Source organism: Capricornis sumatraensis, chromosome 3, assembly GCF_032405125.1.
Source record: "Capricornis sumatraensis isolate serow.1 chromosome 3, serow.2, whole genome shotgun sequence".
Taxonomy (NCBI): domain Eukaryota; kingdom Metazoa; phylum Chordata; class Mammalia; order Artiodactyla; family Bovidae; genus Capricornis; species Capricornis sumatraensis.
Genome location: NC_091071.1, coordinates 166,304,921 through 166,426,225, shown reverse-complemented (window position 1 = coordinate 166,426,225; position 121,305 = coordinate 166,304,921). Strand labels below are relative to the sequence as shown.

Here is a 121,305-nt window from a genome sequence, read left to right as displayed (position 1 = left end):
CCCGCTCTGGCCTTCAAAGCCAACCTGCTCAGTTTAACAGCTGGTCCTTGCTTCTCTTTCTTTCTACTCATGCCAACGTGCTTCTTATTGTGAAAGCCATCATCAGTTAGTGCTTCACAGATTGGGTTGAAAAGAAGCTGGCCTTCTGATGGGAGCACTTTAACATCTGTCCTCGTCCACTGTCAAAAGCTGGCTGCTACTTCCATGCGAAGAGGATGAGTTTGCTTTTTCATGTTTTATGTTGGAATCAGGGTTAACTGAGAATTGCTGGTGAGAGATCACATAAGAACTGGCTCCTCCTTTATCTAAAAGTATCATGTGAGGCACTTGGCAGCCTCAAGAGTTTGCCTTATTTCATTTCTCTCATCACTGGCACACCTTTCTGCTCCTGGCAGGAAAAAAAAATAGGTCAAAGGTTCTGAAAAGCTCTTGGCATTTGGGGCTCAACAGGGGAAGAGCGTTTTCAAAACCGTGCTGGAAATGCCAGCTCTGGAGAGATTTGACAGCCAGTTTGAAAGCTTCAGGCAGTTTGGATAAGCATCTGGACTTTGGGTACATTTCTCAGCCTGCTCTGTGATCCCTTTGAAGTTTATCCAACTTGAATAAACCATCCAGAAAGCTGGAGCCAGTAAAAAGGCTTTCTCTGGAAGTCCCCATGGATGTGCCCTATTGCTTTCTCACAAGGTAGGCATCCCATCAGGATCAAGAGATCTGAAAAGCAGAAAAGGAAGAAATCTGAGATAGAATGTTTCTATAATATTCATCTCTCTTTTTTTCTTCTTCTTCTGAGCCTTTTTACAAATGGAGAAGGAGGCAGCAGACGGATCACCAAAGTCCCAGTGGACTTGGAGGCCTATGAACTCAGATCTTATTGTGGCTTGCCCATGATTCCTTTGCACTGATATAACCTCTTTCTGAAGGCCTAGGGCTAAAGATGTACAAAAACCCACTCCACGTGCTAGATTAACAAAGAATAACAAAAGATGCTATGTGCAGTCCAGGAGGGCGGATGAGAAGGCCCTCCATCCATACAGGAAGGAATTTCCCTGTCATTTCCTGAAGAAGCACTCCCTGCTTCCCTGGGCCAGGGGCTGCCACCTTATCTTTTCCTCCTGTTTGCCCAGACTTTTCTAATCATGGAATTACTGGAGTGGCAAGAAGAGAGTGTGCTTGCTTGGAAGAGCTGTCAGGCAGATAGATGAACGTACCTCAGCACCAAGTGGCATTTCTCAAGGTGCATCCTGGATAGGGCTTTGGGTCACACCCCAAAGGGTGGGTGGGGGTACCAGACACCCATCTCTTTTAGGGAAGAAAATAGGGAGTGGCCTTTATGAGCTGGAAAGAGGTCTTCAAACTGCTTTTGGTTCATTCATGAGAAGGGGTTGAGCAATGCCCTCTCTCTGACTTGGAGAAGTGTGCCGTGAAGGATAGAACACGTGGTTCAGAGGACCAAAGGATGACTCAGAAGTATCGGAGAGGAGAGCTGAGCTGGGGACCCTCTCTACAGCAGGATTCCACAGCTTTACTGGTTGACCACAGGCAATGAAGGAGATGCCCCCTTTTGATCCCGGGACCAAATGATAAGAAGAAGATGACAGAGATGCAGCTGCAGCCCCAGAGAAACCCCAGCGGCACTGAGATTGCAGATAGTTTTATTTCTTTATTTATTGATAAAAAAATATTAATAGCAATTAAAAAATCCCAAACATTCACAACCCGTCCAGAGTCCTATAAAGTTTGAGTCATTTGTTCCCAGTGGAGTTCTTCATCTGATGGAAATGGTGATTTCAGCCGAAAGGCCCCTTCATGTTTTTCATGGGCGGGTACTGTTGCTCCATCGGCATGGCCCCAAAGCAGTCAGAGGGGTTACAGTGGCCGGTCTTGCCCGGTGGGCCCATGGGGCCTGGGGGACCAGGGATGCCAGGAATGCCTTGCTGGCCCATCGGCCCAGTCGCGCCCATCTTGCCATAGCCTGGAGGACCCTGGGGACCTAAGGCAGGAAGGAGTCAGAGAAGGGGGATCAGGAAACCCAGGTCATAAGAAAAGAAGAAATATCAGTCATGGTAAATAATAGGAATACCTTACATCTGATGACTATTTCTCCAGCTACACCATATTTTCATGAAGACTTGATCTGATCCTGACATTAACTGGACAGTGACAATAATACCACTGGCTAATTTTATTCAGAGTTTCCACCTGCCAAGCAGAAGCCAAGTGCTTTCTCCGCATTATTCATTGAATCGTCGCAACGATTCCATGAGAAAGAAGCTATGATCTCATTTTGGAGATGAGGACACAGGCTCAGAGAGGTCACACACCTGCCATGTGGTGAAGCTACACCTCAGAACAAGGCTGTCAAACTTCAGTCATTTCTCTTAGGCTCGTCGAGGTAATCTAGCCAGTAAGATGATGAGCGGGACCTAAGCTTGCATTCCCTGGCCCCACCACATCCAACTCTCTTCCACTCTGTCATGCTCGCCCAGGTTAGGACTTGAGAACAGGCACGGGATCTCCCACCTAATCCTCAACACTCCTGCCCCACCAACACACACACACATACACACCCATGCCCTAGTAGAGTCTCATACTCAGTGTCATTACTATAGATGTTGGTTGATAGGCCTATGGTTATTTGAGACGCTACACAACTATGTTATGGAAAGAACATTAAGAAAGGAGCTCTCAGCTGTTCCAGATTCACAGTCTCCAAGACTGACTTTTCCTACCTGGGGGGCCGGGGAGACCAATTTCTCCTGCGATGCCAACACCAATGTCTCCCTTTTCACCTTTAGTACCAGGCAATCCTGAAACAAAAGAAATAAGACGTCCCATCCTGGAGTAGAAAAATGATCTACCTGGGTCAGATTATTTGAAACACACATATACGCGCAAATGCTATATTCACAACGGACCTCGTGCAATGCTTCTGTGTGCCCCCGAGAACTAGGCGTGTAACCGGAGGGCAGACCTACCTCTCATCCCAGGCAAGCCCTGCCGTCCTTCTCTGCCAATCTGACCGGGGAGTCCCGGTGACCCCGGGGAGCCTGGCCGGCCTGGGGGACCGTCCTTCCCTGGGGGCCCTGGTCGTCCTGGAGCTGCTACCATCTCCATGGGAAACCGCATCCTGGAGGTGTAGTAAGCCATCCTCTCTGTAAGAAAGGGCAGGGACAGGTCACAGGGCACCCTGGGGACTCAGAACGACAGGCTGCTGGCGGAGAGTCCAAGACAGCCTTTCTTCAGAGGGACGTCAGAGTAAGGAACACACAGGTGGGTCTCCCCCACATTGCTCTCCACAGTGATCTTCCTGAAGCCCAGGTCTGATTCCAGCATCTCTCTTCTCCAGCAGCCTTCATTAATCCATCACCAGCTTCAGAATAAAGTCCAGGCTCCTTGCTTGGCATTCAAGGTCTGCTTCCCAAGCAAGATGCCTAGCCCCCTTCTGGAAGGGCCCATGTTTTCCCCAGTCCCTGGCTTATTGATGTTGGATGAACCGATCGACAGGGAAAAAAAGCTGAAAATGAAACCATGCCAGCCATCTTAAGGCTGCTGCATGCCCCTCTATTTAGAGCTCACTCTCTGCAGACTCATTTGATATCAATTTTCTTGTCTGTCTCCTCTGCTTCAGTGGGGGCTTGGGGCGGGGGGCAGGAGGGAATCATTTTGTCTCTGAACAGAGCAGGTGAGAGGAAAGGCTGAAGTCTAACTGAACAGATGCCCGTAAGTGGGGGAGTGAGGTAAGTAGTAGGGTGCATACTTTAAGGGAAAGGAGGCTGGGGTGGGGTGGAGAAGCAGCTGGGAAGGGCAAACAGCACCCACTGCCAGCCAGTTCAGCTGCCAATTACCATCAAACATTTTAATGATCTCTTGTCTGATGAACCTCTTGATTTCATCATAATTCACCATGTCTCCCTGAGGAAAGAGAAGAAACCTGCCTCAATCACACTTTCAAGTCTGGGGCTCATCTCTCCTGGGAATAGATTTCATGGGAATAAAGGATGGGGGGCGCTGGGGAACAAAGGTCCCAGAAGCCTCCCATAGACTCTGAAGCCAATGTCCTAACCCCCCTAAAGTGGGAGAAAACATTTTGTGCCTCTTCCCAGGGAAAGGGTCTCCACCCTCTCCACTCTCCCACACAGTTAAGAACCACCCATACGGGGGGTCATGCTCTTCTTCTGTAGAGCATAGTAGGAGCTTCTAAAACGGTGTGCGCTCTACCTCGCACACCTGCTCTGTGGGACCAGAGCCCCTGGTGGCCAGCCTCCTCCTTACCATGGAGCCAGGCACCCCGGGCAGTCCGGGACTCCCCGCAGGCCCCGGAGATCCAGGGTGGCCTCTCTCTCCTGCAGGGCCCGGCGGCCCCACGGGTCCCATGGAGCCACTCTTGCCGGGCCCGCCAGGCATGCCAGCTCTTCCCTTCTCTCCTGCCTGGCCCTTCTGTCCTGAAGGTCCCGGGTCACCCTAGGAGGACAGGAAGTCACACAGTCCAGCATTGCCAAGTGCTGTCAAGTTTCTCTCACGGGGTCTCAGTGGTCTGCCCCCGGCCTCAGTGCCGCACCCCGCCCCCAGCATCTCCCTCTGGACCACAGCATCTTGACAGGCTGCCCCGTGTCTGCTCTGCCCACAAAGCAGTCCTTTTAAAGGATGGTTTTCATGTTCTTACTCCCTGCTGAGAAATTTCCATGTCTCCCAGTTGCCCTCAGCATAAAGGTTCAGTTCCTCAGCCAGGCATTCCACGCCATCATGATGGGGTCCCAACTACATCTTCTCCAGCCTCGTTTTCCTGCCCGTGTGCTTCCAGCCACACCTTGCTGGTTATAGTTCTGACTCAGCCATGTGTCTTAGTCCCTCCTGCCTGGAATGCCTTCCCTCTCTCCAGTGTCCTCCCACTCGGCTATAAGGTCCCTGTTCCCTGTGCGGCCTCTCTGGCGCCCCAGGCTGAGTGGATTGCTCCCTCCCTCAGATTCCATAGCATTGCATCTAAAACCCAACAGGCTCCAGTGTAAGTGTGACTGGACTAAGTGGGCACCGGGCCCAAGGCTAGGACAGAGGGCCTGGCAGGTGAGTAAAGCCAAGTGGATGCTCGCAGAATGAATGCATGAATCGATCAGGAGTGAATGGACATGAGGGTTCCATTCTTCCCACCATAGCTAAGAACCTTGGAACAGCCCCACGTGAGAAGTCTTCAGAGACGAGGTTGCTCCAGGTTCTGCCCACTTCTCTTCCCTGCCCACTAGCCTTGCTGTGTCTCCTCTCCACGGCTAAAGTCAGAGCTTCGGGCTGGGCTTCATCAACTCATGAGCTGCTCCTCTCAAACCCAGCCAGTGCCCAACTCACCTTTGGACCTGGGGGTCCATAGAGTCCCTGTTTTCCAGGGGGTCCCTAGAAGAAAGCAGAAGTCAGGGGTGAAGTCTGGGCAGCATCTCCAAACCATCCAGGGGAAACAGGTGTCATGAAAGGACCCTACTGGGTTCTGTGCGAGAAAGGATGAGAACCTCCCTGCCAAGAGCATGGACAGCAGGAAGGGAGAATTATGTTTCCAGGATGTGGCCTCATATGATTGTGTTAGATGGGTTCCTTGTCACAGACAGAGAGAGGTGAGAAGTCAGAATGAAAGGGAGTGCCTGGCAAGAGCTGGTCCCCAGGAGATGTTTATTTGGACTATATTATTATCATTGGCTTTTTTTGACCAGGTATATGGTTTAAAAAAAAGGAAGAGTGAAAGCAAGGCTCACTCTCATCCTTCTTCCTAGTCCCCAGCTCCTCTCCTGTGATAACAAGGGCACCAGTTGCCTGTATATCCGTCCAGAGACGGTCTGTACATACAGGGAGCATCTACCGAGTGAATGAAGAGGGGTCAGGGCAAAGCCAGGAGCTAAAAGAAGCATCCCCGAGAGAAAATGAGAAGCCCAGCACAATGGTACCTCTTTGCCAGCTGCGCCATCCATGCCGGGTTCACCCTGGGGAGCAGAGAGCAATGGAGCTTGTGATGAGCCCCAACCCAGCTTGGCATTTCATGCCTCACCTTGCCCACTAGGCGTGGCCAGCCCCCATTCCACCTGGGAGCCACAATCCTCCCCACCTCCCCCGGACACTCTAGGCACAGGCTGTGGACACTCAGACTCCATGCCATGCTCCAGCCTGGCCCCGGCCACCCCCCAACTGAGCTCTGGGAGGGAAGAGCAGATTGCACCTGCCCTGTTTTTGGCTTGAGATCCTGGCATCTCGCACATTTCCTGGCTCTGAGTGTATGTTCAGTGTTTGCTGAATGAAGGTTGTGAACCTGTGAACCTCTGACCTTGATGAAGTCCCAGAGTTTGGCCAGGGCAGCCTGTGTCAACTCCTTCCCCAAGACAGGAGAGGATGCCCCCTGGGACCTGCTCACTTCTAGTGAAACACTGGGGAAGAGCAATCTATGCTTGCATGGCAGCTGGCAGATTCGTCAGGGGACTCTGGAGGTTCTTAGCCTACAGGCAGGAGGGATGGAGGACTGATGGGACCTGCCTGCCCAGGGCCCATGGCAAGAATCAGAGGAGTGGGTGGCAAGACTCGAGCCTCTTGGCAGACTGGCTGGAGTCATCCACTCCGTTCCAGGGCACTAGCCCCAGGGGCATTGCTCTTGCCTCCCCAGAAGGAAGTCCGCTTGGGTAGAAAGCACCCCAGCCTGCAGGCTAGGAGACCTGGGTCCCTGCCTCAGTCCCCTGGGAGATTTTTCATCCCTGAGCCTGGCAGTCAGTTCCACCTGATGTGGTCTACCTGTCTGGAACCTCTGAAAGAGGGAGTATCGCAGAGTGGCTCCGGACCCAAGTTATGGAGTCAGGCAGCCTCTTAATACTTAATAGCTGTGTGGCTCTGGGCACCCTACTCAACCTTGCTAAGCCTTGGTTCCTTCATCTGTAAAACGGGGACAATCAGACCTACTAAATAGGGTTGCAACTAATAGGGTTGCAGTACAGACTGAATGACAACATGTCAGGCATGTAGGTCACCATTCAGCCCAGCGTCAGGGATCAGTGTATCACAGCTCTGGGTATACACACTAACGGACACTAAGGCGTGGTTTCAGAGTTGCTGAGAGAGTTCCAGCAGTAACACTGTGTTTGGGTGCCTGACGTTTACAGGTTTTCTCTGCGACCAACAAGCTCCCCTGGGGAGGGGACAGGGACAGCTTGTCCTTTATTCCAAATAGGATGCGATCCTTGGGCACAAGCTCCAAGCTGCCATTGTGGTGCTGAATACCCCTCCCTTCCCAGAGACCCCTGAGGTGCAGGCCTGTGTGCAACTGACAAAGTCCACTGGCCCTTTTCCCCCAGGGCTGAGCCCTGAGAGGTGGGGTCTTACCGGGGGACCAGGGTGTCCAGGGGGGCCAGGTTGGCCTGGAAGACCTAAAAGGCCCCTTTCTCCAGTGGCTCCACGGTCTCCTTTCGGGCCCTAGAGAAAAAGATGGAGATGGAGGGAGGGAAGAGTGAACCCCACAGAGCCAGAGGCAGACACTGAGCTCAAGGGACCCTGGCCCCCAATTCCAAGGCCTCAGAGCGGGAGGTGGCACTGCCTGATCTTGGGGAAGGACCCTGGGGTAGCCTCCGGGCCTCTCCGAAGGTCTTCACCCCAAGCCAGTTAGGGAGATTGACTGGAGGCAGGAGAGGCTTACAAGAGGGAAGGAGGGGGGATGGGGACACGCAGGGACAAACACCGGGGAGGGAGGGATGCGAGGAGGAGCACAGCACTCACCACCGCAGAGATTCCAGCTGGACCTGGCTGGCCTGGAGGCCCTGGCGGCCCCTAAAGGGAGACGAAGTCAGTGGGTTGGAAAGAGGCTCGGGCAACGAGGCCCCGGGAGGTGGTGAGGGACCAACTGCAGGAACAAGCCCTGAACTTGGTTATGGAAGCTCCATCCTCTTCCCTGAGCCTTTCTTCCCTCGACTCTTGCATTTGATCTGTGCCTGGGGATCCCTGGGCACACAAGATGCTCACACCTGCTGCTTGCCAAGTGGTACAACTGGGGCCTGCACAGAGGGGATGATCTGGGAGCCAGAGCCAAGCGCAAGGGAGTGAAGTACGTGGCACCTGGGCCTGGATGTCTTCTGAGGACCCCCACCCTGCCGCCTTCCTTCTGTTCTGTTGGGGGGAGCAGAGACGAGGAGCTTGTCTCTGTGCGGAGGCAGGTGAAGGACAGGGGCTCAGCTCCAACCCCAACATCCTCGCAGATAAGCCCCAAGCTCCCTGGTCCCCTGCCGCTCACCTATCACTGGGGGGTGACGAACCTCAACTGCATAGGAGGGCTCCCACCTGCCCCATCTCTCCACATCCTGCCCTGGAGGCCCAGCTCACACGTCACCTCCCTGGTCAGAGCGACACTTCCTCTGAACCCAGGGGGGCACATGGGTCTCTCTCGGAGCACCTCCCTCTGTACTCACAGATGGAAAGTTCTGGAGGCATGGACTCTGTTCTACTCATCTGAAGCCTCCCAGGGCAGGAGTGGCCAGCCCTCAGCAGGGGGCTGAGCTGGATGGATGGAGGTGGGAAGAGGAGCCCTGCACACCCCAGCCCCCCAGTGAGTCTCCACAATTCAGAGTGTGTGATTCTTTCTTTCATCTCTGATGTGGAGCCAGGGCAGACAGGGTTAGACCTGGGGTCCCCAATGCAAGGTCTCTGGACCCCTTGAGAGCCATAAAAACAGTGATGAGGCCCCAGGAGTTCTTGTTGTGGGGTCCTGATCTATTTTTAACATTTCCAAAAGCCTTCAGTGTATTCCCTTCTCTCTGGAACCCCACCAGCTCAGAGCCGTCACACTGATCAAAGGCACCCATTGGCAGTCATCTGCGTTACAGATGCGTCAAGGAGAAGGGAAAGCCATTATTTCATAAACCTCCTCTCCAAGTCACCCTTTGTCAGTAAACACACCACCCACTCACCCGGCTGCCCAAGCCAAACAGGAGTCATCCTCAATCCCGCGCCTGCCGCCTCCTGCCCCTTTGCCATCTGGGTCATTAGCAAGCCCTCTCCCCCAAACACTTGCGGGATGGGCCCACTGCCACCCGCTCCACCGCTACCCTCCGTCCTCTGACATCTCTCCTTCCACTTGCATGTCCTCCCCCTCCTGCCCTGAGGTCCTCCACCATCTGCGCCACAACCTCTCCCAGCTCAGCCTTCCCATCCCCACTCACGCCCTCCTCACACTCCACTCCCCCGTGCCCTGCCTGTCTCAGGCTCTCTGCAGCAGCTACACCCCTGACTGGACACTCCTCCCCCAGTCGGCTCGATAGCCGGCTCCTGCATGTTATTTGGGCCCCTGCTTAGAGACCACTTCTCCAGGGAAGTTGCCTCCCCGCCCTCCCCAGGACATCACATCGCCGTCTGGTCTCTCCGCACTCATCAACATGTTGTGGAAGTTCTGGGATCGGGGGACCTCTCTACCTCACTCGTCGCTGTAGCCCAGGGCTTGGAACAGTGCCTGGCATGAAGCAGGTGCTCAATAATTATTTGTTGAATAACCGAATGATCTTTGTTTGATAAGCAAACTCGAATGTGCCCAGAAAATACGAAAATGGCACAGAGCCGGGGAACTGCTGGATGGGGTGAGCCCAGAGCCCCTCTGGCTCTGTATGGCTGATGCTGCTCCTGCAGCCAGTTCTTTCAGGTCATCATCAGCTTGCCCACCACCCCCGCCACCCAGCCCAATGCAGTCCAAACCCTTAGAGAGACAGAGACTAAAACAGGTCAACTCACAACATGGCCAGGGGGGCCGGGTCTTCCCTGGGGTCCCATGGTACCAGGCTCACCCTGCAGGAGCCAGAGAGAGGGAGAGATGATGCAGACACAGACGCACACACGTGGGCTGTTAGGCAGGAGAGGGCTGAGCAGAGCAGACGGGACACACCGACGGCCAGAGGAACCTCGCTGAGCCCTGGCCTCTAGGTCTAAGCCCTAGGGGACCAGCCCTACCCATGAGTACGGCTGGAGGGGGAAGCAGAGACCAGGCCTTTGTAGGTTAGTGACCCAGCAGCCCATAGAGGGAGGAGCCAGTTATAAGCCTTAAGAGGGGAAGGTCAAGATGTGCAGAGTTGGGGAAAACCTCCCCTAGAAGCCCAAGCAGAGGAGGTGGCCACCTTGCCAGGGAGGAGGGAGGGAGGAAGGGGCAGCATTCAGGACTCAGCAGAACCCAGGGCTGTCTAAAGGCAGCACGTGTAGACCCCAGGCCCTTACCTCTGCTCCGGGCCGGCCACTGCTGCCCGGGGGGCCTGGCTTTCCACAGTCACCCTGGAGGAGAGACAGGCAGCTGGGGCTCACCAGATCGCCACTTGGCTCTGCCACCCCAACGGACTCCACATCAGAGGGGTCCTGCCACATGCCAGTGGCCCCCTGATGCCCTTAAGCTGGCAGATGGCAAAGCCCTGACCCGGTGTGCCAGGCACCAGTGGACTCAGAAGGCCTGGATGCTGGAATGGTGTCTCAGTCAAGGGTCAGGTAGCCTGTCCACTCTAGCTAGGCTGACCCATCTGCCTGGGGTCAAGCCTTCAGAAGAGCCTAGAAAACCTGGTGGGCGGAAGTCACCAGGTCCTTACCTTCAGTCCTGGGAGGCCAGGATGGCCAGGTTTTCCCTTGAAGCCCTGGAAGTAAAAGCAGGAGCTGCCACGTCCCTCGCCTCAAGTAGAGGCCACTTCTCACTCTTCTCCCCCAGGGTCAAACAAGTCAAACCCACCCAAAGTCGTAACTCAGTCCCCAGGGGACGTGGATGCGAGCTGCCCTGCCCACCAAGGCACCTGCCCAGCCTTGGAACCTCCCAATTCCCAGCCCCTCCCTGCAGCTCAGCTTACCGGGGGTCCCATAAGTCCAGGAGGGCCAGCAGGACCGGGGTCCCCCTAGGGAAAGAGACCAGGGGCACGGAGACAGGAGCTTTGTCCAGCTTGCACCCACTCGTTCACCACTGTCTCCCCCTTTTTTCAGCCCCTCCCCCAGCTCTCCCAGGGTGGAGGGTTTGTCACATGGGGCTTGGCCTCCGACTTGGCTGTGCACCCTGAGTTGAATCCTGGCCCCTCTCTGAACCTGTTTTCCTTCTTTTGGGCACAGAAGGCAGTTGACCTTGATGTTCTGCCCTTTGCCATGGCCCCCTCCTTTTCAGACACCCCAGTAAAACCAGGCACAAGGAGCCAGGGCTGCCCAGGTCCTTCCACGTCTGCAGCCTGTTCTTTCTGAGGCCCAGCCTAGTTTCTTAGTTGATTGAGCTTCTGGGTATAAATTTACTGCCTTTGCTGTGCCCTGCTAGCACATCCAACCTGGTTAAGGCCTACTGGGAGAATGGAGAAACCGTGGGGCTCTGGGCCTTCAGAGAAGTGGGGTGTGGTGAGAGGCAGACTGAGGGAAGGGGGGCACCTCCTGAAAGCCGTGTGGGGGATGCGATTCAACTCCCTTCATCAGGGTTCCCTTGGTGTTGGCTCTTGGGGAAGGAAGGAGAAGGAAGGGGGTGCCCTCCTGGGCCCATGTCTCACCCTCAAGCCAGGTTTGCCGTCCTTCCCATCCAGACCATCCAGACCGGCGGGGCCCTGGACACGAGGAAAAGGCGCTTCTGCATGTTTTGCTGCAGCCCTCGGAGGCGGGAGCCTGACCAGCCCTGCCTCCCTCTCCACCCCATCCACCGCTCATCCCACTCCCACCCCTAACATACACACACACACACACACACACACACACACACACACCCCATCGGTCAGGCTATGACACACTTACCTGAATCCCGGGAGATCCTGGTGGTCCAGGGGGACCAGGCAGACCTGATGGGCCTCGAATCCCTTCACTGCCCTGGAAACGAGCCCCCCAACAAAGTCAGCAGGACCTTGTCCCTCTCCCTCCCCTGGACACACCAGCAGGAGAAGGGACCCTGGGCCACAGGGGCTGGTGGCTACTGGAAGTCAGGACAGCTGGCTTCAAATCCCAGTTCAGTTCTGGTCTAACTGATATCCCACATACCACTTGCCCAGGAAGATCTGTCTTCATCTGTAGAACATCCCCTTTCTGCCTGCTCAGCCCAGCACCTTCCCCAGGGCTGACCGGGGACTGGCCTGGCAGGTGCTCGGTAATGCAGGCTGGGCCTCTGGTCCTCCAGATGGAACAAGGGTGGCTCCTGTCCCCAAGGAGCTCACAGTCCAGTGAGAGTCACAGACCCACGACAACCAAGGGCAGTGCAACAGTCCCTGTGCTCTGCGCGTCAGGGGCCCTGGGCGTTCAGAACAGAGTGCAGCTCACTCTGCTGGGAGTACGGGGGGGGAGGTGCGGCGGTGGTGCGGTCAGGGAAAGTGTCACAGAGGAGTCCGCAGGCACTGGGCTCTGAAGGGCGGCTGGGATCTGGGCAGATGGAGAGGGGGAAAGGATGTGCCACTGGGGACTTCAGAGAAGGATAGAGGTTTGGAGGGGGAGACATGCCTGGTCTAGCCAGGGTGTCTGAGGAGCCTGTATGGTGCGGGGTGGGGGTGGCTGGAAGAGTTAGACTGGGGGAGGATGCTGAACCCTATACTAGACTTTATCAAATGGACTAGTGGCTTTCAAACTACTTCTCAGAGTCTGGGGGCTCCTGGAGGACTCTGGAGGAGTTGGGGGCACAAAGTGGAGACCCAGGGTTGGGACTCCAGACCCCTACCCCTTGCTTAGCCAGAGCAGCTCCACTTGCATATTTGTTTATTAAGATTTTTTAAAATATGGACCATTTTTAAAGTCTTTATTGAATTTGTTACAATGTTGCTTCTGCTTTATTTATTTATTTATTTTTTTTTGGGCCCAAGGCACGTAGGATCTTAGCTCTGCCACCAGGAATCGAACCCACACCCCCTGTGTCGGAAGGCGAAGTCTTAACCATTGGACTGCCGGGCAAGTCTGCTTTATAGATTGAGCATTCACATGAGATTCTGTGTGGCAAAAAGCCCTGTGATGGTGGTTTAGTCGCTAAGTCGTGTCCAATTCTTGTGGCCCCCCCATGGACTGCAGCCTGCCGGGCTCCTCTGTCCATGAGACTCTCCAGGCAAAAATACTGGAGAGGGCTGCCGTTTCCTTCTCCGGGGGATCTTTCCCACCCAGGAATTGAACGCAGGCTTCCTGCATTGCAGGCAGATTCTTTATCAACTGAGCTATGAGGGAAAAGTCTTGGGGACTACAAAATAAAGCCCGAAAAACACCGCTACAGGCACTGGGGCGCCACTGACAGTTCAGAGCAGGGGAAAAGGTGGGAGCTAACGAGTGAATTAGAATGTTTATCGGAGAAGGGAGGGCGAGGCAGGCAGCAAAGTAGGGGAAGTGGCAGCATTTCCCCAGGGGGAGGAGGCTGGCTGCCCTGGAGCAGTCAGCGGTTGTGGGGCTCGCCAAGGGGAAGGGCTCCCGCCAGAGACCCCACGGGAGGGGTCGGGGGAGAGAGCTTCGGGTGGTACTGCAATGCCACCAGCTACCAGGAGGGGTCAGCACAACCCCAGGAAACGGCGGCTCCTCAGGGAGTCAAGCTGGAGAACCGCTGGCCAGAGGTTGGGGAGTCAGCAATGACTGGCCTAAGGAGAGCAGGCAGCCCTGGATACAGAGCCAGCGCAGAAGACTCTGGCAGGGGCCGCCACCCAGGTGAAGGGAGGTGGCACCCGCCACTGCCTCAACCATGGCTGATCGGGGAGGCAGCAAGGGTGTGGGGCTGGGTATCGGGGGACAAATCTTAGCTCTTTTGCTATCTTGCTGTGTGTCCTGGAATGCTGGCGGCATTCCAGGGCCTTCCAGCATTCTCTAGGCCTCATTTCTTCACCTGAACAGTGAGAACCTAGACCAAGGTGGCCCCTTCTGGAGTCCTTTCCCGCTTTCAGAGGAAAGAGGCTCCCCACGAGGCTACAGACCTCCTGCCCCTCCCTCTGGGCCGTGATCCTCCCACCCCAAGCTCACAGGTTGATTACGATTACGGGCCTCCTGACACCTCCTGACACTACCCGCCTGTCACATCTGGAGAAGCCCAGAGGGCGGGCTGAGTCAGGGACGTCAGCCTCCAGACCAAAGCAGCGGTGGTTTAGATGCTAAGTTGTGTCCGATTCTTGCAACCCCATGGACTGTAGCCTGCCAGACTCTTCTGTCCGTGGGATTCTCCATGGCAAGAATACTGGAGTGGGTTGCCATTTCCTTCTCCAGAGGACCTTCCCGACCCAGGGATGAAACCCAGGTCCTCCTGCATTGCAGGCAGGTTCTTTACCCGCTTAGCTACGAGGGGAGCCCTAAAGACCAAAACCAAAAGCAGAGCCACACCCAGGGATGGCCGGTGCGGGCACTCCCCGACTGCTGCTCCTTCCCCCCCTTGTCACCAGGTCACAGGCCATGCCTGCCCTCTTTGGCCCTTGGGGACACCCTGAGCCTGGCTCCCCAGGAGCCCCATTCCCCTTTCCTTCTGTTGTCAGACCCAGAAGGCAAATGCCCAGAGCTCCTCTCACTGCCGGGCGGGGGGTTCCCAGGCTTGGATGTGCTTCTCTCAACTCCTTGCCCTGCCCTGGAGGAGCTGCAAGCTGGCCCGGGCCACCCTGTCACATTCTACTGGGCCACCTCTCACCACACCCCTCTGCCTTTTCCCCAGCCACCCTCTCCCACTGGGAGAGGTGCAGAGATTGGTGGCACAGAGGCCAGCAGGCATCCTGGACCCAGCAGACCCACTGGTCTGCTCCAGCTCTGTTGCCCTATAGAAGTTGCTGGGCCCATTCTCGAGTCTCTCTGCCCATCCCTGCTGTAACCGAGTCAGTCCTTGACTTTCTGAAGGCCTGATACTAGGGGTGGGAGGGTGGGAGGGGGCAGACGGGCTAGGAGCTGCATGGCTCAGATCTGTGAGTGTGGCCAACTTGGGGGTCCTGCTCACCTTCTCTGCTGGGGGGCCGGGTGGGCCAGGTGCTCCAGCCTTGCCTGGGAATCCAGGGGGACCCTAAACCAACAAAGGAGCAGGCAGGGATGAACTCAGGGCTGGAAAAGAGCTCCGCTTCCTTCTTCCTCTTGGATGTCCTTCGCGTTGTGTTAATGTGATGTGTTTTTTTTTTACTTCCGGGCTGCTGGGGCCCACCCAGGAGGCCTTGCTCTCCAGGTCTCTGTTCCTGGAATCAGGCCTGACCACCCAGGCCGTTCCTCCTTCCGGGCCTTCCTCCCTCCCCTCCCCAGGCCCACCCTCATGCGGCCTGGCCTCACCAGGCCTGCCCCTGCCAGACTGGGAGCACCGCGCGACAGAGCTGGCTTTGTGTCTGCACTCACCGGGGGGCCTGGAAAGCCGGGCTGCCCTTGGAATCCCTAGGGGAAGAAAGCAACGGGCAGTGTGCTGCACCACCGTCTCTCTCCAGCCTGGCTGCCCAGGTGGAAAGAGTGACACGGTGAGGCTGCTTCGAGTCATGGGGCCTTGTCCTCCACTCTGCCCCCAAAGGCCGGCAGGCGAGGCTCTGGGCAGGAGGTGAGAGGTTACAGCTCAAGGATGGTGGAGGCTGGGAGGCTACAGCTGGTCCCCACTCCCATACATAAGAGTGACCACCAGGGAGAAGCCCCCTTCCCTGCCTCCCCCCAGCCCTTCACAGTGGTCAGAACAACCAGCTAGGTCCCTGTCACCACTCACCTGGTCTCCTTTCTCACCCGAGCTTCCTTGGGGTCCTCGCTCTCCTCGGGGACCCTGTCACCACAGAGAACAATGCAACCTTCCCCGGCAACCGTCCTGTCCCCAGACTCCAGGGTAGGATCAGGGCTCTCATGTCCACAGCCCCCTGCCCCCTTCCTCACTCACCGCTGGGCCTGGGGGACCTGGGAGGCCTTCAGATCCTGGTGGGCCCTGGTGGCACAAAGGAGCAGAATCAGCCCCTCTGGCTGGGGGAGGGGGGAGATCCGGGCTTGAGGCAGGGGATGGGCGCAGAGCAGAGGCAGGGATGTGGCGGAGGCGCTTCCAAGCTGCAGGGCTCCTCTCCCTGGTCTGTTTGGCCGCCCCTTCCCTTGCCTGAGCTACTGAACCAGCCTCTTAACGAGTTCTGCCACTTCTGAGTTCACTCTAAGAGCCAGCTCCTCTTCTTCAACACAGCTCTGATTATAACACCCTCTTGCTCCAACACGCTCCATGGCTCCCCTCTGCCAACTGAACGCTGAGTTTTGAGGCATCCTGTGATCTGATACCAACTTCTGACTCCTGCTTCACTTCCTTCTCCGTTTCTTATCTTCTGCCTGGCTTGGTCAGACTGCCGTTCCCTGAATACTATACTTTCATACCGCTGACTGCCCCTCTACCTAGAATGTCTGTCATCCCTTATCCTTTCCAGGTCTCTTGAAACCTTATCAAACCATCGATGGTGCCAATCTGTTCCAGGGGTGCCCCAACCCGCGGCCTCTCCCTCTGGGATTCCCCAGCATGGACAACCATATGTCCTTCCCCACCCTCGACCCTGAAGCTCCATTCAAGCCTTAGCTCCAATGCCACCCCCTTAGAGAGGCCTCCCTAACCCTCTGTCTACACATCCTATTCATGGCTCCAGCTTGATTTTTTCCACCAGTCCCATCTCTCCTAATTTATATGTATCTGTTTATTCATCTGTTATCTGCTTGTCCCACTGGGACTTAGTTTCCTGAGGGCCAGGGGCCCAACTGCCTATTTTATCCATCAAGGCATCTTCAGAACAGAGCCTGGCACCTAGAAGGCCCCCGGAGAAAGATGTGTTATTGAATAAAGGCACAGCTGGGGTTTACGGCATCCTACCTGGCCTCACCAGCGGCTGTGGGTGGGCGGCATGAGTGATGGGGAAGGGAAGACAAAGGTTTGGGGAGGCTGGAAACAAACAGGGTTGGGTTCAAGTCCAGCCTCCACCCTCATTCACTAACTAGGTGCATGAGGACCCCGGGTGAGCCCTGTCACTGCGGAGGCTCCCACTGATGACCAGAGCTCAGGGTGGGTCTGGGACATTGGCTGCGCCACCATTGGCTCTGGGTGGCCTGAGACAGGCCTGGAGGCAGCAGGGTCCAGACTGTCGGGCTGGCTCTCCAGCCTGTAGGCGAGGGGGTGGGAGGAGGTCCCCTCTTCCAGGCAGCCCCTCCAGCCATCTCCACTAAACCTGGCGCGATCCTCCTCCTCGCAGCTGCCGCCCCCGCAGCAACCAGCCGGCAGCGCCGACTGCTCGAGACGCAGCTGGAGGATTCAGGGGGTTGGGAAGCAGGGGTCACGTCTCGCGTTCATGGGGCGGCTGGGAAGCTCTCCAGGCGTTGGCAGCGGAGGAGGAGGTGGGCGGGCAGGGACCAGCCATTTGAAGCCCTTACTCCCGCCCCCTCGCCGGAGAGCAGCACTCAGACACTCACCGATTCTCCCTTCTCTCCCGGGGAACCCGCGTAGCCTCGCTCCCCCTTGATGCCCTGACAGGCAGCAAAGAGAGAGGGAATTAGCCCCGCGGCCGTCTGGCGCGGCGCGATGAGAGGGGTGGAGACTGCAGCTGGCACCCAGACTGGCACTTGGGCGCAGATGGCTCCTAGGAAGAGGCTGGGAACCAGTGGGGTGGGGTGCTCTCGGAGCGGGGAGCACAGCTCCCGGTCTCCCACCACCATTCGGTGGAAAGGGGAGGGGGGTAGTCATGTCTACCGAACTCGGCCTCTGGCCTCCGTGGGGTTTCCCCAACTTTCCCTCCCCCTCCCCACCAGACAGCCTTTAGTCTGGGAGGCTCTGGGGGCTCCCCCCAAAGCAGAGAGGTGGGCCCAGTCCCACTCCCAAGGGGGCTTATATGGCCGGGGGAGGGGAGGGGAGGTTGGTCTCTGAATGGACAGCCTGGCAGAAAACACCAGCTGAAATGCTTATAAAGGAGGAAGCCCACTGAGGCTGCTCAAGCCTGGCCCTGTTCTGACCACCACCCCTGGGCACCGGCACCCCCCCGACCCCAACCCCAATCCCAACCCCCGCCCCACCCCGCCCTGCCCCCGACCTAGGCCTGCTTACTCACAGGCAGTCCTGGGGGGCCCATGGCGCCTGGGTAACCAGGTTGCCCTGGAGGACCCTGCAAAGAAAGGGAGATGTGATGGGCCAGCCCTTCAACATTTCTGTCACCCTCCCTGGGTAAGAGGGCGGCCAAGGCCAGCCGGCCTGCAGCTGCCCCTCAGCAGGCCCAGTCCACCCCGGGGACAGCCACTAGTCCACCCCCTGGAACAGCCACCACCTCAGGCCGTGTCCCTTAGGCCAGCTTCCCTCAGTGGAGACCACCATCAGAGGCCTGGACCCTGGGGGTTCAAGCTGAAGGAGGAGACCCCCGGGCAGGGGATGATGAGGACCGGGGCTGGGGAGTGGAAGGGGCAGGCTAAAAGCTGCAGGAAGAGGGAGAGAGGAAGCCCCTGGGGATAGGGGTGTCTGCCCCTAACAGGAGTGAGGGCACCAGGAGATCAGCTTCCTTGGATCCTGAGGGGTTGTGAAGATCCCAGTGCTGAGGGGATCAGGGCTGAGGGGCAAAGAGTTTCACCTCCCGTCTTCTACTTGACAGCCGTCCCAGGGGCCCAACCTGTCTCCCCAGGGCTCTTCATGTATCACCACCCCCCTGCCACTCCCTCTTACCGGCTCCCCCTTCTCTCCCGTCAGCCCCCTGAGGCCTCGCTCTCCTTGAAGACCCTTGGAGAGAAAAATCATGAGAAACTGCAGGGGAGGGAAGTCCCCACCCAGCCCCTGCCTCCTCCCCACGGCCCCGCAGCCCTCTGTTCCCATTCTAGGCAAAGGTGGGGGGGGGGTGTGTGGCTGCTGATGGCCCCCAGAGTGTCCCCAGCAAAGTGACCATAGGGGGTGGACCCAGAAGGGCAACACTGTCAGAGGTATAAATTCCCACATATGGGTGCCTCTCGGGAGCAGGGGCCCCCACAACAGGCCACCAGAGAGATACCCCTGCCCAGGCGGGTGACGGTCACTGGTGGGCCCTACTGGGACCAGTATCCAGGATGCACCTTTAGGAGGGCAACACACGTGCTCCCTCCAAGGGGCGACTGTCAGCAGAGGTGTCCCTAGAGTGCTCCCCACCGAGATGTTTTACCCGATGCCCAACACTTACCTGTCCAAGCCCCCCCCACCCCAGGCAAAAATCAACTTCCTTTAGGGATGCTGGGGAAGGACTCAGGAAGGCTCCCTCCAGAGCAGTCCCTGTCTCTTTAGGGATATCCGTTGCAAAGTAGAGTCCCCATCCCTCATCCTCAACCTGGACTTCATAGATGCAACACACACTGTTAAGGGGCCATGTCTGCCCCTTCTCCCTCATGCCTTCCAGAGACACGGCGCCCAAACCTTTCCACGACACAAGACAGATGGCTAGACGGACAGATGGCCCCTCCACCCAAGCAAGCAGAAACAGACAAGGTCCGGCCAGGATGAGGACGTGGGGACAGATGGAGCTGGGACAAGGAGGGGCCCTGCTCCCTGAGCCACCATCACCAGCCCTGGGAGGAGAGGAGCCGACCCCGGGAACATGAAGTCTGACAAAACAGGAGGTTAGTTTCCATGACCCAGGAGGGAGCAACAGTGAGGATGAGAATGACTTAAACGTACTTGTGATGATGACGAAGGCAGAGCAATTAACGACACCGGGCAGAAGGAGGTGGCCAAGACACTGGGCAGAAGGGGCAGGGCCCCGTGACACCCAGAAACCCTACTGCTGGCATCACATGCCCAGCTTCAGAGCAGACTTAGCCCAGAGCCAAAGAAGAAGAAGGGAAGAGGAGGAAGCTTCCTCTAGGATGATGGGAAAGGTTGCAAGCGTGGCCGCCTTGAAACCCCCGGGGCGCCTCTGGACCAGCCCCGCCAAGCAGCAGGGCAGCGAACCCGTGCCAGCCTGCAGTGTGAAGCCCTAAAGCTTTGGCATCTCTGCCGGGCTCTGTGCCAGGCGCCTGGCAGGGCCCCAAGAACTACTTTCAGCAAATCTTCAGTCAACACCAAAGGTGGGAGAAGCAGGAGGCAGAGTGAGAAGGGAGGGAATAAAGAGGCCCCTAGAGGCACCAGCTTAAAATAAGAAGGTAAAATAGCTCTGGAGGATTTAGGGGGGAGTGATGTGTGATTGTGGGAGAGAAAAAAGGGAAACGGAAAGGGGGAGAAGACAGACGATGAGAGAAAGAGAGAGAAAGCAGAAGAGGGAGAAGGGAAAAATGGAAAGAGAGCCAAAGACTGGGAGGCTGTCCAAGCTGCTGGGACCTCAGGGAACCTGTGTCGTTAGCTACCGAGCCTGCAGGGTATGACGACGATGACACACACACACACACACACACACACACACACACAAGGAGGAGGGAGGCCAGGCCACGGCAGGAAGGGAGACGAGCAAAAGCCACAGAGACCTGGCTGGCAGGGGAGGGGAGGTCGAGCAGCGCTAGGTTCTTACAGGCAATCCGGGGGAGCCAACAGCACCAGGAAAACCTGGGGGGCCCTGGTGGGAGAAACAGGCAGGTCACATCTCACAAGCAGAGGAACCCTGGGTCACGATCTGGGGCTGAGGGCTCACGGGGAAAGGAAGTCATGGGGGTATTATCAAGGCAGCTAGAAAAGAGACTCGTCCCGAGTCTTGGCCCAGAAGCCACCTGCTCCTCGCCTCGGCTCCAGGAAGAATGAATGGCTCTGCTGACGGCGGAGACGCGCAACAGCCCCCGGAGTCAGACCACGGGCCCACATCTTCCCACGTCCAGGTGAACCCCAGTGCCAGAGTGGAAGCCCATGGTGCCTGTTACCTGACCTCCACGGGCCCCCAGGTCGGGGCTCCCTGGTTCTAAGAGGGCTCCAACCGGCCAATTTTTTTTTTTCCTCCAAAGGAAGCATTATCGGTTCTTCTAGGTTTTCCTAGTCACTTCTACGTCCCTGCCATGTCAACACCAGGGGAGACGCTCCTAGGCTGGCCTCTGCAGGCTTCTGCTAGAGACTGGCCCTACAGAGCCATGGAGGGCGGCTCCACCTTAGCTTCCGGCCCCTGCCTGCAGGTTGCCACACGCTTTCCTGGCAATCCAGACCGTGAGCCGTCGTGCAAAACATAGCAGGGATGGGGGGTGGCGGGGAGTGGGAAACAGATATGCCCTGAGGCCTCCTCCACAGGCAGATCATGGCAGAGCAGGCCGGCTCTGGGGGATTCGGAGGTGGGAGACCACAGTCCCCGCAGATGCTGTGACGAGGGAAAGGCAGAAGACGTTCCCCTTTCTGTCCTGCCCAGCTTCCTGGGACAAGGCAGCAGAATGGTGTCTGGGTTTTACGTCTCCTTTGAGAGCCTCTCAAGCAGCCCAGAAGACCACGGATACTCACAATAGGGCCTGGAGGACCCGGGGAGCCCCTCATACCGGGTGGACCCTGCGAAGGAAGCCATGGAAATAAATGAAGAGGCTCAGAGCTTGCAGCGCCGGGGCTCTCCACAGCCCCCTCTGCAAGCCTGCCACAGAGTCAAGAGGCAGCTGCTGTCAGCGCTGGATGGTAAAGCTTTCATTCGGTCCGTTCAATCATCCAACTAACATTTATCGAGCAACTGTTACGTACTGAGCACCAACCCAGGTGCTGAAGACACAACAGTAATCGGGACGTTAAAATCCCTGCCTTGTGGCGGTTACGTTCTGGGAAGAGGTGGACAGGAAAGAATAGAACAGGGGCTGGCACGCAGGCGGTGCTCAGCAGATACCTGCAGTGTGCTCCCGAGGGAAGGGAACACAGGACGCCAGAGGGCGAGGCGCACGGGGCAGGGAGAGGGCCTGGGGCTCAAGGGATGTGGGGTGTGTGGGGTCTCCCTTCTAGAGGATGGTCAGGGAAGGTCTCCGGGAGATGGGGAGGGACAGGGAAGCCTGGTGTGCCATGGTCCAGCAAAGAGTCGGACATGACTTAGTGATTGAATATCTCACTGAGAAGGTGATCTTTGGAAAAAAAAAAAAAAAAGGGACGGGGCTGAAGGGGTGAGGGAGCGGGCCCTGGAGAAGAAAGAGCTGCAGGCCGAGGAAGGAAGAGTGGCTGGGGGCCCAGCACTGCGCGGAGGCCCCGGGCGCCAGGCGGGCAGATGAAGCCAGTGCAGTGAGGGGTGCGGGGTGGCCTGACGCCTTAGTGCCCCCTGAGGGACTCCCAGGGGGAGACAAGGAGCCACCAGAAGGTCCAAGGAGACCACTGGCAGGATGAGACTGCCCTCAGGAACTGAGGCTCATTGAGGTGCAGACACCAGCCGCCTCGGGGCCCAGCCCAGACTCTTACCTCTTCTCCTCTCTGGCCAGGCAGTCCCGGAGGACCCGGCAGCCCGGGACTCCCTGCACAGCCCGGGTCTCCCTCGTGGTTGTCCCCCTGGAGCGGGATGGACAGTGAGTGTGAGCAGCCCCGTGGGACACGGGGCAGGAGGCGAGGAGAAGACGGAGGCCCACTCACCCGGGCCTCCTCGGCTCTCGGGCGCTCCCGCTCCATGAAGCACTGCGGACGACAGCCAGAGGCCCGGTCAGCGTCGGGGGTCAGCCGGGGAGCTCGCCCCCCACCAGGGCCACCCCGAGCCCCCCACCCCCCGCCCCTGCTTCCTACCTGGGCGCAGCTGTCGAGGCCTGGCACGCCGGGGATGCCCTGGTCTCCCTTCTCTCCGCTTTCCAGGAGGGCCACCTCGTGGGCCATCTTGCCCTGGATACAGTCCCTACAGATGCTCTGATGAGGAGAAGGGGAGGGCGGTGGGGCCAGAGCCAGAGAAGGGCCAGGATGGGCCGGATCGGGGGAATCCCTGCTCTGAACCCAGCCCGGGGTGCCCTGCAGACTAGGCCCCCACCCACACTCTTAAGACCTCCCCAGCCACCGTTCTCTTCCTCCCCAGCCACATCCCTGCGGCTGCTTGGCTGCCTCCTTGGGGAACCGGTCCCAACACTGGCTTTGAGTTTCCTCCAGGAAGAAGCTCGGGTGGGGCCAAGCCAATGCCACTTTGCAGAGAGCCGTGTGGGAGGAGGCGGAGGGGCCCGCCGGAGGGAGGACCATCTGTCCCGGCTGTTCCTGCAACCTGCGCCCACTGTGAGGACATGCCACCAGGATTTAGCCTGAAAAGGCCAGCTCCACACAGCAGCTCCTCTGCCCAAGGGAGCCAAGGAAACAGCTGCCGGCCCTTCGCAGCCTTGGGGATGGGACGGCAGGTCCCAGGCCTGAAGTCTTCCTATGACAAGAAAGGTCCTCCTCTTTCCTGGAGGCTTTAACCTCTTGGGGTCACAGACCTCTCTGAGAGTCTGATGGAGGCTATGAGTCCTCGCTCCCCCTCAAAATGAAACCTACTAGAGAAAACTAGACTACAGTTTCAGAGGACTCAGGAGCCGGGCGTCTACCCACGGCCTGGGGGGGTGGGGGGGCCGTCCGTGGGCCTCTAGAGGAGCTGCCGCTCCATCGCCACTGTTCGCTGTGCAGCTCAGTGATAATGGCTGTCATTGACTCAGCACTCGTGACACCAGGCGTGGTGACAGGCCTCTGCACATGATCGCGTTCAACCCAGACAGTGCAGTGAGGCGGGTCATCTTACAAGCACTCTGGAGATGAGAAAGCCAAGGCTCAAAGAGACTTAACTTTAGATAAGTTAAGTGGGACCCTGGATTGGAGTTTGATCTGAGGGTGTAATGAGCACTCTGTCCACAGACTCAGGCTTTCCCTGGGGTATGGGGGCCTGTGGGAGTCAGCACCCCCTGGGGCGCCATCGGACCCCTTCTCCAGACCACACTCGGTTCCTGTCGGGGGCCCTCCATGGAGCACTTGATCACGAAGCTGTCAAATGACATGTTACACAGAGAATGCTGAATGCTACCTTTGGAGTCATACCATCACTTGCCCGGGGGCAGACCTTGGGGAACCCTGGCTTGCCAGAGGCCTAGGGTGGAAGAGCAGGGGTTCGCTGCCACAGCCTCACCATGATCCAACCTATAACTGTCGCCAGGTTAGCCCAACCTCAAGCTGCTTCTGACAACGACTGCTGTCCACAGCAGGGTGGGGAACCCCATGCTCTGTTCTGAGCAGAACCGCTGGACTCATGGGAGGTCCAGAGCACTTACCAGCCAGTGCTAGAAGGGGGTGACCAGGACAGGGGTGCTCCGGAGGCCAGGGCCTGGGAGGGACCCCTAGGGCTGCTGAGCTGGAGGAGGAAGAGTCCTGATCTGGTCTTTAGAGGTGATTGAGCAATGAAAGGCTGTGTCACCCATGGTGCCCAGCGTGGGAGGTCAGACCAGACCACAGCCCCGGGGTGTGGACTTAATGCTGCTGACAGCCCTGGCTCAGGCCAGCCCTCCCGCCAGGCCCCAGCTCCTGGTTCTTGCACCACTAGAACTGCCTCTCAAACCCTGCTCCTTCCTGGATTCTTTCTGAATTGACCAGGGGACAGCGGAGGCTTCTTCCAGGCCCTCACCCAGTCTTAACTGTAGCGCATAACCCTCGCAGGCTGGAAGAGTGCACTTTTCCCCTCCCCGCTCCGCCCCAGTGTGACCTCACCAGCGGCAGCTGCGGGCAGGTCTCACAGGTGCAATTGACAAGAGCACCTGTGGCCACGTGGGTGCCTTTGCAGGATTCCTTCAAACACTCGTTCAGCAAACACTGACTTGGGGGGTCTGTTCTGAGCCGGCACTGTGTTAGGCCCCCTTATACAGATGTGTGGCATGCCTGGTCCCCACAAACAGCTCCATCTGCAGCTCTCTGTGAGCGGGGCCGTGCGAGCGGCGCTGTGCAGCTGAGCGCTGACTATGACATCCCCTTAGGGGAAGCCTTGCCGGTTCCCATGCTCTTCCTCTGACGCTCTTACCTTCAGGAGGTGCTGTTCAATGGGCAAGGATCCCTGCAAGAGACAGACACGAGGTCTCAGAAGGAGCATGGGGACTTAGGGCACCAGGTGAAGCCTTGGGAAGCCACGTGGGATCCAGGCTTCTCCCCGCCTCGGAAGAGGGAGGGAAGAGGGACCCGCACTGAGACTAAGGGTGCTGGCATGGCAAATTCAGCCCTGAGAAGAGGAGGGGAGGTGGTGGGCAGTGAGATCTGGCCAGTACCTACCAGTTCTGCAGTCAGCCCAGGTTGTCCTGGCAAACCGTTGTGCCCGGGCACCCCCTGCAGCCAAGAAGAGACACAGGTGAGTGGACACCTCTCTCTAGCCTGCAGGTCCCTCTGATTCATCCTCACCATCACTGCCCCTTCCCTTTATCCTGCAGAGATGAGAGCCTGGGCTGGCACAAAGCTGATTTCTATTCTTAGCTCGAAAGTCTCCAGATGGTTTGTAGGGGTAGTTGAGGTAGGCCCAGAGGGGGAACCCCCCCCAATAAAACAGTCCAAACGAGTTCTTCCCCTGCACGTTAGGGGCAGAGGGTCTTCTCTGTAGTAAATAACTATGGTTTCTTTCTGTGCTAAGTACTTTTCCTATATTTTCTCACTGTATTTTCTCATTTAGTCACCACAATTGTTTCGGTGTGTTGGGTGTTATCTCCAGCGTAAAAACAAGACGAAGAACTCGGAGAGGCAAGTAACTTGCTAAAGGTCACAGGACGAGCAAGGCACAGAGGCAAGACGCAGACTGAGGACCATTGACTTCAACCCTCCTCTTAACGACTATTTCAGCATCATTCCTCAAAAAGCATCTCCCAGAATGCTCATGCACACACAGGGTGGAAGCCGGGAGTCAGACCCATCCAGGTGCAGATCCTAACTGACCACCTGCACAGCTTTTGGCAGGTTGCTTGGCAGGGGAAAAAAAATCTCTGCCTCCATTTCCTTTTCTGTAGTTTAGGGGGTGGCGTAAAGGAGATCATGGCTATCAGGAGCTTCGTACAGAGCCTGGCACCTGCGATGCTCATGTTAAATGTTTGCCACCCAGACTCTGTTCCCCTTACAGACACACAATGCACATTTGCATATTAAATACTCCATGGAGGCTGGGCGTGTGTTCAGTTTTGAATCCCCAGTGCCCTGCAGGAGGCACACATCAACTGTGTGCCGCGTGAATGCACTGCTGCTCCCCCCAACGGGGTTCCCTTGGTCTACTCTGATAGCCGGCCTCCCTTCAAGGTGCAGTGCCCAGCAATAGAACCTGGCATCCTCCCTGGCAGCCCACCTGACTTCAGGCCAGGCTCCACCAGGCCTGAGACGGACCTAGAGCCAGTCTCCCCCGGCCCCTCCTGCACCCCACGTGCCGTCACCCAGCCCTGCTCATTCCGAGCCCTCAGTGAGTTAAGAAGGTAAAGTGTTTAGAATAGCACCTGACCATGTTCATTCTAATCATGCCCCTAAAGTATCAGTCACCCCTGCTCCCTTCTTCATTGCCCATGTGTTCGTTCAAGTCTGAGACTGTGAATTTCTTGTCCTGCCCTCCCAGCACCCCATCTCCCACTTGGTTCTACTGTAGACTGAAGAGCTACCTACGCACCGTCCACTAGCTATAGAACCGCACATTTCTTAATGTCTGTAGGAATGGATGTCATTACTGGAGTTGGGATGCTGTGTATCTCTGAGTCTGTTCCTGTGCCTGAAGAGAGTTACTGCTGGGCTCTCTCTTCCTTGGAAGGACTGCGGGAGACCACAGGCATGGGGACCTGCCCCGGCCTAGCATGGGGCAGGTGCCCACTGGCAGCAGCCTCAGCTGGGTCTCCAGCACTGGTGCCAGACGGGGACTCTGGTGCCTGGGCCCAGACTTGGTGGCAGTCATTCTTTCTGCCTCGTTCCCCCAGCGTGTCTTGGCCAGGTTCACATGACATCAGCGTGTGCTTGTTAATGGGTCACTTTGAAATGACTCTCACGCTTCTCCTGGCAAACCGCAAGCCCCCTGCAGACTGATTCCTGTTTCCTGGCCATGCGGCAGGAAACCTGGACACTTGGTAAAGGTGAGGCTGGCCTGTGGGGGACCCAAAGTTGGCTCTGATTCTGAGCTTTCAAAGAGACAGAGAACTGGAATCTTGACAGAGGCTTCCATCAGCAAAGGGGGTCCCCAGAGCCAATTCTCAGGCTAGGGTGGAAGCCGGTGTATAATAGATCATCAGGGCAGAGCGAGTAGTTTGTAAAAATCTTCCATGTGATTCTCCTTTGCTTTTACAGGTGAGACTCACTCGTTCAAGAGCTGGGAGCCAGACTTGCAGAAGCCACTGTCTGTGCCTCCCAGGGTCTCTGGGAAGTGTGGCCTGGCATGCAAGCCTGGGGGAGCCACCCTGCAGGGCAGTGGAGGTCAGACAAAAGTGCCCTGCTCGGGAAAGCCCCAGTCCAGTGCTGCCAATTCCTAGCCGATGACTTTAGACAAGATATTTCACCTCCCAGAGCCTCAGTGTGTTCAGCTGTGACTTGGGGATAACACTGCCCTCCTATTGGAGTTGATGTAAGGCCCAGATGAATGCGAGAGAACAGATGTAAAATCATAACAGTAGTTGTCATAATGATGGCTAATGTCTTCTGTGTGTTTACTATATATCAGGCAAGGTTCTATACAGCCGTGAGGAGATACCCCTCGTCCAAGGTAAGGAGCAGCAGCTGTGCTTTACTGGAGCAGCCATAAAGAGATACCCCACGTTTAAAGTAAGAGAAACCCAAGTAAGATGGTAGGTGTTGCAACAGGGCATCAGAGGGCAGACGCACTGAAACTAGCCAATCTGATCACATGGACCACAGCCTTGTCTAACTCAATGAAACTAAGCCATGCCCTGAGGGGCCACCCAAGATGGATGGGTCATGGTGGAGAGGTCCGACAGATTGTGGTCCACTGGAGAAGGGAATGGCAAACGACTTCAGTATTCTTGCCTTCAGAACCCCATGAACAGTATGAAAAGGCAAAATGATAGGATACTGAAAGAGGAACTCCCCAGGTCAGTAGGTGCCCAATATGCTACTGGAGATCAGTGGAGAAATAACTCCAGAAAGAATGAAGGGATGGAGCCAAAGCAAAAACAATACCCAGCTGTGTATGCAACTGGTGATAGAAGCAAAGTCCGATGCTGTAAAGAGCAATATTGCATAGGAACCTGGAATGTTAGGTCCATGAATCAAAGCAAATTGGAAGTGGTCAAACAGGAGATGGCAAGAGTGAACATCGACATTCTAGGAATCAGCAAACTAAAATGGACTGGAATGGGTGAATTTAACTCAGATGACCATTATATCTACTACTGTGGGCAGGAATCCCTCAGAAGAAATAGAGTAGCCATCATGGTCAATGAAAGAGTCCGAAATACAGTACTTGGATGCAATCTCAAAAATGACAGAATGATCTCTGTTCATTTCCAAGGCAAACCGATATCATGGTAATCCAAGTCTGTGCCCCAACCAGTAACGCTAAAGAAGCTGAAGTTGAACGGTTCTATAAAGACCTACAAGACCTTTTAGAACTAACACCAAAAAAAGATGTCCTTTTCATTATAGGGGACTGGAATGCAAAAGTAGGAAGTCAAGAAACACCTGGAGTAACAGGCAAATTTGGCCTTGCAATGCGGAATGAAGCAGGGCAAAGGCTAATAGAGTTTTGCCAAGAGAACACACTGGTCATAGCAAACACCCTCTTCCAACAACACAAGAGAAGACTCTACACATGGACATCACCAGATGGTCAACACTGAAATCAGACTGATTATATTCTTTGCAGTCAAAGATGGAGAAGCTCTATACAGTCAGCAAAAACAAGACCCGGAGCTGACTGTGGCTCAGATCATGAACCCCTTATTGCCAAATTCAGACTTAAATTGAAGAAAGTAGGGGAAACCACTAGACCATTCAGGTATGACCTAAATCAAATCCCTTATGATTATACAGTAGAAGTGAGAAATAGATTTAAGGGACTAGATCTGATGGACAGAGTGCCTGATGAACTATAGATGGAGGTTCGTGACATTGTACAGGAGACAGGGATCAAGACCATCCCCAAGAAAAAGAAATGCAAAAAAGCAAAAGAGCTGTCTGAGGAAGCCTTACAAATAGCTGTGAAAAGAAGAGACACGAAAAGCAAAGGAGAAAAGCATCTGAATGCAGAGTTCCAAAGAATAGCAAGGAGAGATAAGAAAGCCTTCTTCAGTGATCAATGCAAAGAAATAGAGGAAAACAACAGAATGGGAAAGACTAGAGATCTCTTCAAGAAAATTAGAGATACCAGGGGAACATGTCATGCAAAGAAGGGCTCAATAAAGGACAGAAATGGTATGGACCTAACAGAAACAGAAGATATTAAGAAGAGGTGGCAAGAATACACTGAAGAACTGTACAAAAAAGATCTCAGATAATCACGATGGTGTGATCACTCATCTAGAGCCAGACATCCTGGAATGTGAAATCAAGTGGGCCTTAGAAAGCATCACTATAAACAAAGCTAGTGGAGGTGATGGAATTCCAGTTGAGTTGTTTCAAATCCTGAAAGATGATGCTGTGAGGGTGGTGCACTCAATATGACAGCAAATTTGGAAAACTCAGCAGTGGCCACAGGACTGGAAAAGTCCTTTTTCATTCCAATCCCAAAGAAAGGCAATGCCAAAGCATGCTCAAACTACCACACAATTGCACGCATCTCACATGCTAGCAAAGTAATGCTCAAAATTCTCCAAGCCAGGCTTCAGTAATATGTGAACCGTGAACTTCCAGATGTTCAAGCTGGTTTTAGAAAAGGCAGAGGAGCCAGAGATCAAATTGCCAACATCCACTGGATCATGGAAAAAGCAAAAGAGTTCCAGAAAAACATCTATTTCTGCTTTATTGACTATGCCAAAGCCTTTGACTGTGTGGATCACAATAAACTGTGGAAAATTCTGAAAGAGATGGGAATACCAGACCACCTGACCTGCCTCTTGAGAAACCTATATGCAGGTCAGGAAGCAACAGTTAGAACTGGACATGGAACAATGGACGGGTTCCAAATAGGAAAAGGAGTACGTCAAGGCTGTATATTGTCACTCTGCTTATTTAACTTATATGCAGAGTACATCATGAGAAACGCTGGACTGGAAGAAACACGAGCTGGGATCAAGATTGCCAGGAGAAACGTCAATAACCTCAGATATGCAGATGACACCACCCTTATGGTAGAAAGTGGAGGAACTAAAAAGCCTCCTGATGAAAGTGAAAAAGGAGAGTGAAAAAGTTGGCTTAAAGCTCAACATTCATAAAACTAAGATCATGGCATCCGGTCCCATCACTTCATGGGAAATAGATGGGGAAACCGTGGAAACAGTGTCAGACTTTATTTTTTTGGGCTCCAAAATCACTGCAGATGGTGATTGCAGCCATGAAATTAAAAGATGCTTACTCCTTGGAAGGAAAGTTATGACCAACCTAGATAGCATATTAAAAAGCAGAGACATTACTTTGCCAACAAAGGTCCATCTAGTCAAGGCTATGGTTTTTCCAGTGGTCGTGTATGGATGTGAGAGTTGGACTGTGAAGAAAGCTGAGCACCAAAGAATTGATGCTTTTGAACTGTGGTGTTGGAGAAGACTCTTGAGAGTCCCTTGGACTGCAAGGCGATCCAACCAGTCCATCCTAAAGGAGATCAGTCCTGGGTGTTCATTGGAAGGACTGATGCTGAGGCTGAAACTCCAATATTTTGGCCACCTCATGTGAAGAGTTGACTCATTGGAAAAGACGCTCATGCTGGAAGGGATTGTCGGCAGGAGAAGGGGACGACAGAGGATGAGATGGCTGGATGGCATCACCGACTCGATGGACGTGAGTTTGAGTAAACTCCGGGAGATGGTGATGGAAAGGGAGGCCTGACGTGCTGCAATTCATGGGGTCGCAAAGAGTCGGAAAAGACTGAGTGACTGAACTGAACTGAACTTGTTTAACAATACTCACAAAAGCCCCATGAGGTAGGTTTGGTAATTATTTCCCCTTAACAGATGAAGGAACTGAGACACAGAGAGGGTAAGTAACATACCCAGCATCACAAAGCTAACACATAGCAGACGTGGGATTCAAAGTCAGGCTGCTTGGTTCCGGAACACACACTCTAATCACAATGCCACGTGGCTCTCCCGATGCCACCTGCTCCTCTTCCCCGCTCCGTGGCCTCCTTCCTGCTCCCCAGGCATGGCCCCACCCCCGGGCCTTTGCACCTACTGCTTTGTCTGTCACGAATATTCTCTTTTGCAGGCTCACTCTTCATTTCCTTTGAGTCTTTTTATTTTTCTCTTTTTTCCTTTAGGTCTTGATTCAGGCATTCCCTTCTTTTCAACACTTTTCTCAAATATCTGCCCTGGGCTCCTCCCATTTCCTATCTTCACTCCCTGTTTTAGCTTTCTCATCAGGGCCTATCACTTTCTAACATACTATATTTTATTTCTTTCTCTGGCTTATCATCTGTCTCTCCTACTACAATGCAAGCTCCCAGAGAGCAGAGATCTCTTTCTGTCCACTGCTGTACTGCTGGCACCTAAAGCAGTGCCTGGAAAGTGCTAGATGCGCAGAAATATTTGTTGCATGAATGAATGGTCAATGCTGCTCCAAAACAGTGAGCTCTGTACCAGTGTCAAGGATTGTTAGTCGACCTAGATTCTGGGTTCCCGCCAGCTGACCAAGGCCCGAGCTTGGCACGGGTGTCAGTGCTATGCCTGGGCTACACTCAATGGGACATGCCTCAGAAAGGAGCTGGGAGTACACACAGCCTGCCCTCAGGGACCAGTGGGCCCTGGGTACCACTCTGGGAAGCAGGAGACAAGGAGTGAGAAATGACATGTACAGGTGTTGGGGCCAGGGAGCGGCACACCTGGGGTCAAGCACACAGCATGCGCCCTGTCGCCCTGCCCTCCCTTCGCTCTCCCTCTTTACCTGCAGCCCAGGCATTCCAGGAGGGCCTGGTGGTCCAGGAACACCCGGAGGACCCTGAGGGAGAGAAGAAATCATCAGACCCAGAAGAAAGTTCTGCCCCATCGCTGGGGCAGCGGTGTGAGGATGGGCAAGCCTTGGGGTGCTGGCGGACAAGAGGAGACGCAGAGGAGACAAGCGACACACCTGCGGGCCCGGCTGCCAGGAGCTGCCCATCCAAAGTCCCGGAGCACCCTGGGTGGGAGTGGGGGTCGCAAAAGAAGGGGAGAGGTTATAGGCAACGTCCACACCAAGCGCAGGGCTGCGTGGGGAGGCAGCTGGCCAGGGCACGGGGGCCCGTGCATCATGGGCACGGGGCAGAAAGCCAGGCCTCTCCCCCAGATTCGGGGGGAAGGCTCTTGGCACCACTTACCGGCATGCCAGAGAAGATGGGGTCCCCTCGGGAGGGGCAGGAGCACTCCCCCGGCTCGCCCTGAAAAGAGAAGAGCCTTTGTCAGTAGCAGAGGGACAAGGATGGAGTACCCTCTGGAAACTGACAGCTGGGAGGCAGGGCGGGCTCCAGAGATGGAGAGGGCGGGGCTTAAATCCAGGATCTGCCTCTTATGACTATGCCCTTGAGTAATCTGTTCAACCTCTCTGAACCTCAGTCTCTTCATCTGTACAATGGGGATAATAATGCCCACTGCATAGACTGTCATGAGGATGGACTGGATGAATGTATACAGAGTTCCTGCCACATGCCAAGCACTCAGCAAACAACAGCTCTTCCTATTACTGCCTTTTCAGCTTCATCACCATCTGCGACTGCACAGGTTTTTGGCCTCATTCCCCTTGGCCCAGCCCACCTTCCATGCCCTTCTCTCCTGGTCCCTCACATCCCTGTCCTCTCACTAGTTCTTCTGAACCCAGTTCCTTCCCCTGTCCTGTGACTCGGCACTCATCTGAAAATGCAGCTGCCCGCATAGGGAGACCTGGAGCTCTCTGGGTCTCCTAGGAACCTGGTTGAGCCGTGGGCTGGCAACCAGGTGAGGTGGGGAGTGTTTGGGGCCCCCTGCAACCTGGAACCAGGGAGCTGGTGGGTGGCAAGAAGACCAGGATGACTCCTCAGCACTCATCCTCCAGTCCAGGGTCACGACCAAGTGCAGAGAATCCCCCGAGTGGCAGGGTTCTAGGGGCTGCTAATTTCCCTGGAGGTACTGGTCACAGGTCCCTGGGACTTACCTTCTCTCCCTGTGATCCCTTCTCACCCTGCAGGGAAGAAACACAGGTGGGTGAGGAGATAGCGGTGCAGAATCAAGGCCAGCGGTGGCTTCCTGCTGCCCTGAGACACAGCACTCACCGGCATCCCTCTGGCTCCTGGAAGTCCAGTCTGTCCTTGGTGCCCATCAGGGCCCTGCAGGGAGAGAGCCCAGGGTCAGTGGGCGGGGCTGAACAACAGCCAGCCAGCTGGCCTGCTTGGAGGGGAGGGTGACGGGACAAACGGAAGCAGCACCGGGCTCCCTGGAACCCACATCTCAGTGCCCATGTCCAGAGGAGGAGACTGAGGCCCACGAGACAAGGAGAGGAGGAAGGAGGAAGACTGGCATTTCTCGAGCACTTTCTGGGTGTCAGACACTGGGCCAAGTGCCTGTCAGAGGGCAGTGGACGGAACCCCCCTGCTCCCAGCCCTGCAGGATGGTATTGTTCCACTTCCAGGGGAGGAAGTGAAAGTTACTCAGTCGTGTCCAACTCTTTGCAACCCCATGGACTGTAGAGTCCATGGAATTCTCCAGGTCAGAATACTGGAGTGGGTAGCCTTTCCCTTCTCCAGGGGATCTTTCCAACCCATGGGTCAAACCCAGGTTTCCCACATTGCAGGTGAATTTTTTACGAGCTGAGCCACAAGGGAAGCCCACAGGGGAGGAAACTAAGGCTTAATGAGATTTTCTAATAGGCCCAACAGGACGGCTGCACCCCGGTCTGTGCTCTATCCCAAGGTCCCTGCTCTATCCTCTCTCTCTTCGGTGCTTGAGACACAGTCTCTCCATCATAAAAGTTCTCTCAGTTGACTTAAGGAGGAGATAGGGATTTCGGCTCTTATTAAAGGGAATTAAAGGCTCCGAGAGGCTGTCACGTGCTGAAGATCACTCAGCTAGGGACTGTGGAGCCTTGCGGCTGGGATTCAGCTTGAGGGAAGCTGGTCTGGAGAGACCAGCCAGGGCACATGCAGACAGCTGCATCCTGCCGGACAGGCCACCTTCCCACATGGGACTCGGAGCTCCCTGAGGACCAGGGCCTCCTTCACCTTCACATATGTCTTTACCGGGGGCCGGGCGGGGGGTGCTCCTCGGCTCAGGCAGGGACCATGACGACCCAGACTGACAGTGGGGACTTGGGCAAGGCCGTAGCCCCCTCATGAGAATCAGTGATTCCCAAACTGGGTCTGGACTTTCTCTAGGGATCGATAAAGATAGAAAAGATATGGTTCACTGAGCTATTTTCAACGTTACCAAAAGCTTAAGAAAAATTATACATTTGCCCACGACCTGGCACAGCACCGGCTGGCTGCAGGGTAGCATTTCTTTGATTCAGGCTAGAATTATATCGTCTTGAAAAATTCTAGTGGGTTCATGTGGAGCTGAAGCTAGCTGTTATATAGGTCTTTGATGAATAAAAATGAGGAAATGCACTTATTATTACCTAATCTGTGCAATTTGTTCAATAGATACATCTTTCAGAATATGGGAATCATTGGTGGGACAGTAATCAAGGGAGGTCCTTGAGGGTAATGAGACGGAAAGTGTTGCTGGTCTAGATGGAGCTGTGCTGGCCAGCATGGTAGCCAACAGCCACATGTGGCTACTTAAATTTAAAATAATTAAATTAAATGTAAAATTTCATTCTTCAGTCACACTAGCTATATTTTGAATACTCAAGAGCGACATGGGGCTGGTGGCTGTAGCTCAGGTGGGACAGAGAGTTCTACTGGTCAGCTCTGTTTTAGATCATCCCGAATGACTCCAAGTTTTGAAGTGGGGTGGGGGGCTGAACATATGGGCTTTGAGTCGGACAGAACTGGGTTCAAGTCCTGGCTCTGTCTCCTCACTCTCAGGCTTTCATTGTCCTCATCTGTGAAATGGGAATAATCATAGCTGTTCCCTTACAGGGCTGTTGTGAGGATTAAGTTAATCTGTTTTAGCATGGGCCTCAGCGTGGTCACTGCTCAAAAACTGGTGGTGGTCAATACTGTCATTCTTCAGGGACTCCCCCCAAACAGTGTGGTCTTCCTACTCCCACCCTGGGCTGAGCTGAGGCCTCTCGCCTCCCATCCCCCACAGGCAAGGTCAGCCCCGTGCCCTCTTGCTGGCAGCAATGCCCTTAGTCCCAGCAACATCCCCAGTGTGGAATACAGAAGGGGCCCTTACCGGAGGCCCAGAGACACTGGCACCAGGAGGTCCCATAGGCCCAGTGGCTCCTTTCACTCCTGGAGATCCCTGTGGAAGAGAGGGTACCAAGTTTGCAGGGCCCAAGTCTGAAGCTCGCGACAATCCAGCAGGTGAGACCAGGCCTTGGGCAGCCGTCTGATGAGTATCCCTCAGTTCCCACGTCCCCTGGGCCCACAGCCAGGACGTTCTGAAGCGTTACTAGTCAAGAGCCCAAGGACGCAGAGGCTCACCTTGGCACCCTTCTCTCCAGCAGGACCAGGCGGTCCCCGAGGGCCCGGAAGCCCCTGCAGATGGAAGCACACTTAGTTATCTCTATCCCTGGGTGGCCCCTTCCCCTGCCAGGCTCCTCCAAGGCCCGAGGCAGACATACCTGAATGCCAGGCAAACCCTGGGCTCCAAGATCCCCCTGCAAGTCAGAAAAAGGCAGCCTGGGTCACAGCTCCCCAAGCCAACCTGCCCCACTGGCAGACCTGGTCTAGGGTGGGGTATCTGCCAACCCAAACTCAGGAGGGCTCCACAAGGAGACTTGGAGGGTCAAAAAGGGGCAGGGGGTCCAAACCAAAGTCCCAGAGAGAAGCGACAGCAGGCCAGGGTTTTGCCCTGGAGCCTCTGGGGGTGGGGAGGAGGCTGAGGTTTGGAGGGGCAGATGGGAGTAAGCAGTTGGCTAAGTAAGTGTTCATTGGAAGGACTGATGCTAAAGCTGAAACTCCAATACTTTGGCCACCTGATGCGAAGAACTGACTCATTTGAAAAGACCCTGATGCTGGGAAAGATTGAAGGCAGGAGGAGAAGGGGACGACAGAGGATGAGACGGTTGGATGGCATCGTTGACTTAATGGGACATGAGCCTAAGTAGGCTCTGGGAGTTGGTGATGGACAGGGAAGCCTGGTGTGCTGCAGTCCATGGGGTCGCAAAGAGTGGGACACTACTGAGCAACCGAACTGAACTGAGAGTAAGTGTTGGGAGGCAAGCAGGCAAAGGGAAGGCTAGAAGCTCACCTGGGGCCCCTGGACTCCCACTCCTGGAGGGCCGGGCTCTCCCTAAATAGGCAGAAGGACAAGCTTGAGCTTGAGATTCCGTCTTCATCCTTCACCCCGGCCCCAGCCCCTCCTCCTGAACCTCCTCCCCCTCCCCCTCCCCCTGCTCAGTGGCTGATCTCCCTTCCCCGCTCCAGGCCCACTTGCCCCCAGTTTCTCCCCACCCTGACAGGGCTGCAGCCCAGGCCCCCCACACTCACACACACCTGTATGCCCTTCAGTCCTGGGGGTCCTTGAACTCCCGGTAGACCAGGCTGGCCCTAAAAGACACAGGTGAGCCAGGGCTCCCACCAGGACAAGGGGGCAGGAGGGAGAGAAAGAAAGCCCAGGGAGGGAAGGACGAGAAGGCAGGTAGCCAGAACTCACCGGTTTACCAGGCCGGCCCACGCCTTCTGGCCCAGGATCTCCTTTCGGGCCTGGCTTCCCAGGCAGCCCTGCTCTGTCTGTCAGCGCCCCCTGCAGGCCGGGGCAGGCGGTGCAGCCATCACCCTGGTCAGAGATGGGCACAGCCAGGAACCCATGAGCCAGGCCGCCAAGAGAGGAGGCATTGGAAATGGGGATCCCTGTGCCCTTCGGAGAGCTCCGCCCCTCTGCCCACCCCTCCTTAGCCCGGGATATCAATATTGGAGAAGAGCCAGGGTGCCTCCACCCGGTGCCGGCAGCATCTCATGAGGGTCATGGCCTGACCCCAAAGTCCTTCCCCTCATTAGCTCTCGGCCTGATCTCCTTCTGCTCGTGGGGCAACCTGCCCCCTGCCTGACTGACCTTTTCTCCTTTTGGCCCCACCGGGCCCCGAACCCCTGGCTCTCCCGACAGTCCTGGCCGCCCCGTGGTGCCTGGCGTTCCAGGGTCTCCAGGATTCCCAGCATCACCCTGTAAGGAGGAAGATTCAAGGAGGGCAAAGATGACCCAGCGCAGGGCATGGTGGCCTCTTGGGACCTACAGGCACTCAGAGCCCTTCACTGGGGTTGGGGGCTGGGCAGGGAGTGGAGAGCGGGCACAGCACAATTCAGGAATAGGAGGTGGGGACGGCATCTGAGAGAAGGTGGTGCCCACCCGTGCCCACCGAGTTTTCTCTCACCTTTTGCCCCTTCAGTCCACGCTCTCCGGCCTTGCCCTGAGAAGAAACCATTTCCAGCATCCATTTCCTCATACTAGACACCCTTACGTGTCTGGCAGTGTGTTAGATCCGAGGAAAAGACAACACAGAGACAAACCAAAACCTCTGCTCTCCTTCTAGTGAATTTGTGTAGATTAAGAGCCTTGAGTCAGACTTCCTGCCTGGGTGACCCTGGCAAGCTACTTAACCTCTCTGTGCCTCAGTTTCTTTATCTATCAAATGGGGATGATAAAAAGGGCACAGCCTTCTATCCCACAGAGTCCTTATGAGATGAGACAAGTTGATATATATGAGGCTGCGAATGGCCCATGATATGCTCTATGGTGGCGTTCCCTGCTATGAGTGAAGCAGTAACAATAATAATCGCCCCAGTGGTAACCGTCATTCTTTTCTTTCGTAATTATCATTCTTGAATGCCTATTGTGTGCCACCAATGCTTCACACACATCATTCCTAGACTTTACAGCAACACTATTTGTAGGAAACAGAGACACAGAGAAGGGAGGTAACTGGCTCAAATCAAAGGGCTCGTAAAAGGCAGAGGTGGGCTCTGAACCCAGGTCTGTCTGGTGCCAGGTTGGTGGTCTTTCTGCACACTCAGCCATGCTGTGTCCCAGGAAGAAGGGCAGAGGTCCGTCAGGCCAGCTCCCTCTGGGGACAGAGGCACTGGCCCCTCCACGCTCCCACCTACCCCTCCACTGCACCAGGAGCCTAAAGACCCAGGCAGCCCTGCCTGTATCCCACCTCCACAGGCCCCAGAACTCACCTGTTTTCCTGGCAGACCGAAACCTGGAGGCCCGGGTTCCCCCTTCTCTCCGCGAGGCCCCGGCAAGGCTACCACGTGGCTGTCTTCACCCTGATGCTCGGTCAGGGCTCTGCACGGCTCACAAGGCTCCCCCTGCCGAGCAAGGACACAGGGTTGGGGGACCCCAGCCCAGGCTTGGAATCTGGGGCTGGGAATGTAGCTGGGCCTGACCTAGTACCTGGACTGGGCAGGGGGGACGGGTCTCTCAGGAGACATTGTGGAAAACCAGATTAAAAAAGGAGGTGGGGCCAAGCCTCAGGAGTTCTGAACATCATGGTAAGGGATCCGATGTTACCCTCAGGCAGTGGGCAGCCTGGGAGGGTTTGAAGTAGGACAGGAGGAGTGTGTTTGGGATGCTGGCCCTGACTGCATGGGGAAGGTCTTCGGACTCACCTTCTCCCCTTTGATGCCTGTGGGTCCCGCAGGCCCTGGTGGCCCCTGTGTGATAAGAAGCCACGTGTGATGCCTGGCATCTGCCTGGGCCATGCTGGAGCCTAACGTCTGTCCACCTCCCACCTCGTCCTGCTCCCTCGAGCTGTTGTCATCCAAAGCTCACTTACCGGACTGCCAGCTGGCCCTACCTCCCCGAAATTACCCTGAGAGCAAAGCAGAGAACACGGGGTCAAAATGGGGAGGCACACAAGTGTTAGGTCATTCCAAAACCCCAAGCCACAAGAGAGGCCCCCGGGGACCCCTAACCGTCCCCACTCCCATTTCCTGGCTAGGAAACTGAGACCCAGAAAGCGAAGGGATTTCCGCCAAGGTCCCCAGGGGAGACTGTGGCCAGCCTGTTTCTGTCCTCAGGCGCAGGCGGCAGAATCCCAGACCAACCCTCAGCCCTGGCCCAGCACACAAAGATCAGGAATTCGTTTATCCAACAGTCACTCGCTGGACGCCTGGACGTGTTGTGCACTGGGCAAGGTGCCGGCCAGCAGCAGCGAACAGCACAGACAAAAACGTCTGTGGAGCTTACACCTTTGTGGGGGCCACCAATAACGTTTAAGTAATTGTAACTGGATGGCCAGGAGTGCTCTGAAGGAAGTAAGCAGGGTGGTGAGACAAAGTAGGCAGGGCAGGCCATTTTAGACAGGATGGTCAGAGAACTGTTTATTATTATATTCTAACAATTGTTGTCAGAAAGAGGAGACTAAGGCCCAGTCAATGAAAGAGCAGGGGGAGCAAGAGGGGGAAAACGTTCCAGACAGTGGGAGCCACAAGGACAAAAATCTAAGAGGTGGGAACATTCTTGACATATTCCAGAAAGGAAGGAGGCGGCATAGCTAAAGCACAGGAAATGGGGAGAGAAGAACCAGATGGAGCTGCAAAGGTGGGCAGGGCTGGGCGTCCGGGGTCTTGCTAGGCACAACCAGCCTCTGAGACAATGTCCAGTCCCAGAAGGATTTTCAGCAGGGAAACAGTGTAACTTGAGCGTGTGTTTGTTTTAACAAAGCCACAATAGCTACTGGGTGAACACGTTGAAGAGCTGCAGTGGCTGCAGGCAGGCGAGCTAAAGGGCTGCCACCTCCACCCAAGTAAGAGGCTGGTGGGATCAAGACGATGTGCAGCCGTGGAGGTGAGCCAAGCAGGGGGAGAGGGAGGATTGGGAGGGACCTGTCAGATGGAGGAGATGAGGTGGAGACGGGTTTGGGGTTTGAGGAGGCTTGAAGAACTGGGTATATGCCATTTATGGCGATCAGGAGGGCTGGAAGAAGAAACAGGTGAGGGGGAGGGTGCAAAGCTCCATTTGAGAAATCTGACAAATGATCTGCCTGGCAGAGCGGAGTCTGAACGTATATTCCAGGGTTTCTCACACTTGAACCCCCGTGCACTCAGCAAACCCCTCACTGGAGTAGCTGCTTTACCAGTTCAATGGTGTCATTTGTCTCCAACACAACCACAAATACATACATTCACAGGGCACTGAAACTGAGCGACCCAGCCGAGTAGCAAGACTATAGGCGCTGGAGCCAGGTTCCCTGTGCTCAAATCCCAGGTCTGCACCCGAACACCCATGTGACTTTGGGCAAATTTACTTGGTCTTTTTTGGACCTCTGTTTCCTCATCCACAAAATGGAAAGAATGGAGTACCTACTCCATGAGGTTTTGGGAGAAGGAAACAAGTCAATACATCTATAAGCCTTTGGAATGCTACTTGGCACAAAGTAAGTGGTAAGGAAGGGCTGTTATTGTTATTTTATGAAGGTACTCAATTGTTTTGGATCATCAATAAATTAAAAATACAATACTAAAAGAACTCTCTTGGAGAGCATGTGGGCTCTCAGAAATAAATTCTTTGACTCCAGTCTGCAAAACATTGATGAATTTATTTCTCTGTGCATTTACAGTTTGGTCTCTTGTCCATGTTGTCCCTATGCCCCACCCAGGGGCCCCCTCCCCTGCCTCCTTGTCAAGAAGATCCCAGTTTTCCTGATATCTGACCAGATCTCACCTTCTCTCCTTTCAGCCCTGTTGGCCCTGGGGCCCCAGCTTTCCCCTGAAAAAAACAATCAAGTCACAGTCACTGCATGCCCCCCACTCCCAATCCCTCCAAGATTCCAAGAGTCCCAGTGTCCACCCAGAAAGAGAAAGGCCAGCCCAGAACTACAAATCCCACAACCCCACAGTGTTTGGACAACTACAGCTGTTACACAGATTGGCACTCAGAGGTTCTAAGAGGGAGTCCTGGGGAGATGCAGGGGTGAAGGGAGACACTGGGCTACAGGCCTGGGGCCCCTACCTCAGGGCCTCCCTCCTGGCCTCTGCCTTGCTTGGGACACTAGGCCTAAGGAGCCAGGGAGGCTCCCAGTGTGGCAAAGATGGGCTGCCTTGGCCTGGCTGGGAGAAGCAGTGACTTACCGGAAGCCCTGGCAAACCGAGGCCAGGAGGTCCCATGTCTCCTTTGGCCCCTGCAGAAGGCTGGAGATGCTGGGCCGCTACGGCAAAGCTGCAGGACGAGCAGGACTCCCCCTGGGGAAGGAAGAGAAGGGATTAGAAAGGCTCGCAGTGATCAGAGGGGGGCAGCCAGAGGACGGGGTCCCTCACCTTCTCTCCTTTGAGGCCTTGGATGCCAGGGTCTCCCTGCAGGGAGAAGAGGTTTATGGGCTGAAAGATTGGGTATGTTGGGGCACCCCAAATTTCCCAGCCATCTATGAGGACAGCAATGTCACATACCACAAACCCTTCAAACAGCCAGGAGTCCCAGGGGGTTCAAGGTCAGCATCCCAGAGTTGGGGCTCATCAACCCATGTGACAGACAGAGAGGAAGGAAGGCCAGGCTAACCTACCCCACTGGAAACTGCCTGTACATACCCGATCACCTTTTTGTCCAACAGCTCCCAGACCCTCCTGAAAAAAAGCATCTGTGAGGGAGTGGAGCACACAGTCCAAGCCAGGACCCTAACCACACCTGCCCACTCATTTCTTCCACCCTCAACCAGCATCCAATCCCAGGAGGAGGGCACAGCCTCACTCACTGTAAGGGTTGGCTCCACCCCAGCATGCCCAAAAGGCATCTTAAGCCTTGGCTTAAAGAACCCTCTGGTTGCTAAGGAGACCTGGGGCAGCCTTCTAGCCCAGCCCTAAACTCTATGGTTCAGTCCCTACCCCCATGCAACTAAGATCCTAGACTCTCTGCTCACGAGGTCTCTATGGCCATGGGAAGTTTCCAGCCCCTCTGCCCAACTCCTCTCCATGATTATGCCCCCAGGCTTTTTGATGGAGTCCTGTAGACCACCCTAGGCACTCACCCTGGCTGGTGCAGGATCACCTGGTTCTCCCTTGGGTCCTGGCTTTCCAGGGAGCCCCACAAAGTTCTGGAACCCTTCAGGCAGTGTTGGGCACACTTCACAGGGGTCACCCTAGCAGAAGGGAAAGACCATGAGCGGATAGGGTGGGGCTGAAACCCTGGGGAAGACAAGGGGTGAGCCAGGGCAAAGTGGGCAGCAGGAACACTAGGGGGGCAGAGGGTGCTTTCTGTTCACCTGACTCATTCACTCAGAGTACAATTCCTGGACATCAAAAACTACCTCCTCACAACAAGCCATAAGAAATCATTGTGTCCCATTTAGGGGTGTGGAAACTTGGGCAAAAAAGAGAAGCTAACTGACTTGTCACATTCATGTATGTGGCAAAGGTGGGATTTGAACTTGGCTATGTAACTCCAAAGCCAGGCCCTTTATTTAGTAGTCAAAGGCATGCTATTGGAGCAAAGGAGGGGTGGGGGTCCCCCAAGGAAGGTCTCAGGTTCAGCACCCTTGATGCTCACTGTCACCTTCAGAGATAGGCTTGACCTCCCACCTGACCCCAGCGCAACCAGGCCTGGGACTCACCTTCTCTCCCTTCAGCCCAGGCACCCCTGGTTTGCCCTGTTGGAGAAGCAGCAGGTGTTAGCCATGGCTGAGAGGGCTGGAGGACAGAACCCCCTCCCTCTGGGGGCCTTGGTAGAGGAGGTCTGGGCATGGTGGGCAGCTGTGCTCCCACTGGGCCACTCACAGGTTTCCCGCCAGGACCTTCCTTTCCAGGCACCCCGGAGCTGCCCTGCGGTCAGAAGAAGGGTTAAGGAGAAGGGTGCTGGCTGTGGCCTCAGCCCATCCACCCCGTCAACCCTCCAGTCCCCTCTGGATGGCAGGACAATCTTGCCAAATCTCTTGTCTCCTCTTGGTCCGTTTTGTCAACAAACACTCCCTTCCTGTTGCCTGTCCTTCTCTGTGTCTAACCCGAGTCCTTCTGCTTGCACAGGAAGGGGGATCACGAGGCCTCTGTGTGTCCCTGCCCCAGGGCAGCAGGTTGGGAGGTGACCTGGGTGAGCCCAGAGGAACCACAGCAGACAGACATTTCCAGGGCTTCTGCTCTTCGAGGCACAAGGCCCTCACATGAGCTTGGGTCCTCCAGTTGGACCACTGTGGTCATTAACCAGACTTAGGCCTGTGAACCCAGGCCAAGGCCTTCACATCAGCAAGCACTGGCATGGGGACACTGCCCACTGAGGAGCCCAGCCCCCTAGCCCCTTCCCCAACCTGCCCGCTGCCTGCCTCCTGCTGCCCCGGCCACCCCGGCCCCAATTTCCTCTCTCCTTTCACCAAGCAGGGGGTTCCCACATGGGCCCCCACTCTTGTCCGTGCTTACCTTGTCTCCTTTGGGGCCTGGAGGGCCACCTGGGTCCCCCTGAGGGCAGAAACAGGGTGGGTCAGCCAGGGGCCTCCCATTACAGTGAGGTCCACACTGGTCCTTTCCCCCAGCCTGGCTCCCTGGGACCCAGCCCCACCTCCCCACCCCAGCCGGGAGGGAGAAGGGTCTCTGAGGGGAAAACGGCAGGAAGAGCATGGGGTACTCACCGGGGTCCCCGGAAGTCCTATGCCAGGGGGCCCAGGGAGGCCTGGGGGCCCAGGCTCTCCTGCCAGCCCCTCAGGCCCAACAAAGCCAGGGTCTCCCTAGCACAGACATAAGGTGGGTGTGAGAGAACCACCGCCTCTGCGCCCCCCACCCGCTCCTCCCCGTCAGAGGGCCGCAGCTCACCTTCTGCCCTTTGGGCCCTATGACACAGATCTCTCCTGGCCGGCCCTGTGGGTGAGGGGGGAGGCTGTGAGAATGGCTGAGGCCTGGCGCCTCCCAGGACAGCAGCCCCACTGGGATGTGGAAATGCCCACCCTCACTGCCCTGTCCCAAAGCCAGACTCCAGCCAGTGCCCAAGGCCATGAGCTGTCAGCTCAGGGCCTAGAGGTCACGGGCTCCTGGACTGGGAGTCACGTTGCGCTGAGTCACTTCAGGTGTGTCTGACTTTGCGACCCATGGACTGCAGCCCACCATGAGATTCTCCAGGTAAGAATACTGCAGTGGGTTGCCACGCCCTCCTCCAGGGAATCTTCCCCACCCAGGGATCGAACCCTCATCTCTTACATCTCTTGCATTGACAGGCGGGTTCTTTACCCTTAGCGTCACCTGGGAAGCTGGGAGTCAGTCAGGCCCTTTTCTGCCCCCTCCTGGGGCACAGCCCTCCCCTCCCTGTGTCTCCATTCTGTCTGAACAAGGGCAGTGGGTTGGATTCCAAAGGTTACAGTCCGGCACTTCAAGACCACGTGCTAAGAGACGAGGGGGTTGTGGGGGGAAGGGTCCCAGCACCGTACATCTCGGCCTGGCTTTCCCGGCGAGCCCTTCACGCCTCCGTCTCCCTTCTCGCCTTTCTGGCCCTGAAGGAGGAAGAGGCAGAGTGACGGGGGCTGAGAGAAGGGGCTGGAAGAATCAGGACAGCTTCATCTGCTCCCGAGAGCCAGTCTCAGCCTCCCCAGAGATTAAATGGCTTCACAGGAGGGTAGACAACAGAAAGAACTGCCCAACCAGCCAGGCCACTCACTCAGGGAGTCTGTGGCTTTTTCCTCCCGGTTTTGGTGGGAATGTGGACAAGGCAGGATGACTGGGGGTGTTGGGGGGGTGCCACCCACTCTGGGCCCAATGACATCATCCTCTAGGATGACTTTGGTCGCCTCCCTCTTCCTGTCTGTAGGGTTCGCAGACCTCCCCAGTACCCATCCCCTCAGAATCCAGGCCCATTACCTTCTGGCCTGTGGAGCCGGGGAGTCCTGAGGGTCCCTGAGATGAGAAGGGGACACACAAGAGAGGTGAGGAAAGGATGGGGAGACTGGCACGACCCCACTGCCCTGCCCTGGCCCTGGTCGCATACTCACCAAGGCTCCCAACTCCCCCTTCTCTCCCTTCAGGCCTTCTGCACACTGAGCAGGGAGATAAGGTGTTGAGAGGGGCCCAGGGTCACCCCCAGGGCTTGGAGGGCACAGCCCCCTTCCCCAGGAGTCACCACATATTGGCCCTAAAGCAGGCCTCTCCTCCAGGTCTTACCTGAAGCGGGGCATCCGGGGAGAGTCTAACACAGTCACTGCCCTAGAAGTGGGGAGCAAGGAATCAGCTTCCTAGGGGAGCTGCCCTAGACCTATTTTGAGAAGGAAGGGCCCAGGAATCCCATCATCCCAGGTGCCCCTAGAAAATAGAGGTTTCTACACACTAACCCCTTGAGAGACCCTGGCCCTCCTCCTCTGTTTAGACCAGGCTGCAGATTTCCAGCTAAGATGATGGGATGATGATGGCTCACATTCCAGACCAACCCCAGGGCACACTGGGAAGATCCTGCTGTGGGCATGGAGGGAGCACTTACCCGGGCTCCCTTCTCTCCCTTGGGTCCTGATGGACCAGGCAGGCCCCGCTCACCTTTCCCTCCCTGTGGATGAGACCAAGACAAGGGCTGGGACCAGAGAAGCACATGAGAGCCTTGAAGAAGCTCTCCTCAGTCTGATCTTTTCCATGCATCCACCACACATGGGTGTGTAAATGAGCACAGCCCTACCCCAACCCCCACCACCACGCACACAGCATATGGATCCCATACGCATCCATCCGCCTGTCCCTCCCACCCCAAAAGGCTATATTTGGTAGACCTATAGTCTCACGCAGAAAGCATCTCTTCCCCACACCCCTTTCCAAGCATGCTAGCTCACACCCAGGGGCTTAGGGACACACGTGCTTGGACACACACATGTGGAATGGCAGACACCCATAACGATGAGTGTCAGGCTGCCCAAGTTCAAATCCTACCTCCACACCTTATAAGTACATGACTTAGGGCAAGTCATGCGACTTGTTTGAACCTCAGTTTCTTCATCAAGAAAATGGGATTCATGTCCGCACTTACCTCAAGGGGCTAAGGGGCTATAATGTAGAAGAAATGTAACCCTGCAGGTAAACTGCTCAGTGCCACTTAGCACACACACGGAGGTGGCCCCAAGAATAACATTATTTATTCATGGGCACACCCAAGAGTGCAATCTCACATTTGCACATGCTGCCTAGCCCATCACACAGTTCTATGGTCTTGTCAGGCCCACAGGTATACAGGTTCACCCCCTGCACATGCAAACACGTGTTCAGAAATGCACAGTCACACACACACAAAATCACACCAGTCACACATGTGGGCATAGCTGGCCCTGAAATAAAATGACAGTACCTATGCCTGAGGCAGTTTAAGAAGGTCATACTGCCAATGGTAGCCCAGGGCCTGACGCACAATAGACCCTTAGATGCGCGCAGTTCTTTACATCTTTAGATTCACACACTCTCTACTCTCTCTAACAAACACACACACACGCAAACATACATCTAATCAGCCCCACCCTTATGCAGACTTGGGTGCATGCATGCACGCTAAATCACTTCAGTCATGTCCAACTCTGTGAGACCTAGAGGTAGGGAGCTGTAGCCTGTAGGGCTGTAGCTCACCAGGCTCCTCTGCCCATGGGATTCTCCAGGCAAGAACGCTGGAGTGGGTTGCCATGCCTCCCTCCAGGGGATCGGCCCAACATGCATCTCTTCCATCTCCTGCGCTGGCAGGTGGGTCCTTTACCACTAGCGCCACCTGGGAAGCCCAGGTGGGCTTGGGTAGCCCTGATATAAACACACAACCAGGAGGCCACATGCCATGAGATGGGCTAGCACCACTGAAGAGGGCAGGGGTGTCCTGTTCTCCATCTGGGACTCACCTGGGGGCCAGAGGGACCAATTGTGACCTGAAAGGACAGAGGAGAGAGGACATAATCATCTTAGGGAGGAAGGAGAAACCAGGGGCCCAGAGAGGGCAAGCAGTTTAGTCAGGGTCACACAGGAGTGGCTGAACCAACATCCTGTATCCCAGCCCCTGCTCTGCCTCCCAGGCCAACCAGCATACTGATTTTATATACTAAAGCTGTCAAACTTAGAGGGGTTTGACCTATCTTCTCTAACCTGCTCGGCTTTGGCTAGCTCCACCCCCTAGTTGCTAGGATAACATGGCTGCTCAGTTGCCATGGTAACCCCCGCATATCTGGGGATGATCAGCCTTACTGGATTTGGTGGGGGACAGGATGAAAAAAGGGGCGGGCAGCAGAGGGGTACTTCCTGAAATCCCGAAAGGCCAGGGGCTTAGAGCTGAGGGGAGAGAGGGTTGTGTCCTTTGTGGATCAATGCAGAATGTCAACTCAGAATGTCAGGCTGTGGGAAAGCGGTGACTCATACTGCCCACGGAAGAGGCACAGTTGGGTACCAGCTGGGCTCACAAGTGAGCCCCTTTCCCTTGTTCTTTTGGCCCCCCAGAGGGAGAATGGGCCAGGACCACCTGGAGAGGCATTAGAGGGGAGGCCCCGAGTCAACATGTGGCTTAGGGGGCCATGCTGGGCTGTGTCACCCTGAGCCAGCCCTTCCCCTTCTCTGTCTCTAGAATGACATGGGAAGCCTTCCAAGCAAAGCAGGCGTGAGTCCCTGTGGGGAGTGCTGGGATCAGTACTGAGGCCCTGACCCTGCAGGCTGCCACCCCATCCCCCTTCCACCCTGGAGCCCAGTGCGTTGCCGGGATCGCAGAGCATGAGGCTTCCGTCCATGAGGCCCTGGCCTGGTGGGGCTGGGGGTGAGGGTCAGGCCCAGCTCTGGGGGATGGGTGGGCAGAGAGTGCAAAAGTGCACAAAGACCCCCTTGTCCTGAACCAAGACGCTGCCAAGCCAACCTCTAGGCAGTGCCCACTCCCGGCCTCCTCCCGCCCCACCCAGCACACTCTCTCCACTCACGTTGCTCTCCCGGGCACCATGGACACAGGGTGGGCACTGAAAGGGAAGAATGGACCTGGAGGCCAGGTCTGAGAGCCTAGGGCCAGCCTCCTGCACCCCACTGGCCCCCACACACACACCAAGTACACAGGTGTCTGGGTGGAGTTGAGGAGCATAAGATCGAAATCCCTTCAAATAGGCCATGTCCCCCAACTCCCACCAGCCCAGAGCCAAGCCAGTTCTCAGATGAGGAAACTGAAGCCCAGAGAGGGACAACAGTGGGCCCTGGATCACACAGCATACTGGAGCAGAGTGAGACCCCCAAATCAGGGGTCCCATGGGCAAGGCCTGGGCTCTCTCCAAGACGCACATGGCCATTTGCTGCCCACTCAACAGGAGTGTCCAGGGCTAAACAGCCACCTCCTAAGGAGAAGCAGCAGGCAGACAAAATGCCGGGAGCTGTGTGGTCATCCCACCCCAGGCCCAGCCTCCAGGGCCTCAAAGCCTTGTCCAAAGGGCTCAGGCTGGCACCCTTCCAACCAAGCTCTTTTCTCCAGTCTAGATGGGAGGCTTACCTCATCGGCTGCTGTCTCCTGGTGGGCCTGGGAAGAGGAGGGGGCATGAGAACGGGCGGGGAATGGAGGGGACAAAGTGCGGCTTCCAAGACCCCTACCCAAGAACCACCAGGAGCAGGGGCCCTACAGAGAGCCAGGTACTTTTCTGCCTGTCCCCCTTCATCTTTCCTTCTCAGAGCGGGCATCTTCAAACCCTAAGCTCTGTCCAAGAGTGGGGGCAGGTGGGACGAGCGTGGGCGGAGAGAATCTCTTACTCAAGGGGTTTACAGAGGACGCGGAGGGCAGACTGAGGATGCTGTAGGCTCCTCCGCCCACTGCCTGTCTCTACCTTTGCTCCTCTTTCTGGCTTCTGGCTGATTCTTCCCGACAGCTGGGCATCCACCTGAGCAGAAAGAATAAGGGCCAAGTCTTGAGAAGGAGACAGTTCTGGGGACCCCTAGGCAGGGGCATGGACCCCAGGGACCCCCTCAGCCTGATATCTGGCAGCTCCCAGGGTATCGAGAGCCTGCTCAGACCCCTGGCACCCCCACAGTCCACCCCCCTTCTTTCCCCCCACCCACGTGATGTCGGAGAAAACAAGACCATGAATCAATGGGATCCTGTGTTCCTGGAGCCAAAGGCTGGGCAAGATGCCTGGTGGGCAGGGAGGCTGCAGGGCCAGGGGTGGGGCTACAAGAGGAACTGGGTTTCCCTGCCACCCCCTAAAGAATCTGGGAGCAGGCAGGGCAGCTGGCCATGGTGCTGGGCATGGAACCAGTCTGGCATTGGCCCAGGTTGAGCCCAGAAGAATGAGTGAGCCCCAAGACAAGCAGTGTGGCGCCTGGCCTCTGATCCTAGGTATCTGTGTCCTGGAGAAAATGCCTTTGCGTGCCAGCCTGATCCTTCCCTCACCAGGGTCTGGGATGGTACCAGTGAAGTTCTGGTTAGTGTCAGAGTTCGATAGGCACAGTTCTCAATGCCAGCAAGCAGGCAGGCACAGGGTCATACAGTGGGCTATCTCTCTGCCTCTTGGAATCCAGTAGGGGTAGGAAGCAAATAGGCAGGCCTTCCAGTGACCTCCCTGCCCCGGCGCATGTGACCAACTGACCCTGGGGGCAGGCTTTAGTCAGATCGGGGGAGGGACAGGACCACTCGAGCCTGTGCCCATGTCTGCCTACCCTGGCTACCCACCTTGCTGTTTTGGGGCTCCTCCAGGCAGAAGCAGCGGGTGTAGACCTTGCCCTCAGTCTGTGGATTGATCTCGATGAGCTCATTGTTCTGGGTGTCCCGGCGGGCCTTGGAGGTCTCTGGGGGACACTGTCAAGTGTGGGGGAAGGGCTGGGGTCAGTACAGAAGGTGGACCCCCCTTAACCCTTAGGATGCCTTAGCATCCTAAGATGTCTAGGCATCCCCTTCCCGGCCCTTCTCCTCCAGCACATTGTGCCCCAGGGCGGTGCCCCAACCTCTCCCAGCTGGGCTGGGTCCAGGCCACTCACCCCTCCTGGTAAAATCTCACAGCAGCCCTCCTCCAGCACGAGCTCCAGGTCACAGTAGATGTGTGCCTGCTGAAGGTCAAACTGCAGGGGACACACAAGTGTCACTTCATTTTAGCAAACAGCTCTGTGTCCTGGCCCCCAAGGAGGCACAGAGATGGCTCCATCCCAGGGTTTGCCCTCAGAGGCTTTCCAGTCTGGCCTGGGAGATCATCAAGAATATAGTCACAAAATACAAAGCAAAACCATACACCCAAGATAGAGGGAGAGGCGGGAGAAACATTCGCTTTGGCCAGAGGAAGCGGGGAAGAGGAGGTTCCATTCAAGCTAAGCTGTGAGGACCAGTAGGTATTTGGCAGGTAGGTATGCAAGGACAAGCATTCCAGGTGGAGGTAACAGCATAGGCAAAGGCTAGAGGTGTGAAAGTATTAGGTGAGAAGGATGGCCGGCATGGGATCAACCAGAGCCAAGGTGCATGGACAGACAGAGCAGAAGGTGATGCTGCAGACATTTTAGGGCCCAAGTCACGAAAGGCCTTGAATGCCAGGCTGCACCTGGAGGTCAATAGGGAAGCATAAGGGGATTCTGAGCCCTGGTGAGATACAGGTTCTGGGGAGCCCACTCAGGCTCCCAGAAAGTGGGAGCAGAGTCCAAGCCTGACCTAGCACTCACCGAGACAGGTTTGCCCTGCTCAGCATCCAAGCCCAGAAAGACATGGCCCACAGGCTGTATGGATCGCCAGGGCCCTAGAGGCTGGGAGGAGGCTGACATGCAGTCCACGTGCACGGAGGCCACTCGTTCGGCCATGCTCAGCACCAGCTTGTGCCAATGCAGGTCGAAGAGCTGGGGCACTGAGAAGATGCAGGACACAAAGTCACCATCTTGGCCGCGGGCCCTCAACTCCAGGCTCTGCTCTTGACTGTTGACTTCCAGGGAAATCTGTGTGCAGCGGGGGAAAGGCAGGGACAGAGAATCAGAGCCCCGTGAGCCACAGCCTGACAAAGGTAAGGGCCCTCCTGCTCATTTCACAAGAGGGGAAACTCAGCCCACAAAGCGAGGAAAGCTGGCTGGGGTCACAGAGAAATACCTTCTAAAAGAATGGGATAGGTGTGCTGCAGGTGGCCTCAAGGGTGGGCACTGGGGTGGAGCAGGGAGGCTCCAGAATCACAAGCTGGGACAGAAGCTGGGCTGGACTGGTACCGCTCGATACCCAAGAGCAACACGGGTGGAGCGAGCAGGGCACCAGGCTCACCTGCGGGTACCCGTCTCCATCGGTCACTTGAAACAAATACCACGTGTTCCGGTGGGTGTGTTTCTTCATCAATAGTGTCAGCACCAGGGCAAACTCACTGGGGAGGCCCCGAGGGAACACACGTCTGGGGGTAGAAGAGGGAGGGAACCCTGAGGCTCAGGTAAGAGACCATCCACTGCCCACTCTGGGCCCTCAGCACTGTTGGACCTACATGAGACATAGATAGGCATTCAATGTCCCATGGACACACATATACATATACACACCCATTCATTCTACAGACATTTCTTGAGGGCCTACTATGCGTCAGGGGTGGTCTGGTTGCTGCAGGTAACAGGTGAAAAGACAGAGAAGAGGTCTGTCCTCAGGCAGCCTGCAAGTCTGACGGGATGATGGGGGAGGTAAGGCCATAAACAAAGAATCCTCAGAATGACTGTTTTGCTCTTTCACGAGGATTCCAAGGAAACCAGAATGCCATGGGGAACATGACCAGGTCTGGGGGAAGGGAAGGGATACTGAAAAGAGATGACGAGATTGAGCATGACTAGAGAATCAGGAAAGAAAGAGGAACGTTCTGGAAGATGAGGCTGGAGAGGTAAGCAGAGGCCAGAACACTCAGGAACTTATAGGAGCTTGAACTTGACACGCATCAACCCATGTGAATACACACACACACACACACACAAACACACCCAACTCTTTCAGGCTCCCTCCTCCATCCTGGGGTCCTCACCGTGCCCCGGGGATGCAGACCTGTCCTCACCTACTGCTAGCCAGAGATGGGGAAAGGACAGAGGGCAGGCCTGCCAGGCCCCTCGCTGCCTGCCCTGCCAGGCCCAGGAGTGGGACCAGGCTGACTCCTGGCGAGGAGTGAGATAAATGACCCACGGTCCCCCTGAGCTTAGCTCCACATCCAGAGTTGCTGAGGAGTGTGGCTCAGACTGATTCCCAGTGGCCACACTGGGGCCTTTACCGCGTGGGCTGGGTGACTGAGATTGCTCCCAGTCGCAGGATATGCGGTCCCTTGGGATTTCGGATCTTCTTAATAGCAGACGTTTTCATGAGGCTGAGTCGGTGGATGAGGTTGAAGCCTTTAGGGGAGACACCAGATGACGAGTTCAGCTGGGCAGTTGAGTGGGGTACAGGCCACTCCAGGAAGATGGCGGAGGGGGGACAACAGGCTGAGCTGGGTGCTCACCAGTCACGTTGGTCGATAAGTCACTTCTGTGTTCCAGCTTGAGTCCTTCTTGCTGTGAAGGTGGGCACTGCTCCCCTGCAAAAGAATTGGCAGTGAGGGCATCTGGAGGGGCTCAGGCTGAGGTGGAGGCATAGCTTTTGGGGAACCTGGGACAGAGCCAGTTCATGTTCCCTACTCTGGATCTTCAGCCAGGGCTCCTTTCAGCTTTTGCCTTCTGACCCTGGTGGTGGCTCAGTCGGTAAAGAGTCTGCCTGCAATGCAGGAGACCCGGGTTCGATCCCTAGGTCAGGAAGATCCCCTGGAGAAGGAAATGGCAACCTACTCCAGTATTCTTTCCTGGGAAATCCCATGGACAGAGGAGCCTGCCAGGGTCACAAGAGTCAGACATGACCTAGCAACTAATCCTACCTACCCACCCTGGGAGTCAGGGCACAGATGGGAAGACTGAGGCCTGGCCTAAGGCTACTAAGTGAGTTCATAGCTGAGCAAGATCTCCTAGAGCCCCAGGACAGGGGCCAGGCTGCTTTCATTCTAGAGAATGAAAGAAATTCTAGACAGCTCACATATCCCACGACACACACCTGAGTGGGGGACAAAGGAGCACTTCAAGGGCAAGGAGATGTCAGATCCCTGCACACTGTGTCATATATCTATGCACACGCGGGTCTGCACATGGGTGAGTTGCGGATGCCTGTGCCACCAGGGATGCCATGTGCCGCCGGTACACGTGCTCTCAGCAATGGGTGGGGTTCCGCTCCGCAGCCAAAACAAAGCCGGCCAGACACAAGTCTGCGTCAACAGACTGACTTTTCACCTGGAGAGCCACCTTATGAAACTGCGAGGAAAGACTGAGGGCCTGAGTGGACCACAAGCTCAAGGGAACCACCAGAACTTTAGGGCTCCAGACAGGCTATATGAAGGGGGTAGAGGCGCCTGCAGAAGGGGATAGCTTATTCAGGTCTCCAAAACCTTAAAGGGACCAGGGAAGCAGCCATGGGCCTGCCTCTTCTCTAGGGCTGATTGAACAGAAGTTTTGAGAGAGGTACTACAACAGAAGAGATAGAGGCTAGAATTTTTAAAAAGAGAGAGCTTTTTCATCAATGCAGATAGGGTAGCTAGGACCAGGCGATGGATATAGCTCCCAGAGGCCGGGACACTGGACTCCTTGGATCCCTGGCTAGAAGAAGGAATCCGGGATCCCTAGGCTCAGTGACCAACCCCCCTCACGGAATCCTTCTGCTGCAGGTTTGGCCAGAAAAACTATCACCGTCTTTAGTATCAGCAGCAGTAAGGGGTGACTCACCCCTTGGCAATGGGCCCAAATTCCTTACAGATGTTGAAATTTTCTGCCCCAATCCCCAGGGGACCCAGTGAGGGAGAGGAGAGTAAAGCATACGTGGGAACATGCAAAAACACATATGTAGACACACAACCCACAGGTTGCCACATACACCCTCTCACATCTGTCCCTGGGTTTTTCTGCCTCTTTTGGCTGGATTGGGGGGTTCTAGGAGTTCTATTTCTGCTCAACTACACGGCCAGAGGGCACCCAGCAGGGCAGGGCAAGCTGCCCGGTCAACTTCCTCTGGCTTTGGGCCCTGGAAAGCTACACCCTTCTGTCTTATCCAGCGTCTGGGCCTTGAGACAGGCCCTTTATCCAAGATTGCCAGGGAGGAGGAGGAGCACGTGGGCTGGAGAATGGATCCTCCACATGGAAAGGACAGGAGAGTCCTGGCCTGTCTGCAAGGAGAGCTTTCTGCCGGCTCCTCCCCACCACGCTGGCCTCACCAGCCCTTGGGGCACAGGTTGGGTTTATGCACTGGGGAAGGGGGTTCTTCTCACACACAGAGACATAGGGGTATATGCAGAAGCACAGAGTAGCTCTGAGATGTAAAAACAGAGAGGCCCAGAGACACACAGATATGTAGACAGAGATACACACACTCTCTAGCTCAGCGGCCTCCCAGCTTTTTCGGCACCAGGCACCAGTGTCGTGGAAGACAATTTTTCCAAGGACTGGGGTCCGAGAGGGATGGTTTCAGGATGATTACATTTACTGTGCACTTTATTTCTATTATTGTTACATCACCTCCACCTCAGATCATTAGGTGTTAGATCCTGGAGGTCGGGAACCCCTGCTCTAGCTTGCCTCATGCTGGCTCGTGTGTGCAAACAGCTCAGGCCACCCTGAGCCCAGCCTCTGGACTCTCCTATAAATGCCCACCTGACTGAGGTCCATGGGCACATACCGGCATAGGGCCCCACACCTCAGAGAGCCAGTGGCAGGCCTACGGCACTCCGATCCTCACATCATCTCACCTGCATCTGCCCCATGGCTGTAGGTGACACAGAGACTGAGCAGCCACAAGCCAGGGGCCCAAGATGCCCACATCCCGGTCCAGAGAAGTCGACTGCAGCCACAGCACCTGAAAACCATAGGGAGGGGGAGGGTGGATTCCAGAGCTCACAGAGAACAATTTCTCACGTGGGCAAGCAGCAGCCAGCCCGTGGGGCCCTGGTGCTGGTCCTGGGGTGGCAGGAGGTCTGGCCAGGCATCAGTCCCTCTCAGAGGCCCAACTGCAGGCCTTGGGCTAGGATTTGGGCTGTGGTGATATTCAAAATATTTAACCACCGGTATGGCACGGACATCCAGCAGCCAGCGCAGAATGCTGGCCAGAGCAGTGAAACCAGGTCCAGGCAGCATCGGGCTGTGCTAGTGGACAGTTGCTGGACTGAAGAGAGATCGAGAGGGTCCTAAAAAGCCAGGTCACTGGGGATAGCGCGGAAGTTTGAAGCAGATGCTATCTGCCAAGACAGTTGGAAGTATTTCAGTATTTTATCAACCTGTGCACTGTATAGGTATATGCTAATCTGGTACCTGGCTAGCTGCACCCAGCTCAGCCAGCCGGCCCTTTTTGGCACCCACAAGGGGCTGACAACTGAGCTGAGTCTCCTAGAGTCATCACAGGGGCCAAGGAAGCTTCCCTTATGGGTGCAGTGGGAGGGAGAGCAGGTCACGGGGCTCAGGACCTTGTTGCCAATCTCCCCTGCTGATGGATGCTCGTCTTTTAGTTTTATTAAACCCTGATGGATGGGCCCAGATAAATCAATGCGGGCTCAGCAAGCAGCCAGGCGAGCCATACATCATCCGGCGTCCCCTGAGACAGGCAGCCCGCGCGTGCGCACACAGTCATGATACACACAGATATACAGGCATATATACACGCAGGCATATTTGTGCACTGTGTGCACACAAGCCTACCTACACACAGGCAGGCTCACAGAGACATGTGTTCAGGGGCCACCCAGATACACCAGCTTGTACGCATACACGTGCACAAGGGCAGGCGATGACTACCCTTCCTGCAGGCCCTCCTGTTGGGAAGTTCTTATCCAAGCCTGACCTCATTCTCTCCAGCTGTAAAGGAATTCTGTTTCCCCCTCCCTCAGTTCTGGATGGGGAACGAGAGCAGGAAGGACCCCTCGCCTCCATATATTTGGAAATAGGATCCCAATCTCCTTCTTCTTGAGGCAGAACTGTTCCCCCACCCTCAGTTCAGTTCAGTCGCTCAGTCGTGTCTGACTCTTTGCGACCCCATGAATCACAGCACACCAGGCCTCCCTGTCCATCACCATCTCCCGGAGTTCACTCAGACTCACATCCATCGAGTCCATGATGCCATCCAGCCATCTCATCCTCTGTCGTCCCCTTCTCCTCCTGCCCACAATCCCTCCCAGCATCACAGTTTTTTCCAATGAGTCAACTCTTCACATGAGGGGGCCAAAGTACCGGAGTTTCAGCTTTAGCATCATTCCTTTCAAAGAAATCCCAGGGTTGATCTCCTTCAGAATGGACTGGTTGGATCTCCTTGCAGTCCAAGGGACTCTCAAGAGTCTTCTCCAACACCACAGTTCAGAAGCATCAATTCTTCAGCGCTCAGCCTTCTTCACAGTCCAACTCTCACATCCATACATGACCACAGGAAAAACCATAGCCTTGACTAGACAGACCTTAGTCAGCAAAGTAATGTCTCTGCTTTTGAATATGCTATCTAGGTTGGTCATAACTTTTCTTCCAAGGAGTCTTTTAATTCCTTGGCTCCAATCACCATCTGCAGTGATTTGGGAGCCCCAAAATAATAAAGTCTGACACTGTTTCCCCCACCCTACTCAGCCCCCATTCTGCCGGTATCCCTCCAACCCTCTCCTGACCTCCCCCTCCTGCCAGTCAGTGGAAGGACTGCCAGCTGCAGAGGCGTATGCGTGCGTGTGGAGGCGTGTGAACGTCCATGTGCTCCCTGTCCCCTTCCCGCTCCTAACCTCTGGCCTCCACTCACCTAGCCCCAGCCAGAGCAGGGCACTACAGAAATAGGAGAGATGCTTCCGCGAGGAAACGATCCCATCCCAATAGGAAGGCACAGACTTGGGGTCAGGCAGAGTCAGAACGGCCATGGAGGTAGAGCTTATCCGGCTGGAAAGAAGGGGACTGAAGTCCCGAGAGGGAACGCCTTTTGCCCCAGATCACACAGCAAGCCCAGCGCCAGGAGGCAACCCCCTCCACCCTCACTTACCTTGGCTGGGGTTCGCCCCCACCTCACTGAGTAATCCAGGCAGCCCAATGCAGCCAACCCCAGAAAGCAGGGCCTGGGTTCCTCAGCCCGCTGGAAGGTCCTGGATCACTTCTGGCCGGCTTCGGGGACCCCAAGTTCCCGGGTCCCGAGCTTTGGGAGCTGAAGACTGTCCCGCTCGCGCGCCCGCGCGCGCGACTGCCAGGGACTGCCGGCTACTCCGGGTGGGGGAATAGGGGGCGGCTCCAGGGGGCTGGGGACTTGCCAGGGCCGCTAATGGAACACAGCTGGACCCGCCCGCCAGGCTGGAGGAGGGAGGGAGGACCGGGAAGGGGCTCCAGCGGTGGCAGAGGCGGCGGGACGCGCGGCCCCGCTGCTGGCCTGGCTGCGCTCCCAGGCCCGCCCCTCCCATTTGCCCGCCAGGTGAGCTAGCGAGCTAGGCGGGACCCTGCGTGCCCGGAGCTGCCCTGCGAGGGGGCTCTGGCTGCAGGCGGGTGGGGTGGGGAGGAGTCCGGCCCTTTAAGAGCCAGGCCTGGAGCTTGAAAGGCCTCCCCTTTGCCATCACCTTCCCCTTCTCCGGCTGGGCCTCCAGAAACGGGGGTGGGGGTGGGGCTGGGGGAGGGGGAATAAAGACCCTCCTCCCCAGTTCCGCGGCACCCGTGACGTGGCTGCTGCCCAAGACTCCTTGGTCAGCTTTTTCCAGTTTCTGAGCTTGACATTCCCTGTGACTCTGTTCTCTGACCGTCTGAACTGGGGGGAGGGGGGCTCCCTCCAGGCGGTGGGGAGGGTGCTAAATTAACCCCTTCTTCTCAGGACTCAATTCCAGACAAGTGGAACCCAGCGGGTCCCCTTATTCCTCCTAACTCCTCGAGGTTAGAAGGGCTCAAATCCCTGTCCTCGAGTTGTGAACTTACTATTTAACGATGACTTTACTTTCTCATCTGTAAAATGGGATAATGACTGCATATACTTTGTGAGCAGAAAACAAATTAGTCTGTAAAAGTGCTTACCAAGGGCACAAAAGAGGAGCTCAATAAGTATTCGCTGTTTTATCATTATTATGGTGAATGCTGGCAGGATGTGAGGATGGAGGATGGGGTGAGGGGGTGACGCTGGGCCAGCCCAGCAATGGAGAGGGTTTTGCTTTATGCTCAGAGTGCAAGGAAGCAAGGGGAATTGAGGTTGGATGAGGAGAAGGTTGGACTTCCGAGGAGAAGGAAGCAGGTAAAGTGTCTAGTTCTGTCCAGAGGCAGGGGGATGATCAAGGTGACCCTCCTAAGGGAGGTAGCAAATTTCTGAGCCCCAAGGATAACGACCTATTGAGAAGTAGGTTCAAGAAGTCCTTGAGCATAAAAATGCCCGTGGGGGGAGCAACTGGAGTCCCCTGATTTGGGGCTGGGGGGCTTCCTGGAAAAGCAACATTGTAGAGCCATAGCCCTGTGGCCCTATGTAACCTGAGGTGGGGGAGGGGGGGGCAGGACTGGGATTTCCCGCCTCCAGAGCCTGAGGTGCTGAGTCAGCGGAAACCCCAGCCGTGGCCATGGAGGCGCACCACTGTGGTCCCTGTGCAGAGCCGGCCCAGATGTGGCTACGACAGTGGCAGGGCCTGGGAAGTGCTGAGCTCAGCAGGCGGGAAGTAGAGGGGGTGGGGCTTTCTGGGAGCTTTGGCCTGAGGAGTGGGTAGGTACAGGCTCTGTCTCCACAGGGTGCTGCCCCAGCAGCAGGCACTTGGGAATGAATAGACAACACCCAGACAGAGGCCAGGCTCTGTGCTTAGCATTTCACATCGGCTAGCTCCTTTCACCCTCACAACAGCCCCAGAAAGAGAATTCTATGCTTAACCCCATTTTACAGATGGAGAAACCCGGAGCATAGGAGTGACTCAACTTGCCCAAGGTCACATAGTTAGTGGGTGGTGGGGCAGGGGCCCACGTCAGCTAGCCTGGACCCATTGCACATGCTCTTAACCACTGTGCCACCCTGGGCACCCCCAATCCTTCCCCCACTCATACCGCAGACCCTTCTAGGCAGGAGGGGATGGCTGGACCCAGAGCAGAAGGGACCTGAGAAGGGGGAGTCCAGATCCCTTTCCATTGCTCCTTAAGGGTGCTCATAAGAACAGCCAAGCCTGGGGCACACCCTATGCCTGGATACACTATCACAGACACAGTCTAGAAATGAGCCTGTGCCCCTCCCTGCTCCGGACACATATATGCACCCATGCAGAAGCAGAGAGTTAGATATGTTCTCTCACAGCATGTGTGTATAGACTCCGTGTGCAAATGAAGACAGGTTTACACAGACACGTGCATACACACGATACTCCTCCACATAAGCAGATACACAGAGACACACATGTGAGCACAGATGAAGCCACAGAAATACATCCCTGGGTGTACTCAAACACAGGTGCATCATTTTCAGAATGCACACATACAGTACTTCATGTACTTGGATATGCACAAAGAAACACATGCAGATGTGTGTGCACAAACATACACGTTAGAAACACACACCCGTGCCCACAGGCATCATTCTTCATATACGCACACAGGGAAACCTGCAGACCTGCAGCACATACACATGCAGACACAAACACAGGGAGCCACACAGACTCGGCTCCCATGGAAACCCCTGCTCAGATGTGTACTCACCAACGGGCATCCACACACATGCAGGCCACGACACTGACACATTTACATGCATTCAGCCCCAGAAAGCCCTGCATGCCAGCAAGCAGGGTATCCCGTGGGGCTGGGCTCAGTGCCCTCACCCCAGATGGCATCGCCACGAGGTAATCAACGCTGCTAATCGCCACCAGCTGCCCCGGAGCCTGCCTGCTGCTGCCAGGCGGGGCTCCCAGGCCTCCTGGGCCTGGGGTTGTGTGCCCAGATGTCAGCAGCGCCAAGGGCCTGCCCACCCCTTTGTTCCTGCTGGCCCTTGGGGAATCCCCATCTGGCAGGGGCAGCACCTGGGGCTGGGGGAAGCGAAGAATCAAGACAGGGCCTGGTCCCAGGTCAGGCCCAGGAGCCCCCACACGGCCAAGCAAGAGGTTGTCTGAACCCACACAGGCACACGTGCACACCTGGGCCCTAGCAGATGTGCACACAGGTGCACACACACACAGGCACATCACACAGCCGAAACAGACTCCTGTACTGGTCCCCCAGAGCCACCTCTCCGTGTCTTCCTCATGCTGGTAAACACCACCATAATTCATTCAGATGCTCAGGCAAACCACCCAGGAGTCATCCTTGGCTCCTTCCTTTCTCCCTGCCATCCCACTATCTTGTTGATTCTACACCCAAAACACAGCCCGCATCTACCCACTTCTCCCCAGTCTCACCCAAGCCACCCACCTCTTTTGCCTAGACTACTGCAGGAGCCTCGCAACTCCCTACTTCCCACCCAGCAGCCAGAGAGATCTTTCCAAATCTGTATCTGTTGGCATCACTCTCCAGCTTCAATCGTCCAGCTTTTATTTCACCTAGAAGAGCCCCGACATCTTTCCTCTGGCCTTACCAAATCCTTCATGATCTGCCCTCTGCTTTCCTGTCCAGCCACCTCACCCCCTGAAGCTGTGGCCCCACCAGTCTCCTTTCTCAGTCTTGCATTCACCAAGTTGGTTTTCTCCTCGGAGTTTTGTACCAAGTCATCCTTCTGGAAGGATTTGCCCCTGATCTTTGCCAGGCTGGCTCTTTGACATCCAGGTCTCACCTCACCAGTCACCTCCTCAGTGACCTTCCCTGACCACCACATATAGAGGAGCCCTGAGTCGTCCTCTAATACATGACTCCGTTTCACATCTCTGCACAGCTCTGGTATTTGTTTGTATACTTTTTCTATGAATAAGCAAGCATCTCCATGAGGGGCCTTGTTCACTGATACCCACTGCCCTGCACCCCACAGGCAGCCAGTGGTGAATTAGCAGATGAACGCACCCAAGCACTGCCGGGCTCTCAGACACAGATGGCTCCCACGGGAGGTGTGACACATGAGCACAGACGTGAATGTGCACGTGGGCAGAGATACACACACATGCCCAGAGGACATGAGTCACAGAGAAGAGGCAGAGGTCAGCCCCTTGAGCGTCTCTGGGTGTCTCCGTCCTGTCTCCTTTGACTGAACGTGTCTCCCTCACGGCCTCTTTTCTCTGCATCCAATTCTCTAGCTCTCTTTCCTCCCTCTCTGTGACTCCAGCCCCCGCTGCAGCTCCCTCTCATCTTTGTGTCTGTTTCTGACTCTCCTCTTTCCCTCTATTTTTGGATCTGCGTCTCTAACTGCATCTCTCTGTGCGTCTCTGATCTGTTTTCTTGCATTTTTTGCGTCTTTACGTCCTTCTCTCCCGTCTTTGTCTCATCTTGTTCTCTGCTTCTCTTCACCCTGTCTCTCTGCCTCTGTTTCTGGCTCTTTATCGCTGACTGTCTCTCATCCTCCCTCCTCCCCCGCTAAATCAGCCCTGTCACCACGTCTCCACGGCTCTCTGCATCCCAGTGGCAGGGGGACCCATCTTTCACCTCTGGTGGCAGCTTTATGGCCCCGCCAGGCGGGCTGACAGTCCACTCCGCTGATGCCCCCCTCCCCCACAGGGCCATGGCGAGCTCCACACTGACAACCCCAGCCCTGGCTGCATTCTTAGATGCCCGCTTCAGTGGCACCTGGCACCAGGTGCCTGCTTGGTTTGGCCACCCTGGAGCTTCTGGAAAGGTGAGCCTAGACTCTGACGGGCACTGCCAGGCACGTGGCAGTGGTCGGGGAAGTAGACCCCGATGGGGGAAGCGGGGACACTCCAGGCATCCTGAGCCCCAGCTTGGTTGTCCCCTGGGCGCTGCCCACCTGTTCTGAGGGACCTGTGGAGAGGCGACAGGCACAAGAGCCCTGGAGTCCGGGCCCACCTCTACCTGCTGTGTGACCCTGGACCCCAGCCTCCCCACCATCCCATGAGGCAAACAATAGGATCCCGCGTTAACCCACCTGGTGTGTTAAAGCACCTCAGACCACCCTGCCTGATAATCTCAGTGATTCTCAACAGGGGCAATTTTCCTCCCCAAGAGATATTCAGTAACATCTGGAGATATCTGGGGTCATCATGGCTTGGTGGGGGGACCTCCTAACATCTAGATGGGAGAGGCCACAGGACGCTGCTAAACATCGTACAAGGCACAACACGGTCTCTCACAATACAGAATGATCCTGTCCAAAATGCTCTCCTCCAAAGGGAAGATTCCGCCCCTCAGATTTCCCACGGTCTCTGACCTCCTTTAAACTCTTAATCATGCTCTGACCAGGGCTGGGGGCCATTAGAAGACACAGGGGTTGCTCCTGCCTCTGCCTTCAATAACAGCAGCTAACATTTATTGAGCCCTTTTCAAGTTGCTGGCCGGCACCACGCACGGAGAAACTCATTTTAGTCTCGCCACAACGGCGGGAAGCCCAGGCACTGTTATGATCCCCACTCTAAGCCTGAGGAGACAGGCAGAAAGAACATGAGTAATCAGCTCAAGGTTACACAGCTAGCCAGGATGGAGCTGGATGGGAAACGGTCACTTTGGGACAGACCCACAGGGCAGAGTCCTCTCTGGAAAGAAGCTCACACAGCAGGGGTCTGGGAAGTCCCTTTCCCTCTCTGAGTCACCATTTTGTCTTTTCTTTTTTGTAAAATATTTGGCTGTGTTGGGTCTTAGTTGTGGTATGCAGGATCTTTCACTGTGGCACACAGACTTTCTAGCTGTGGCATGAAGGCTCAGTCGTTGCAGCTCGGCATATGGGATCTTAGTCCCCCAACCAGGGATTGAACCTGCAACCTCTGCATTGCCAGGCAGATTCTTAACCACTGGACCCCCAAGGAGATCCCAGAGTTGCCATTTTTTTCATCTGTCAAATGAGATCTTTGCTGCTGCTAAGTCACTTCCGTTGTGTCCAACTCTGTGCGACTCCATGGACAGCAGCCCACCAGGCTCCTCCGTCCACAGGATTCCCCAGGCAAGAACACTGGAGTGGGTTGCCATTTCCATCTTTAACCAGCAACAATTCTAGGAGGTGAGGCACTGTTATCACCTTCACTTCACAGGCTAGGAAAGCAAGGATTCATGATTAAAGTCTCAAAGTCATAGGGCTGGAAATTGGTGGAGCAGAGATTTGAACTTAGTTCTGCCTGAACTCAGCTCTGTCTGACTCCAGGGCCCATGATCTTAGATGGGTCACCTGCACCCTGCCCCACTCTCACCCAGGGCCTATAAGGCAGGAGAGCAGAAGTTGGGAGCTTGGAGGACTTGTTAAACACAGACTGTCAGTCCCTCACCCCCACAGTTTCTGACTCAGCAGTTTGCTTTTCAAATAACTTCTCAGGCAATGCTGGTGCTGGAGCCCAGGAACCACATGTGAGAAGCCCTGCAGAAGAGCACAGTGTTAGATTACTTATTCCTGGGTCCAAATCATGGCTCTGTAATTTGGTGGCATCACTTCACCTCTTCCTCGGAAAAACAGAAATACAGCATCTGTATGCAGTATCAGTATACAGAGACACAGTATCTGTCACTTAGGGTTTGCTGAAAGGATTACGGGAGAGAGAAGGGGAAGGTGCTCTCCTGGTGTCAGCACCTACCAAATATGCTTATAAAGGCTCACCAGCATCATTGTCCCCAACAAGGGCACCTCCCTCATCTCCAGACAGACTGGAAGCCCCCAGGGTGGTGAAGGACTCAGTGAAGGACTTAAACATCCTTTTCTCCTGTCTACCAGCCACCTCCCCAGGCCTGCACAGAGCAGGACACAGAGAGGACATCTCAGAACACACATGGGAGGGACAGTGCCTCTGCCGGGACATCCCAAGGTCCTTTGCCCCATAGCACAGAGCCTGTGGGGCAGGGATGAGGCTGCAGCCCAAGCAACACTGAAGACCCTCAGAGAGACCTGCCCCCTGCCAGTCTTCCTCCAGGCCCTGCCCCATTCCCAGTAATCCCTTCTGGTGTGACAGTTGGCTTCCCAAGGCCCTAGCAGGATAGCTTGTATACCTTCACCCAAGCATCATTTTGGGTACCAGCCAACTCAACTCACAGCCCTGTTTTGCTGTATGACCTTTAGCCAATTGCTAGGCCTTTCTAAGTCTTAGTTTCTTTCTTTTAAATTTTTATTTATTTATTTATTTATTTAGGCTGTGCTGGGTCTTTGTTGCTGCGCGCAGACTTTCTCCAGTCGCGGTAAGCCGAGGCTGCTCTGTTTCGGTGCACGGGCTTCTCATTGCAGTGGCTTCTTTTGTTGCTGAGCATAGCCTCTAGCTAGGGTGCACAGACCTCAGTAGTTGCAGCGCATGGGCTCAGTAGTTGAGGTGCACGGGCTTAGTTGCCCCACGGCATGTGGAATCATCCCAGACCAGGTATAGAACCTGTATCTCCTGTACTGGCAGGCAGATTCTTAACCACTGGACCACCAAGAAGTCCTAGGTCTTAGTTTCTTTACCTAAAAGTCAAGCAAGAACTCAGCATAGTGTTAAGGGTGGGGGCTACAGCCTCAGAATAATTGGGTTCAAACCTCACTCCTACCACTTACGAGCTGCGTGACTTTTGACAAATCCCTTCATCTCCTGGAGAGAGCTTCAGTTTCCTTGTTGGTAAAATGGAATTGTCCACAGCTCACAGGGATGCTGTGAGAGTTCCCTGAGATGAGACATTTCAAGTGCTGTGCACAGCTCCTGAAACTCAATAGATGCTAGCTATTCCATACACACGATGAGAGAGTGTAACCTTACCACCACAACAAACACAGTCTGTTGGCTGCCTTCCCTTCCCACCTGCCCTTCCCATGTTTAGCTTTGAGACTATCTTCACCTTCCTTCCCGAAGGGGCTGAGGAAGGCAATTGGGAACAGTCTCCCAGAAAGGGCAGATCTGAGCAGAAGCTTGGAAGAGGGAGGGGTGTAATTAATTATCAGCCTGCTAGACTGTAAGCCACGCTGAAAGCCCTGTTTTTGCTACCATTTATCCCTAGAGCATGTAACAGAGACTAGGCCCTTTATAAATACTGGCAGCAGAAATGAAACAGGGCCCAGGACAAACTCCCTTTGGTGGAGAGCAAGCCAAGGAGTCTCCTGGGTGAGGCATGGTGGGGAGAGGAGCACTTGGGGACTCCCGGATTCTGTCTTTGCATGCAAGAGCCTCAGACAGTTGGACTCATAAATTCTTTGAATCCTGGAACTCTGGGTGGAGAGAAACTGGCTGCTGCCCAGCCCCACCTCCTCCCAGTAGTGCCCGGGCCTGGGGTGGGGAGTCCTGACAACCTAGCTAGAAAGGGAGGCTGAGGGAGTAGATTTTCAGGGTGAAAATCCAACTTTTTCATCAAGGCAGGAAATAAAATCTAAGCTCAGAGAAGGTTTGTTCCTGGCTCTGCTACTTCCTGGCTTCGTTCTCTTCCTTCACCTCTCTAAGCCCTTAGTTTCCATATCTGTAAAATGGGGTGATAAGGATAGCACCTAACCACACGGAACTGTTGGGAGGATTAAATGAGATAATACATGAAGCTAAACCAAGTCCATAGTAAATGCTAACAATGTTAATTATTAACATCATTAGTACTGGGGAGGGCTGCTAATTCACCGGGCCCTCTTGCTCTGCATCTTACACCCATGTTCATCACTGGCAGTCCCTCCCCACCCCACCTGCCTTCCTATTTACAAAGCTGATTTCATGTAGCCTTGAAAGGTCAATGATATTTCCAACAGATATCAGACAATTTTTTCCATGAAGTGGCCTAAATAATATATTATAAAGAAATAAAACCAACTGGGGTATTGTCAGCCTTGATCATTCAGAATAGGCTTGATATTGGTGTCTGGATGACAGAGGACAGGTGCCTGTGCCCTTTGCCAACAAGGAAAAGATGATCTTAGAGACTCTTGAGCCCCTTTGTTCCCTGAGCCTGAGGCTCTTAAACCTGTAATGACCCAAACATGCCCCCTCCTCAGAACGGGAACCAATGTTAGTTGCTCAGTCATGTCCCATTCTTTGGGATCCCATGGACTGTAACCACCAGGCTCCTCCGTCCATGGGATTTTCCAGGCAAGAATACTGGAGTGCGTTGCCATTTCTTTCTCCAGGGGATCTTCCCAATCCAGGGATTGAACCCGGGTCTCCCTCATTGCAGGTGGATTCTTTACCATCTGAGCCAGGTGAGCCAGACCCATGCAAAGCCAGGATGCTGCCCTTCCTCCCTCCACTCTGACCCAAGCGTTCCACATTCACTTAAGCGCCCCGACCAGGCCCCAGTCATCATGGCTGAGCCCCTGCGGGTAGGAGGTGGGGCTTACCGCACCACACCCATTAATCCTCCTCTGTACATCCAGAAGCTAGAAAAATAGGTGACAGAGATAACTGACTTGCTGAGCTGGAACTAAACCCACATGTAACACCCAGCAGGTCACTGCTGCTTTTTAAAGAATAATTTTAATCGTCTGGACAATCCTAAATACCTACACTTTTTCCAATTTTACAGGTGAATGGGTGTCATCTTCAACTCGAGCACTTTACTGTAAGGAAACAGGCAGGGAGAAGTGGCTGGCTAGGAGTCAGAGCTGGGATTTGAACCCAGGAATATCACAGCACAATCTTCTGTGTGATAGGCCCCTTCCTCTCTCCTGGACTCAGCTTTCTCATCTGTTGAATGGGAATGCTAACTCTGGAACCTCGAAGATCCAAGTTGGGACTTCTTGCTGCCCGGAGGCCAGGTCCCCACCCAGAAGCCTAGAACATCTCTGTGGGCCTGGGCAGGAGAGAAGGGCAGGTGTAGACATGACAGCCCCGCGGGCGGGTGGGGGATGGGGGCGCTGCCGGCAGGCACACAAAAACAACTAAATAAATCAGGACCGGGGGACTCCTAATCCTTCCAGGCTGTGGCTGCTACCGCTCACGCGGCCGGGTCCGCCATCGCCTGGCTGGCTCCCCGGGCCTGGGAGGGGGACATGGCACGGCCAAAAGTGCAGAGTCGGGCCAACAGGATCGGAGCGATGCCCAGCCGTCAAGGCGGCCTCGGCTCCCGAGACGCGGGAAGGCCCTGCCGGCAGGGTGACTCAGGCCTCCCAGACCCCCTCCTGCGTAGGCACGCTCCCGGGCCTCGATCTATTTTTAGAGCCGGCTCCAGGCCTGAGCGTCGAGGGGCGGCGGGGGGAGGTTCATGGGAGTGCAGGCGCCTGACCAGCTTCTCCAGCTCAGGACGTAAGCCCCAGGACCTCCAGCTGTCTGTCTAGCAAAGAACGGAAACACTTGGGGTGTAGGGGGTGGGGGAGGTGCGCGCCCAGAAAATGTACCTCCCCTTTCCCCTTCGGCTTCTCAAGGCCTGGCAGTTTCAGGGAGCTGGGCGCGGCCTCCTGAGAAACGACCTCTGTTAAGTGGGGCCAGGAGTCTCCCGACCGTCCGTCTGTCTGGCTATTGGACTGAAAGCCAGAGCGGGCAGGACTCCCGGGCGACCGCAGGGGCTGGGAGGTGGGGAGTGCTGGGAGAGCGCGGAGGAAGCCTTCAGTTTCGGGAGATCCCAACCCCACCCCGCCATAGGCCACGCCCCTAGCCCGCCTTGGGCCACACCCACGGCCCGGGTGGCATCCCTGACTCCACCTTGGGCCCCGCCTCCTAACTAGCTCCGCCCACAGCCAAGCGCGTATCCTGTTCCCAAAGTCCAGGAAGGCTTAGATGCCATTCTCCTTAACAGCCTGGCACCGGAACTGGGCCCGTCTTTGGGGGCTGGGGCAAAAGTGAGAGGGATGGGGGCCTCCTCCCCCAGCGTGAGGTCGGGAGAAGGAGAGCATCGACGGCAACAATGGCGCCATTGATGGGGATGCCTCTAGGCTGGGGACCTATCTGTGGGAGCCAGGCAGTTTTGGAGGCTGAAGGGGTGGAGGCAGCCCCCAGCACGTAAACACTCCTGTATACCTGGACACAGAGCTCTACACCGAGGGAACCTGGGGCAGAGGGCCCTTACTACTGGGCCCTCGAGGCTGAGAACAGAGTCCTAGGGAGTGGGGACAGCTGATGACCCCAAATATTGATACATGTGCTCTGGGTCGAGTTCAGGGACACACGGGGTTTGGAGAAGCTGAAGTGGAGGCCCAGCCCACTGAGGGTGAGGGGCAGACGATGAGAGGCGGAGCCGGTCTCCCAGCACCAGCCCTCCATCTAGTGGGAAGTTTGGGAATCGCGGGATGCAGAGATGGGGTGCGGGGAGGGGTCCATTGCACCCCAAATCCTTCCTTCTTCTCCATAGATTTTCTGCTGACACCTTCACACCAACATCCTGCTCTGCTCCGTCTCAAGGACTCACCCCTGATAGTCGTTCGAAGATCCACCCTCCCCCTACCCCAAAAACCTGTCCCTCTTCCCTCATTACTTATGGATAATGCCCTCTTCTGTTTATCACTGCCACCATCAGGGGTCCAGGCAGCCACCATCCTTTGCCTGGATCCCTGCAGTTCCTGGCAACTGCCTTCCCTGCCTCCAATTTTACCCTCTCCCCATTCATTCTTCTACTAGTCAACTAAATGTTTCTGAACCAGACCTCTGCTTGGGTCACTTCCTTGATTAATTTTTTCCCGTGGCTTCTCGTGGTCAGATGAATTCCAAACCTTGGCTTGGGACTTGGGAGGCTCTTCATCACCCAGATTCACCTCCTTCAATCCCAGCTATTCTCACAGAGCAATTATCAGTTCATCACACACCCCTGGGGGCTGTCACCTCGAGGCCTTCATACCTGCTGTTCCCTCCTCCCAGAATGATTTTCCTTACTGTCTTCAGGACTCTGTCTGGAAAAAAAAAAGTCCCCTCCTTGGGAGGCTTTTCCTGACCTTCTGGCATGAGTTAGGTACCTCTTGTCTGAGCCCCCACAGGACCCAGTGCCTGGGTCTCTCATCACCTATCCACTTTTGTGGCAGTATATTTTATTGGGATGTTAATTATTTTGCTCCCTTCCCAGTTCCAAGCTGGTATCTGAGCCCTTTGATTTTTCTAGCCTCGGGGAACTTGTGAGGGGTTGAACACAAAAGCTGCTTGAAGTCTGATGGCTCATCCTGACTTTTGAAAAAGCTAACCTTCTGGAAGTGACTGCGCTAGGTGTTCCCAAGGGATGGGGAGAAGAGGGCAGCCAACGAGGGCAGAGAAAGGAGAGCATGCAGCTAGCTGCAGTGGATTCAGAAGCAGGGGTCGTCTGAATGGTGGAGATTGGGGTCCAGTAGCCCCTCCCCCAACAGATAATGGGAACTGAGGGGATGGGTGGAACACCTGGGGAGGCCAGAGCCCAAGCACTAGGGTACCAACCTCAATGCCTCTGGGTGGCAGAGGAACAACTGAGTTGCCAAAGCTCAAGGGACCCCATGGACTAGTACAATGAGCATCTATCTCTGTATAACCAGTGCACCCAGAATCAGGACTCCATGTTTAGACCCCAGGTGGGACAGCAGGTCCTCGCACAAGCCTATAGGGAAAGTGACAGGCAGCCCCAAGGATGGTTGAAATTGAATCTTCTGCCAACATGTAGGAAAAGGCTTAGAGTGAGAGTCAGAGTGGAGCTGATTTAATGAGAATACAAAAATAGGGTGTTTCTTGAGTCCGTGTGCCAACAGTCCCACCTGCTCCACCTGTCTGTGCTTCCAACTGCAGGACTGAGACTAGGTGTGCCTCATTCAGAACTGAATTCTTAGGACCCGGCGCGGTGCCTGGCGCATTGTAAGGATGCATTCAAAATGTATTTGTTGAATTCATTTTCCCTTGGGAGCTACAGAAATCTTTCTAAAGCCCAAGTCTGTTCCAGTGATTTGCCAGGAGTCCTCAGAATAAAATCCAAACCCCTATTGTGGCCTACAAGGCCCACTGCCATCGGAACCTGCCTCCCTTCGCTGCCTCATCTCTGCAGCCCATCCTCCTCACATTTTCCTCTCCACCCAAACCTCATGATTTGCAGTTTTCCAAACTTTCCAGGTTGTTTCATGCCTCCGTGCATTTGCTTACGTGGCACCCTCCACCAGCAGCGTCCTTTCCCTTTTCTTTGCCTGCTGAGTTTTCAATCAGTCTTCAAAGTTCTGTACAAGTGTGGTCTTCTTTAAGTGCCTCCCCTGACACCCTCCCCCTAACGGCAAAGGAGACGCCTCCTGCTCTTGGGCCTATTGCTCATGCCCAGTTCTGACTCCCTCTTCCCAGGCTCATTTTCCTGGATTGTGAGCTTCCCTCGTGTGATGAGTCCCCAGTGCCCAGAGCAGCGCCAGGTTCACCATAGTTCTCCATAAATGCTCAGTGTCCACTCTGCTCTAGTCCTGACTCTCCCCTCCATGGACTCCTGGTGTAATGTTGAGCAATCTCTCCCCTCTGTGGGCCTGCACAATGTGGAGAGGGGGGGAGTGAAACTCATGGTTTCTAAAGACCCTTCCTTCCCTGGGTTGGGATTGGAAGTGATGGCATGTAAAACATCAATCACCCATGTGTGCTGTCGGCCAGCTAAGGGCAGAGCCCACTCAGACACGTAGCTGCACGTGCTAGCACCCAGGGACCACCTGGGAGCAAACCCCTGCCTAAATAGCTGCACATAACCCTCTCACACACAAGTGGACGTGCCCTTCATCCTCAGTCAACCGTTGGCCCTAACACTAAACAGTTAATTAGCAGCTGGAGCTGCCAGTCCAGCAGCAAGTTAATATGCAATATGCATGCTCGAAGGCTGGTGTTCTCTGGGGCTCTCCCCTTCCAGGCCCGCACACGCAACACCCTCCCTCCACTCCCAAGTCTAGACGCAGACGCAGTTGGTCTGTGGTAGGGAAACAAGGGCCAGAGCCTTAGCTCTACCAGCTTTCTGGATACTTGTCTCTTGATCTCCAATGGGAACCTTCAACTCCACATTCATCCACTCATTCATTCCATATTAGCTATGAAGTTCCTACCATGTGCCAGCCAATGGTGTGAATGTCAGAGACTCACCCTGTTTTGCCCTCTCACAGGCTTACAGTCTGGTGGAGGAGACAACCCTCCTCCAGGGAATCTTCCCAACCCAGGGACTGAACCCAGATCTCCCACACTGCAGGCAGATTCTTCACCATCTGAGCCACCAGGGAAGCCCAAACAGAAGATAGGTGCCATAATTTCACCAGGAGAGCGGTACTGTGGAAGGATTAGGGTGATGTGATTAAAAATGGTCCAGAAGGGCAAGGGGTATGCAGGAGGTGCATTGGAGCTTCAATCAAAAGATGAGAAGCCAGCAAAGCAGATAACCAGGGAAGAACCTTTCAAGTGGCAGGTAGAGCATATGCAAAGGTCCTGGGGTGGGAGAAACATGTTCAAAGAGCACAAAGGAGGCCACGTGACTGGAGCTCTGTCAAGAGAGATGGGCAAGGGCCACAGGAAGGAAATGTAACTTTATTCTAAGAGAAACAAGAGGCCCCTGGAAGGTTTTGGGCAGAGGAAACAAAATCCATCCCTTTGTCCTGCTTCCCTCTTCTTCTTTGTCCTTCTTAAAAAGTATGTCTTCCTCATCTTTACATTGTTAGTGTCCAGTTCAGGGTCTGGCACAACTTGGCACCAGCCAATGTTTACTGAATAAATGAATGACCAAGCCAGGCTCTTCTGGCTTTAGGCTTGACTGAGTGGCTCCAAGTGGGTCAGCTGGGCTGCTGTGAAGTTTCGGGAGCTCAGAATGGGAGTCATCTGGGCCAGACTAAAACATTTAGATATCCTCATACTCCCCATACATGATTCATAACAGAAATAACAGTAACCCACAAGGCATAATACTTACATGTCTGCTGAAATGAAAACAACTTCTTTGTGGATTTTTCAATCACAAAACTCTGGGCAAGTTCATCGAAGCAGTATTTCTTCACAAACACACACACATGTGTGTGTGTGTGTGTGTGTGTGTGTGTGTGTGTGTGTGTACCTATGTTGTTGCCACCTTGCTGGTGCCCCAAGCTGGACTGCCTGTTGGGTCACACCCAGTGCCACATGGCCGGCCTGACCCAACTGTCCCCTTGGTGACACAGTCTTGTCTCTTGAGCTCTGCATAATGAGGAACACCAAGGGGGCCACAGTGGCCCAGGCCTAACTGACAGTGAGCAGCCTCAGAGCATCGTTGCCAGCAGGTTCTCAAGGCTGCAACTGCTCGGTGTCAGAACTCTCGTAATACACTCTTGGGCCACCAAGGTTTGCCCCTGCCCATCCCTGACCCTCTAAAACCATAAAAAATGATCCAGGCCCTAAGAAACTTCTCAGAAGAGGAATCTAAGGCTAAGAGAGGTTATTTAATTTACCCAATGTCGATCAGAAGATTGGGATGGAGTTGTGGTTTGAGCACAAGCCTGGCCTGTAAAGCAGACTCCATGCCCTTCCTGAGGGTGAGTGGGCTGGGCTGCGTGCAGAGGCACAGCCCCCCAGCCCATATCTGGATCCACACAGCTGACAAGAACACATGGTGGAGCTGGTCCCAGCCTAGTTTTGGGATGGGCTCTGCCCTCCCCTCAGCCTCTTTCACTGCTCAGAGGGGCTCGAGGCCTCTAAGCTCAACTCTCCCCGAAGCCCGTCTCCAGGGCCCAGAGAAGGACTCCATATAAAGTCCCTGTGTGTGTTCCTCAGCATCACACGGGCACAGTGGCGGGAGCCTGGGAGGGGCTCCAGAAGCCTGAGCCAACACGGCCCTCGGGTTCTGGGTCTCAGGACTGGGCCTCACTTTTGACCCACGGTGGGTCCTTCACGGTTTCTATCCTTCCCTTCATTGCTCAACCTGCAACCACACCTGCTCTGTATACGGACCCTACAGGGGGTTAGGCTCAGTCCCTGCCTGGGAGGAATGTACACCTCCCCACCTGCTCCTCGCTGGAGACAGAGCTCAGGAAACTCAAACAAAGCAGATCAGTGATTTGCAGGGAGAATGGGAGGCTCGGTGGCTAAGGGCAGCACCCCCACATGCAGCCAGTTTTCCCAAGCAGACCCTGGTGGAGCTCCACCGCCCCTGGGTTCCAGTACTGCATCACCCCACCCAGCCCACCATGGGTGGGAAGTGACAAATGAGTCTGAGGAAGTGGAGGAGGGGAGTCAGCAATCGATGGCATTAACATGGTGCCCAAATTAAATATTGACTTCCTTGGTTGACCCTGGGGATGCCTGGATTGATGGCTGGGGCTGTGCTGTGCCACTGCTGGGGATGGGGACATACCAGCCTGGAGAAGGGTCAGTGGGCAGCTGAGGCTTGTGGGGTGAGCTCGCCCCTGTTCCTGCCTGGTCAGAAGGAACAGGGACAAGGGCTGCAGAGATCCCAAGGCAGTGGGTTTGTCTGTCCATCTTGTGCCTGGGAGCTCCCTACTCTGTAGAGTCCAGAGTTCCCTCTTCCCAGAAGACCTTAGAGCCAAGGTTTCATTGAATGCCCACCCCTCTCCTCCCCCATCCTCCTTCAGGAACTGTGGCTGGCCTGCCGCCCAGCAAATGAGCAGAATCAATCTCTGTGATGATATCCATTACCAGGGCTCAGGACCCTGCCTCCCAGGACAGTAAGGCTGGTTATTTTTGGTCTATCATTATGTAGGATCTTGGGGAGGGGGTAAGGACAGCCTCTCCATCCTTGGAAACATTCCATCATCCTCTCCAGGTAACTTCACCTTCAGAATCAACAGTGGCCCCTGAGCTTTCTTTCCTTCTTTTCTTAGCTCCATTTCAGAAATTGTCTATCGTGCCTTAATTTCTTCACCTCCTCCTTACCCTGCAGCCTGCTCCAGTACGCCTCCTGCCATGTCAGTGACTCTAGTCCCGCCTTTCTCCTGAATTCTAGTCCTGTATGTCTAACCACCTACTTCCTACTTGAAATTCCCCCTTGACTATTTCTAAGGTATTGCAGTGTTAACAGGCTCAAGGTGAAAGTCGTAATTGTCTGCCGCACAGCTGGTTCTCTTCCTGGCCCCCGAATTCAATGGCATGGTCATCCATCCAGGCATGTTAAGACAGAAGCCCACAAGTCACCCTTGGCTCCTTCTGATAACGCCCATACCAGAAGCTGACAATCCCATTGCTGCATACATTCAGATTCCATGCCCCCTCTGTAGCATCCTCCTAATTTAAGTTTCCTTGTTATGGGTGGTCTCTTCATTGGTCTCTCCGCATCCATCTCACTCTTCAGTAACTGCCCCCATCCATTTCCCATTCATCCTGAGAAATCCTATTAAATCTGATCCTGCCACCCCCTGCCCAACACCCTTCTTGGATTTCCACTAGTCTGAAACACCAAAACCCTTATTAGAGTCTCCCCTGCTCTGGACACTTAGCAAGTTCTTCGAGGGCCTGAGAGGTAGGGGGGTTCCTGGGGTTGGTGTCCTTGGAAAAGTGCAAGGAGGAGCAATAGGGGGGACTGGGGACCGGCTCTAAAAGCCCCAACTGTTGGACCCCATGAACTGCCCAGGGGGTGCAAGAAGAAGCCTCAAGGGAAATGAGTCCAGAGAGACAGGAGTTGGCAGCCTCCTCCACCCAGGTTCCCCCTCTGGCCACCTAGGCCACCTAACTTTCTTTTAATTGGTGTCTAATGGAAGTGAATTAAACTCAATTGAGTTTTAATATGTTGATCCAAGTGCCTTTCCTAACCTGCCTCCCTTATCCCAGGATCTGGGGCTGCAGGCAGGAAAAAAGAAAGACAGGTTTTGAGAGTGGTTGTAGAGGGTGAGGGGAGGGGGTGTGTAGTATAAGTAGGCCTGATGCCAGCGCACAGTTCTCCTCAGGACCTTCTCCTACATCCCTAACACCCCCTCTCTGCCAACTAGCGTCTCCTGAATACCCAAATCCCAGGAATATCGACTTTGGACCTTCTCGGTACTGGCACTGAGCTGGGAACCCTTTTAACATCACCTCCATGAATCCTCCCATGACCATTTGAGGCAGGTAGTATTCCTACCTCCTTTTCAGAGGTCGCTGAATTGATTTGCCCAAGGTCACTGCCTTTATTCTGTCTAGAGCTGTGCTGTCTAATATGATAGCCACTGACCACATGTGGCTACTGAGTCCTCAGTTCTGAACTGAGATGTACTGTACATGTAATGCACACACTTTCAGAGAATTAGGTATGGAAAAAGAATGTAAAGTAGTTCGTCGGTAATCTTCTATATTGATTATGTGTTTCTGAAATAATAACATTCTTGATATAGTGGGCTAAATAGATTATTTAAATGAATGTCACTAATTTTTACTTTTAAAACAATAGCCCCTAGAAAGCTTTAAATCACATATGTAGCTTGCATTAGGCTCAGACAGATTAAGAATCTGCCTGCAATGTGGGAGATTGAGGTTTGATCCCTGAGTCAGGAAGATCCCCTGGAGAAGAGAACGGCTACCCACTCCAGTATTCTTGCCAGGAGAATTCTATGGACAGAGGAGCCCGGCGGGCTACAGTCCATGGGGTTGCAAAGAGTCGGACACGACTGAGCGACTTTGAGAGTGAGAGTTTGCGTTATATTTTTGTTGGACATTGCCGGGGTATGATCTTATGAAAGTGGGGATGGTCTGCTCACCCATGACCTTGCCACAGTCTGAAAGGCAAGGAAAGGCTGCAGGTGAGCTTGGGTGAGCTGCTCAGGCTGTTGTCTCCTTATTGCCTGGGAGGGCGGCAAGTCTCTTTCAGCACCATGGACAGCATTTGGGCTTGCTTCCCACCTGGGGTCCTAAGAGCACTGAGGCCCAGGAAGGAATAAGGGGAGGGAGGAATGGATACCACCTGCAAAACTCTCCCTGGGAATAATCTCAAGCCATGTTCTGGTACAGGAAGGCTGGGTAAGGATGATCAGTATCCCCATTTTGCAGATGAGAAAACCATTGTTTAGAGAGATTTGTGCATTCCATCTGTCTCAGGGCTTCCTTGGTGGTTTAGTAAAGAATCTGCCTGCAGTGTGGGAGACCTGAGTTTGATCCTTGGATCAGGAAGATCCCCTAGAGAAGGGAATGGCTACCACAGCAGTATTCTTGCCTGGAGAATCCCAGAGACAGAGGAACCTGGCAGGCTACAGTCCATGGGACTGCAGAGTGGGACAGGACTGAGTGACTAACCCTTTCACTTTCTGGTCTCCCAGTAAAGAGCCATAGTTCCACATGGAGCCCTCAGCTGAGTGCACAAACGCAAACCACTTGACACAGATGACAGCCAGTGACAGTGCAAGAGTGGCAATGTGTGCCAGGGCTGTGGGAGCCCAGTGAGTGCTGAGGGCTGAAGCGGGGAGTTCAGGGGCAGCTTCACAGAGGGGCCACTGGGGCTGGATCTGGGAGGCTAAAGGGGAAGTTGCCAGTGGGAGCCAGCAGAAGTTCCAGGCAGAAGAAATGGCATGTGCAAAGGCACAGAGGTGAGAGAGATGGGTCAGGCAAGAGAGGTAGGCAACAACCACATCACCAAAGGCCTTGCATTCTAGGCTAATTCCAGGGTCGATGGAAGGCTTCTTAGTTGGGACGGCAGTGGCCTGGCCAGATCGGCATTTTGGAAAGATCACAGTAGAGCTAGGTAGTGACTGGAGGCAGAAAGAATAAGGAAGACAGTGAGATCAAAGACAGGACAGGGGACATCCCTGGAGGTCCAGTGGTTAAGACTTCACCTTTCAATGTAGGGGCTGCAGGTTTGATCCCCGGTCAGGGAGTTAAGATCCCACATGCCTAGGGGCCAAAAACTAAAACATAAAACAGAAGCAATGCATAACAAAAATTCAATAAAGACTAAAAAAAAAAGAAAAAGGAAGACACAATGGTTATTAGATATTAGTCCAAATGAAAGGACAACAGGACTATAGATAAGGAAACCCAAGTCAGACAGGGCCCGGCACCCTGTCTGAGGAGACACAGTGCATCAGTGCCTGGGGAGTGGGGACTCAGGAGCAGAGAGGAACACAGCCCTCCACACAGGAAAGCTCTGCCCCGACCGTGGACGTGGTGAGTCTCAAAGCCCTCCAGGAGCCTCTGCAGCAGTTCTGCTGTTGGAGCAGAATCAATCAGGTGAATATTAACCCTCCTCCTCAAACCAGATACAAAGCAAGAAACTAAGAAACTGCAAGGGGGGTGGGCAGGGGTGAATGCACATTGTATCTCAGCTGGAGAGATCCTAGTGGAGCCAGTGGAGCTCAGCACTGGGAAGGAGGAAGGCAGGAACAACGGAAAGGCACCCAGAGGGTTTTAGGTGATGCATCAGAGAAAGCCTAGCCCAGTCATGAGGGGTGGGGTCTGCTGGCACAAGGTCAGAGACAGGGAGCTTTGTTTGTGTGAGCCTTTAAATCCCCTTCTGGGAAGAGCTCAGACGGTAAAGAATCTGCCTGCAATGCAGGAGACCTGGGCTCAGTCCCTGGGTTGGGAAGATCCCCTGGAGGAGGGCATGGCAACCCACTCCAGTGTTCCTGCCTGGAGAATCCCATGGACAGAGGAGCCTGGTGGGCTACAGTCCATGGGGTCGCAGAGTCAGACACAACTGAGTGACTAAGCACAACTGGGACTAGGGCTCCCTTCTCTAGAGACTTACGCCCCTCCCCCTCCCCTGAGGTTCTCAAGGGGGCTGCCAATCACAGTGCCCCACCCCCTGGCTGGGGCCAATCAGAGTCCTGCCTTGAGGGTTTTCTGATTGGAATTCAAGAGAAAGTTTCTTTCCCTCTGGGGGCAGAGTTGAGCGATTTGAGCTGGGAGAAGGAAGCCTGGGGGCCCAGGGGAGTGAGGGAGTTTGCCTGAAAGAATGGCATTGACACACAGAGCAGCTGGAAGGGATGGCAGATCTGGCCACACCCTGACCCTGGCTCTCATCGCCCAAGACTAACCACCCACCCCCTGCCCCCAGTGCTGCAACTTCAACCAAAGTGCCCTCTGCCCAAACTGGCTGGTACCAGGGCTCTTCTTCTGGCCACAAGTTCCAATATAACCGCCTACAAGCCATGGGGGGTTTGGCCCCTCTCTGAGCCTTGATTTCCTCATCTTTAAAATGGGGGAATCACAATACCCACCTTGAAGACTCAAGTGAGGTGGTACCTGAATGAACGCTTTGCACCCAGAAGTGCTGGTGCTGCCGGAGGGGAGGGAAGCCCAGCTCCTGAGCAATCACCTGGGGGGAGGTGGTCCGCTCTCTCCTCTGACTGGGCCCACAGGTGGCAGGATTCAGAGGAGCCTGTACCATCATGACCCCCAGTCCTCCAGCCGCTCCAGGAGGCCATTATCTGTGGCACCCACCCCCACCCCAGTAGCCAGTCCCTTCTTCCTTCTCCCCCATTCAGTCCCCTGCCACACCTAATCCCTCCCTCTGACATGTCCACCCCGGAGATGGTCAGCTCCCCAAGGGGCTGCGCCTGTGTCTCAGAGGTGCCCATGCTGTTAACTGAGCAGAAGATGTGCCTGTGGCCTCTGCCCAGGCTGCTTAACCACAGAAGAGCCAGAGCAACACATCTCCACACTGATTTTATCCGGTCACTTCTAGATTCCTGGGAACTGAGCAGCGTCCACTCACTCAGGCCTGTAAAGACTATGCCCCAGAAATTGCCCTCTGGCACTGAGCCGGCCTGGCCGCTCCTCCCCACATCCACCTGAGCCCCGGAACCTGAGGCTCCCCCAGCACCCAGCTCCCTGACGTTTCCTGCAACCATGAAGGTTGGGTCCCCACAAGTTGAGCTCAAGCTTCCAGTCCTACTAGGAGAGTGTTGATAAAGATGCAGTCCCAGCCCTGCCTCTGACTGTGGCCTTGAGCAAGTCATTTCCCACCTCTGGCTTCATTTTCTTATCCACAAAATGGGCCGCCTAAAACCTTCCTGCAAAGTTGTGGTGAGGGGTCCAGGCTGAGGGCGTGAAGCTCCTAACATGGAGCATAGCAGGAGGCCAAGTATCTCGGACAACAGCTAATACTTAAACAGCTAATGTGCCAGGCACTTACTAAGCTCTTTATATCTGTTACATTGTTTCATTCTCATAACAACCCTATGAGGTAGGTACTGTCACCATCCCCATTTCACAGATGAGAAAACTGAGGTCACTAAGCTCTGCCTGGCCTCTGGGTCTCAGTGAAAGGCAGCCATGCCCATCACAGCCACTGAGGAAGTCTGGCTTCAAGGGGCCCCACCCTACACTCCCAATCTGCCTATACCCCAACAGGGGAAGGGATGTGTCCAGGGTCACCCAGAGAGTCAGGGGCAAAGATGGGGTCATAGCCCAGGCCACCGCTCTCCCAGCTGGACCCCATCACAATGTGTCAAGACCAAGAGAGGTGAATTACAGAGAGAGAGGAACAAAGCTGGGGGTCCCAGGGCTGGGCCTTCTCCTGGGGAAACAAGCAGCTCAGAAGCAAAATCCACAGAGTGAAGTTTATTCCCAACAAAGTTCCCCTCCCCCCTCCCCAGCCCGGGACAGGGACAGACAGGCTGGGGGTGAAGATGGGGCTCCAGGAGCTGAGGGGCCTCTGAGAAACAGGGAAGGGTCCCGGCCCCCCAGCCACACCATGTCTGGCTCCCCCAGCCTGGCCAAGTCCACTGTGCCTCCCTGCCCAGCCCTCGGGAGAGGGGAGGGGGCGCTGGCTCCTGGGTAGTTCCAAAATGGAGTGTGAAAATAGAGAGATATATAATATTTATACTCAGTGGGCAGTCCGGCGTGGCACTCACACCTCTGTCTGGAAGTCGCCATCCGGTGGTTCTGTGGGTTCCCAGGCTGCTGCCCGGTGTAGGGCCAGCCGCTCTCGGGGCTTGGGGGGCAGCGAGCCCAGCGTCATAGACTTGAAGGTGCTCCAGCTCTGATGTCGCCGCTGTTGGGACACGCCGGGACGCTCCCCTGGACTGGGCTTCTCCTGTGGGTGGAGCAAAAAGGGCCAGTGGAGATGGGCCAATACCCTCTCACCCATTGTACAGAAGAACCAACTGAGGAGGCCAAAGGAGAGGGCCAGTGATGTCTCACGTTACCACCAATCAAGTGAGGTTCAAATCCAGACCCACCGGCTCCGGAGCTGGGTTCCTGACTCCTGTGCTCAGAGCGGGCCCCTGAGACCATGTCTCCTGTCTGCCCATCCTCCTCAAGATCCTGGGGGAGACCCCACCAATACCCGCCACCTCCTGAAAAACCCCAGACTGTTGCTTATGCCACAGGCAGGCCCTTGGTGAGGCAGGCTGAGGCTGGGGAGGAGGGCAGGGAGAAAATGAGTGCCCCGTGGGCCACCTCACCCCTACCCAATCTGGGGTACTTATGCTGGACACACTCCATTTGGCCGCCCCACCCAGGGACACACGCACGCACGCACGCACACACACACACATGCACACACACACACACACACCACCCCCACCCGGCTTCTCCCTCTGCAACAGGGGACCATGGCTCAGGGTCTGACCGCAGGAGCCACTGTGCCCGGTCGGGCCCCCAGCTCTGGGCAGGGGCAGCCGTGGGAGGAGCTCTCACCTTGGCCGTGGACTGGCTGCGGTAGCGGTCGAAAGTGTGGAACTTCTGGTTGAGCTCATGGTAGAGTTCTGAGTGCCGTTTCCGGGTGTGCATCACCTTCTGGGAGCCACAGGGCGTCAGCAGAGGTGCTCCCCACAGGGCACTCAGTGCCTGGGTCCCCACATCCCTGCCTGCTGCTGGCCCCCCTCTGGGACAAGGCCTGGTTTGGTCTTCACCCCAGAGCTCTGGCCTTGGGCAGCAGAGGGACTGTCATGGGCTTAGGCTGTGCACTGGCGCTTGGATTAATTTTAGGAGGGGACCCTCTATGGCCAGACACCCCCCATCCCCCCCACACACAATTCAAACACACATGCACTGGAGCACTTACCTCAAAGTCCAGGTCTGAATACCGTAACTTCTTTCGCTGAGAAGGAGCAACCAGGAGGCAGTGAAGGAGAAGAGAACTTTTTAACCAAGTGCAGGAGCTTTAGAGACAGGAAGTCTGCTCCCTCGGGGTCTGTCCCCCTGCCTAGGCCCAGGAGTTAGGAATCCTTTAAAGGGCAGCCCTTGAGGTTGTGGAAATGGGGTGGAGGCATGAGAGATGAGGCACTGAAGTGCAATCCCACCCCAAGGGGTACACGTGGGTGGGCACATGTGTAGACGTGTACCTACACAGCGGCCAGATGCCACAGCGCAGACTTCCAACAAGGCAGGGACACGGATCCCCACCCCAGACCGCAGGGCAGACCCTCCTTCCTCTGTGCCCAGGAGGCAGTCCCTGTCCTGGCCCATCTCGCCCCATCCTCTCTGACACCAACAGGCTCCCCTCTCCCTGGAAGCCTCCACCCCGCTGGAGATACAGGACTTAGCATCACAGAAGCCTTCCTTCGATTGCACTTTGTCCCCTTTTCCTGCCAAATGGCCCCGCCTCCCTCCCTCATGCCTCTCCCAGCTCTCACTTGCCCAAGACCACCTTCAAGCCCCAGTGGCCTATGCCACATCCAGTGCCACTCAAGAAGTCCTCAGCGTCTCAGAATGTCATCATGGGAGCATTCATGAGACCAAGACCAACCTTCCCAGGTTGTACCAGGGAAACAGGTCCAGGGAGAAGGGACTTGCCCACAAGTCCTCAAGGATGTGGCTAAAATCACCATCTAGGTTTCCCCAGTCCCAGGCCTGCACACACTCACCACCACTGGGGATGGTTTACACCCTCTCCTGGTCCTTCCACCTCCCTGCCTACTCTTTCTCAGCTACCCACCCTGACTTCTCCAACTCCAGGCCCCCATACTCTGCCCTGGACTCTCCCCAGCCCTTCTCCCCGGTCCATGTGCATGGACATGCCCATGCGTGTCCTTCCCATTTCTGGTCACACTGCACTTTCAGAGGCTGTGGGATTCCTCCTTGCTCCCTGATGTCCACAGACACCGTGCACACAGCTGCGCCCAACAGAATAAACTCTAACTTCCCCCGCCCCATCGCAGTTGCCCACATCAGAATTCTGGACGTCATTTCTGACCCCTTAAGACTCTGCCACGTTTATAGCTACCTCCCACACAAGGAGCCCAGCGCTGGCCCCTCCTCAGGGACCCAAGCATGGGCAGGTGTCCACAGAACAAAACCTGCCGTGATGCTGAGCGCTCCCCTCCCCACTGCCCATGTCGAGAGTTTTCTGTCTTTGTGACGCCTTCCTGTTTCTGCCATCTGCGGCAGGAGCAGGCACCAAATGTTCAAGAAACATTTTGGGAGGAAAAACTAAACTTGCGAACCTTCTAGCTGCTAACTTAGTTTTCTCCGTAGGGAGGATGGGAAGCCGGTTTCTGGGGCCCAAACATGAGCAGCCAACAGTGCCCAAGTGGTGACTCTTGCCCCTTCTCTCATTCACACCTTCCTCATCCTGCCAATGAAGGTTCCAGAATGTTCTAGAGTTCTACAGTGGGTCACTATCAACTGTTTGTTGCCAGTGATTCCCTGCAGGGAGTGGGCCTGAGGGAGCCAGACAGAAGGCAGGGCAGCCACAGAACACACATAGGCAGGGAAAGAGAGGGGCTTCTGTTTTCTTGGGGGGGGGGGCGGGGGGAAGAGCGAGGCAGTTACCATAGGCCTGTGGGCAGTGCCTGAGGCTGATCTCAGGAACGGTAACAGTAGCACTCCTCAATTATCTAGCACTTTCTACCTGCTCCACACAGAGATAAATGTTTTATATCTGTCAGTTAGTCCTCACAACAACTCTACCAAGAGGCTGCTACGTTATCCCCACTTATCCCCACTTTACAAATGAGGAGACTGAGGCTCAGAGAGATTAGGGTGAAGAGAGATTACGTGAGTCTCGGGGAGGGGAGACTGGGCCCCAGATCTCATTGCTGATCCAGCAGCACTCAGATCTCAACTCAGGGACTTGGAGGCCCAGGTTCTCAGCTCCTAGATACGGCTTCCCTAGCAATAAGGCCCCAGGCCTGAGCCATGGGCCCCTTTAAGGAGGGCCCACCCTGACCGGTTCACCCCAAAACAGGCACGCAAGCAAATGTGAGCACCTTCGAGAAGGGCACCCTCAGCATGTGGAGACCACGCCCATCTGAGGAGCTCAGAGGAGCCAGGATCCCCTTAGAGCCACCATGGGCATCAACGGAGGAGAAACCCACAGCACGCACACTTCCTGGGACTTTGTATGGGGAGGCTGCCAGCTGTCCCTTCCCGGCTGCTGCCAAAGTCACAGGCGCCCTGGGGCAGGCCTCTGACCCCCAGCCCCAGGCCCAGCAGCTCCTCACCTCCAGGGAGCCCAGCTTCATGGTGGAGCCAGGCACGGTTCGGGGCATGGTCCGGCTGCGCTCCCCCGGCTCCGGCACCTGGCGGGCGCTGGGTGTTGGCGGTGGCGGTTGGAAGGTCATCCCGTAGGGGTTCTGTAGAGAGCCATAGGCAGGGCCCAGCCCCAGGCCCGAGTGTTCCACAGACAGGAAGCTGGGGTAGGCTTCGGCGTGGCCCAGGGACTTGGAGGCCCGCCGGGGGGTGCCCTCAGGCCGGGCCCGCGGGGGATCCTCGCCACCTCCGGCCCCGCCGCCAGGCTGCAGACTCAGAGTCCTCCGGGGCAGCACCATGTAGTCCCCCTCGGAGCCCGGCTCGGCCGGCCGCAGCCACGTGAGGTCCAGCTGCCGCAGGCCACCCTCTCCACACATGTACACGGGGTTGGCCTCCTGGGGGGGCGGTGGCTCCCCCAGCCCTGGCGAGGCTGCCATGGGCACCAGGATGTTGCCAGGCAGCGGTGAGAAGCCGAGGCTGCCCTCGGGGCCCACGAGGCAGGACTTGGGCTCCTCATCCTCGTCCAGAGACAAGCGGGACAGCGTGCCCGTGATGGTGGATGGGTTGCAAGTGTTGACCTCCTTGAACAGCACTGGGGGCAGGAGCAGAGGGAAGTCAGTCCAGGGGAGCACGAGCCCCCAGATGTCCCCTTGCCCAGGCTGGGCAGGTACCAAGGCCCTGAGCTTGGATGGTGTGGGCAACTGAGTCCCGGAGTGACGGCTGGGTGGTAAACACGGGGGTTAAGACAGCGACTATCCCCGAGGTCCACAGCCAGGCAGAGCAAGGAACGAAGCCAAGGCCCCAGCCCCCACGGTGCCCAGGTGCAGGTCCTGACCTCTGACCCCACAGCCCCAAGGGTGTCAAAAGGGCCTTGTTCCTCCCTGCTCCCTGGGCAGCTCCGCCCTAGGTGACAGAACTTGGAGATTCTGATAAGAATCATGGAAATGACACAATAACGTAACAGCCACTTTGTGCTGAGCACCCTGCTAGGCATTTGGTGTCCCCTAATTGATTTAAGGCTCCTATCCACCTTAGGAGAACAGATTTCTCTCCTTTGTAAGTGAGGCTCCAGGAGTAAGCTGTCCACGCAAAGTCATACAGTGGGTGGTATTCATACCCTTGATTCCAGCTCAGGGCTGCCTGACTCAAAAGCTGGGCCCCACAGCCAGAATCCATCGGAGCATCCCACGGTAGGGCTGGGGGCCCCCTGTTCATCCCCCTCTCTGGGGCCATTCTCAGCACTGCCCTGGCACACTCACCAGTCTGACAAGCCAGATCCACATCTTTTTCAAAGTCTGACTATAGGCAGAGAGGGAGAGAGCAGACAGGCAGAGAGAGGATCCATGTATCAGGGTGGGAGGGAACTCAGGCCCCTCCCTACCCAGCCAGAAGGTCTGCCCGTGGCACACTGCCCACAGAGCAGAGGGGCTCCCCGGTGTGGTCTCCTCCAGCCCCATCCAAGAGGGGGGGATGTCTGAAGGGGGGACTTGCCCAAGGCCACTCAGCTGTCAGCGGCTGAGCCAGAATCAAACCTGATCTCTGTTCCCAGAAAGATGGGAACAGAGAAGAGGGAAGGGGAAGGTGAGGGGTCTAGGGCAGGGGGCACTCAGAACTGACCTGTGCCCTGCCCGGGCCTCCTCACTCACCAGGATCTGCAGCTGCCCATTCTTACACGAGTCGGGGGAGTCTTCACTCTCATCAGCCCGGCACACGCCCATCTGGCACTTCACCACGTCCTGGACCTGGGGACAGCAGGTGTCTGCTGGGCCTGAGGCCATCACAGGGCCCCTTGGCTATGGCGAGCTGTGCCTTTCCACCCCAGGCACCCAGATGGGCATGGAAGGAAAGCAGTGTATCCAGCCTAGGGGGGTGGGTAGAAGGAGCCCCAGGGGGGCCAAGGCTGCCCAGGTTATCAGCTTCCACACCAAGAGCTGCCCAAATGCGGGCCTGGTCGGGGCCTTAATCCTCCCCAGCTGTGTTTGTCTGCACCATGGGGAGTGGCAAGGGACCGGCATGGTCGCGGGCAGGGGTGGACAGGGCCCGGGAGAGGCCCAGCCCACCTCTCGGCGCAGGAAGCAATGGACGGCCGTGATGACAAAGCCCTGCGCAGAGTTGAAGACCGCGAACAGGGCCTGGAAGAGGACGGAGCGGCGGTCTGTCATGGCCAGGACGGCAGACATCCAGGTGAGCGCCAGCAGGGGCAGCACCACGCAGGAGCTCCAGAGCGAGGCCCTAAGGACGAGGCAGACGGTCCGTCGGGGACCCTCCCGGGGGCCAGGCTGGACTGAGCCTGGGCCTGCACTCAGCCTGGGGCCCTTGAGCTGCCCGAGACTGGCGGGGCCCCCAACGATACGACCCCAGTCACGTCCCCAGGCAGAGAGGGGCTGAGCAGCTGGGGGCAGAGAAACGGAACAAAGACAAAGAGCAGAAAACTGGGGGACCAGGAAGGAGGAAGGGACAGACACACTGACAGGGGATGGAGCTGGAGGCAGCATTAGGGGGCAGATGGAGAAACTGGAGAGGACCAGTGGGACAGAAGAGGAGGAGGGAGACAGATACAGATGCTGTGAGTTTCAGCCCCAATTTGCACAAAATCACAGGCCTGGGCCGCATCCCCAGAGACTCTGGGAGGGGAGGAGAGGGAGAAGAGGGAGAGGGACAAAGCGCGACGACAGACACGGTGAGAGCGGGGATGAGATGGGCAGAGACACACTGGAAGATTAAACGGGCGGAGAGGAAGGAGGACATCACAGAGCACAGATATTCAGGGGAGATGAGGGGGCCAGGGTGGCAGAGGCTCCTCCGCCTCAGTTTCCCAAGGAGGAGGTGCCAGGCTCTAGGGTGCCTGCTCAGAGCTGGGCAGAAAGACCACAGCTGGCAGGGGTGAAGGGGGTGGGGTGGGGGGGTGGGAGGGGGAGGGCGGGGGTCAGGGCCAAACCCACATGTCCCCAGCCTCCTTGACAAAGGAGGGCAGAGAAAAAAGGCAGAGGGTCCCTGGCATCCAGGCACCAGTGTCAGCCTGCCCCCACCAGCAATAGTCGATGAGGGCACAGTGGGGGCAGTCTTGCCCTCCGTGCCACCCTGCCCACTCTGCCTCATGAACACTGGGGTGGGAGAGGCAGGCAGGAGTGGGCATGGCTCTGGACAAGGCAGAAACATGGGCAGGGGGCCAAAACCTGTCCTAGGAAGAGTGGTCCAGGGTTGTTCACCCTGGCAGGGAGCGGGCACAGTGGCCTCCACAACCCCCGGGGGGCAGAGCCAAGGCTAAAGAGAGGGCCTAATCACAGCCATGAGAGCTGCCATTGATTAACCACCAATGCTCCGCCAGGCCCTACACTGAATACTTTACATACATGAGTCACACTGTGACCAAAACAACTCTAATAAACAGGCACAGGGATTATTATCCCAATTTACAGATGAGAAAACTGGAGTGTGCCCAGCTGGGCAGAGACAGAGCCAGAGCCAGGATGCAAACTCAGCTTGGCTGCCTCTGAGGCCCAGGCTTTTGACTTAGTTCTGAGAGACTGGATCAGAGAAGCAGATGGCAGCCCAAGTGAGAGGGAGCTTTCTACTACATGGAGCTCCTGGAGATGGTCCCTGCCACCTCCACAGGCAGTGAGCTCCCTGACCCTGGAGGTGAGCAAGCCAGAGCTGGGCCCCCACTGGTCAAGGGAGGGTTAGCTCTGGCCTCAGTGGAAGGTTGGGCCTGAAGCCCTTGTGAGTTCATTCATTCATTCTACTCTTGTGTGGCTGGGATTTTAAGGGTCTCAGCTGCCAGGGGACATCTCAGCCTAATAATTCCCTACCTCCAAGCTTCTCTGTCCTCCAACTGATTGCGAGATTCAATGCCTCTGAAATTCTAAGTCTCAGATTCTATGACAGATGATAAGACTCTCTGATTCACTCATTCGAACATTCTTAGCTTCTGATTGTCTTATTCTAAGATTCTATCATTCTAATTCTAAGGTTCTTTGGGCTCAAAAATTCTGAGAGCTGAAGATTCTATGAGCCTCTGTAGGGTGGGGGTGTAAGGAGGAGGGTGTGGCTGTGCCTGAATAAAATGTAAGCTGGGGGTAGGGGGCAGGGGCGGGGAGCAACGTTGGGGGGGCACAGGACTCCAGCATATTCTGGAAGGCACAGACATTCATTCCCTGTGCCCCTTTGCTATCACCCTTGAGAGTGGGAGGAGTTGGCAGGGCACTGGGCTGAATCCCTCCTCCCTCCCCCACCACGAGCACTGCCCCCCACTCTTTTGCCCCCGCCCACCCCCCTTTCCCACGGGGGCACAACTAACATGGCGTTCCTGGCCGAGGCTGAGCTGAGCAGGGGGCTGGGGACCGCTCCACACGCTGAGCAGGGGAGGAGCAGGCTGGCCCAGGGGCACCGCTCCGACCTCGGGGGCGGCACAGACATGGGAGAAGGAGGGGAGACACACAGGAAATGGGAGGAGATGGGGCAGTGTGAGCCCCGAGTAGGGTGGGAGGGGGAGGGCAGATGAGAGAGAGAGAGGTGGGTTAGGGTGGGCGAGGGGCTGCAGCTGAGCACACCAGGTGCCCACCTTGCCTGCACCCTTGATGCCCCAAGGCCAGGGAGCCCCAGTCGCATCATCAAGCCCTGAGTCTCCAAGGGTGGCTGCGGCCCACCCTGCCTACAGCATTGCCCACGAGGCCATGGCACAGACAACCCCCCTCCCCTTACCCGGCCCTCTGCTTCTTGGACTTGTCTGAGATGCCATCGCGAGCCATGAGCTTGTTGAAGACGATGATTCCGATGAGCATATTCACCTGGGGGCCCAGTGGAGTGGGAGTGGGGGAAGACAGGATCACCAGATGCCCTCCTGGCAGGGACACCCCCAGGTGCAGGAGGCAGACCCCCTGGGGCCACACGCCCATCCCGAGACACTGCAGGGGCACATACCAGGACAATGACAGCTGCTGGGCCCACGAAGGCATAGAGCAGGCCACCCTCCAGAGAGAGCCAGCAGCTTAGGAAGGGGGAAATGGGGTATCAGATACCCAGGGAGGCATCAGATACCCAGGGAGGCTTGCCGCCACCCTCAAACGCCATCCCTCAGGGCTCCCTGAGCTGCCAGGTCACATCACACATGGCGCCAGAACCCAGACGGGGTGAGAGTGAGCCACTGGCTCTCACAGAGCCTCAGTCACCCCCCTAACAAAGGCTCTGGAGCTACCGCGGGGGTCAAACAAGGCTGATCCCTGAGTCAATGGTTCTGAGATCATCCAATCCCGGCCTTTTATAGTCAGGGAAACTGAGGCTCAGACATGGGACAACTGGCCCGAAGGCCCACAGCAGGCATGGGCCAGGATCGCAGTCTAAGAAGTCTGGAACCCTATCAGGCTCATGGGCCCCCACTGCCCACCCCGGGAGGCCCACGTACTAGCTGGATGTACCGTATCCTTTCGTGCGGGTAAAGCCGACGGACACGGCCACCACCAGAGCAGGCAGACCTGGAAGAGCGGGGGAGCCAGAGTGAGACGGCCGCCCATCCTCAGGGTCCTTGATCCTCCCAGACTCCCAGCCCAGCTGACCCCTGTGCCCAGAGAGCAGGGCCGGGGCCACATCTGGCACCAGAGAGCAGACCAGGGGCCAAAGCTGAAGCTCTCCAGCTGCCCTTGCCCCCGAGGCCCAGGGACAGGGTCCAGCACGGGCCCTGCTCACCCCAGCCCAGGCAGAGGAAGCGCTTGCGGACGAGGCGGGTGCGCATCCGCCCGATGACAGCCAGGTAGGACTGCCAGGCCTCGGTGAGCACCCAGCAGAAGGACGACAGGAAGAAGAAGTGCAGGAAGGCAGCGGTCATGGTGCACACGCCCTGTGGGGAGATCAAAGGCAAGGAGTGGCCCCGAGCAGCCGCCAGGCTGGGAGGTGCTGGGCTTCCCACGCCCGCTGCTGCTGGGCGCTGCCACGGCCGCCCCCCTGAGCTGCACCCCCCACAGAGCCCTGCCAGGCACCCCCGTCTTCCTGCACCCACACACAGCACGACACGGGCCCAGTGACACGCACACGGTGCTCGGCATCCGGGGGCGGGAGGGTGGCAGGCAGGCTGCCCACGCACAGACGGGGCTGCCAGGGAGGGGGACAAACAGGAGGGCCTGTGACGTCACGGCCGGGCAGACTACACGTCTGGCACCAGCAGGGCTGGCGACAGGTAGAGAGGGCCACGGGGGCACAAGGGGGACAGCCAGCACAGATCAGAAGTGGGCAAGGGGTGCAAGAGGCTTCACTTGGGCTCCCTCATGCCTGCAGGCACGTCCAACACACATGCACACATTCGCTCAGCTCACCTCCACGTTTGCAGATGTACACAGACATCTCTCCCTGGAACACACACACCCCCGTCTCCAACATCCACATGGATGCTCACACACACCAGCTCCCACTCACACTCTCACACAACCCCCGCTTGAGAGTCTACACACTTCGGTTTCATACACACACACACGTGTGTGCCGTCCCCCCCTTCACCCCACTCTCGCACCCCGGCACCCCTGTGAGCCTGCACCTGCCTTGCTCAGCACCCGCGACTGGCCCACAAGGATCAGGATGTTGGATGCCAGGATGGACAGGCAGAAGTTCAGCAAGATGATGGAGCGTTCAGATTTTATGAACCTGGGGGTGGCGTGGGGGGACACAGTGGGAACAGACAGAAAAGCTAGCTGCCGTGCCCAACCTGGGGTGGCCGGACACCTCCTTCCCCACCCCTACCCACCACCATCCCACCTACCTCCAGAAGGCAGCGTAGATGGCAAGCAGGGTGAGCAGTGCCATGCAGGACACAGCACAGCCGATCACAAGGGGGACCGAGGGGGACCCCGCCAGCTCCAGGGTCTAGGGTAGAGGGGCAGACAGTCCGATGCGTCACAGGGGTGGGGGGCAGCTGCAGGGGAGCCCTTGCCCTCCCCCGCTTCCTGTCTAGGACAGACTGGCACCTCCATCTGGGTCATGCGTACACACAGAGGGGGCTCACTGCTGCCTTCACACGTGCACGGAGCAGACCCAGTCACATACGTACACGCATATTTATGTCGCCCACACTCTTCCGCTCACAACCAGATGCACACGTGTGTGTACATGCAGGCAAATCACCCACTGCCACACACCCCCAGGTGTGTGTCATCGTTGCGGGCACCATCCCAGGGGCACAGACTTCCTTGTGCCCTCCCACAAATATACCTACTCAGACGCCACGTGGGATCACCCAGGTTCCCCCCCACCAACCGCCACAGATGGCCCCTGGCACCCAAGAGCCTCTTCTCCTGTCCAGCCCGGGCACTTCCCTCCCACTCACCAGGTCCTTGGGCGGCTGGGCCAGCACGGCAAAGGTGGACAGGCGCTGGCACTGGCAGCGGGTGTGGGCTGCCTGCGTCTCCAGCGTCTGGCAGCTCTCGGTGTCCCAGTCCCCTGAGCTGGCGTCTCTTGGGTCCGGGGAGAGGGGGAATGAGCCCCAGGCTGGCTCGGCAGTCCCACCCCCAGTGCCGGCCACTGCCCAAGAAGAGGTGAGACCCAGGGCAAGGCCACGTCCAAGAGGCAGGCAGCCGGAGCCCCGGGGTCTGCCCTTGATCCCTTAGGCCAAGGATGGTGCCCAGGAACCCGCCCTCTAGCCTTCCAGGTGGGACACCCCCACCCAAGGGGGAGTAGTGTGGCTGCAGCCTTCCCCGCACTGAGCCCTTGCCCAACTCACGCTCTGGAGTAGTCCCAGCTGGCACAATGGGGATCCGTGGTGCCCTGGGGAGCAAAAGAGCTGAGTCCAGCATGGAGTGAGGCGCTCACCACCCCGATCACCACCCACCCTGCCACGGCAGGGCCCCACCGGTCAGAGGTTCAGTCCACTGTCAGGGGGACACCACCTCCCCATCAGACAGGCCCTTGGTTGCCCTTGCTGCATTACCCCAGGGTCCCCTGCCCAGGTGCCTACTCACATTGATGATGTAGGAGAGCTCCACTGTGATGAGGGGCTCCGCTAGTGGCTGGGTGGGAGGCCTCACGGTCACTGTCATCACCCTGGATGTGACGGCCAGAGGGGGCCTGGGGGACAGATGCTGAGGTCAGCTCCTGCCAGCAGGCACCCACACCTAGCTGGGAGCCTGGAAGGTGCTTTGGACCAAAGGCAGGAGGCTACCATAGGGCCAAGGCTAGAGGAAGGCCTAGGGATCAGTGGGGCCGAGGACTTTGAGTGAGGTCTAGAACCCAGTCCAACACCCCCTAGACCCCTCTGCAGCCTCTGGGAGCTGCAGTGGACATCTCTGAGAAGCACCTGTGTCCAGAGCCTGGCAAAAGGTCCAAGAGGCTGCGGGAGGCTCCGGACGGATCTCTCTGTGGCCAGCGTAGGCTCAGCCCTCCTGCCTCACCTGGGCCTGCCGGGATCTACAGCAGCCCCATCCACGTCCCTCCTCCCAGGGACTCACCTGGGCGGTGGCAGGATGAGGCCCAGGGTGCGGTAGAGCACAGCACCAATCACAAAGTAGGAGGAGGAATCCTCAGGGTCTGCCGGGAGGAGGCGCTGGTGGGAGTGGCCGGGGCCAGGGGGCACGGTTCCTGGGCCTCTCCCTCTGCCCAGGTTGCCCGCTGCCCCAGATGCGGCCGGCTTCCCTGGGGAGGAGAGGCTGAGCACCTCCTTGGGTAGGAAGAGGCGGTCCTCTGAATACCGCACCCAGTCCTTCATGCCCCGGCGGCCCCGCATGGGGAACGTGATGTCGCTGGAAACAGCGGAGACAGGCTCTCGCTGAATGCTGATCACTGCCATGGACCGAGAGAGATAAGAGACAGAGAGAACCATCACGGGGAAGAGACAGACGCGGGAGAGACAGAGCAGGATTGCAGATGGAAACGTCAAGGTTGGTACAGACACAGAGGTGGGATGGACACACAGAGAAACAACAAAGAAATGGGGGAATGGGAAGAAAACATGGAGAGACAGATGCAATTAAGGAGTTAAATGAGGGAAGACAGGACCCAGAGAACAGGAGAGGAAAACAGGAAGAGCCCTCGGAAACCATCCCCTCCCCTATGGCGTCCTGCGTTTGGCCCCATCCAGCAGCCCCTCCCCGGCCTGCCTCTTTGTACCCAGGTTATCTGTGACAATCAGAGAGCTCTGGAAGGCCTTGAGAGCATCGCCCACCAGGTGAATGAAGTCTTCCACGACCCGGAGCAGGTGCACAGAGCCTGGGGACACCTGGGGACAGAAAGGGTGTAAGGGGCCGAGGTAGGAGTGAGCCACAGGGCAAGAAGCCTGGTAGCCCAGCCCCTCACCTGCTGAGCGTCATCCCACTTGTCCTTGTTCTCTGCATCTATCATGAAGCTCACCACCTGGAAGAAGCGCTGGGGAGAGAGCAGTGGGTGTCGGGAGGTCACGACCCCAGGGACAGTAGCTTCCCCGCCACAGCCACACCTGCAACACCGCCTGCAGACTCAGCTCTAGGGGCTTGGCCTCCTCCACTTCAAAAGAGGGCTTCTGAACCTTCAGTCCCACTTCCTCTTGACAGAGCAGAGTGGTACCTGCACGTCATCAGCTGAGGGCACGTAGGTGGCTCTCTTGAAGGTGTCAGTGACATTCCTCAGAATGTCCACGGAGAAAAGCAGGTCCCCGCTGTAGTAGGAGCGCCGGGCCAGGAGCTCCTGCAGGCTGCGCACCACCTGAGACATGCCCTCGCCCGCCAGCATGCGCTGCCCCTTGGCCAGGTGCTCCCGAAGCTGCAGGTGACAGGGGGACCACTGTAACAGAAGCGTCAGGAGCTGGGACCAGCCCCTGGCCTGTCCCGCTGCAGTTCAGCCACCACGCGCATCCAGAGGGAGAAGGTCAGATAGAGACGCTCAAAGGGACTGCGGGGAGAGAAAATCTCAGAAAGAGACAGACAGAGAGAGAATCCCTAAAGACACTTAAAAAAAAAAAAAGACTGAAACAGAAGTAGCAAGAGAAGGAAAGAGCTCAGATCCACATAGAAAAGATGATAAACACAGTCCAGGGACCTCCCCAATGGAAAGGAGTCCATCCATGCTGAAGTCTGCTGTGCTCTCTCCCTCTCAAACACAAGTTCCAAGCACAAACACAATACCAGCTCCAGTCAGATAAGTACACACAGGCCAGCTTCGTGAACACCATTTTTACCCCACGGGGAGCCCTGGGTTGGGCACTGGGGACATAAAAATAATTTCAGCTTTATTCCTGTCTTCAAGGAGCTCACAGACTCACAGGACACAGACACTGTGATGAGCACTCAACACCTAATGATGGAGAAGCTCAGCGGCCTGTAGGTGCAGAGGCAGGCACTAGGGCTAAGGGAAGAGAGTCCAGCATTGAGGGACGAATAGGAGTTTGCCAGGGAAGGAGAGGCAGAGCTGGGCAGAAGTGGGCACGCATCTATAGCCTAAGGCACATGGGCATGAGCAAGAATCAAGCTCCCTCCACCCACCACCAGAGTCTGGGACAGACCCTATGTCGCCCCCAGCCCAGCAGGGTGCACTCACAGACAGATACAGGTAGCGGTACTCATGGGAGATGCAGCGGGCAAAGCTGGGCAGCCCCCAGTAGGCCACACCCTGGGCACTGAGGAGACAGCGGCGGCTGGCAGAGCCTGCAGGGGAACAGGACAGAGGGCTGGATGTGGAGGCTCAGCTCTCACCCACTTCACTCCACACTTCAGGATGGAGGCTCAAAGAGGCCGGACGCTTGGAAGGGAACAGCAGGGATGGCGGGTGTCAGTGGAGGGGGGAGTGGGGGGCCTGCAGGGAGAGCCACCTGCCCCTGACCTGAGGCATTGGGGGGGCACTTGTTGTAGATGATCTCGCCAGCAGCCGCCTTCTTCCATGTCATCAGCATCACGTACTCGTCCCTGCACATCTCATGGAAGGCTACGGGTACAGTGGTGGGGCTCAGCCAGGCCCAGGCACTTGCCCCCCAAGCCCCAGGGCCCGGTGGGCAATACCTGGACACCTCTTCTCGCTGCAGGGCTTCACCTCCTCGCCGGTGCCCTCGCAGGGGTAACCCTGCGCACCCGTGGCCTGGCACATGCGGAAACGACGCTGCCAGCCTGTGTCACATGTCTTGGAACACAGGCTCCACGCATTCCACGGCCCCCACTTGCCATCTGTGGCTGCAGAGACGGGGGGCGTGAGTGGTCCCAGGCGCCCCCTGGTCCAGGGCTGCCACCTGCTGCCTCTGCACCGCACACTCACCCGGGCACTCAAGGTTGCCGCACTCCCGGGTGTCAGTGAGGGCCCCAGCACACGTGGCCCAGGCTGGGCCTGCCACGCTGCACTTCCGGCTGCGCTGCTGGGTCCCGTTGGCACAAGACGTGGAACATGGGCCCCAGGGACCCCATTCTAGCCACTGGCCTTCCACTGCATGGGGAGACACAAGCAGGGGTGGCTGTTGAGCAAGAGGTGTAGGGATGGGTGGGGGCAAAGCCCTGAAGGGAGATGGTATTCAGATTTGAACGAGGCCAGACCCACTGGAGAGGGGTGGATGAAGGGGGGCTAGAGGGAGCTGGTGGTGCCTGGGCCTGGGCCTGCCTGCCACCAGCTCCAGGAACACAGGACCCTCTCCACTCAACACTGAGGCACGCACACTCTCTTCTGGCTAGGGAAATGGGCCCTGGGCCACCACCTTCTGATCTTTGCCCACATATAAGCCCAGCTTTGGGTCCTCTCAGAGCCCAGCTGGCCATGAGCTCCAAACTGCTGTGAACAAGGCATAGCTCAGGGGAAGGGGCACGGGCAAGCAGCCCCCTCAGATGGGGGTCCCTGGGGCGCCAACTCCAAGTACGTGCTGGGCCAGGTCACTTCCCACACTGGCAGGTAGACTTTGCCGGTCTCCCCATGCTTGGTCAAAGTTCCTGGGGTCCCCCAGGGGCAGGGTACTGGACCTGACTTCCTCCCCTTTCCCGACCCCCCACCCTGGCTGGGCAATGCCCGCCTGGAAGCCCACGGGTGCTACTGACCCGGGCAGGCGGCCATACTGCAGAGCTTAGTCTGCAGCTCGGGACCCTCGCAGGCCTTGCCGCCGTGCTGGGGGGGCACGCAGGTCCGCATCCGGCTCCGGGACCCCCGCCCGCAGCTGCGGGAGCACAGGCTCCAGGACCCCCACTCCTCCCACACGCCGTGCACTGCAAGGAAGCATGTGGCCGGTGGCTGGGCGGCACCTTGGCCCCGCCCACTGCCATCCGCCCACCAATCAGGAGCTCCGGCGGCTCTGCCCCCGCTCCTCATTGGCTCTGTCCTGGGCCCCAGGACACCGCCCTTTGAGGGTGACTGCAGAAAACACAGACTTCTAGTCCCAACTCACACAGGCCACACTGCCTGTGGACACCCGACCTGGGAGACTAGAATCAACCCAGGAGGGGAGCCAGGGGTCCTCCTCTCCTGGGGGCACAGGAAAGCCCAGGAAAGGGCTCAAGATCTACCCCGCCTTACCCCATCCCTACCCCTCCCCACCCCAGACCCAGAACGAGAATCCAACAAGGCTGGCAGGGGCAAGAGAATGCCCCTCCCGATCCCAAGCACGTGGACACACAAATAGACATGACCCTCTACATGGACACTGACACAAAGAGCTCACATCGGAACACAGCTTTGCCCCAGCCCTTTGCAAGCTCTTGCACACCCCCAGTTGCCAAGACGCCCTTCCCCCGGGTAGCCCTACTCTAAGTTCCCAGCCAAGAGTCGGTCTGGCCTAGGCACCACTTCACTCCCTCAGGCACAAGGGGCAGGACCCGCTAAAGCCGCCAGGCCCCTCAGGCGCATGCGCATTCCCAACAACTCCATGCTGAACCAAGGAAGGCTTCAGGGTCTAGAGGGGACTCCCTGGGGAGTAGGACAGGCAGTCAGAGGAGAGAGGGGATGGTCAAAGAAAGTTTCTTTTCTTTTTTTTTTCAAAGTGGCATTTCTCCCAGATCTTGAAGGACAGGCTGAATTTTAATAGCCCAGGGGGAGGTGGAGGAGATAGGATGAGAATAAGCCAGTGCAGGGAGGTGGGAAAAGTGCAAGAGGTGCCAGTGTGGCCAGAGCACAGGGAACAGGGAGGACAGTGAGGGTAACAAGACACGCCTTGATTACCAGGATGCAGGTATCAGGGGAGTGATGTGCCCAGAACCAAGCCCGCTACTGCAGGCCCTGGTCTGATTCATCTGTGTCCCCAGTGCCCTGGGTGGGGGCTGGGCACAGATGGTGGTGGGGTGGCAGGGGCAGACAGTCAGTTTTGCTGAATGAAAGGAGGAGGCAACCAACCATCTTTGGAAGATGAACTTGCCCAAGTCCCAGGCAGGACCTGACCCTGCAGGCAGACCAGGCGGGGAGGATGGGCATACCTGGGCAGGTGGCTGAATTGTTGCAGGGCCGGGTCTCCCGCAGGGGCCCGCTGCACAGGGTCCCATAGGGGGAGGACACGCAGGAGCGGGTCCGCACCTGCAGACCCTGCCCACACGTCAGGGAACACACGCTCCACGGGGACCACTCCTCAGCTGCCGGGTCGCCTACGAGAGAGGGACAGCGTCGGCGGCAGGGGGTATCTCCCAAGCACTGTCTCCTAGGAATCCTCTTACCCTGACCCCAGAGCGACAGGCTCTTCAAGAGGCGACCCCGCCCTGCCCCAACAGGCGTCACATGGCAGAGAGACATGACTTGAGCGCCAGGACATAGACACAGACGGGCACACGCAAAGCACACATGCCACCAGACGCCACACAGTCGGGCCCCCGCCACAGAGGAAAGGAGGCGGGCCCGAGTTACCTGTCTGCGCCATGTACAGCCCAGGCTCATCTGCAGACCTTGGCCACTGGGTTTTCACCTTCGGTTCCTCTTCCGGCTCCTCACCTGGAACACGGAGGTGGTGGCAGGGGCTCAGCAGAGGCCAGCTCCGTCCTGCCAGAGTGGCACAGAGCGGGTCTGCCTGCCTTCAGCCGGAGGGCCTGGAACCAAGTGCAGGCGACGCTGAGCGCATCACGTCCTGCCCCCTGCCCCACCACCACCACCATTTTACAGATAAGGAAGCTGAGGCTCAGAAGGCCACACCGGGTTCACGCATAGCCTCACAACTATCTGCCTCTTGCCTCAGCCAGACTAGGGGAGACTGCAGGGGAGTGGCTGCTCATATTAATGAGCTCTGGGAGGCTTCTCTGCCAAGTGCTGTCCTTACCTATCTCCTTAAACCCTCCTCGCCTGGGAAGTAGGGACCATCACCACTGTTTAAAGATGAGAAAACTGAGGACCGGAGAGAAGGGAAGTGCCTCATCCAAGATGACACAGCTTGCTAAGCCGAAGTCCAGCCTCTTGCCCCTGACCTGAAGGGCTGACCCGAAGGCGGACAAACAGCCAAGGCGAGCAGCCATGACCACCCCCCAGTCCTGCCGATGGGCCTGGGGCCCAAGCGGCACTGGACTGTGATCTGGAGACACAGGTCAGAACGCTGCTCCTCCAAGACCTAAGGGCCTAGGGCAGGTGCCTCCATCCAGCAGACCCAACGCCCCACTGCTCTGTGGCCGGAGAGCAGCGGGCGCTCTGGGGTCTGCGGCTGCTCCCCGGCCCCGCCTCACTGGGCTCTGGGTTGCCCTGATTTATGTGTCTGGTCTAGGCCTGGGAAGCACCACCAGCCCTGGAGGAGGGGCTGGGAGCTCCCTTTCTCCAAAGCCAGGCCCTCCTGCTCAGACATGAGCTCATCAGGCCCCCTCCCACAGGCTGGGGAGCGGGCATGGCGGCAGACATGAATACAGGGGAGAAAGACCCAGCCCGTGTAGAGGCTGCTGGGGCAGGTGGGACCCGAACATAATCCTGGGACAGGGCTCAGCCCACACTGTCCCCAAACTAGAAGGTACTCTTCTCCCCCACCCCCAGGCCCTCTCCTATTTCTGAAAGCCAGGTCAGCACAGCACAGGCACTCCGTGTTGGAAGGAATTCAAGAAGGTTGTATACTCTTCCTGCCCCCTGCCGCCAAGCCTAAGAGAAAGCTCCTCCTGACCAGGTACGAAAGTGGCCACTCTGAGCAAACCTGCAGGTCCAAGGAGCCCTGAGCTGCCACTCAGCCCAGCCTCTGGTCTCATCCACTCCTGGACCCTTCCCTCTGATTCAGCCACCAGTCCTAGCAGCTGATCTTCCTCATCCCTCAAACTTCTCCACCATCTCAGAAACCTGTGGGCCCTCTGTCCCCAGGACAGCTTCAGAGTCAGGCAACTCTGGTCCTAACTGGGGTGTGGACACTGACCAGCTGCATGACCTTGGGCAACTGTCTTCGGCTCTCTGATCCTGTTTTCTGACTTCCAGAGAACAATACTCAGTATACGCCCTACCTCGAGGGTTGACTTGAGGACTTTCCTACTGGAGGCCAGTGAAGCCCTCAGCACCCCGCTTGGACGTGGAGAATCCTCAGAAGGCACTACTATCTGGCTTATTTTCACCATCTCCCCTCACCAACCCCTCAGCCCCCTGGGCCTCCTCCCTTTGAACAGCATCTGCCATCCCTCCTGGCCTCACTTTGGGCCCTGTCTCTGTCAAGGCCACCAGGAAGATGCTGGAGCCATGTCTGGCAAGTTCTTGAATCCCCTCACCCAGCCCTTCCACCACACCCGCTCAGCCATTCCCCGGCCCTGGAGCCTGTGACAACCCGCCTTCTCCACGCCCACCCCCAGGCTGCTGAAGAAATCCACAGTTGTGCCAACTGGCACCACGACAGATTCAGGGCCGCACATCCACTGGGCATGCAGGGCTCCCTGCCTCCCCCATCCCCAACCTCGGCGGCTGAGCCAGACCTCGACCTCTCTCCTCAAGCCCACCTCCGCCTACTCCCTCTCTGCAACAAGCTGCTTTACTGAGAAACTGCAGAAGCTTTGACATGGAAGTCCCCCGACCAACACACACCTCCTGACTTCTTACCATCCCCCCTCCAGCTCCCCACTTTCCTGCAGTCCTTGTCCTCTCAGAGGCCAGCCCCCCAGCCACGTGCCGCCTATCATTCCTCCCGCCTGCCGTCTCTCTCATCAGCATCTCGTCAGCATTCTCCTCGTGGTAGCCGGGGAGCAGATCTATGCCTCTTCCATTCTGAGGGCAGCCCTCCTTTGACCCTCCAGGCTTCTCTGGCTACTGCCCTCGGCTTCTCATCACCATCAGTGAGTGGTCTGCAGCTGGCACTCCAGTTTCTCACCTGCCACTTAATCCTGCCTCAAATGTCACCTTAAATCTGCTGCAATCTGACTTCGGACCACATTCTTCTGCTGAAACCGTTCTTGACAGAGTCATCAGCGCCCTCCTTGTTGCTAAATCCTAAGGATACTTTGCAGGCCTCAACTCACGTGACTCCTCGGCAACATTTGGCCCCGCAGACTCTGCAGCCATGAAACACTCCCTCCCTGACTCATCTGGCTTTCTCCTCACCCTGCCCTGCCTCCTTGACCGGGTTGGTCTTCCTGCTGCTTCCCACATCAGGCGTCCACACTTTGTCCTGTTTCCCTGCTCCCCCAGGCTTCATTAACCCCCTCAAAATGGTTGCTCCCACATCACTGTCTCCCCTAAGACAGAGTGAAGCCCTCTGTGCTTCACTCCTGTATAGCTTCCTGCCTCCTGAACAGGTCCCCCATGGGGGGGAGGGTGGCGTGGGGGGGCTGCCCAAACTCAATATGTCCAAAATAGGATCATCATCGCCTCTCAAACCTGTTTGTTTCCTACCTTCTTCAACTGGAAAACTCCTACTTGACCTTCAAAACCCAGATCCAATGACCTCCTGTTTTTGAAGTCATATTCCTCGCTCCCCTAGCAGAGCTGGCTGCCCTGTCTTGTACATGGGCTCCCATCACAGATGATTCCATCTGGTAACTGAATTTCCCCCGACCTGTGAGCCCTTTGAAGGAAGGCTGGGTGAGCCATCTCCCTGACCACCAGCGAACATGAGCACAGAATCCAGCCCAGAGAAACAGCAGTAAACACCAGTGGACACACTGCTCCTAGATCCTCCCACTCCATGGGGTCACTGGAAACGGTCATTTGTAATCCTGAGTATCAGCTCTGCCCTGCACCCCACCCCCAAGCCCACCCCCAAGCCTGACATCCATTTGTTAATAAATGTTCTGGAAATGCCATTTGACCTGTTGTGAACCCAGCTGAGAGTCCTCTCATCCAGCTTGTTTTTAGCGCCTTGGCCATTACTGTTGTGTGTGACCCCCTCCCATCCCTGACCTGGCATCCACCAAGCCCATCAAATGTAGCCACGTGATAGACCAGCCTGACTTATTTGTCAGGGGCTCACACTGCTTCCTATGGTACCTGCATCCTCTACTAACCACTTACTGCCCATTTACTGGCAGCCTCACCATATAACCAGAGGTAGTGTTGGTGGTTCTAGAATCCACCCCATTTGAAAATCAGAACATGTCCCAGGTCCAGCTTTTGAGCCCCTCTTCTAGCCTCTTGGGTTGGGCCAGAGAGGGTAGGTGACAAGCCTAAGGCCACACAGCGGGGCCTGCACAGACTGCCCTCTCCTCCCCATCCCTACCACAGCCCCCTCCAAAGAAAGCCAGTTCTCCCTGCCAGGAAAGAAGGCAGCTAAGACCAGGGGTGTCAGCCACTGAAACACACGTTTATTGTACATATGCCACGTGCAGGTCCCAGCAGGCTCTGGGCCCAGGCCAGGGCAGGGTGTGAGAGGACCCGGGGCCAAGAGGACACAGAGTAGTCCAGGGAGGGGTGTGAGCACCCCCAGACTGTGAGTGCCATGAGCTGGCTGGACCAGGGGCTAGGCTGCCCCTCGCCCTACAACTGATCAGCTTTCCCACCTGGCCGCCCAGGTGCCAGACCCGCCTCCCAGCTTAATCCTGAACAATCTCGCCGCTGTCCTATTGGTTTTGAATAACTTCGCAGTAGGTAATGCACCACACCACTGCTATGTGCCAGTCACTGTGCGCTCTGCACCAGCTCATTTAATCCTCACTAGGGCGCGTTTGCCCATTTTACTAATGAGATACTAATGAGGCTCCAAGGTCTCATTCTGCAGAGGCCCGTGTGGGATTCGAACTCCAGCCCGCCTCATCCCACAGCCACGTTCCACTGAACTGTGCTGGCTCTGACAAAATACAGGTCAACTCGGGCCTCCCCAGAGACACCTTTCCTAATTCCCACGGGACCCCATTCACTCCCTCACCCACCACTGCCTCCGCTCTCTTTTTTTCTACACCTCTTCCTAATCATTCCTTTGCTCATCGACCCCTCCCTCCCCCAGGCGAGCCTGAGTCTCCTCTGTTCAGTTCAGTTGCTCAGTCGTGTTCGACTCTTTGCAGCCCCATGGACTGCAGCACACCAGGACTCCCTGTCCATCACCAATTCCTGGAGCTTGCTCAAACTCATGTCCATTGAGTCAGTGATGCCATCCAACCATCTCATCCTCTGTCGTCCCCTTCTCCTCCTGCCTTCAATCTTTCCCAGCATCTGGGTATTTTCCAGTGAGTCAGTTCTTGGCATCAGGCGGCCAAAGGATTGGAGCTTCAGCTCCAGCATCAGTCCTTCCAATGAATATTCAGGACTGATTTCCTTTAGGATGGCCTGGTTGGATCTCCTTGCAGTCCAAGGGACTCTCAAGAGTCTTCTCCAACACCACAGTTCAAAAGCATCAATTTTGAGTCTTGTCTGTAGCCTCCAAAGCAGCCCTCTGGAAGCCCAGCCACACACACTCCCCTGCTGAGGAAACTTCAGTGCCTCCCACTGCTACAGCCACCACAAACCTCTGAGCCTGGCATGCTCTGGCCCTGCTGACCTTTCAGGGCCGGCTTTCCCCTCCCCCCAGGCAGCCAAACTCACTGTGAGGCCAAGTGGGCCAGTGGGAAGGACACAGATCTGGGAGCCAGACAGACACAGGGTTGATTCCCAAGCATGCCTAGTCTTGTTGAGTGCCGTTGGGCAAGTCGCCTCACCTCTCTGAATTTCCCACCGAACATAGAGATGACACTTCCTAATTCATCGTGAGAATTAAATGATGAGAGATATGGGCCACCTAGAGCATAATAAGCTCTTAAAGAAAAGGAGCTGCCACCCCCTTCTTGGTATCCCTTAAACATGCAAATATGTTCCTCCCTCCACTCATCTGTTAATGGTGTTCTCACCTCTTGGAATGCCCTTCCTCTACCTCAATCTGTCGAAAGTTTCTAGATTCCAAATGCCACCTCCTCCAGGAAGCCTCCCTAGACTGACTACACAGAGGTTTGGGCGTGTAGGTCCCTTCTCCCCAGCTGTAGCTGTGAATATCCTGGGCTCCTCTCTCTCCCGGGCCCTGAGGAAGGACTCAATCTCCCTTGACTTTCTCGCACAAACGGCCCAGCTCTGAACGGCCAGACACAGGACAGGCATCCAGCAAGCACCAGATATTCCTGAGGGCTCCTCCACCCCAGCCACACAGGGCCACTCTAGTCTCACCCCAAGTACTGGCAGGCGGGGTAAGCACGGGTGCTCTGCCATCTGAGAAGGACCACACACACCTGCTACTCCACGCTCCACAGACCCTGCCCCCAAACTACACAGTGCAGCCCCCTCAGCCTCCTTTGTCATGAACGTGTTAAAAATAACCACGATAATCATCTCTTCCACAGCAAGACAGCAGTGCAATCTACAAAGCAGTCCTCCCTTCCCAGGGCTCTCTACATCCTCCCTGAGACTGGCCCTAGAGCCCCAAGTAGGCACCAACTGACCCCCTGAAACACAGTTCTGTCATGTCCCTCCATGGCTCCCCATCTCAGCAGTGTATCAGGATCTGGGGGTGGGGGGTGTGGGGGAAAGGCCAGGGCAGAGGAAGGTGGCTCTTACAAATTCCAGGCCCTAGCTCTGCAGTACAAGGCAACTGGGTACATACACCCCACCAGAATGCCAGTTCCCCCTCCAACGACTTCCTCCCCAGGCTGTTGGCCTATCTGCCCAGCCTCTCAACAGAGCTAGCTGGGTCTCTGCCATGTCCCCCACGTGGCCAGGAGCTCCCCGAGAGCAGGGACTACGTCTGACTCATCCCTCTTCCCCCACGCTGCCTAACTTCTCGCTTCCTTAAGGCCCTCCACCAACAGGATGAGGTCCAGTGTTTGGGGGCAGTGGTCAGAGCCTCGGCCCCCATCTCCCACCACTGGGGCTACTGTCTAGTAAAGGCTGGTCTACTATAGCCCCCAGTCCCCTGCATGTTCACACACCGTGCCCCAGCAAGGGCAGTTTCCCCTACCTTGAAAGCCCTTCCCCTTGCCCGGGGCAATGACTTGGGGAAGTGCATAAATGTGCCACAAAATAACACTGGGCCCCTTTCCAGGCCTCCTTCCCGCAGAGTGACGATTTGCCAATCTGCTGGGGAGAGTCCAGTTTGGGCCTGCCGCCCTGATGGAAGTGACCGTACCCCTCCCCCCATTTATAACCTCGAAAATGTCCTGGTTTAGACGGTAAACTATATGATTCATGTCACTTTTAATTCTTCCAAACGTATGAGAAAGAAGGTGTCTGTGCACTCTGAGACGTTACCACCATCCCCAGTATCTGATGGTTTCTTTTTCTAACAAATCGAGAGAAAGGATGAGCGTCAAGCTAGAATCTCTTATTTTCTTTGGTTATCTCCTATTTCAGATAAGTGATACTTCTTTTCCACTGATGATATGGTATTTCTTTTTACTATATTAAATTTAAAAAGCCACTTGATTTAAAGAAAAAAATTCACAGGCCAGTGAATTCCTATTCACTCCTCAAAACCCAACTCAGAATCACCTTCTTTAGACAGCCTTCCCACCCCTTTGTGGTTTAATCATTCACTCTTCCTCCTCCCTTGACATCCAGCACATATATTTATACCTATCGCACTAAGTTCTGACAACACACACCTATTTATTAGGGGTTTACCATGCGCCAGGCACTGTGCTAAGCATTAACCCACATTCTCTTGCTTAATCGTCACCACCACTCTTTAGAATAGCTCCACTCTCCCCATTTTATAGGTGATGGTACAGGGATGGGGAAATATGCCCGTGATCACACAGCTGGTCAGTGGTGGTGTTGGGGATTGAACCTAGGGCTTGGCGACTTCAGCCGGTAGCCTTGACCCCCACTGAACTAGTGGTCACTTTCCCCCACCAGAGGGCAGGTTTGTCCAGTTCACCTTGGATCTCATTCACTCAGAGCCACTCGAAGGCCTGGCACAAACTCCATTCTGATGAAGACTCAAAGATGTGTGTGATGGATGGGTTGGGGCTCGGTCCCTTCTGAGATGTCTGGGGTGGGGGTGGGGGGCCTGAGTCCCACTCCCCATCCCATGAGGGAGCACACAGCTTTCTAGCAGCACAGATCTGGCTGGAAGGATCTTCCAGGAAATGTACCACGTGTGCTGGGCCTCCCCCTTACTCTCTCTGAGAGAGGCCCTGCCTCCTCCATGTCTGCACCCCAAAAGGCAGGTAGGGCCCCTCTTCCTGACACTAGACCAGGCTTGTCAAAGGAAGACAGCAGGGCCTGACTGTCGAGGAGAAAGCCAATCTAGGACTGGGTTAGGCAGGTGAGGGGCAGCTTCCTGGAGCAGACAGGGCTTGAGCTGTGCTTGGAAGGATGGGGCAAAGGACAACCCAGGGTAAAGGGCATTCCAGGTGAGGGAAACAGCCCAAGCAAAGGCAGAGAAGCCAGAAAGCAGAGGGTTCCAGGGCCAGTAGGAGCCTGGGTTGAAAGGGTGAGAGAGAACTAGAGAGGAAGCGGGTGTCAGCTGGATCAGGGGCAGGGCTGGAATGCCAGGACGAGGAGTCTAGGCCCTAACGGGGGCTGAATCAGGGAAGGGACACACACAGAGAACTGGGGGTCCTGAGGCTCCAATGGGGCACGCCTTGTCCAAGTCACCCAGCAGCAGTGGCAGAGCAGGATCTGAAACCATTCTTGCCCACCGCAGGCCCAACACTCAGGGGACTTCAGGCTCACCTGGTGACCATGCCTCTGGAATGGAGCCTGGATGATGGGAACGGCCTGCCTGTAGCATTCGGCCAAGGGTGGGACAGTGCCCCTGGAGGGAGGCAGGGAGTGTGGCAGAGGAGGGAAGGGGGTGCAAGGACACTTCCTCCCAGATGTCTCCTGGAGCAGCCACACCTCAAGTTGAGGATCAGTGGGCAGAACTGCAGGTTGATGCCTAGCTCCCGGAAGCTGGGCTCTGCAGCGGGTACCACCTCTACCCCCCGTCTTCCAGCCCTGGCCTCAGCCAGCCTCCGTGCCCGTCCTCCGCGGAGCTCCTTCCTGCCTGCCTTCCCTTTCTTCCTCCCCCCCCACCTCACCCAACAGATTGCGGCAGCAAGATGGCACAAATTTATGGCTCAACTCACCAAAAATAACAAGAGATCTATCAAAGGCAGTTTGCGTGAAATTAACAGGCGTCTGTACCCTCTTGTCAAATGCACTCGGTTCTGAGGCGGGCCCAGCCACGCCACTCCCAGCCTCATCACTCTCCCAGTACCAACCCAGCTCCACCCTGCTTGGCCTTGCATTTAAACTACCTGGGAGGCCCCAGAGAAAATGAGCACTGCTCGCCTTGCCCTGGTGCCTGGCGGAGGGGCTGGGACAGGGATCTCATGCTTTCTGTTCACCACCATCCCACCGATCTTTTCCTCAAGCCGGGAGCCCCATGTGTGCCAGCCAGTTCTCCTGCAGCTGGTCCAAGTGTCCACCTGGCCCAGTGGGGAGGAGGTGAGGGGAAGCATGGAGGTGAGGCCAAGGGTTTGGCCGAGGTGATGCCACCACTGGGCACAGAGTGCTCTGGGTCCTGATGTTGCCGCTGGGCAACTCAGATGCCCCCCGCCCCATGGAACCAATTGAATCAAGTGCCCATCATCTGTTGACCCAGAGAGGGTAAGCCCAAAGGAAGAGGTGGTGAAGAGGAAGAATATCTTGCCTACCAAGAGAGACAAAGGGGCTGTGCCACCCCAGCTCTGGGCACCAGTGTGCCCTGTGAGTCCACTTAGAGCTGATGCCACATCACCACCCCTCCCCCATACAAGGGCTCCCTATGAGAGCCCTGCCTGCAGACCATCCCATGGAGCAGCCTGGCAACACGCCAAGCAGGGCAAGGGGCATGAGCTGGAAGCCCAGGGTTGCCTACTCAGAGAAAATATCAGGCTTCATGCCCAGAGACAACCAGCATCCAATCTCCACCCATCCTCAGTCCCAGAGGACCCTGCAGAGGCTCAGAGAATGGTGGGAACAATGGTGCCCTTCCCGTCACCGGCCCCCTCTGACCCCTAAAGACACCCCAGCTACCAACCAACTCCTGCTTCCGGCTTCAGCCAAGCCCAGCTGGCTGCTTCTGGCTCTGTGCTCCACATGGCAGCCTGCCCGGATGGTGCCCGCCCAGGAGAGCAGAGCCTCTCTCCATCCACTGCGGACCACTGGGCCTATGGACCACAGGGAAAGCCAGACAAAAGAACCTGCCCTCTGCCGAGCACAATGGGGGAGGCCCCCACACCGTGACAGGCAGTGGCGGCCAGGCAGGAGGAGCCATAAGCCTCCTGATATACGCCTGGCGCTCTCTGCTGATGTTCGACAAAGAAGCGAAATTCAATTTCTTCCTGCAGGCACTAAATCCCAGGCCAGCCTCCAGGGCTCGTAGCCTGCCCACAGACTGGCTGTCACTCCGACGGCTTCATCGACTGCTGTGAGAGGCCAAGGTGGCCTAGGGGAGAGGCCAGAGCAAGGCCACTGGGCACTTGCCACGGATGGGCACGATGCCCGAAGTCTCACAGGGGAGGCTGAGAAGTGTCTCCCCCAGAGCCCTGGGAGAGGCCATTGTCATGATAAACCATCTCTAATTAAACCAGGGCTATCTTCCATTTTACAGCCAAAAACACTGATGTAAGTAAAACAGTATCTACTCAATGTAACAAAGACAGCTCCCAACTTCCGGGCTCTGTCTCCAAAGCAGGCACAGGAACGGTCCTACTCCTTCAATGCTCCCAGCAGCCCTCACACAAGACCCTTCGTCTCCCTGTCAACACTTTCAGCCTGATCTAGAAGGTCCCTTCTGACTTCTGTCCATGCATGAAGCCTCCCAATGGTTGGCCAGCACTTGTTATCCCAAATGGGGAAACTGAGGCCCAGAAAGGGGTGGGGGTGAGGGAACTCCTTGTTAGTGAGCTAGAAACCACATCCCAAATCTTCCTCCCTCCCACCCCCACGTCCTGAGCCCCCTGGCCAGTCCCTGACCCATTCAGCAGACACATAGGACCCAGCTGAGGGTCTTGGGGCCTTGAAGCTGCAGGAAGGAGGGTCGGCAGAAGGTGGCTGTGGCTGCGGGAGCTGAGGTGGGAGGGGCAGCAGGCAGGACTCAAGGGTTCAGAGAGCTTTTGCCCACTCAGCAGGAAGCTCCAGAAGCTGGCGGCCTTGGTCCCAGAAGACGTGGGCCCAGAGGGGAAAGACAGGGGATTCTGGGAGCTGAGCCAGGCCAGCCCTCCAAGGCAGCCTCGAAGAAGCTAGGCCTCTTCACATTCTTCTGCTCCTTCCTCTGCCCTGACCCTGGGGCCACAGGCAAAACTCACTGACCCGTGTGGGCAGGAAGATGTCCCTGCACCCTGCCTACTCCAGCCTCCAGGCAACCTTGTCCGCCTGCAATGCCAAGGCCTGCTGCGGTCATTCCCAGCTTTGAGCCTCTGTACACGATCCTCTCTCTGCCTGGAATGCCCTCACCGCTGCTTTGGCTTGGCTTGTTTCCACTTGTCCTTTTCATCTCTGCTCCTGTATCCCTTCCTTCAGGAAGCCTTCCCTGACTGCCCAGCTAGGGGCTCCCCTCCCTGGGTTTATCATGCTCCTTTGCTTGATCTGTGCCCCCATTCATCCACCCAGACTGCAAACTCCTCCAGAGGGAGGTCTGACCCTCACCCCAATCCACTTTGGTGACTCCCACACTTGGATAAGGCAGAACCCAGAGGGCACACTGGTGGACAACCACATGAACACCCCAGGATCTGCTGAGATGGGAATCATCAGTCCTCCAGACACCCCCGCCTCACCTGGGCCCTGCTCAGACTCACCATATCTCATCTCCGTGGTGAACAGGTCATTGCTGCTCCCCGAGTGCAAATCAGCCTCGGCAGGTGGGGCAGGGCCCCCGGGCACCAGGGCATTGGACAGGGTGTGGGCAGCAGGCGGACCCGGAGGCGTGGTGGTGGCGGCAGGGCCGGCCCCCGCCTCACCAGGGCAGCTGCAGCCCGGCTGGGCGAAGCCACAGGCCCTGCCGGCCGCGCGGCTGCACTCTTCACTCCAGCGGCAGAGGACCCCACAAGTGAACTGGCTGGAGTTGTTGTTGTTGATGAGCAAGACCTCGACGAAGCGGAAGGCCAGGGCCGCGGGCGCCAGCAGGCGCGGGGCTTCGGAGGGCTCGGCCGACAGGCACAGCTGCACGAAGTTCTTGTCGAAGTGCAGGAAGGTGAAGGGGCCAGAGCCACCACAGAGCTCCAACCCGGCGGCTTCCTCCTCCTCCTTCTCCTCCTCCTCGGGCCGCCCCAGCTCCGACCCCGCCTGGGCCTCCGCCTCCTCGGGGCTGGGCCGCAGGCAGGTAAAGTTGACCAGGTAGTGGTCCAGGGGCAGCAGGCGAGGGGCGAAGTGGGTGCACACCTGCTCCTGGCGGTTGAAGCGCAGGTAGAGGGAGTACTTGGTCGGGTCTGGGTTCTCCAGGGTCCAGGAGCAGCCCGAGGCGATGGTAGGAAAGAGGTCCTGCAGTGAGAAGGCCCCGTAGAGCACGCCTGAGGCCAGGGCGGAGCAGGCGCTGGGGGCGGGGTCAAAGGCGGCGGCCAGGCGCAGGGACAGAATCACAGATAGTAAGAGGGGACAGGCTGGGGTCATCCTATGTCCCTTGCCCTGTGGAGAGAGACAGTGGTCAGTGGCCCCAAGCACAGCCAGCATGGGCTCTGACTCCCCTGTGGCCTGCTGAAGGTTGTAGCCTCGTGGCGAAGACTAGGTTCTTTTAAGTCACCCAGGTCCACCCGTGTGATCTTAAGCCAACAGACTTGACCTCTCTGAGCCCCAGTTCCCTGACTTCTTAAACCAAGGCATGCAGGAGATGGTCTGGAATCTCATACGTCCCTAAGAAACATTAGTTGTGACTATGACTATACCGTTCCTCCATCAGTCCCATCCACCGCCAGCATCTCAGCTGATGTTTAGACCCAGCCCCAGCCCCAGCCCCACCACGCAGCTTGTATTATTCTCCAGCACAGCGCTGCTCAGAGTCGCAATGTGTCGTGATCGGCTGTGAGGCGTGTCACACACAATCCAGCAGTAATTGTCAAAGTAGCGATGTTTGACAACGATTTGCTTTTTTATAAATCAGAGCAAATCAAGGTTATTCCCGGAACAATGTCATTCTCACTCACTCTGCTTTACTGAGTGGGAGAGAAAGGGGAGGAGTTACCGCCCGTGTGCCAGGGACTGAGCACCACCTGAGCCGTGCCCATGGGAGGGCATCGCAGGCATGAAAGTCATGACTACGGCTGTGTGGACTTCCTGCTGGAAACCAGAGGGAGAGGCATCTGCAAAATGGGTACATTGCTCCCCTCTAACTCCTCTTCCCCTCCAAGGGTTATCCTCCAAGGCCTGGCTCCTGGCCTGCTAGGGCCTGGCCCAGGGAGGCCACCGAGCCGTCTCCCTGCTCTTAGCTGCCACAGCCCTTTCCAGAAAGTCTGCGTCATCCAGTTGAGACCACTGTCCCCTGCTGTCTCCCTAGGGCTAGCTCGCTCATCTCATGAGATTTCAAGCTCAAGGTGGGGAGACCAGAGTTCGTTGATTTCCACCTCCCCCCAAAGCACTAAGCTGAGCTCCCAGCAGCTTTGAATGGACTCCAGGCACAGGACGGTAACCAGGACCCGAGTTGACAGACACACAAAGCAGTCACCCCCTTGTGGACAAGGGATGTGGGGGCGCTGCACGTGTCTCTCACCTACCAGGTCAGGCAGAGCCACTGCCCACGGCCTCCACCCGAGCTGTCCAGATGGCAGAGGGCTGCACCTGGGCTGCCTGAGACCCACTTCCAGCCCTGCCCCCAGAAGGGATCCACACTGCCTCCCTCCTCCATGCCCAAAGCATAGCTCACAGCACTGGATAGGCCCCTAGAGTCTGCTTGTTCCACATTAGAGGAGAAAAGATGAGGCTCCGAGAGGGGAGGCAGTGTGTTCAAGATCACCCCCAAAGAAGCCAGGCTGAGACTGGAGTCCAGGAACTGAGGCCCCAGCCCGGATTCTCCTACATCCACCCATAACCTCCTGCTCTGTCCCCTTCCCTGCTACTCAGGCTTCAGGCCCAAGCTCTACACAAACCTAGGATAACTCACAGGGTATGGCTATGTTGTCCCAGGACACAGCTGCTCCCCCAGGGAGCTGTGGCTGTTCAGGGGTCTAAATAGTGGCCAGAGGCAGTGAGGGGGTGGGGGGCTATGGACAGGAATTAGAACCCCAGAACTCCAAACCCTGTGCAGCCTCCAGGGAACGCCTCACTGCCCCAGATCCCATGTGCTGCCACTCTGAGCCAGACCCCAGGCCCCGACCACAGACACACACTTGCCCATCCTGGGCCACAGACAGGAGGGGAAGCAGGTTCCAGGCAGGAGCATTGATTGGGGAGGAATCACCCCAACCCTCCTCCAAAGACCCTCCTGGAGTTATTCAGCAGAAGCCAGGATAGGCTGCGCCTCTACTCCACCTGCCCCCAGAGCTAGAAAAGGGACCAGGCCCCTGGCCTTCTCGCTCCACATCGTGCCTGTCCCAAATCAACCGTCCAGCCCAGCCAGCCTGCTGCAGCACCAGGCCCCAGCAAAAGCCAGCGGCTGACGGTGAGTGACATCCAATCCCCCCGCTGCCCCCAATTATTTTTAAGCAGGCTGCAAAATTCAGGCCATGGCTACTGTTCAGTAGAGGGGAGGAGGGGGCTCATTATAACTGGCCTTGTCTCCCCCACTGAGAGCAGATCAGGGAATCTCCACGCACAAACTCACCAACACCCCTGTGCCCTGCAGACATACACACAAAAGCATGGATGCACAGACACATGTCTAGCCAGGCATTCTGCGTGTGAAAAGATAACACATGCACAGAAATCAGCGTAAACCCCAGATGAGTGAACTCAATGCACACGAGGTGCACACACTCACATGTACAAGGCTGTCAAGAGCCAGACACTCATACACATGCATAGAGATGCAAATGTACTCTCTACTGTGAACACACACACAGGTGTTTGGTTCTTTGAAGCTCAGCCTATGACAGCTAAGTAGCACGCAGGATCTGACCTGCTGCTCCTTCCTTGGTGTTCCTGAAACAGCGGCTCAGGCCTCCAGTCCCACTTCCTGAGACTCCCCGGCTCCCGCAGACTCTGTAAGCTCCAACTTGCTAAAAAGCACTACGTCTCTTATCCTTCAGAGCCACAGCCCAGCTTCTCCAGAACTGAGCCACCTCTAAACCCTGCCCAAGCCCCCTACTCCAGTCAGTCTCCTTCAGACACCTCCCCTCACATCAATTCTGGTATTTCACCCCAGGTGTGTATGACTCCTGTTGTTCCTGCAGTGACGTAAGACCTTTTAGGGGTCCCTCTTTATATCACTCCCCACCCACAAAACAAGGCCAGGAGCCCAGTTCTAAGCTGGGTCAGAGATTGCCTCCCTTGGGAAGGGACCTAGAAGGACCCCTGTCTCACAGGCAGCTCAGATGGTCACCAGCTGTGAGTAGCCTCCCTGAGCCTCAGTTTCTCCCTCTGTGGAGCAGAGACCCAATCCCTGCCCTGGGGTTCCCAACTTGGAGCCAGTCTGTGGGGAAGACCCTTCACACCATCTTTTTCCCCTTTACCCCCCTTTTCAGAACCTCAGACTCTCCTCTTTCCTGCTGAGAGTAGAGTTGCTGCCTCTGAAGGCTCTTTGGGTTAAACCTCAGGGTAGCTTTGCCACCTGCAAGTCCAGGAAGACCACCAAACCTTCCATGCACAGAGGCGGACAGGAGGAGTATGGAGGTCAGCTCTGAGGAAGAACTTCCTGGGTCCGGAGGTTGACCAAGGGGATAAGCTGAAGGCCACCTCCCTCAAGACCTCTCTGGGCTGAGAGGGGTGAGGAGCTGGTTGGAGTCATCTCATTTTCAGGGACCCCCTCCTCCAGCCACCAGCTCCCTTCTGCCACCCTAAACGTGAGAATCCCACCCTCTCTCCAAGCACACTCAGGCCCGCTTCCTCCCTAACCCCGCAGGCCTGGGGTCCCTTCTGCACCAGTGAGGGAATCTGAGGCTTTTCCAGCAGCTGGAAGGACCAAGACCAGACTGGAGCGGGAGGGGGCATGGTGGGTAGCGCGGCGGGGAGGGGCACCTCAGGGCAAAGAGCTGGGTCTTCGGGATCCCTGGGATCGACCCCTAGCCTCCCGATGGCTGGAAGCAGGGGCGCTGGGTGGTGGGAGCCGGCTGCCCCGGGCCGCGGGCGGGGGAGGGGCAGCGGATGGGGGAGGGGGGCGCGTCCGCGCGCACATCCGTCGCGTTTATCCACCTGGCAGCTCCAATTCGCCTGCCTGTCACTCACCCTCCGCCTCCCCGGCGCTCGCTAAGCGGCCAAGCCCAGGCCGACACGCGGGCGGGGACCCCCACGCAGCGCCTCGAGGTACCCCGCCCTGGCCCCGGCCGGGGGCTGGGTCTTCAAGGACCCCTCTCGCGGAGCTCTGGCACCCGGAAGGGCACACACCCTCCATCCAGCCTCGGGAGCCGACGGGCCAGACTCAGGGGAGGGGCGACCCTCCCCAGTGCCGCCCCTCCCTCTTCGGCGGGCAGAGTCTGAGGACGCGGGGGCTCCAGGGCCCTCCCGCACACCTCTAGGATGAGGTCCCCTAGCCCGCCCGGCGGGGGGTGGCGGTGCCGTGGAGGCGGCGGGGGAGGGGTCGGTGACTCAGCCGCCCTCCGCCCGCCTCCCGGAACTTTGCAGCAGCTGGAGCCGCCGTTGCTACAGGAACCGAAAGCTTTTGTTCCCCAATGTCAGGGTTGCCCGGGCAGGCGGGAAGCTACGATTCCCCGGTGGGCCCCAGACCCAGCCACGCTGCCCAGAGGGCTTCCGGCCCAGCAGAACGTCATGGGTTCGAGCCTTCTCTCTGCCCCTTGCCCGCCAAAGCCAGGTCTCTTCCAGCTCTTGGGGGCCCTCTAGCCAAGCTGCCCCCTAACTCTGACCTGGAGCACTATCTCCCCTGGAAAGTTCCTGATTTCATCTCTCCTCCCTCCAGGGGAGGTAGTGGCTCTTCTGTGCCCCCATTTGCTCCTCTGGGACTGATTCCCCGCGTGGGCCCCCACTAAGAGGCAGCCTACCTTGGGGGACCTTGGCTGGGGTTCCTCCACCTCCCTAGCCTCTGCACTTGAGCCAGTATTTCAGAGGCCTTGGCTTTTCACCGATGCGCCTCTGATCACACAGGAGTCTAGCAGGGATGTTGAAGGATGGGTGAGGAGTAGGAGAGACTAATGGTCACTGACTCCCTGGATCCATCATGATGGGCCCTGGAGCTGTTTTCTGGCTTTATTATCCTGGAGGCTGGAACACTGTCACAGAACTTGTCCTGCCTTTCTCCTCTGGGATTAGGAGTGGTGTGGAGTGGAGAGGGGCTTGACCTTGGCCTTGAAGAGGAAATAGCCCAACACACCTATCATTGTCAAGCATTATTAGGTGCTAGACTCTCTATACAAATCTACCTAATACCATTAGATACCATTAGATATATGAGGCAGTTATCACTGACCCATTTTATGGAGGGCCAACTAAGACTCAAAAAGGTTACATAGCTTGCCCAGGTCACACAGTTTTGAACCCAGGTCACCCAACCAAAAGCTGAGTTTCTAATTACTTACTCAGCTCCATTTCCTGGAGGTTGGGAGAGAGAGAGAAGAGGGCAGGGACTACCTGGGACCTCACTGTGGATTAGAGAAATGCCTGCCACACACACCCACCCTAGACTGGACCTAGCTCCTTCTGAAGAGTGATGGGGGAGGGGGAAAGAAAAGGGGAGGGGAAGGCAGACAAGGGAAGAAGAGGGGAGAAATCTGTCAATCTTGGTCCAGGGAAGACCCTCCCTCAAGCCCCTCTCCCCCAACTAGGGCACACCCTGCAGGGTCCACACTGACCCTCACCCCTGTGGCAGCTCCAGGGATGCTCCCTAGGTCCCCTCTCTGTCCCAGGCAAGGCCAAGTGGATTCCCCCCACTGCCTACTTCAGGCCCAAGACAGAGCCCACCTTTGGCACACCTCCCCTGCCACCTAGTGGGTACTGCCATGGGGTAGACAGACAGAGGCTCCCTGGGGACACCTGCCCAAGCCCAAACAATCCCAACCAGACCACCTCAAATCCAGGGGCCAGTCCTGCTGGTCTGTACCTGGGGGCTCACAGGGCTCCTGGGATAAGCCCTCCTGCCCACCCCACACCCCATCCCTAGAGCATATGGCCAGACAGCTAGGACTGTTCCCGCACTGCTAGCACGAGGGAGCACCCGGCCTCGCCCACCAACCTCCTCTCCTCAGGGACTTCCCAGTGCCAGTCCCGCAGCCACCGCTGATGCTCGGGCTGCGGAAACCTAGGGTTGCCCGCGGGAGGAAAAGGGGCGGCGGGTCCAGGACTGCGGGCAGGGGGCGCCAGAGGACGCCCAGGGGCCCGGGCGGCAGCTGGCGAGGCGGGCAGGCGGGCAGCATCTCTTGGCCCGGGAGCCCCTCCCCCCGCGGACACCAGACCCTTCGCCCGCTCCGCACTGGCCGTGGCGCGGAGGACTTCCCTCGGACCCAGCTGACTGCGGGAGTGGCCGCCAACTTCAGAGCCTACAACCCGCACCCCCACCCCCGCCATTGTGCCAGCCCCCGGGGCTGCGGGAGGGTGCGTTTGGTGCCCAGCTCTATGCCCTGGGGGTGGAAAGAGAGGAATGGGGGATGGACAGAGAGACTCTGACCAAAGATGGACAAGGGAGGCAGGGATGCGGGGCCAGTCGAGATCCCAGGCTGGAGAGGAGGGGGCTCGGAGGGGGACATGGGGGACACGGCCCCAAGTCCAGGCTGAGGGGGAGGGGACTTGCAGCAGAGATTGGTGAGGGATAGCGGGACGCCCGGGCAGATATGGGGGAGGGGGCAATCAGGGCAGAAATAAGAGGGGGAAGCATGGTTGGGTTACCGGCGCCGGGAAAGGCAGTAACTCTGGGCAGACATGGACGGGGACGGGAAGGACTCTGTGCAGAGATGAAGTGGAGAGGAGGAGCAGGCTTCAGCCCCAGACGAGGAGGGGAGATTAACGGGGGAGACACAGTCGAGTTGCAGGTTGGAGAGAGGGATTCTATTGAAGGGTGGGGGCGCAACCCCGGATCGAGGCTCAGATTGGGAAAAGACTCCAGGCAACGATGGGGGAGGTCTGGGTCAGAGCTGGGGGACGAGGGCGAGGGGCTTTGGCAGAGATGGGTAAGGAGGAGGGGGACAGAAAAGGGACTCACCAGAGATGAAGGGGACCTCGGCCCCAGGCTTGTAAGTTCCCAAAGAGATGCGAGTGGGTAAATAGATGCTGAACGAACTCAGTTCGGGAGGGGGAGAATTCAGCAGAGGTGGGTTGGGGGAGCGCCCCTAGTCCGGGCCGGTGAGGAAATCGGGACCGGGCCGGGAGGGCTCGGTGCGGGCCCGGTCGCGGTCTGGGGCCGAGCACTCACCTGGGCGCCGTCAGCAGCAGGAGCGGGGGCCGGCGCTGGCGGAGGCGGCCACGGGGCGCAAGTTTGCCATCCCTAAGGCGGGGGCTTGGCCGGGCGCGGGGCAGCTCGCTGCAGCCGCGCGGAGGGCCGAGGCTCCCGCTCCGCGGAGCGGCGGGTGCAGAAAAGGCGCCGCGGAGCCGCGCGGGGCGGGCGGGCGCCGGGCCGGGCGCGGGCTCCTGCCGCCGCCTCCTCGCCACGCCGCCCCCCACCCCCCGGCTCCCCGCTCCCCCGCCCTGAGCACCGCGGGCGCCGCGCGCCGCCTCCTATTCGCGGGCGGCGGCCGCAGCCCAGGGCTCTGAAAACCGGCGCCGCATCCTCCTCGGTCTCCGAGCGCCGCCGCGGCCAAACCGGGTTCCTCCGGCCGCTCCGGCCGCTGCCCGCAGCGCGCGCCGGGCCGAGTGACGGCCGAGGCGGGACGCGGCGCCTGCGCGGGCCGGGCCCGGGAGGGGGCGCGCGCCGGGCTGGGCGCGAGGAGCCGCGGGAGAAGGGGCGGGAGGGGGGTGAGGGGGGTGGGGGCGACGCGCGCCGCCTCCTGTTAAAGGGGGAGCAGCGCCAGCCGAGCCAAGCGCACCCTCCCCCTCCCCGCCCTGGGCCCCAGGCGCCGGCGCGGGAGAAGCCCTGGGTAAGCCCCCGCCCCTCCCTCGGCCTCCTGGATCGCAGGATGAGGCGATCCGCGACACCACTCAGGAGATACCCCAGGCCCGAGGCATCTCGCGCAACCAGAGTCTCTGGGACCCTGAGGGCTGAAGCGTTACCACCCCCATTTCCCCGTGTGCACTGCAAATTGCATATCCCTGTGCATGCAGGTGCCACTCGTGTGCGCTGAACTTTGCATATGCTTATGCATACAGGTGCCCTATGTGTGCCCTGCAATGTTGCCTGGCTCTGCATGCAACCGCCACACACATGCACGGTGCGTTAGCGTGTGCTCAGGTCCTGCATGCATGTTGCTTGTTCCTGTGGGTAAGGATGCTATGTATGTGCAAGCTTCCAAGTGCCACGTATGTGCTGAATGCTGCGCATCACTTGTGTGTAGGAGCCACACATCTTCACTGCAGTGTGCTCGGTTTGGTGCATACTCTTGTGTAAACTGGGCCGTGTTGCATGTCCCTAGGCACGGGGATGCTACACGTGTGCGGTGTGTTACATGTTTTCCTGAGAGCCTGTCTATTCCCTCAAGTGCCTTTCCCTGTGCCAGGGGCGCCCCCATGTTGCATCTGTTTGTGTAAAAGCAGCAGAAACCTACAGGCCCACCCCCTCCCCATCCTGGCAATGCACCCAGGAACAGTTGGGTGGGGCCAGAGCCCACACGGTAAAGATGGCACTCAGGGAGATGCCCATCACTCGGGGCCCTGGTGGGGCGGTTTGTGGCCTGGGCTTGTTGCCACCAGGAAGGTGGGCAGACCAGGGACACACCACTTCCGCCAAAGACAAGTAGGTTAATCGGAGGGCTCTGGTCAGAGGAGTAGCCAGCAGGGGGCAGCTTTGCAGTGAGGGTGGGATGGTTTCAGGAACTATACTTTTTGAAGATTATCTGACCAGGAGGAGGCCAAACCTGGACAGCAAGGAAGTTCCCAGTCCACCCAATCCCAACCCCACCTCTCTATGGGAGCACCTTGAATTTGTGTCTCCTGGATATGGGGCAGGATAAGGCCACTTCTTCCCAGGGGACAGTACCAGAGAAAAAGCCCCCTGTTCCCTCCCCTCGTCTCTCGCCTCTCCAGCAGTCTCCATGACATTTGTTATGAGTGATTGTGAGAGATAATCAACTTTAATAGAAGGAGGTAATAAGGGGTGATGAAGGAATCTCACCTGTCACCTTAAGGGAATTTATGAGGTTGGATGAAGCCGGCAGGAGGGCTGGCACCTTTCCTTTCCCAGCGAGAGCCCAAGGAGGCCTGTGCCTTGGGCCTAGCACCAGCAGGCAGGGCTCCTGAGTTCTTACTGGGCACCCTCAAGCACACCCCAGGTCTCTAGGTTTGGAGGTTCAGCTGCAGAGGGGAAAGCTATGCCCAAGCGGGCCTTGCCATCTGCACGATGTGTTGAGAGCCATCCCAAGGGCAGTGGGTGATCCTGGGCCTCCTTACTTGGGCACTGAGAGGGGCAGTGGGGTGGCTGGAGTTGAGGTCCTAAGGAGATGGGCAAAGGTAAGGAGAGTGCTCAGGGCACGGGATGCCCATGACGAGGTAAGGCCCCTGTCCTTCACAGCTCCAGCCCCTTCACTCCTACCCAGAGCCTGCTTCCTCTCTATGAATATTCACAATATTAGTATACTAAAGCCCCAGAGCCCAGAGAAACCCAGGGAAGGGCTCTTGCAGATGTGATGCAGCTGGATCCGAGGCCCTCCCCCTTCCCCTAGGATGCAGCTGGGTGCAGGGGATTGGGAGGCCTGGCTCCTGAGAGACAGCAGGCTTTTGTCTATTTCTCTGTGCCTTCGTAGCCCTCAGAGTTTTGACCCCATTCTTACAGCCACAAAAACATATGCCGTAGGAGAGACAGGTGGTCAGACAGAGAGAGGGACTGACAGAGATGGTACCCTATACTTGGGGGGTTCACTGGGGCAGGGTGGGGAAATCAGCAAGGCAGGAGGGCCTTTGGGAGCAGGGTGGAGAGAGCAGGACCTCCCAGGGGTTGTGCAGAAGCAGGCTGAGTTAGGTGGAACCTCCAGAAGGCTCTCTCAAGGTGCCTCTCTGCACTAGGGCTTCCACCTCCTTTTCCAGGAGCCCCTGCCCTTCTACACTCACTCTGGTGATAATGCCACCCAGGAGGACTTGGAGTAATTACAAATCGTTTCCATATTCAAATCCAGCTGGTTGAAGAGAAATTACTTCTCTGATAGCCCTGGCAGGGGTGAGAACAACAAGTCTTAGCCCCAGGAGGGCCTGCAGGGAACCTGGCTCAGAACCTAGGCCAGGTAAGGGGTATCGGCCAGAGCTTGCGCACACAGGGCTTGTGGGGGGGGGGGTGAAGAGACATCTCCCATGGGTGCCCACCCCACAGACTTGACAAGGACCATGACTGCAGCCCTTCAGCCCTATGGGGGCCCCTTCTGGGACCTCTGATGGGATAGAGGGGGCTGATCCCACAAGGGCATCTAGCAGTCTGCCTGCTCTCATAGTGCCACGCTGGAGGCCCTTGAGAAAATCCTTCAGCTTTCTGAGCCTCTGTTTCCTTATCTGTGAAATGGTATAAATGAGCTCGGATTAAAAACATGGATTAGCAAGAGCTTTGCCCCTGAAGAGGGCCTTTTTAAAATAGTTTTGATTACCAATTAATTTGTATCCTTGTTAACAGTAAACATCACCAGTGGCCCAGGCAAAAGACAGCACAGTCCTTAGTGGGACAGCACAGGAGGGGACAGAGGGTAGAGGGCGGAACAACCCCAGCCTTGTGTGCTTGGTCTCAGCCCTGCCTCCCGCTGGGCCCGCCACCGCTATGCTTCGTTGCCCTTTAAACAGATGAGAAAATGTTCTTCTTCCCTTCCCAATGATTTATTTGGCCCAGAGCCTGGCCAGGTTTCCTTCTAGCTGGTGGGACCTAGGAGCAACCCTCCCTCAGCCTCTGCCCTTCACTGCCACCCAGCCAGGCACCTACAGCAATCCAGAATTCTGGATACCAAAGTCTCTTTCCAGACACCCACGCCCACCTCAGACACCTATCAGGAGCTCATAACATGTCCCCAAAGACACCCACTTCTATATGACAGTCTTCTACCAGGATCTGTCCCAGAGCTCACGTGACAAATACCTCAGTGTTCTGGCTGTTATGGATCCTGGCGGGGTATCCTGGAAAAGATGGGACGGGCCAACCCTCTCTGCCTGCAGGATGTCCTGCATATCTAGCTCCCATCCCTCCTGCTGCAGATGCCAGAAGAGTTAGGATCCTGGGGCAACCCAAGCTGAATGTTTGTCATTTTCTTGGTGCTATAAGGTAGGGAGAAAAGGGAGGATTAGTTGCTGTCTAGCTAAATCCCAGGTGGTGCTAGTGGTAAAGAACTCACCTGCCAATGCAGGAGATAGAAGACATGCAGGTTCGATCCCTGGGTTGGGAAGACCCCCTGGAGGAGGAAATGGCAACCCACCCCAGTATTCTTGCCTGGAGAATCCTATGGACAGAGGAGCGTGGCAGGCTACAGTCCATGGGGACACAAAGAGTCAGGCACAACTGAAGCAACTTATCTCAGCACAACCAAATCTTTCCAGAAGGTCAGTGTCTGGTTTGTGTACAGTCCTTGGGGTTGCATTCTCTGGCCTCTAGCCCCTGGGGCAGAGGATGAAGAAGAATGTTAGGGTCCTGGGGGATCTTCACACATGTCTTATACTGGAGGATGTGGACAAGAGCCTGGCATGAAGAAGATGCCTTCACTCATTCAACAAATATTTACTGCGTGTTTACTATGTAGTAGGTACCAAGATGGGATTATTCCCTGGTGGCGATGGTAAAGAATCTGCTTGCAGTACAGGAGACCCAGCTTCGATCCCTGGGTCAGGAAGATCCCCTGGAGAAGGGAATGGCTACACACTCTAGTATTCTTGCCTAGGGAATCCATGGACAGAGGAGCCTGGCGGGCTACATACAGTCCACGGGGCTGCAGAGTCAGAGACAACTGAACAACTAAGACTTTCACTTCAGACATCAAGATACAGACCATCAGCAAGTCCTATTGCTTCTACCTCCCAGAACATCTCAGATCTATTTATTCACTCTTCACATCCCCACTGCCAAGGGTCCAAGTTCCCAATATCTGGTACCTGAACTTTCTCTTATTTAATTTCCAGATTTCCACTTCTACTTCTCATTCTTCTGGAGCTCACCGAACCACCTTTTTTTTTTTTTCTTTGGCCATGTTCCCCAACCAGGGATTAAACCCATGCATCCTTTGGAAGCATGGAGTTTTAACCACTGGGCCTCCAAGGAAGTCCTTGAGCCATCTTCTTAACATGTAAATCAAGGGACCCCTTCTTAAAGCCTCCAATGGCTTCCCACCTCCCTGAGCACCGTGACCTTCCAGGCCCTGCATGACCTGGCCCTTAAGCCTCTCCACAGCCACTACCTCACCCCCACAGAAAGCTCAGGTGACACAGGTCTCCTTGCTGCTCTTGGAAAACTCTAAACTCTCCTCCTCCCAGCACTTCCCATGCTGACTCCTCATCAGGAAGATCACAGTTCTATTATCACCTCCTCCTGGAGGCCTCCGTGATGACACTTCTAAAGCAGGTCCCCTCCCCTAATCCCCACCCCCCACCTCCTGGCCCATCTACCCCACTCCATTCGCTTGATACCATTGCCTTGCTGCATTTCCTTCCTAGCACTCATTACTCTGAAAACATGTCGTCTGTTTCCCCACATGTCATCTGTTTTCCCCACTGGATTATGAGTCCTATAAAGGCAGGGACCTTGTCCATCCATTCACCATTGGATCTCCTGGCACAAATCAGTTCAGTTCAGTCGCTCAGTCGTGTCCGAGTCTTTGCGACCCCATGAATTGCAGTACGCCAGGCCTCCCTTTCCATCACCAACTCCTGGAGCTCACTCAAACTCATGTCCATCGAGTCGGTGATGCCATCCAGCCATCTCATCCTCTGTTGCCCCCTTCTCCTCCTGCCCCCAATCCCTCCCAGCATCACAGTCTTTTCCAATGAGTCAACTCTTCGCATCAGGTGGCCAAAGTACTGGAGTTTCAGCTTCAGCATCAGTCCTTCCGAAGAACACCCAGGACTGATCTCCTTCAGAATGGACTGGTTGGATCTCCTTGCAG

General features: G+C 56.5%; 2 protein-coding genes across 6 annotated transcripts; both read right to left on the bottom strand.

Moving 5' to 3' along the window:
- Positions 1 to 1,735: 1,735 nt before the first annotated feature.
- On the bottom strand, positions 1,736 to 56,818 carry COL16A1 (collagen type XVI alpha 1 chain). 5 transcript variants are annotated; one of them, XM_068968238.1, is made up of 72 exons: positions 56,719 to 56,818; positions 54,467 to 54,573; positions 52,148 to 52,222; positions 51,923 to 52,040; positions 50,950 to 51,073; positions 50,370 to 50,636; positions 49,701 to 49,781; positions 49,396 to 49,521; positions 48,554 to 48,607; positions 48,226 to 48,252; positions 47,672 to 47,707; positions 46,616 to 46,642; positions 45,235 to 45,297; positions 44,922 to 44,963; positions 44,753 to 44,797; positions 44,622 to 44,657; positions 44,195 to 44,257; positions 43,587 to 43,631; positions 43,406 to 43,501; positions 43,197 to 43,235; positions 42,564 to 42,608; positions 42,401 to 42,436; positions 41,819 to 41,929; positions 41,382 to 41,417; positions 41,115 to 41,150; positions 40,929 to 41,039; positions 40,522 to 40,566; positions 38,633 to 38,668; positions 38,466 to 38,510; positions 38,034 to 38,165; positions 37,229 to 37,264; positions 36,913 to 37,020; positions 36,514 to 36,636; positions 36,354 to 36,407; positions 36,109 to 36,150; positions 35,480 to 35,515; positions 35,340 to 35,393; positions 35,089 to 35,157; positions 33,024 to 33,077; positions 32,906 to 32,932; positions 32,097 to 32,156; positions 31,871 to 31,918; positions 31,688 to 31,741; positions 24,962 to 25,015; positions 24,717 to 24,749; positions 22,487 to 22,603; positions 22,340 to 22,381; positions 22,172 to 22,258; positions 21,248 to 21,292; positions 20,343 to 20,387; positions 18,542 to 18,595; positions 17,940 to 17,993; positions 17,308 to 17,361; positions 15,758 to 15,802; positions 15,593 to 15,646; positions 15,241 to 15,276; positions 14,858 to 14,920; positions 11,728 to 11,799; positions 11,490 to 11,543; positions 10,818 to 10,862; positions 10,566 to 10,610; positions 10,207 to 10,260; positions 9,730 to 9,783; positions 7,732 to 7,782; positions 7,342 to 7,431; positions 5,925 to 5,960; positions 5,338 to 5,382; positions 4,273 to 4,461; positions 3,846 to 3,912; positions 2,976 to 3,152; positions 2,730 to 2,807; positions 1,736 to 1,990 (listed from the first exon to the last, which is right to left on the bottom strand). In XM_068968238.1, the coding sequence occupies exons 2-72, from the start codon at positions 54,537 to 54,539 to the stop codon at positions 1,788 to 1,790; spliced, it is 4,878 nt and encodes a 1,625-aa protein (XP_068824339.1). In that variant the 5' UTR covers positions 54,540 to 54,573; positions 56,719 to 56,818; the 3' UTR covers positions 1,736 to 1,787. The 5 variants fall into 5 exon arrangements, with proteins under 5 accessions (XP_068824339.1, XP_068824340.1, XP_068824343.1 ...); XM_068968239.1 differs by lacking the exon at positions 20,343 to 20,387; XM_068968242.1 differs by lacking the exon at positions 31,871 to 31,918.
- A 22,483-nt stretch (positions 56,819 to 79,301) lies between these two features.
- Positions 79,302 to 108,685, bottom strand: ADGRB2 (adhesion G protein-coupled receptor B2). The gene is made up of 29 exons (XM_068967684.1): positions 107,866 to 108,685; positions 96,611 to 96,694; positions 96,190 to 96,354; positions 94,825 to 94,989; positions 94,061 to 94,225; positions 93,811 to 93,978; positions 93,635 to 93,736; positions 93,353 to 93,459; positions 92,384 to 92,578; positions 92,138 to 92,206; positions 91,952 to 92,060; positions 91,294 to 91,624; positions 90,808 to 90,913; positions 90,570 to 90,613; positions 90,177 to 90,303; positions 89,613 to 89,716; positions 89,395 to 89,497; positions 88,550 to 88,700; positions 88,269 to 88,338; positions 87,788 to 87,854; positions 87,569 to 87,654; positions 87,165 to 87,263; positions 84,928 to 85,099; positions 84,514 to 84,609; positions 84,127 to 84,166; positions 82,840 to 83,459; positions 80,460 to 80,495; positions 80,093 to 80,191; positions 79,302 to 79,487 (listed from the first exon to the last, which is right to left on the bottom strand). Exons 1-29 carry the CDS (start codon positions 108,674 to 108,676, stop codon positions 79,302 to 79,304), a joined length of 4,677 nt encoding a protein of 1,558 aa, XP_068823785.1. The 5' UTR covers positions 108,677 to 108,685.
- Between the last annotated feature and the right edge of the window lie 12,620 nt (positions 108,686 to 121,305).

Coding starts and splice junctions, on each gene's coding strand:
- ADGRB2 (XM_068967684.1), bottom strand. CDS start 108,676: ATGACCCCAGCCTGTCCCCTCTTACTATCTGTGATTCTGTCCCTGCGC. Junction 93,737..93,810: donor CAGCGAGAAGAGGTGTCCAG/GTATTGCCCACC, acceptor CTGTACCCGTAG/CCTTCCATGAGATGTGCAGG. Junction 79,488..80,092: donor GCAGCCAGTCCACGGCCAAG/GTGAGAGCTCCT, acceptor CTCCACCCACAG/GAGAAGCCCAGTCCAGGGGA.
- COL16A1 (XM_068968238.1), bottom strand. CDS start 54,539: ATGTGGGCATCTTGGGCCCCTGGCTTGTGGCTGCTCAGTCTCTGTGTC. Junction 45,298..46,615: donor TTGGTCCCTCTGGCCCCCAG/GTGAGTCCCAGA, acceptor TCTCATCCACAG/GGAGGGAAAGGTGAGCGGGG. Junction 15,803..17,307: donor CGGGAGAGAAGGGAGAATCG/GTGAGTGTCTGA, acceptor TTGTGCCACCAG/GGCCCACCAGGATCTGAAGG.